This window comes from Diuraphis noxia, unplaced genomic scaffold, assembly GCF_037042655.1.
Source record: "Diuraphis noxia isolate RWA-SAM2 unplaced genomic scaffold, SU_Dnox_SAM2 contig0012, whole genome shotgun sequence".
Taxonomy (NCBI): Eukaryota; Metazoa; Arthropoda; class Insecta; order Hemiptera; family Aphididae; genus Diuraphis; species Diuraphis noxia.
The window spans coordinates 1792585-1935298 of NW_028301722.1; the positions used below are offsets into that span (position 1 = coordinate 1792585).

Below are 142714 nucleotides of genomic sequence, written 5' to 3' on the forward strand. Positions count from 1 at the left end.
AAATACATCAAACATATAAACGTTTCATATTATTATGTTATACTAAACTAAATATTACAATAGTTTTGATTGTAAAGTAAAATACAGTATAAAGTAAAGTGACTTGATAGAGACTCTATCGAGTCACTATAGTATAAAGTAACGACAACCGTAACGGTTTTCAGCTACAAGACGTATCATCCGCGGAGATATCATGTTTGGAGCACCCAACGCAACGTCGAATGATTGAAAGTTGACATCATCCAATCACCGTATTTTGAAAATCCCTGAACTATGATTGTCGGCGGCAGTCGTTTACACATCACCATAAACCGAACACTGAACAAATACATAAACATAATATTATAAGATCAATCGTTTTTTTATATACTTATCATGAGTTTATTTCTAATACTCTCATTTATAATAATTACTACACACACACACACACACACACACACACACACACACACACACACACACACACACACACACACAAAATTTCAAAGCAGTTCAATAATATACATATAATTGAAACGATTATCGTTTTATATACATATCTAACAATAACCAAGTACCAGTATCGAAATACATTAGAATAGTAGCTGATGTATGATTTATTATGCAATTTTATTACAAAAAATTCAGACAACGAAGGAACTTTGCTGTGATCGCCTTGATAATTTGTTTTCATGATTTTCTACATTTTCTACACAATTTACTTTATTATATCAAACTATCAAAGTCTTGCATATACCGATATAATTTTTTCTAATTATAAAAAAATCAAAAAAAAAAACTCAAAACCTATCTATAATACTATTGAAACGCTCGGCCTGTCATATAATTTGCAATATTGGATTATTTATAAATTATATTGTTCGTATATGGCTATATATAAATATATAATAATTAATAATATATAATATTTGTAGATTTTTAAACTTTAATATAATAATTTACATTAATATAATATTATTGTACAATAAATCTAGTATAATATTAAAATAACCGTCAGATTTCCTACTACTGTCTAGTATTGTCTATATCAACACTACATCTACATGCAATACCTACTTCTAAAATATCAATAAAATAATAAAATATTCCTTGCATATACAAATGTTTTTTCTGTTTTGTGTATATATGTTATTTTTAATATGGTAAAAAAGTATTTTCACACACACACACATTCCTAACCAAAATCTTATACTTTTATTTAATCGTATACTTTTAAATTACGGCATGTGTATATTTAAAACAGGTATTTAAATGCTTTTAAATTTTAAATAAAGATAAACGCTAAACTTTTATAATGTTTTAAATGAATAACTATAAACGGAAAAATTGTATAACTACGTTTTAATTGCGAATAACGATAAACACAAAAGTCGAATGACGTTTAAATTTCGAATAACGATAAACTCAAAATCCGTATAACTTTTTGGATTATAAATAATGTAAAACAAAATTTTTTTTTCAAACGCAATTCCCGGGACGCCACTTTAGGTATATTATGTTTAATTTATTTTAATTAATTAATTAATTTTTTTTTTTAGTTGCTTTTGATACGGAAGATGACACACAATTCGAGTTTGAAATAACTAATACAAAATATCAATGGAAATATGATGGAAATCAAATTATTAAAAATCCTTTAAACACACACACACACACACACACACACACACACACACACACACACACACACACACACACACACACACACACACACACACACACACACATCTTTGCGTAGGTTTATAATCATCAAAGTTTAAACTTTATATACATTAAATAGTTTATACAGGAAAATAAATCCCCCCCCCCCAACGGGCAATTTTTCCCACCTGGGGTATACGTATTACCACGTCAAAAGGTTTAAAACATAGTTTATTAAATGAAAAACATACATTACATTCAAATCCAGCACTCCGTTGGCCACCAGAACGATTTAACAAAGCCATTCGAGTTCCGTTTCCAATATAGTAGTTAACTTTTTGACAATTTCGCTATCGTTTATATAATAGCCATAATTGTCAAACTCCAAGTCGTACGGTTGGAGTTGTTGTGTCTGCAGATTACTTTGTGGTTTATAAAACAAGATCGGTAAATCGTATTTATGACATATATTATAAATGTCATATGTCGAGAATTTTGGTAACTTGTCAAGGAAAATGTGCTCCTTCCAATACAATTTACTGACTAACTTGATTTTATTTTTGATTTCAATAGGTTGTTCCAACGCCGATGACCATCGTCCAATTGACCGTTAAAGTACAAATTGGTATATTCATTCCTCAAATCGAGTTCCAATTCATGAATAGTGTTTTCCCCAATATTAATAATATTACAATTGTGTCCTTTTAAATAGTACCTTAGATATCTGAAGTATTGTTCTTTATCTTTCAATAAATGATAAAATCCATGACGTCTTCTACGTTTAATTTCACAATCCCGACATAACCCATACAACTTACACGTGTGTCGACGTAAGAACCTGACTGGTAATCTGTGCAATCGACTTAATATTATATTCGTTATAATATATACACTGTTAAGAATCGAATATAAGATTAATCCCGGTTCGGTTATATTAACTGTTTTTTTACGAATTGTTAAGATAAAGTTTGTCTTTTGACAACAGGCGTTATACATTTTTATTAGGTTTTATACGAAACTGGCGTGAGCGATCAATTTATTAAAGTTTAAATGTGGATGTTTTATACACTAACCCAAAAATATACACTGACAATATAGTGATGGTAACGTAAAATAAATTCTTCAACACATACACATCAACATTTACAAAAATAGGCTGAACCTCCTACCAACCAATCACGGCCTACGATTGGAACTTTTGTAGTGGATAGTGGGAGGAGTCGTGGTTTGTAGTGAGTCTAAAAAATTTGTGTTACAACGAATAGTTATAATCATCATCATGATCGACCACCCTCCCCCCCGCATACAATGCACAACCCACAGATATCTGTGGCACGACCGAATGAGACGTTTATTTATATTTTCTTTGTAATATTATAATAGGCATTATGGTTTTTTTCCAATATTTTAAGATTTGATAACTGCCGCCGTTAATATCATTTTGTTTTGTTATTTTTACTTTTTTTAACTAAAAACAAGTTTGTAAAAAAATCTTTACTCTTCAATTTGACAAAATATTTTTATTATAATACTTTTTATTTACTTTTAATTAATTTAAAACTTCATTTTTAGATTTTAAGCTATATAGAAAATAGTACAAGCTATTAGGTATCAATTAGCTTCAATTAGCTATAGCCTATATTATACAGTTGAATGTGTGTTACATTGAGCCCGAGAAAATTACCATTTCATAGTTTTGTGGTCGCACGGTGACGATTTGCATGTAGATACTTACATTTCACGTATGAATTTTAAATTTGATTTAGTGTTGACTGTTGAGTATAGATCGAACACCCAGAATAGGGAAATCATGCCCCCAAAAAAAATGGTTATATATCGTATACTTTTAAATTACGGCCAGTGTACATTTAAAACAGGTATTTAAATGCTTTTAAATTTTAAATAAAGATAAACGCTAAACTTTTATAACGTTTTAAATGAATAACGATAAACGCAAAAATTGTATAACTACGTTTTAATTGCGAATAACGATAAATACAAAAGTTGAATGACGTTTAAATTTCGAATAACGATAAACTCAAAATTCGTATAACTTTTTGGATTATAAATAAAGTAAAACAAAATTTTTTTCAAATGCAATCCCCGGGCCGCCACTTTAGGTATATTATGTTTAATTTATTTTAATAATGTGGAAATGCCCGAAATGTGGAATCACTTGGAATCGCGACGTCAACGCCACCCGCAACATCGCCCCGGTGGCCCGTGGACTATCAAACTTTATATCCTAATAATAATTTTGTAAAAAAAAAATAATATCTTAATCTTCGGACGAGAGTAGTGGTGGTCACAATCCTACTGTTTGTCCGACGGACGCGTTTATTTCAATGTCATTTATGTTTTTTTTTACATTCAATAAACGATGTCTTAACTCTGGGAAACTATTGCCCGTTAAAGGGTTATAATATTATACTATAATATGACGTATGTTATTATGTATGTATCCATTGGCCAGTCACGTAAAACAAAATAACTAGCTTATTTTTTTAAATCCAATTTATAATATTATTATAATCAGTTTTATTTTATTTTTTAAATATTTTATCGTGTTTTAGAATTTAATATAAATAACAAGTTATTATTGGTGTATTGGATCGTATACATGATACGTATGATAACGGCAAATCTAGTATATTCTATATTAGTTTTGTGTTATATTTTATAACACACTTTCATAGACGGGACCGATACGACCGGGTATGCAACGTTACCACTCCTCGCTTCTTCTACATCATGATCGACCACCCTTCCCCCCCCCCCCCCGCATACAATGCACCACCCACAGATAAGCAATTTTTTTTATCAGTTTAAAACATGTGTTTTAAACTTGATGTTTTAAACATGTCAACTCTGGGTAAAATCAATACATTTTCATCGCTCCGCTCAGAATCTAAAATGTAAAACGTGCTATAGAATGATGTTTATGGTAAATAAAAATTACGATCATATCGATAGGTTGAACGAATATGGCAGACAATAAAAACTTCCCTATGCGCGGTCATCATGTTTGACACCAAATGTAGAGTGGGTGTTGTTCAAAACTTACAAATATCGGAATACCAAAAGCGGAAACCTGGAAGTGTTTGGACAGTGATTTGGGTCGCCAAACACAAACTCGGCCATAAACGTCCCGCGACATTAGTTTTAGATACTAAAACAATGGAGCTTATGGATCGGTAAAAAAATAATTTTTTAACATAGAATATTAATTGTTTTGTAGACGTATAATATAATATAATACATATAAAATATAATATGATATATCACTACTAATCAAAACATAAAGCTAAACGGTATATTATATCGTACTAACTGAATTACCTGTCGCTGCCAGGTTACGGTAAAAATTGTCGAATAAAGTAAAAAAAACTAAAAAAAGTCGACTAATGTATTCAAGTTCAACGTGACCAGCATATTCGCCATCTAGACTCATCAAATGTTCGTAATCATTAGAATTATAAATATATAGGTAGTCTATACGAAAACTCACCAATGACGACGATTCAGACGACGACACTACGACAATAACTATTGAACAACAGTAATGATTATTATTCAACTATTTGTTTTTTTTTTACCGTAACCCGGCAGCGACTGGTAGGTAATTCAGCTAGTATAATAATATAATAAAGTTGTAAAAAATGTGTTAGTACACGCGGCAAGCAACGCGAGTCGCTATATTATGTAACAATAACGCAAACTTTTCTCTTTTTATGGCTCATCTACGAACCGAGTACTTTCGTTTGAAAAAAAAAATCGTGAAAATTGTATTCAATCATTTATCCAATCCAAGAATTAATTTTATTCCGTATCCGGCCTATCCGCGGGAGATCCCGCGCGTAATAATAGTGATACTCTGCAGATAATATTGTACTGTATATTAGCTATGCGCATAATTTTATATCCCCCCCCCCCACAAAAAAAATAGGTCATATATCAACAACGTTTTTTTTTACCTTCTTTCTATTTGGTTGTTTCAGTTACTATATGCTACGAAAGAGTGTCCGTTTTGATGGCAGTAAAAATTTTTTTATATCGAATAGAGGAAAAGAGGTTACAAAAATTTTCGCCAATGTTAACAAACATATAAAACTACAAAACATTCGGTACCAGAACCGTGAAGATGGAATTCCTGGTGTGCTGGTACAATTGTCTGGAAAGATGATTCGTAAACAGGTAGAGACAGCGGCGGCATATCATGATGCGGCGACAAGAGCAACTTGCGCTGCCGCACTCCAACATTCGGACGATGTGGCTACGTCACACTATCGTATAGGTACATCCGAGGTGGCTATACATGAGAGGGAGTCGCTTTTTAATATCAAAACATCAGATCTAATGACTTGTGATGCGATTGAAAAGTAAGTTATTTTTTCATAATGATGGGTTTTACATGTTGTACACATTTTTTTTATATTAATTTTGATCAATCTTTTTTTTGTCATGTTTTTAGCCCAAGTCAGGTGCTAGACATAGGCATAGATTTTATACCACCAAGTTATAACGAATTTGTGAATTCCCATAAAAAACGTACAAACGTACCGTTTCCGCCGGCCAAATATGATGAACTTATATCAAACGTACAGTCATCGTTGATTGAAGACAGGGCAGATGTACTAGCACAAGAAGCAAAAAGACAAAAATTGTCCGCTAAAGATTTTAGTATCACACAGCTGAGACACATCGCCCACAATTTGGGAAAGACATTTTGGACTGATGATGAGAAAACCGTAAATCTACTGAGTGATAGGGTTCAGATGATATTGGAAGAAAATACTGTTGTATACTGAATTCCTCTGCCGTATTTTTTTTTTTTTTTGGAATAAATCGATTTTTTTTTTACAAACTGGTTAATACACATTTTTCGAAACATTTAAAAATTTTTTGAGAATTTGGTCTGCGCATCAAAAACTTTTTTCAAATAGCAACACTTATTTTTAACACCACATTCACTATTATACACTATTTTTTTAAAAGTAATTTTCATGTATCAACCTATGGCTCTTGGTCCAATATTGACTGGAATAAGAGCCATGTCGATTTTATTAAATAATACATTTTTTTTAAACGTTTATAATTAATTATTATCGGTTACTTTTTGAATATTTGTACGTAATTCTTTTGTCTTGGCGGTGCCGCCGCGGTGGCGGTAAAAATCGAGTACGGTTTCGTTTTGCCGCAACAGCCACCGCCACCGACGCCGCCACAACCGCTACCGCTGCAGTGTGTGCGTTATACTATATTATAGTACCTATTATATTATTATGTATGTATCCGTTGGCCAAGCATTCTTAATAAATAAACAAAACAAAATAACTAGCTTATTTTTTTTTAAATCCAATTTATAATATTATAATAATATGTTTTATTTTTTTTTAAATATTTTTATCGTGTTTTAGAATTTAATATAAATAAAAAGTTTTTATTGGTGTATTGGATCGTATACGGCGTATACTTCAAACTATAATATTAAGAAATGCGTATACGTGAAGAAAAATATTCATTTTATATAGGTGGGTAAATGTTGAGTATGGTACGGTTAATGGTGAAAACAAATAGCAGAAAAAAGGATATTTTTAAATTCTGTGGTTTAAAATTAAAAATAATATTTTACGATTGAATATTACTTATTAGGTCGTATACGGTATGTGTTTATGTGCAGATGCTTGTAGGTATATAATTGAGTACCTACCACGGTTAAACTACATAGTAACTATATTAAACTATATTCCATTTTATGCATATGCTTTAGACTTATTTTACTTATATTAGACTCAGAATGTATTTTGTATTTTGTAACAAATTAATCGCTGAAGATTGTATAATACTTGCGCCTTGAAGTTCTACTGAAGCACAGTGAATAGCAAGTTTGTAATAAAATCTCCATAGCATGAGAAGTTTTTATAAATGAAATATTTGAAAATTCTTTTAATATACCAATAGCTCTTGCAGTTTGATTTCCCTGATGACTCAGTATTGATAGAACTTCTAAAATTTCAGTAAAACGCATATTAACTTTTTGTATTGACTTATACCAATATGCTCACCTTGTTTCTACCAACCGTTCCAAATGAATTACAGGTATTTGTTTATCTTTTTGAGCTCTGACAAATAGCTGACAAACACATAAAATTACTTAGTTATGTAAAGTAAATGTGCTGATTTTTTAAATTTGTAATAAATAAATAGTACCCTGTACCAAACCTTTTTCCTATAAACAATATTAAATGTATTATGCATATTAAAAATAATTTGTTAAAAATAATTTGGATTAACAGAAAGTTAAGGAATTATTCCTAAAAGTAATCCACTTAAGTTCTAATTTAGCACCCCCTTGTTTTAGAGGTTTAGTTTCAACTATGAAAATAATCTTTAAATTAAAACATAATGTACGCAAGTTATTGTATATTTGTTAGGTACTTACTGGATCACGCATGTGTTGTTTTTCAACTGTAGGAATAGAAACATCAACTGCTGATCTTGGCACAACATCCTAAAATAATGAGGAAGTTAAAAATTTGTTTATAGATTGATATTTACAATAATTTTGTTTTTACTAAACTTTAAAAAAAATGTCATACCACATTGTCCATTCTATCATCTTCATTTGTAAATGGATCTAGTTGTTCAATATTCAAACTAACAGATCTATCGTTATCATCCTAAAACATATTATATATATATTATATTTATAAGTATACTTATTATTTAACATTATAATTTCAGTCTATATAAAAAAAATAATCATTTACAGGATAATCAACTGAATATTCTTGTTCTTCGATTAATTTGTCCAACTGTAATACAACTGCAGGTTGTTGTATTAATCGTGCATCAATCTAAAAGATATAAAATCGAATTTAGAAATTAATATTATCTTAAGTTATACTAATTTTTCAAATTTATTATTGCTTGCTTACTGGTTCAGGTTTTGTTTGTTAATTAAACAATTCAGAAATTGTTTTTGATTCTTGGGCGACTTGCTGTAGTTTTATTTTTTTTGCACGACGGTTTTTAGCCGCACCACCCATTACTTTTTTTTAAGAAATGTTTTATCCATATCAAAAGAATAATGAGAACACACGTCACGAATATAATTAATATAGGTAGAATAAGCGGTTACTGGACTAAATATTAACAAAATACAGAATAATTTACTGTGAATTATGATAAACGACTGACTAAGTTGACAGACTCTGAGGACTGAGATAATGAATAGGTAAGAGTGTAAATGGATTGTTGTTTTTAGAATTTGTAATAATTTTAGATTTTAAAAATAAAACTATATGGGATTATGATATTAATTATTATTATTGCTGTCCATGCAACAATATTGTGTTCCTACTTCCTTTTTTTCATAACAAATCACACACGCACACACAAAACATACATGCACGTACCGCATCCGTCTCAATATAAATGTATGCCAACTATCACTTATTAATTAAAAAATGTATCATTGTGACTATAATATTTTATTAGTAGGCAGACTGTAAAATATTTTCTGAAAATATTATAAAAATAATCATGTTTTTGCACAAATAAAATATAATAATGGTCAAACGGCAAAAACCGGACACCGGCCCATTGGGCCGCTTTTAAAATCAGACAGGGGCAAATGCCCACCTTCGGCCACCCCCCCCCCCCTAAAAAAAAAAAATGACGGATAATTGATTTTATGTAGGTACCTATTTAATATCCCTAAATTATATAACTATACATATGTATATAAAATGTAAATAGTAAAATATATGTAGAAGTATTACAAGTTTCTGAATTCAAAAATACAAAATTGTTAAGTTTTTAGAACTATCAATAATAGGTACAATGATAACGATTATGGTACTATATTTATTATAATAATTAATAATGCAATGGGCTATATGTATAATATTAAGTAAATCTTTAGGTTGAAATGAAGTATAATCTACCTATAACGAATATTCACTAAAAATTAAACAGCCATGTATTCACATGAAAATCAATTAAGTACATAATTATTTATAAATTAGTATAAAAAAAGTTTTTTGCAAAAATGTAGTATAAACCTTGGCAAATAATTAGTAATTGCATATATTTAAGAACCTTTTGAAACGTGTTCAACACCTGTCATTCAGATAATTTCTTATTCTCTACATACATACAAATCCGAGACCTAGTTTTAACCTTAATAATATATGACATAAATTCAGACGCACAGTAATAATTTTAGCACAATAAAATCAGTTTAACACGCATTACATACATTCCAATCATGCAACATCTAACCCCAAACTTCCAAAATTGAATTTCTGACAAATATTTATTCAATCAGTTTCATTGAAAAAATGCTGTGTGTTAAGTATCGTTTTAACAAACTTTAGTTTGCTAAAAGTTCTCTCACAATTAATTTCAGTGACTGATAAGGTAAGAAAAAAGCATCGAGATAAATATAATGAGTGGGTTTAGGGACTTCTAGCTCTAAAAAATACCTAAATATGCATGCAGATATGCACCAAAAAAATGACCAAATATGCTCTAAAATATGCACCTAAAAATAACCGTATACCTATGTATTAAGATATGGCCCCCAAAAAATAGGTATAACAAATATGTGATAAAATTAAATATTTATTTTATTAGAATTTATATTATATAAGAATATCATTACTTGAATTGAAAATGATATAATAAATTGATTTTTTATAAGATAATTGGTTTAAATTTTAGTGTTCTTCCGACTTTTGTACTTTCGGCATTTCAACAATTACTTAAGGTTTATTTAAAAGTTTTATATTTTGCGTATAAAAATCTACACTAGTGAAAAGCACGCGACAGGCGAAACAACGACGGATAATAATCGACTAAACTGAAATAATAACTATTATCGACTATCGGTCGATGTCGAGCGGGCGATACAGTTTTATAGGATTATTTAAGATTATAATATTTACACAAAAATTATAACGAGATATGAATGGTAGATTTTCGGAATAAAAGAACATAACCAATTCATATTATATTACGGCTCCGCGTGGAGCCTCGCTGATTACTTTCTTCTTCACATTAGCCAATAAAATAATAATATTATGTTCTAAAATCTAAAGGAACCTTTTCGTTACCGACTCGCGGTCCAGTGCGATACAAAAATGTGCCGCACCCGTCGTCGCCCGGTTCAACTCGTGCCGCAGTCAACATGTTAAATATCTATAGTTTTCAATTTGAAATTTAAAAAAATTGCCAAAATATGCAAATTAAGCATAAAAAATGTTAAAATAAGCACTTTCCTGCAAAATTTATCAAATATGCAAAAATATGCACATTCAAATTTTAGATCTGATATCGTGGCACCGAGAAATAAATTTATTTCGCACTCTGCTATATTTAACAATAATTAAACAAAGTATGCAAATGCTATAAGTCCCTAAGCCTAATAATGAGTTACGATGGTTGAATCGGTGTATATCCCGACCGCCGCCGCAGTCGGCCGGCCGACCGTCGGACGCTCGATTATAGAGCATCTATATTTTTTTCCCTGGTAAAACCGATTACAGACAATGATTTCAAAACCATCACGCCGGCGGTGTCTGTTACATTACCTATTGTAAAAAGGTTCGACCGTTTGAATCTCCACTTCACGATAACCGAGTCCGTCCATAAAAATATAACATAATATACACAATAGCCGCAGTTTCTAACAGCGGGTACCTATATATTATATTTCGTAAAGATCCTTGTATAGTACAAAGAAAAAAATATAACTCTGTGAGGGTTCCGGTAAAATTTATTTGACACATGTCCACAATAAATTCTGAAATACAAACCCATAGTCTACATTTAAGATATAATTTGTATATGTAATAGCACCAGGCGCCAACAAGGGTAACGTTAGAGTTTGACTCTTGTTAATATTATATTTTTATATTACCTGTGACGAATTCGGTGAGTTTTATACGCTGCATTTAACCAATTCTTTATCTCCAGGGGCATAACGCTAACTTATATATGCGTTTCAAGTGATTCTTATTTAATTTAAAAGGGATGTTTAAGCGATCGATTTAACTAATTTAAATGATATTATCCGGTCAACGAAACCGCTTACAATATACAGTTAGTAACTGATAGTGTGTCAAAAAACATAAATTACATTGAAATAAACACGTCCGCCGGACAAACAGTGGCACAATTGAGCACATCATTCTGTATATTGGCTAATGATGATTGATGATTAGTGATTACTAGGGCTAGGAAAATGAAGCACTAAAAACCTGCAATAAATGAATTAAAAAATTGCCAATAATGCCACAAAAAAAAAGCATTTAACCAGAAAAATGCAACTAAAAAAGACTTAAACATTTTTAAGTTAAGCTGATTAGTTTAGTTATGATTGTGGGCTTAACGTATTGTCGATCACTGATATCGTGGTTCCACGAGTCGCGACAATACTCCGTACGCTAGCACTCGGATATGAACCACCATAGAAATTCCTATAATTAGGAAATGCTAAATAATATTATTGTAAATTTAGATATAGTAAACAAGTCAATAAATATCGTTCTCATTGCGTCTGAAGTCCAGACATAATATTACGACGATATTACAGACGTCGTTTTACGTAACCATACGTAGTGCACTACTCCCCACTCGGTAATCAGTAATCACAAAATCTAAGAATCTATTTTCAGAAATATTTTCCGATAAGGCGATAATATTTCACTACGAATTCACAAAATATATATTATAATTATACAATTAAAATAAATGAAAAAAATAATAACTTAGATAAATATTATGTACGTAAATGTTAAAATATGCATATAATTAACAAAAACCAATTAAAAAAACTAATAAACTGACAAAAAAGTACCAATAAAGCATTTATTTACGAATATCACAAGAAAAAGCAAAAAAAAGCAAAAAAAACAAAATTGCATATCTGAACTCTGTGATGAATGAATCGAATTTTGTTTTTGATTAGCCATGTCCTGGAGTACTAAGGAAGAAAATGCAAATGCTACAAAATCCTAGCCCTAATGATTACAAACAATAAATGTATTGGACTTGACGGTTACTGAACAAAACCATAGAACATGGTTGTTACGTTCTATGACAAAACCCTTCATATTATAATGAATATAATATAGTATAGCATAGGTAATTTTTTTTCTTAAATACTTAGTCAACAAATTTGCTTTGAATAGGTCCGAACTGGCCAAACCACTTATTAATTCTTATTGAAAATAATTATAAATTAATTTTTTCTCATAAATAACTAAAATAAAAATATATAGTTAACCAATTCAAAGTAGAATTACCTATACTTTGTAATGAAAACCTTATGCGCAGTGGGTTGATATAATTTACTCTATTTTAATAACTATTACTATACATTACTACAAAAAAAAAAAATACATGATAATATATATTATATACATATACCTATTACTTTTATTTTATTAGATAAATATAAGGTTTAAAAAACCCTTAAACGGGCAATAGTTTCCCACCTCGGGAACACGGACTATTGTCGACGTCGCTATGATTTGTATTGAAAAAAAATATAATAGGTGTACACCATTTCATAATATTTTATTTAAAAAATGCATTTTTTTTATTACAATTCAATATTATATAGATACTAAATTGTTTATAAAAGACGAAATTCATATTAGAACATTATAGAGTGTAACGCTCTCTATCACTATTACTATTATATTACTAACGGGAACTCATAGATAAATAATTATTGTGACCGTTTATTAACAACCAACAAAATAATTTATTAATGTTTATTTATAACACGTCTATTGTAGCTTATCGGTTACGATTTATAATATTATTCATATTGAATAAAAATATAAATGCATTAATATACAAATGTGAACATCGACATACCGTATTTGTATGGGTAGGTACGACATTCGCGGTAATGTAAAAAACTATAGTTTTAATTACTATGCTATTTCTCGTTTAACGGAACGTTTTTTTTTGTACCATAATATTTAGCGTATGGTTGCAAAAACTCTGTGTTATTATGTCCGTATCTGTTTCAAAAAAAAACTATTGTTACTAAAACTATTATTATTTCCACCATTATCATTTTCATTTCGCGCGTTATGTCTATTTGCGTTATTATTCCCGTAATACTGATATACGCGTAATAATCGGATGCGAGTTCGGTTTCTTCCTTTTTAGCCAACTGCATGACGGCTACCAGTGTAGGAGGATTACGCGATTTTACTATTGTTCTTAAATTTGGAATTAATCCCTTTTTTCATCATAAAGAACGTTGGTAAGAAACTGCGTGGTGTTCTTGTACAACAGTGGTGGCGTGATGGGGGGGGGGGGGTGTAGTGGCCTTGGCGTTTAATGCGTTGGTTGCGACTCACACGGTCGCCGGTTCGAATCCCTGTCGTAGGCTTCATCGCTGTCTGGAAAGAGATACAATTTATTGGTTATTGTTATTTTGAAAGAGTCACTGCCGCTATACTACTATATTTTTTTCAGTGTAAAGAATCTATATATAGGTACTTATAACCATAAACATAGTAGGTATGTGTTATTATGAATTTTATAAATAAAATTGTATAAGAAAAAAATAAATACATTCTTTTAATAGTATTAATAAAGTGCGTATAATTAATTTATATTATAAGTGTGACATATCGTTTTTAAATTAAAACTATTTAAACTAGTTTCGAGTTATATTTTAAGACTATGTTAGTTATATTTTAAGGCTACGCTTTTATTAACTTACAACTTCAATGCATACACTAAGCTGAAACGCACGCTACGCCACTGTTTAATACCTAATAATATTATATAATATAGTCACAGAAGTGTTATAGCGAATAGTCGACCGGCGCATAATCGCGACGTTTTCATACTTTCATAGACGGGACCGATACGACCGGGTATGCAACGTTACCACTCCTCGATTCTTCATCATCATGATCGACCACCCTTCCCCCCGCATGCAACGCACCACCCATAGATATCTGTGGCACGACCGAATGAGACGTTTATTTATATTTTCTTTGTAATATTATAATAGGCATTATGGTTTTTTTCCAATATTTTAAGATTTGATAACTGCCGCCGTTAATATCATTTTGTTTTGTTATTTTTACTTTTTTTAACTAAAAACAAGTTTGTAAAAAAATCTTTACTCTTCAATTTGACAAAATATTTTTATTATAATACTTTTTATTTACTTTTAATTAATTTAAAACTTCATTTTTAGATTTTAAGCTATATAGAAAATAGTACAAGCTATTAGGTATCAATTAGCTTCAATTAGCTATAGCCTATATTATACAGTTGAATGTGTGTTACATTGAGCCCGAGAAAATTACCATTTCATAGTTTTGTGGTCGCACGGTGACGATTTGCATGTAGATACTTACATTTCACGTATGAATTTTAAATTTGATTTAGTGTTGACTGTTGAGTATAGATCGAACACCCAGAATAGGGAAATCATGCCCCCAAAAAAAATGGTTATATATCGTATACTTTTAAATTACGGCCAGTGTACATTTAAAACAGGTATTTAAATGCTTTTAAATTTTAAATAAAGATAAACGCTAAACTTTTATAACGTTTTAAATGAATAACGATAAACGCAAAAATTGTATAACTACGTTTTAATTGCGAATAACGATAAATACAAAAGTTGAATGACGTTTAAATTTCGAATAACGATAAACTCAAAATTCGTATAACTTTTTGGATTATAAATAAAGTAAAACAAAATTTTTTTCAAATGCAATCCCCGGGCCGCCACTTTAGGTATATTATGTTTAATTTATTTTAATAATGTGGAAATGCCCGAAATGTGGAATCACTTGGAATCGCGACGTCAACGCCACCCGCAACATCGCCCCGGTGGCCCGTGGACTATCAAACTTTATATCCTAATAATAATTTTGTAAAAAAAAAATAATATCTTAATCTTCGGACGAGAGTAGTGGTGGTCACAATCCTACTGTTTGTCCGACGGACGCGTTTATTTCAATGTCATTTATGTTTTTTTTTACATTCAATAAACGATGTCTTAACTCTGGGAAACTATTGCCCGTTAAAGGGTTATAATATTATACTATAATATGACGTATGTTATTATGTATGTATCCATTGGCCAGTCACGTAAAACAAAATAACTAGCTTATTTTTTAAAATCCAATTTATAATATTATAATAATCAGTTTTATTTTATTTTTTAAATATTTTATCGTGTTTTAGAATTTAATATAAATAACAAGTTATTATTGGTGTATTGGAGCGACTATGTATTTATGTTTTTATGTTTGTATTATCGCCGCGTACGAAAACGGAGACCGTTTTTAATTATTTTAGTATCTTGTAATAATTGTAATAGCGGTTAGTCTATCTGTCACCATCCGCCGAGTTTTTTTATAAATTAACATCCAGACGGTCGAATGACCTAACGACAATATCACCAAGTTAACAACTCTTAATCGAATAGATACCAAAATCTCAATGTTTTTTTTTCTTACGTACCGGGCCTGCACACGGCAAGCAACACGCGTCGCTATGTAGGTAACAATAGCACAAAATTTATACTTACAATAACTAATTAACACGTTCAATGCCGATGCCTATTTGTGGTTCCGATACCGCGTCGCCGCAACGAATTTATGCTCGATCGACTACGCGTCAACATCGGACACCGGCGTGGCGCTCTGCTTTATTATTATTTTTATAAATATGTATATACATTCGACTACAACACATTGAATAAAACTTCCGTAATCTAACAAATATTTTCTTATAATTTATTAACCGATAATATTCATTATATATACGTATATTAGAATATTATACTATTAGTAATAAAAGACACTCCGTTTCTACATCCCGGGAAAAATTGAATTTTATAAATAATATAGTATTATACAGTATTATACAAATAAAATGAGTAATAAGTGTATCACCGGAATCCAGCCTCGCAGAGCGGTATTATATTACGCTGACAATAGTCCGTAATCCCGAGGTAGGGAACCGTTGCCCGTTAAAAGGTAAAATTATATACAATGGATGGAAATTTAGAGTAGGTAATAGGTATACCACCAAATACAAGTAATGCGTGTTTAAAATGATTCAGTTGTATATTACGACACCAGCGAACAACAATAACGATTTATAAACTCTGATATTTTATCAGATTAAATTTATTTTGAATTATTAACTTTAAATTTAAAAATGTACGTCTTTTGCAATGAACCGATATACATAGGTTATTGTTTTTTTCATGATATTGTTTATTAAAATATTTAGAATACGTTTACCTAGGTGTAATTTTTCGTATTTATGACAAAAATGCAAACAACGTAAAGATCTATTGTGTAAAAATTATCATTTGTACAACACATCGACAGTGTTGAATGACGGTGAGATGGTGAGTATCGGATCCGGAGAGGTCGAGCGATGCATGCGAGGGTATTTTGAAGATCTATACATCCCAAAATGCCGGATTCAACTCATCAATATTTTAAAGACAACATGCTCAAAAAATCACCAATTTCCAAGGACGACTACACGCTATCCGGACACATGTATTGGGATAGTGTATTATATTCAGCTTTATTGGAGAAGTACAAAACCAGTGAAGAGGAAATATATATGGTAAGTGGTAAAGTAGATTTAATTAGTAATAATTCGTTGCTAAAATTTAAAAAAAACATTAAAGTTTTAAGTAGTAGTTATAACAATTTACATTCAGATTTTATTTATAATCATTTAAATGTAAATTCTGATGGTGTAGGTATAATTAGTTTTTTTTGTACAATACGTTCAAGAGACGTGTTATAATAATTTTTTCGAAAAAAAAAATTAGATATTTATAATTTAGAAGTAGAATTAGACAATATTTATTTATATAATTGTTTTATTGTTACCGCGTTTAGATTTTTTTCACAACCCATAACGTACCACTAAAATTCATGTTCATAATTCATTACGATATAGTTTTAAAAATTGAATCTACAATTTACAATAATTTAGAAGTAGACTTTAAAATATCTAAAGACTGCACAGACGTTAATACGTCTTTACATATTAAATTTAACGCACCGTGTATAAAAGACGATCCCCTTAAGCGCATCGAGCCGGTCATGCAGAGAATAAATTATTTAGATTTGGCAGTGACAAAAAACCAAGTATTTATTACTTATAAGCGTACAGTTATTGATAACGAAGAATGGTAAAATACCATAAATTAATTAAATCATTTTTTTCATGAATTTATGTTATAACATATTCATTTTTTCGTAAAAAAGAGTATTGTTGTTTTTTAGTATTTTTAAAATAATTGTAAATACCATAAATTCATGAGAAGTTGATACTTTTGATAGTGGTTTAATTATTAACACGTTGAGTTCCATTAGTGTTTACGGCGCAGTGCCCTCGTCGCCGCGCCGAAACTACGTACGGTCGACTATGCGTCGACACCGGCGATACGCGTCGGCGCGACGCTGTAATACGTACTTATCACTTTATCTATTACGTACTTTACGACTAGAATAGCCACAAAAAAATAAACAAATAATAATCTTATTTTATTTATAAATATTTCATAATTAAAAATCATTTTCATTGCGTCAAATAGTTTTATATTTTTCGAATCGCCCTGTATTCTGAGGAACACTGTGTATACAGCGTAAAATAATTTGTATGAATATGTTAGTGTTGGGAATGTTATTTATACCATTTATTATGTCAAATTGCGACAGAATTATAATAATACGATATACAATTATTATTATCGGCGATAGACATCGTCGTGATTTCGGGGAAAAATAAATATCCAAACTAAAAATAAACAAAATTAAAAACCAATGGTATCGTTAGATTCGTAAGAAGGAACCTGATCACCTGCAATGAATTTCAGACCGTTTTCCCGTAGCCATTAAAAATTATAAACCATCAAAGTGAACACTATATTCGACTACCCGTCGACAAAGGCGACCCGGGCAATGTTGCCGATGTCGACTACCCGTCGACAATGGCATTGAACGTGTAAGGGCGGGGATGGGGTGGTACAAGGAGGTATGTTGAAAGAAGCGTAATTTTTAACATTTACATTAAAAAAAAAACACCCCTTGTAATTCAACACCCTAACCAATTAGAAGCCTACCATCACAGTTTAAGAAAAAAAAGACCACCATACAAACCCCATAACGCCAACCAGTTCGTCAGTCTGTATGAGTCACTGCCTGTATTAAGACTATAAAACCACAGAGGACCACGGTTTTTTTAAATTATATAATTTTTTACTGTTAAATATATACTCTAGTATTTATTTTTTTTTAGTTTATCTTTGCTTATAAAATACATTATTTTTAAATTTTAAACGTTGTTAATCATTATGGACGAATCATTGGACAACGTTTCGATTACTGATTTCCGTAAGTATAACATAATATTTTTTTTACATATTGATTATTACCATATAATATTATAAACACGCGAAGTATATGTGCCCCTTGAACAAAAATATTTACCCTCTGTTTTTTTTATTATTTCGCTAACCACACACTGTCGCTATTCTGGGTTTAAGTTTACCTAAAAAAGCCACTTTTTTAGTTTTTTCAAAAACCTACCTCCCTCGTGTTTCTTATGGCCATGTACGACACACCTATAGGTTTTCGAGAAATCGATAATATAGCGAAATACGAGCAAATTCAATTCAAACATTTAGTCATACGGTGTTTAAACGAAATTGTCCGTATATGTGCCCCTTGAACAAAAATATTTACCGTCTGTTTTTTTTATTATTTCGCTAACCACACACTGTCGCTATTCTGGGTTTAAGTTAACCTAAAAAAGCCACTTTTTTAGTTTTTTCAAAAACCTACCTCCCTCGTGTTTCTTATGGCCATGTATGGAATACCCATAGGTTTTCGAGAAATCGATAATATAGCGAAATACGAGCAAATTCAATTCAAACATTTAGTCATACGGTGTTTAAACGAAATCGTCCGTATATGTGCCCCTTGAACAAAAATATTTACCGTCTATATTTTTTTATTATTTCGCTAACCACACACTGTCGCTATTCTGGGTTTAAGTTTACCTAAAAAAGCCACTTTTTTAGTTTTTTCAAAAACCTACCTCCCTCGTGTTTCTTATGGCCATGTACGACACACCTATAGGTTTTCGATAAATCGATAATATAGCGAAATACGAGCAAATTCAATTCAAACATTTAGTCATACGGCGTTTAAACGAAATCGTCCGTATATGTGCCCCTTGAACAAAAATATTTACCGTCTGTTTTTTTTATTATTTCGCTAACCACACACTGTCGCTATTCTGGGTTTAAGTTTACCTAAAAAAGCCACTTTTTTAGTTTTTTCAAAAACCTACCTCCCTCAGTAGTATATATTTGTATGTTCACAGCCAGCTTTTCCACGGTAATTTTTTTTTTTCAAGGGGAAAATTCTCCCTTGGAGCACTCTGATTTACCGCGTAACACAATACGGTGATTACACAAGATTGTCCACCTATTTGCGCCTTACACAAAAATATTTACCGTATCAACTATTTTTCCCCGTTTTTTAAAATTTTTTCAATCAAATATCGCTAATTTTTATAAAAATTACAGGGAGATTGTTTTTATGTTTTTAATCATGTTGGTTACACTGTTCTAGTTTTTAAAAATTTATATATTTTAATTTCTACTATTTAGTTGCAAGTTAATAATTTTACATTTAGTTACTGCTGATCCGTCGTGTATTCGAGTTGTGTTTTTCAAGTTATTATTTCAATTAATTAAAGAAATGAATTTACCAAAACTTACAAGCGATTTTCAATCATTAGTTCATCGTATACGAAATAATTCAGTTCCAACCCATCCAGGATATACTTCAATTTATTCAAGATTAAGATCTTTTGAACATTTTCCTTTAAATTGTTTTCAAAATAAATATGCTCTAGCTGAATGTGGGTTAAAATATACAGGAGTAGAAGATATCGTCGAATGCTTTTGCTGTGGACTTATTCTTCATAATTGGAAACGAGAAGATGACGTTTGGATTGAACATTGCAGATATAATCCAAAGTGTATATATGTATTATTAATGAAGGGAAATCAGTTTGTTCAAAAAGTGTTAAGTAAATATTGTAACAATGAATATATTTGTAATTGTGAAACTAGGTCATACGACACCGTTTGCTAAATCATGGCTTTTCATTATATGTTGTAATAAATAAAAAAAAAATATTATAAACAACTTATATGTGTTAGTTTTTAATCTAATATCTCGTGGACGTATAGTTCAGTGGATTAGTGCGTTAGGTTAATTTAATAAGTTAATTTCATGTTTCAGGTAAGTAAGTATAAATAATTCCCTCTACTCCCTTCACTACACACTAATCTACTGAACTGTACGTTCACATTTTTTTTACCATTTTTTTTTTACAACAGATTTAGTATATAATATGTTTACTGATGAAAAAAAACCTCAGTTCAAAGTATATGTTCCATCAGTTACATTATACTAGATTTTTTCATATTGATAGTCTGAAACATTACTATAAATATTATTCATCATGGTTCTACCTATAATCGTATCAAAATCAACCTTCGACATTCGTCCGTATAGTAAGAAGAGCGTTACAGTCGGTTTATTAATTAATAAACAAATTTCGATTATTGTGTTATTAGAATGTAAATTATCAAAGAAGATAATTACTTTAAACTTAGAACAATGGTTTACACTCATGTCTGAATCTAATTACATTTCAATTACTAATAATTTACACACCAGATGTAGACGAACAAAAATATCTGATAACTTTACATATTCAACTAATGTTAAGCAGAGTTCAATTACTTTACATATCAATGATGATTATATCACTTTATCACATATAGATTTATGTAGACTTAAACAGCTTCAACATTGTGTAGATCTCTACATTGCAGAAAAACAGAAACGTCTACCAAGTTACCAAGCTACATTTAACACAGCTTACGATCTAATAAAAAACGACGTCCGTGGTCTACCTATCAGTTGTCAGAGAAATGAATTCACAAACCAGTATATACAAAACTATGATTTTAGTTATTACACTCATCTGCAAAACGATGACACATCATTCCTATATGAAATATTACAATACCATTTTAATACAATGTCAGACTTAATACTTCAGGATTTAATAGTATAAAATAAACAAATATTTATATAATATATTGTATTGTTTATTCAATAAAAAACTCATTTTTTAAAAAAACATATAATAATTAGCCTATTATTTTACTTTTGATTGTACGACGTCCTGGGTCTTGTAGCATCGTGTCAAATATTGACTGCATGGTCTGATTCAAGCTTACATTCAATGTCTGGTCTTTTGACTTTTCGCTTGTATACAACTTAACACCAGCTTCACTAAACTTCCACCTATAATTATTATTTTTTAAATCATGAAATGAAGTGATAATAAAAATACCTATTGAAAAAGATTAACAATAGTTTAAAAAAGGTAAATTAATTATAAATTATTTACCTATCCTTAACCGGAACATTTTCAATATTTGAACATTTATAATGTGTTATCACCCAGTAATCTGTTGGCTTCTCCTCAAATGTAGTTTTTATCGTAATTAAACCGTCACCTTGTCGAAAAGTTAGCGAATTGAAAACTTCCTCATCATATTCTTCTGATCTTAAACGATCACCAACATTGTCTCTGTATGATGCATTCTATAAATGAAAAATATAATTTATATATATATATATATATTTTATTTATAATAAAAAATAATTTAACTAACCATTTTCATCTGCTTCTTATTTGTAGATTTTTTTTCATTCGTCTTCTCAACACCACGTTTTAAAGTGGTTTTTGTTTTAGATGTTGATGCTAACGGTTTAACTTTAGAGTCAACGGATTCACTGAAATGTTCATTCTATGGATCATAAAAATAATATTTTTTTTTTTATTTAAAAATGTACAAGTGGTTTTATAACTGATATCTAAAAGAAACATATTTTATTTTTTTATGTTTCTTAATAATTATAACCATAACGTTGAGTAGTGTTACGACTGACCTCCAATTTGTTATTTGGTTTTTAAAAAAACTTTACTTACCTCTGATTCTGAAGAAATAATTGATGTCCTATAAGACATTTTTGAGCTGCGTTGTAGACTGTGTTGAGGACTGATGAACGTTAATGGTTTTACATTGGCTTTTATACACAGATATTAGCCACTACCACAATAATTTATATATGTAAAATGCTAATGTTAATAGCAATGACTTGAAAAACCTTTCTACAAACTTGTTTTACATGAACACAAGTGGCATTATATGAATTATTAAAGAAACAGGATCTAAAATAATCACCCGCCTTGAAAATCAGATTTGATATAACAACGTTAATGACCTCAAAAGACTTTTCAACAAATATGTAATATAAGCAATAATAGTATAATATATGTATATAATATTAACATTTATTAGAATCAAAAAAATAATTAGTATGAACCGGATTTCAGATATAAAAACGTTAAAGGTTAATAGCAATGACCTGAAAAAACATTTCCAAAAAAAAAATGATTATATATGAACAAGACATTATATGAACTGGTTAAAATATCAAATATAATTTAAAATAAATTAGAATGTATATATTCAAATAGACTTCTCATATAATAATGTAATAAGAATTTGCATGAAAGACTACAAACATGTTCTTACATGGACAAAAGAGAATGGTATTAAGTAATATAATGTACAATCATCTCAGGATTATGAGAGGTACCTAATACTCAATGTTCAAAGAGAGGGTTAAACTCTAGTATAAAACACCGAATTTTTAAACATAAAGTCATCAGTTCACCAGCAGCTCTAACAGACCAAGAAGCTACAGAACAGCAACCATCCTCGACTCTCCAGCAAAACAGTTACATCAGAACAGACCATCAAAAACGTAAAACATCTTCAACAACAATAGCAACCGTCAGCCAGACTCAGAAAACAGTCAACAGTCAGACTTAGAATACTTCAACACTAACTATGTAAGTACCTATTTTATTATTTTATTAAAACTTTTAATCTTTACTCCTATTTTTAAAAAAAACTAGAAACAGAATAACAATGATTTAAACACATCATCATTATAATAATATAGTTTTATGATAATATTATCTATGTTTATATATTATATGATAAAATGTTAACATCATATTTATAAGATAGTAATTACATTTTATTACACATCAGCAATCTACTATTAACGAACATAACCTTAAAAATATATACCGTCTCTATCACCATAGAACAGTTAGCACTATCACCGCTTAATATTATCACCGAACGCAATATTTATTATTTTATAATATTTGATATCAATAATATAAAAAAATGTTATATTATCATAGTATAATATTCAATATTTACATAAAAATATTACAATTTGAGCTAAGTTTTTATAATTGAAATAAGTAGTATAATATTCTTATTCTAATAAGAATTCAATAAGACTGTCTGCTATTAGATATAAAAAATATGTCTATCTATAATGAATTGTATGTATTCATTTAACATTGAACACAGTTATAGTAATATATGATATGTGTTCCTATATTTTAATCTTCATGATTATGTTTTTATAAAGTTCATTTAATTTAGATAAAAATTAAATTATTTACAATACAGTTGGTTAATATATTTTATTACATTTTTTTTCTATATTAAATTGTAGGTATTCATTTAAAATTATTCAAAGGAAAAAAATAAATTTAATATACAACAAATACACAGGTATAAGTAATAGATGATGTGTGTACCTATATTTTTAAACTTCATGAATATCATAGTATAATATTCAATATTTACATAAAAATATCTCAATTTGAGCTAAGTTTTTATAATTGAAATAGGTAGTATAATATTCTAATTCTAATAAGTATTCAATAAGACTGTCTGCTATTAGATATAAAAAATATAGTTATCTATAACAAATTGTATGTATTCATTTAACATTAGACAGGAGAAAAAATAAATTTAGTATACAACAAATACACAGTTATAAGTAATATATATTAATATGTGTACCTACATTTTAATCTTCATGATTATATCTTTTTATAAAGTTCATTTAATTTAGATAAAAATTAAATTACATACAATACAGTTGATTAATAATATATTAGATTATTACAGTTTTTCTATATTAAATTGTAGGTATTCATTTAAATTATTCAAGGGAAAAAATAAATTTAGTATATAACAAGTATACAGTTATAAGTAATATATATTTGTGTACCTACATTTTTAAACTTCATGATAATATTTTTATAAAGTCCATTTAATTTAGATAAAAATTAAATTGTGTACAATACAGTTGGTTAATATATTTTATTACATTTTTTCCATCTATCTTTATTAAATTTTATGTATTCATTTAACATTATTCAAGGGAAAAATAAATAAATTTATTATACAGCAAATACACAGGTTTAAGTAATATATGATGTGTGTACCTATATTTTTTAAACTTTATAGTATAATATTCAATATTTACATAAAAATATCTCAATTTGAGTTAACTTTTAATAATTTAAATAGGTAGTATAATATTCTAATTCTAATAAGTATTCAATAAGACTGGCTGCTATTAGATATAAAAAAATATATCTATCTATGACAAATTGTATGTATTCATTTAACATTAGACAGGAGAAAAATAAATTTAGTACACAACAAATACGCAGTTATATATAATATGTGTACCTACATTTTTAAACTTAATTTTTTATTTTTATAAAGTTAATTTAATTCAGATAAAAATTATATTATATACAATACAGTTGTTTAACATATTTTATAATTAGATTTTTCCGTCTATGTTTCTATGATTTAACATACTGTGTATTAACATTAATGAATTTGAAATAATATTACAGACAATGGATTCAAAAAACAAAGATGAACTTATGAATAAATATCAATATAATTTACAAACCATGGAATCATTAAGATTAGGGAATATTGAAGATAATAAAAATAATATATTAGAAACGAAAGAAATTAATAAAAAAATTAAAGAAATAAAACATAACATTTATTTAATCAGGATATGTTCATCATCAAATGAATTTGAAATCAATAAATTAAGAGATAAATTGTTTTCTTTAAAAGAAAAAAAAAGAGAAATATTTAATAAATATGGTAATAAATATATTGATTATGTTAGAAAAATGGAAATCTGTTATGGAGAAAGATATAGTATGGATATGATGATACGTTGTCAAACATTTCATGACATTTACTTTTCTAAGAAATTATGATTTTAATTTAATGTTTATAGCTATGTTTTTTTGCTTGTAAAAATAAAAACAATTATTATTTAATGATGATGTGTGTTACTATTTTAATATTTTATTACTAGCAGATAGTTTGCAAATATCTATATAATTTGCAGAAACATGACATCATACATCAAAACAGAAATTAATGAAGTGTTGAAACAACAGGTGGAAAATCAGAAATATGGTGAAAGAGAAGAAAAAAAATTTAAAAAAATGATTAACGATATTAATATTAAAATCAAAAAAACAAACCTGAAGTCGACTAGGGAAAATTTATTAAAAAAAAAAAAAGAAATTAAAGGTGATTACGATGAATCTAATCATATAGGTTATCGATGCCAACAAAGTTGTATATTGCATTTATCATACCTATATGATTTATTAAATAATAATTAAGTTTTTAATTTCTTTTTTTTTAAACTAGTTGCTTAGGTTTGCTGAATATTGTATGATTTATACTATAAAAAATAATAAAGTGATTACAATATTATTATTGTTTATTATATTTTTTTTTTCATTTAATTTATTTTCAGCTTAATTATGAAAAGAAAAATGGTGACAAAACGTCAGCGAATGACATATGCTGATGAAGGAATATTTGAAATTGAAAGATTTAAAAAATGTTCAAAAACTTTTATAGTTAAGAATAATTTAAAATTTTTAGACTACACACTTTTTTTTAACTATACTTTAGACAAAATAATTCCAAAGTTAAAGGAATCATGTCTACAAACATCTATAAAATTTAATTTATATGTAGATAGTGTATATGAACGAATTATCACACAAGAAGTACAGGATATAGCATTTAAAACCTCTAATACACTTGCATGTAATTCCTCTGATTTTAATAAATTACTGAATGGGATGTTCAATAAATTATTAAGTGAAGAAGATGATTTTTTAGCAAAAGCTTCTGGCTGGTCACTTAAAACAATAGATGCATTACAATTGAGAATTAATATAGTAAATCCTCTCAGAGGAGGAACGTATCTAGATCTTCCTGAATATATCAAAGATAAAAGAGCAGTCATAAATGTAAAAAATAATGATGTTAAATGTTTTAAATATTCAATACTATCAAAGTTTGACAATCGTTCAAATAAAACTTATTTTAATAAGAAATATTTTGAAATGTTAGAAAAAAAAAGTGGCTTAGATTTTAAATGTATAGATTTTCCTACACCAATCAGTCAGATAAAAAAATTTGAACGTATAAATAATGTATCAATTAATATTTATAGTTTAAATGATAAAAAACATATTTTCCCTCTATATATTTGTAATACTGAAAGAAAAAAACATTTTGATCTACTTTTGTTTAATAATAATAACACATCACACTATTGTTATATAAAAAATTTTTCAAGATTTATTAGAAGTCAGAAAACTAAAAACTGTTCCAGATTAATTATCTGTAAAAGATGTTTTACTACTTTTAGTGAAAAGCCATGTAAAAGCAAACTTTGGGGTAAGAAAGGGTTGAGTGAACACCAGCATAATTGTAGAAAGAACCAATTAGGGAGACCAATAATGTTTGAAAAGGGGGATGATGATTTTATTTATTTTAAAAACTATAAAAATACACAGAGAATACCAATTGTTATTTATGCAGATTTTGAATGTATTTTAACTCCTAAAAATAAGTCTAGTGAATTTAATAGTTACGAAAAATCTAAAACTTATGCTACACATTTACATGAAATTATGAGCTATGGGTTTTATGTCAAAGTTAACTATGATGTTATATCAAAAGAACTAGTAAAACAGTTCAAAATTCCGAGAAAGGTGGTAATTTATAGAGGTGAAAATGCTGCAAAAAAATTTATGGAAAATATGATTGTTATTGGAAATAATATTAATAAAATTTATCAAACAAATAAACCGATGAATAAATTAACTAAAGAAGAAGAAAGTAATTTTAAAAATACTAAGTTTTGTGGAAAATGTTCGAGACATTTTAAAAATAATAATTTAATTAAAGTTCGAGATCACTGTCATTTTACTGGTAAATATAGACAATGTCTTTGTCTTCAATGTAATTTTGAAATAATTAACCCCTCATTCGTACCAATTTTCTTCCATAATTTATCGTACGATAGTCATTTCATAATTCGGGAACTTGGTTGTAATGATAAAGATATTCACGTTATTCCTAATTCGTCAGAAAAATATATATCCTTTAGTAAAGAAATCGCACATAGATTTAGTATTAAATTTGTCGATACATTCCGTTTCATGAGCGAATCATTAAGTAAACTTGCATTAAATTTATCTGAAGATAAGTTGAGGTTTAGAGAAACTCTTAAAAATTTTTCCATGAAAGCATTAGATCTAGTCACTCAAAAAGGAATCTTCCCTTATGAATATGTCGATAGTTGGAGTAAATTAGATGATACTTTCTTACCATCAAAGTCTGAATTTTATAACTCTTTGACAGACGAAAAAATAAGCGATAAAGATTATATGCATGCTAAAAATATATGGCGAACATTCGATATAAAGACTTTAGGTGAGTATAGCGATCTTTATTTAAAGACTGACGTTACCATACTGGCTGACGTGTTTGAAAATTTTAGAGACTTATGTTTATCTACTCTCAGATTAGATCCTGCTCATTACATGACTGCTCCTGGATTTGCTTTTGATTGTATGCTTAAGTACACTAAGGTAAAATTGGAAAGGTTAAAGGATTACAACATGCTCCTCTTTTTTGAAAACTCAATCCGGGGGGGCATTTGTCAATCAACTAAAAGATATGTTAAAGCAAATATACCAAATATTGAAGGACTGGACTATAATTCGAATGAACCAATCACATGGATTACATATCTTGACTGTGTAAATTTGTATGGTAAATCTATGTTAACAGAATTGCCTTTCAAAGATTTTGAGTGGGTTAATGATCTCAATATCGATGTCACTAAAATTGCCGATGATTCAGAAGTTGGGTATATATTAGAAGTTGATATCGAGTACCCTAAGTATTTACATAAAAGTCATAATGATTTCCCATTTTTACCCATTAATGAGTGTCCTCCTAATTCTAAAGCTAAGAAATTGCTTACTACATTATCATCAAAAAAAAAACTATATAGTACATTATAAAAACTTAAAACAGGCGATTTTAAACGGTATTAAAGTGACGAAAATTCATCGAGCTATTAGCTTTTCACAAAGCAAATGGATGGCATCATACATTGAATTGTGTACAACTATGAGAGTTGAAGCTAAAAACGAGTTTGAAAAAAATTTTTGGAAGTTGTTAATCAATAGCGTTTTCGGTAAATGTATGGAAAATGTTCGCGCAAGAACTTCTATAAAACTTGTTTCATCAGCAAAAAAAGCTAGGAAATTAATGGTTAAAACTAATTTTAAAGACAGAACTATATACACTGAGAATCTTATGGCTATTCATCAGCGTAAGGAAATCATTAAATTTGACAAGGCAATTTATGTAGGATTCGCAATTTTAGATGTTTCAAAAACATTTATGTATGACTTTCATTATAATGTAATGAAAAAAAAATATGGTGCTAAAATTAGTTCTTTGTATTCAGATACTGATTCGTTGGTATACGCTATCCAAACAACAAATTTTTTCGATGATTTAAAAAATAGTTTACTACCATATTTTGATACATCTAATTATCCTAAAGACCATTATTGTTTCAGTGAGACACATAAAAATCAACCAGGATATTTTAAGGATGAAATGAAAGGAATAATTCTAAAAGAATTTGTCTCATTAAGACCGAAATTATATGCGTATAAAACTGTACATAGTGTTGAGGAAAAAAAAGCAAAAGGTGTAAAAAAGTATATAATTAAAAATCACATGAAATTTGAAAATTACATGGATATATTAAATGCATTTATAAACCATATAACTGTTGAGGATAAACAAACTCATAGAAAAATGAATTTTATTCAATCCAATAAACATATTGTCCATTCGAAAACTATGACTAAGCTTGTTCTTAGTGCTAACGATGATAAACGTTATATAATGGATGATGGGATTAATACATTGGCTTATGGCCACTATAAATTAAAAAACTTTATATATCCGCAATCGAAATAAACAAAAAGCGCTATCTATCAGTATTATATAATGTTTTAATTGTTAAATGTTTCATGTAAATAAACAAATTTTTATTGTTATCAAAGAAAAACAGTAAAAAGGTAAAATATAATAATATGATAAAAATAATATAATATAAAATTTTATTTTAATATATCTGACAACGTTATCCATGAATTATAACTTGTATCAAAACCTAACCACTTGACAAACATTTTATTCCCAACTTTTTTTATAACACGTTCAACAAGAAAGGTGTTTGGAAAATCAGTTAATTTAATTTCTTGTTCATAAAAACCACCTAAGATTATATTGTTCGATTCATCTTTTAATTGATACGTTACTGGATTTGTATGTAAAATTTTTGAAATTGTAAATATTTCTGTCGTCCAATTTGGTGTGTATCCCTTATCAAATATATGTTTATATTTAGATATTCTTACTTTGTCATTAATTTTAAATTTTGGTTTGTATAATGTTTTGATATTTGTATGTGTGTTAAGTTTAATTTTGTTTGCATCCATTCGAGCTTCACTTGGTGTACATTTAATTGTTCTATGTTTTGTATTATTATAGTTTTGTATAATTTTTCTCGGTTAAGGATAGGATTTGCCAGCTGCAGAACCAGATTAAAAACCGAGGTGAAGAAGTGCTTCCGGTGTCAAGGATACGGTCACACGAGACAAACCTGCACAAACGAGGAACGAAGCAACTTCTGCTGGAAGTGCGGTAAAGAAGGGCACAAAAGCAAAGAATGCAAAGATGAGGCCAGTTGCCTGCTATGCAAAGAAGAAGCTTCTAGCGACCATACATTGGGCAGCTCCAGATGCCACGCGTACAAACGCGCGCTAGAAGCTGCCAAAGCGAAAAAATGACGCACTTCCTCCAAATAAACTTGCACTGCTCAAGAGCAGCGCAAGACCTGATGTGCCAATCAGCAATCGAGAACGATATTGACTACGTTTTCGTCTCTGAATACAACAAAGCAGGCGCACAACACTGGTACCCGGACAGCAACGGTAAAGCAGCCATACTCTGCCATCAAAACCGCCTTATAAACGACGCTGGCCAAGGCGATAACGGTTTCAGATGGATCGAATCAGAAGGCATAACACTCTACTCGTGTTACTGGTCCCCGAACTCCACACTCCAGGAGTACGAGCAATTCCTGACCAGGCTAGAGAGGAGTGTCAGGGGAAAGAGCACTGAAGTCATTATAGCTGGCGACTTCAACGCGTGGCACACATCGTGGGGATCCAGGAGTAGCAATAAGAGAGGCGAGGCTTTGATAGACCTGGTCACCTCCCTCGGACTCGTCATATGCAATAGAGGCTCCTCCCCGACATTCCAGCGCGGAAACTCAGAGTCTGTTGTCGACATTACACTAGCGTCTCCAGGGCTAGCGGCTAACATAAAAAATTGGAAAGTCTCGGACGCTACCTCGCTGAGCGATCACAACTACATAACATTTACACTGCAATCAATCAACACGGGCCCTCAAACAAGAGTAACTCCACTCAAATTCGACTACCGGAAACTAGAAGAATTCCTAGAAGCTGGCGCTCTCACTAGTACCACAGCGTTAGATGCCGAAAGCTGTGCTACAACTTTCGCCGTAATGATCAAAGAAGTCTGTGGAGTGGAAATGCATACAACACCGAGCCGGAGGAAGTCTGTCTACTGGTGGTCACCAGCACTAAGCATCTTGAGGAAGACAGCAAATCACACCCGTAGAATCCACCAGAGAAAGAAAAGAAGAGCCAGGCCAGAAGACTGCGTCGCGGAACTCAACGCGATGAAAGCGGCCAGGTTAGAACTTTCCAAAGCTATCAAAAACGCTAAGGAGCGCGGCTGGAAGAACCTATGCGACGAGGTAGAACGCGACCCCTGGGGCAAACCTTATAAATTGGTCATGGGCAAGCTTACCAGAAGCCGTCCAGCAATCGAATTGCAGCAACCTGGAGTCCTCCAAACGGTAGTAAACGGGCTCTTTCCCGTGCATCCACACGTAAATCGCCGCACCTGGCCAAGGGAAAATGCACCTAATATAACTTTAGAAGAACTGACCAGAGCCGCCAAATCAATGAAGAACAATATCTCCCCAGGCATCGATGGAATTACTAACGAGGTACTCAAGGCGATCGTTCGCCGCCAACCAGATATCCTGCTACAATTGTACAACAAATGCCTAGAAGAGGGACACTTCCCACGAGCGTGGAAGAGATCTCGGCTGGTACTTATTAAGAAGCCCGGTAAGCCTGCAGGAGTGCCTTCCTCATACAGGCCACTGTGTCTACTCAACTGCACTGGAAAGCTGTTCGAGAAAATCATTGACATCCGCCTGAGGGACATCCTGGAATCTAGCGCCCAAGACGGGCTCGCAGACAATCAGTACGGCTTTCGCAGAGGCCGAAGCACAACAGACGCAATAAACCAGGTATGCAAGTTCGTGAACGAAGCTGGCTCCAATCACAAAGTGGGAATGTTAACGCTGGACATACAAAACGCGTTCAATTCTGCTCCTTGGGAAAAGATCCTGGAAGCCATGAGCTCCAAAGGACTACCAGCCTACCTCTGCGGAATCATTGACCATTATTTCACAGACAGGACTCTTCATTACCTAGAACCGAGCGGAGCAGAATCCACCATAAACCTCTCAAGCGGCGTACCACAGGGTTCAGTCCTCGGGCCAACCCTGTGGAACATTCTGTACGACGGGCTTCTCAATTTAAGACTCCCTCTAGGCGCAATGTTCTTGGCTTTCGCAGATGATGTAGCCATCATAGCCCGGGGCAAAGAAACCTGCGACCTGAAAAGAATGCTTGAATCAGCAGCGGAAACAACAAGGACCTGGCTACAATCGGCGGGACTCAACTTGGCGCTCCACAAAACCGAGGCCATGGTAATAACAAACAGGCGAAAACATAACCAATTGACGATTGATATCAGTGGGACACGAATCAACGCAAGCCAGAACATTAAGTACCTGGGCTTACAATTGGACCAGAAACTGACTTTTACCGAGCACGCAATACTGACGGCGGCCAAGGCCAACAAAGCTGTCCAGAACCTGTCTAGGATACTACCGAATGTAAGCGCCGCAAAGCAGGCAAAACGGACCCTAGTATCAAGCGTCGTGCACTCTCTCCTATTATACGGAGCGCCAGTATGGGCAGGGAAAATGAGTCAAAGGGGATTAGCCGAGCTCGCGAGAGTCCAAAGACGTATCGCCCTACGGGTCGCGTGCGCTTATCGAACGACATCCACGGACGCAGTGCTAGTCGTGACAGGCACGACCCCTATAGACCTGCTAGCTATCAGACGGAAGGCATTACATGATCAACGTCAGAACCCGGGGCTGCAGATCACTCTGCAAGAAACCGACAACACAATAGCCCTAACATGGCAGTCCAGATGGGACAGCAGCTCCAAGGGCCGGTGGACGCACGGATTAATAAGAAACATAGAGACATGGAAGAACCGGAAGCACGGGTCGGTGAACTACTGGCTGACGCAAGCGCTAACCGGACACGGTTGCTTCGGGTCTTACCTGCACAAATACGGTAAAATAGCCTCCGCTGAGTGCTGGTACTGCGGCCACCACACCGACGACGCTTTCCACACAATTTTCAAATGCGACGCATGGGAAAGACGGAGGTCAAGAGTGGAGACATTAACGGGCAAGACGCTTTCCCCAGACTGCATGACGGAATTGATGCTGAGAGACACGGCTACCTGGAACACAATCAGCTCCTTCATCCAGGACGTGCTCCAAAAGAAAACAGAAGAGGAAAGACGGAGGCAACAAGGCGATGATCAAAATACTAGTTAAGTTTAATTCTGTAGGCCGAAGGCCAAAGGAAGGGTGTTAGAGGCTCCCTGAACCTGTACTTTTTAAAAAACACGCAATGTAATGTAATATGTCATGTTTTGTCTTCTTGTTTCAATAAACGATGGGTGCTGGGGGGTGAAATGACTCACGTCGGTGCCACCCCCAGTGCTCGATTCAAAATGTAAAAAAAAAAAAAAAAAAAAAAAATGTTTTGTATTATTATAGTTTTGTATAATTTTTGATATTGTATTATACCAATTCCATGTACCTGTTGCAGTAAAATGTTTATATATTTTATTTTTAAGAGTTTGTATTACACGTTCACAAATTGAACACTTAATGACACTGAATGAACTATAATGTTTAATTTTATATTTTTTCATTAAATCTTGAAATTGATTATTATAAAATTCTGTACCATTATCTGTCTGTAACAATTTTGGATTAGCTTTTTTCAATATATTAAACATAGCTTTTGTACATTCCTCCGCTGTTTTATTTTTCAATGCTTCTACCCATACATACTTGGTAAATGTATCAATTATGATTAAAATGAATTTAAAACCTTTATTTTGTCTAGAATGTGACTGCATGTCTATTAAATCAGCTTGCCAGAGATCATCTTTAAACCGTGTAACTACGCTACGTCTAGGAAATATTTTTCTCGCTGGTCGATGTAGCTCATTAGCTATATTCTCTAAGGTTGTCATTATACTATAATATTCCTCTCACGTAATTCTTCTAAAATAGATATGATTTCATTACTAACGCCAGTATTACCAACTCTTTGTGATGATGTTAAAAGATTTAATCTAGTTACTAATTCATTTGGATCATCATAATAAACTAACTGTGTTTGAGGTATTACATCTTTATATAAACCAGAACCTTTCTTAGCATGTGGTGATGCAGTAAAATTAAACATCTTTTCAACTGGAGGATCTACAGACATAGAACTGTTTGCTGTAGGGTTAAAATCAAATGGTTCATTTGTTATGGTTGTATTATTATGAACGTTACTACGTTTAGCACTCGAACTAGATAAATGTTCGTTTAATTGTTTAAAGCTTATCCGAGGAGCTCTAGAGTTATTAATTTTAACTATTTCTTCGTTTAACTGTTTTTCTTCATTTTTCATTCTTTCGTAGAGAGGTTTTACAACGGTCGCCCATTTATGAAACTTTGAGGTTTTTGGTTTCCCATCCGCTTTTAAATGAACTCGAGAAGTTTTCAAAATATCGTAATAAGATTCCATATCTTGTATAGTTGTATTTTTTGGTTCTTTCTCACATAATAAAGACTGTAGTCCTAATGTCCATGGATAGTATTTATTAAGCAGCTGTAAGTTACCATGGCTAAAAGTTACAGAGTAATCTCCTATTTTGTAAGAATCACTAGTTCTATCATAATGTAAACCATAAGATTTATCATAACGTTGTGATTTAGGACGTTCAAAAAAATTTACAAATGTCGAATTTAATTCATCATCTTCATTTTCTCCACTAGTGTATGAGGTTTCTGCATTTTTATAATCAGCTAGTTGTAAGTTACACGATGTATTTTTTTCTATTTTTGTACTGAGTGGTTCAGTTATTGGTTTAAATGCTTCACGGAAATAGTTATCTGAATCTATAATACCACGTTTCATTTCCATTATTTTTCGTTTAATATTTTTTTTTGATATTATTAAATTTTTCAGCAAAACTTTTTCTTTGTTCATAGTAAATAATAAACTCAATATTACTGTATCGTATGACCACTGGCAAGACTATGTAGATAATAACAATGTTACATTATATATATATATTATATATATATAATTATTTTATTTTAATAAACGTATGAAAACCACATCTATATCTTCCTTCATTCATTTCTCGAGTTTTATCAATAACCATAAACCCATAATCACTTTGATTCCAACATAAATGAGAAATTTTCCGAAATTCTGAGAAATCCATATCTGTCGACGAATGATCATTGAATATATGACGTAAATTCATGTCATCTTGTTTCAGAATTATTAAAAAGTTTGAGTTATCTCTTACCAACTGTTTTGGTATTTTAGAATATGTTTGTGCTAAATAAAATACGGAGCTAGCACCTGAATGTCTACAGATGCTAAAGTATTCTCTAATAACAGACTGTGAGTCACATATTACATCATCAAAAATTATAATAGAATTTTTCTTAGTTAAGTTAGGTTTTATAACTTTATCTGCGTTTGTAAATATGAACAAATTAGCACCTTGTATATCATCCATTATTTTTTTTAACAAAACATATTTTTCTTGATTAGAGGTTTTAGAGTATAAATAAATATTTTCAAATCTTAACCCGTTTTCATGTGTGATTAGATTGTACATTATATTTGTTTTACCCGATCCACTAGGACCAACTAATATAGCACGTATAGTATCAGGTAATAACGAACCATGTCTTGATGGTTTTTTCGATATTTGTACATCTACGTTTATTATTTCTAATTTATCTTTCTGTTCAATTAAATCCATTTTCTTATAAATACTCAAAGATTTTTATTTTATATTCAGTTATTGATGATGCGTTCAACTCGAAAGTGTAAATCGAAAAAGACTGGTAAAGGTATTGTAAACTCTCTTATAAATAGTCTTCCGTTTGAATCTCATGTTCCAGGTTATCAGTTTTGTGGGCCAGGTACAAAATTAAAAAAAAGATTAAATCGTGGTGACATAGGAATAAATCCATTGGATACTGCTTGTCGTGATCACGATATTGCGTATGCATCTAGTAAAAATTTAAACGATAGACATAAAGCTGATGAAGTGTTAGAAAATCGTGCTTGGGAAAGATTTAAAGCTATAGATACTCCTAAAAAGGAGAAAATTGTTGCGTATGCAGTAACAAACGCGATGAAAGCTAAAAGAAAAATAGGAATGGGTTATAAAAAGAAACGTGCTACAAAAATAAAAAATCTTATGATAGCAGTAAAGAAAAAAAGAATGTCTAAGAAAAAAAATGGTAGCAAAAGACTGATTTTACCACCGAGACAAACAGGAGGTGTAATTCCCTTAATACCTATATTTGCGGGATTGTCAGCACTTGGTAGCTTAATGTCTGGAGGTGCTAGTGTGTATAATGCAATTCAAAATTCAAAAAGAAAAAAAGGTAGTGGTTTAAATTTAAACAAAAACAAGGTATGGAAAAAAAACTGTTAAATACGCTACCTAACAGACCGCTTTCGTCAGAAGATATTATAAAATGTATAACAAAGTTGAAAATCAATCATTTCCGTGGAGTGTTTTCACGTGATAACTTACCTAAAAAACCGTATGTAAATGAATGTGGTATTTTAAACTTAGATATATCTTCAGGTAATGGAAGTCATTGGGTAGCGTTTCATAAAAATAAAGATAAAGTAGTATATTTTGATAGCTTTGGTGATTTACCTCCACCAATTGAATTACAACACTATTTTAAAGAGTATAAAATAATATATAATTATTCTAACTATCAAGATTTCAATTCATTCAACTGTGGACATTTATGTCTTGAATTTTTATTATGCATGAATCTGTTACATTAAGTTTGACTGGAAACACAACTTTATTATCCACGAATTATTTCCCACCTCTTAACGTTTACGAGGATTCGGAAATAGCTTTGTTATATTTGAAAACACGAAATTTATTTCCAAACATAAATTTAACTAATAACCGACTGGAGATAGATGTAATTCCGTCATTAAATCATGCGCATAAACAAAAAACGTTTATATGTATTTTGGAAGAAGGATGTTATGAAATTGAAGATATTAACAACAAAATTAAGAAAGAGTTATATCACTTCAATAATGAATGGGGAACACAGCTAACATTCAACGTATCTATTGATCACGTCGATTTTAGAACATACATTAAATGCAATGGAAGACTAAAGTTAAATGTTCCAAACAGTATAGCATCTGTTTTTGGATTTGAAAAGAGAACCTATGGACCATTACATGAAGATCTTCGTTCGGGAAAAGCTGCTAATTTAAACACAATTAACTCTATAAAAGTTATGTGTAATATAGCACATGGGTCATTCAACAATCAACTTCAAAGTCATTCAATATATGAGTTTTTCCCTAGTGGAAGAACTGGATCGAAAGTAGTTCAGTCGCCACCAAATTTGATATATTACAGATTAAACAAAACAGTCATTAATTCAATAACTGTACAGTTAGTTGATCAAAACAATAATCCGATCGATAACTTTAATGAGACATTGACAGTTGCTCTGCATATTAAGCGTCACTAGTTTCATTATTAAATTTATATCTCAGATATTAGAATGTACGAGTCAGTCACTTTAAGTTTAACCGGGGACAAAACCACATTATCTGCAAATTATTTTCCGTCTATAAACCTTTACGAAGATTCAGAAATTGCTTTGTTATGTTTGCAGACATTTAATTCATTCCCGAATATCAATAAACATAATAATAAATTTGCTATAGAAGTAGGTGATCATAATAATAATAATGATCGTATGTGGTGTTATATTAAACTGGAAGAGGGATGTTATGAAATTAAAGATATTAAGCATCGCGTTAAGGAACAAATAAATATTTATAATGAAAAATTCAAAACTCAGTTAACATGTGACATTTCGGTTGATCCTAACGATTTCAGATCAAATATAAAATGTAATGGAATACTACACTTTGAGATTGCACATAGCATGGCACCTGTATTGGGTTTTGAAAAACGAGAATATAAGCCAGAGTATGAAAGACTCTTATCTACTCATAGATCGGAAAAACCTATGAATTTAAACACAATTAATTCTATAAAAGTAATGTGTAATATAGCTCAAGGATCATTCAACAACCATCTTCAAAGTCATTCGATTTATGAGTTTTTCCCTAGTGAAACGCTAGGATCGAAAGTAGTACAGTCACCGTCAAATTTAATATATTACAAATTGAATAAAACAAATATTGATACGATAACCGTTCAGTTAGTTGATCAAGATCATAAATTGATTAACAATTTTGGTGAGGCATTGACAATCGTGTTACATATTAAACGTTACGGATATTGATATGGGATTAAAATTCAATATAAATCCGCTACTTCAGATCAGTTCAACTAGTCATAAGACTAAAGTGGTACCGGTAACATCAAATAAAGTAAAAAAATTGACGTTGAAAAATAAAAAAATTTTGCAAGCTCTAGGTTATCAATTAAAACAAAATGCCTGAAAGTGATATTTTAGATATAAGTTCACGGTACGAGACGGATTCTAAAATAACGAAAATTGAATATCATTCATATACACCGTACACAACATCGTTTAATAATAATGATGAAATACGAATATCAGTACAGCAAACAGATGTTTATCCGTATCTACACGAGAGCTTTATTTTTTTAGAAGGAACAATATCTGAACCTGATAAAGTGAAACTGTGTAATAATGGTTATTCATACCTCTTCGAACAAATACGATTAGAAATAAATGGAATAGAAGTAGATAGCACACGTGTTCTTGGAATCACAAGCTCGCTGAAAGGATACTTATCTGGTACACCAGATAACTATAATTGTTACGAAAATTCTGGCTGGAATTTGAAAAATGGAACACAATTAACAAACGATAAAGGTGAATTCAGTGCTTGCATTCCATTGAAATATTGGTTAGGACTGTTTGAAGATTATAAAAAAATATTAGTAAATTCAAGATTGGAATTAATATTAACTCGAAGTCATACTGATTTAAATGCGTTAAGTCTTAAAAGTGATATAGTTGCTGCTTCAGGTAAAGTTGTATTAAATAAAATAGTCTGGAAGGTTCCGCATATTACTGTTGATGATGAAGAAAGGTTAAAGTTATTGAAACTTGTAGAAAAAAAAAAAAGTTTGTTTATTCCTTTTAGATCTTTTGAAACTTTTGAATATCCTGAACTCGGGACTACTAAAAAAGTAGTATGGAACTTGAAAACCGCTTCAAAATTAGAAAAACCACGATTTATTATAATTGGATTACAAAAAGGTCGTAAAAATACACTAACAAAAGATTGTAGTATATTCGACCATTGTAATCTAACGAACGTTAAAGTATTTCTAAACTCGATTGCATATCCGTATGATAATTTGAATTTAGATTTTTCAAAAAATAATTTTACATTATTATATGATATGTATACATCGTTTCAAGAATCGTATTACGAAAAAAGTATACGGAACCCTATATTGAGTCCATCTACTTTTCTATCGAACGCACCCATTATAGTTATTGATACTTCAAAACAGAATGATATAGTGCCCTCGTGTTTCTTATGGCCATGTTTGGAATACCCATAGGTTTTCGAGAAATCGATAATATAGCGAAATACGAGCAAATTCAATTCAAACATTTAGTCATACGGTGTTTAAACGAAATCGTCCGTATATGTGCCCCTTGAACAAAAATATTTACCGTCTATTTTTTTTATTATTTCGCTAACCACACACTGCCGCTATTCTGGGTTTAAGTTTACCTAAAAAAGCCACTTTTTTAGTTTTTTCAAAAACCTACCTCCCCCGTGTTTCTTATGGCCATGTTTGGAATACCCATAGGTTTTCGAGAAATCGATAATATAGCGAAATACGAGCAAATTCAATTCAAACATTTAGTCATACGGTGTTTAAACGAAATCGTCCGTATATGTGCCCCTTGAACAAAAATATTTACCGTCTGTTTTTTTTTATTATTTCGCTAACCACACACTGTCGCTATTCTGGGTTTAAGTTTACCTAAAAAAGCCACTTTTTTAGTTTTTTCAAAAACCTACCTCCCTCGTGTTTCTTATGGCCATGTACGACACACCTATAGGTTTTCGAGAAATCGATAATATAGCGAAATACGAGCAAATTCAATTCAAACATTTAGTCATACGGTGTTTAAACGAAATCGTCCGTATATCTTCCCCTTGAACAAAAATATTTACCGTCTATATTTTTTTATTATTTCGCTAACCACACACTGTCGCTATTCTGGGTTTAAGTTTACCTAAAAAAGCCACTTTTTTAGTTTTTTCAAAAACCTACCTCCCTCGTGTTTCCTATGGCCAGGTAAACTTAAACCCAGAATAGCGACAGTGTGTGGTTAGCGAAATAATAAAAAAAAACAGACGGTAAATATTTTTGTTCAAGGGGCACATATACGGACGATTTCGTTTAAACACCGTATGACTAAATGTTTGAATTGAATTTGCTCGTATTTCGCTATATTATCGATTTCTCGAAAACCTATGGGTATTCCAAACATGGCCATAAGAAACACGAGGGAGGTAGGTTTTTGAAAAAACTAAAAAAGTGGCTTTTTTAGGTAAACTTAAACCCAGAATAGCGACAGTGTGTGGTTAGCGAAATAATAAAAAAAACAGACGGTAAATATTTTTGTTCAAGGGGCACATATACGGACGATTTCGTTTAAACACCGTATGACTAAATGTTTGAATTGAATTTGCTCGTATTTCGCTATATTATCGATTTCTCGAAAACCTATGGTTGTACCCAACATGGCCATAAGAAACACGAGGGAGGTAGGTTTTTGAAAAAACTAAAAAAGTGGCTTTTTTAGGTAAACTTAAACCCAGAATAACGACAGTGTGTGGTTAGCGAAATAATAAAAAAATATAGACGGTAAATATTTTTGTTCAAGGGGCACATATACGGACGATTTCGTTTAAACACCGTATGACTAAATGTTTGAATTGAATTTGCTCGTATTTCGCTATATTATCGATTTCTCGAAAACCTATGGGTATTCCAAACATGGCCATAAGAAACACGAGGGAGGTAGGTTTTTGAAAAAACTAAAAAAGTGGCTTTTTTAGGTAAACTTAAACCCAGAATAGCGGCAGTGTGTGGTTAGCGAAATAATAAAAAAAATAGACGGTAAATATTTTTGTTCAAGGGGCACATATACGGACGATTTCGTTTAAACACCGTATGACTAAATGTTTGAATTGAATTTGCTCGTATTTCGCTATATTATCGATTTCTCGAAAACCTATGGGTATTCCAAACATGGCCATAAGAAACACGAGGGCACTATATCATTCTGTTTTGAAGTATCAATAACTATAATGGGTGCGTTCGATAGAAAAGTAGATGGACTCAATATAGGGTTCCGTATACTTTTTTCGTAATACGATTCTTGAAACGATGTATACATATCATATAATAATGTAAAATTATTTTTTGAAAAATCTAAATTCAAATTATCATACGGATATGCAATCGAGTTTAGAAATACTTTAACGTTCGTTAGATTACAATGGTCGAATATACTACAATCTTTTGTTAGTGTATTTTTACGACCTTTTTGTAATCCAATTATAATAAATCGTGGTTTTTCTAATTTTGAAGCGGTTTTCAAGTTCCATACTACTTTTTTAGTAGTCCCGAGTTCAGGATATTCAAAAGTTTCAAAAGATCTAAAAGGAATAAACAAACTTTTTTCTTTTTCTACAAGTTTCAATAACTTTAACCTTTCTTCATCATCAACAGTAATATGCGGAACCTTCCAGACTATTTTATTTAATACAACTTTACCTGAAGCAGCAACTATATCACTTTTAAGACTTAACGCATTTAAATCAGTATGACTTCGAGTTAATATTAATTCCAATCTTGAATTTACTAATATTTTTTTATAATCTTCAAACAGTCCTAACCAATATTTCAATGGAATGCAAGCACTGAATTCACCTTTATCGTTTGTTAATTGTGTTCCATTTTTCAAATTCCAGCCAGAATTTTCGTAACAATTATAGTTATCTGGTGTACCAGATAAGTATCCTTTCAGCGAGCTTGTGATTCCAAGAACACGTGTGCTATCTACTTCTATTCCATTTATTTCTAATCGTATTTGTTCGAAGAGGTATGAATAACCATTATTACACAGTTTCACTTTATCAGGTTCAGATATTGTTCCTTCTAAAAAAATAAAGCTCTCGTGTAGATACGGATAAACATCTGTTTGCTGTACTGATATTCGTATTTCATCATTATTATTAAACGATGTTGTGTACGGTGTATATGAATGATATTCAATTTTCGTTATTTTAGAATCCGTCTCGTACCGTGAACTTATATCTAAAATATCACTTTCAGGCATTTTGTTTTAATTGATAACCTAGAGCTTGCAAAATTTTTTTATTTTTCAACGTCAATTTTTTTACTTTATTTGATGTTACCGGTACCACTTTAGTCTTATGACTAGTTGAACTGATCTGAAGTAGCGGATTTATATTGAATTTTAATCCCATATCAATATCCGTAACGTTTAATATGTAACACGATTGTCAATGCCTCACCAAAATTGTTAATCAATTTATGATCTTGATCAACTAACTGAACGGTTATCGTATCAATATTTGTTTTATTCAATTTGTAATATATTAAATTTGACGGTGACTGTACTACTTTCGATCCTAGCGTTTCACTAGGGAAAAACTCATAAATCGAATGACTTTGAAGATGGTTGTTGAATGATCCTTGAGCTATATTACACATTACTTTTATAGAATTAATTGTGTTTAAATTCATAGGTTTTTCCGATCTATGAGTAGATAAGAGTCTTTCATACTCTGGCTTATATTCTCGTTTTTCAAAACCCAATACAGGTGCCATGCTATGTGCAATCTCAAAGTGTAGTATTCCATTACATTTTATATTTGATCTGAAATCGTTAGGATCAACCGAAATGTCACATGTTAACTGAGTTTTGAATTTTTCATTATAAATATTTATTTGTTCCTTAACGCGATGCTTAATATCTTTAATTTCATAACATCCCTCTTCCAGTTTAATATAACACCACATACGATCATTATTATTATTATGATCACCTACTTCTATAGCAAATTTATTATTATGTTTATTGATATTCGGGAATGAATTAAATGTCTGCAAACATAACAAAGCAATTTCTGAATCTTCGTAAAGGTTTATAGACGGAAAATAATTTGCAGATAATGTGGTTTTGTCCCCGGTTAAACTTAAAGTGACTGACTCGTACATTCTAATATCTGAGATATAAATTTAATAATGAAACTAGTGACGCTTAATATGCAGAGCAACTGTCAATGTCTCATTAAAGTTATCGATCGGATTATTGTTTTGATCAACTAACTGTACAGTTATTGAATTAATGACTGTTTTGTTTAATCTGTAATATATCAAATTTGGTGGCGACTGAACTACTTTCGATCCAGTTCTTCCACTAGGGAAAAACTCATATATTGAATGACTTTGAAGTTGATTGTTGAATGACCCATGTGCTATATTACACATAACTTTTATAGAGTTAATTGTGTTTAAATTAGCAGCTTTTCCCGAACGAAGATCTTCATGTAATGGTCCATAGGTTCTCTTTTCAAATCCAAAAACAGATGCTATACTGTTTGGAACATTTAACTTTAGTCTTCCATTGCATTTAATGTATGTTCTAAAATCGACGTGATCAATAGATACGTTGAATGTTAGCTGTGTTCCCCATTCATTATTGAAGTGATATAACTCTTTCTTAATTTTGTTGTTAATATCTTCAATTTCATAACATCCTTCTTCCAAAATACATATAAACGTTTTTTGTTTATGCGCATGATTTAATGACGGAATTACATCTATCTCCAGTCGGTTATTAGTTAAATTTATGTTTGGAAATAAATTTCGTGTTTTCAAATATAACAAAGCTATTTCCGAATCCTCGTAAACGTTAAGAGGTGGGAAATAATTCGTGGATAATAAAGTTGTGTTTCCAGTCAAACTTAATGTAACAGATTCATGCATAATAAAAATTCAAGACATAAATGTCCACAGTTGAATGAATTGAAATCTTGATAGTTAGAATAATTATATATTATTTTATACTCTTTAAAATAGTGTTGTAATTCAATTGGTGGAGGTAAATCACCAAAGCTATCAAAATATACTACTTTATCTTTATTTTTATGAAACGCTACCCAATGACTTCCATTACCTGAAGATATATCTAAGTTTAAAATACCACATTCATTTACATACGGTTTTTTAGGTAAGTTATCACGTGAAAACACTCCACGGAAATGATTGATTTTCAACTTTGTTATACATTTTATAATATCTTCTGACGAAAGCGGTCTGTTAGGTAGCGTATTTAACAGTTTTTTTTCCATACCTTGTTTTTGTTTAAATTTAAACCACTACCTTTTTTTCTTTTTGAATTTTGAATTGCATTATACACACTAGCACCTCCAGACATTAAGCTACCAAGTGCTGACAATCCCGCAAATATAGGTATTAAGGGAATTACACCTCCTGTTTGTCTCGGTGGTAAAATCAGTCTTTTGCTACCATTTTTTTTCTTAGACATTCTTTTTTTCTTTACTGCTATCATAAGATTTTTTATTTTTGTAGCACGTTTCTTTTTATAACCCATTCCTATTTTTCTTTTAGCTTTCATCGCGTTTGTTACTGCATACGCAACAATTTTCTCCTTTTTAGGAGTATCTATAGCTTTAAATCTTTCCCAAGCACGATTTTCTAACACTTCATCAGCTTTATGTCTATCGTTTAAATTTTTACTAGATGCATACGCAATATCGTGATCACGACAAGCAGTATCCAATGGATTTATTCCTATGTCACCACGATTTAATCTTTTTTTTAATTTTGTACCTGGCCCACAAAACTGATAACCTGGAACATGAGATTCAAACGGAAGACTATTTATAAGAGAGTTTACAATACCTTTACCAGTCTTTTTCGATTTACACTTTCGAGTTGAACGCATCATCAATAACTGAATATAAAATAAAAATCTTTGAGTATTTATAAGAAAATGGATTTAATTGAACAGAAAGATAAATTAGAAATAATAAACGTAGATGTACAAATATCGAAAAAACCATCAAGACATGGTTCGTTATTACCTGATACTATACGTGCTATATTAGTTGGTCCTAGTGGATCGGGTAAAACAAATATAATGTACAATCTAATCACACATGAAAACGGGTTAAGATTTGAAAATATTTATTTATACTCTAAAACCTCTAATCAAGAAAAATATGTTTTGTTAAAAAAAATAATGGATGATATACAAGGTGCTAATTTGTTCATATTTACAAACGCAGATAAAGTTATAAAACCTAACTTAACTAAGAAAAATTCTATTATAATTTTTGATGATGTAATATGTGACTCACAGTCTGTTATTAGAGAATACTTTAGCATCTGTAGACATTCAGGTGCTAGCTCCGTATTTTATTTAGCACAAACATATTCTAAAATACCAAAACAGTTGGTAAGAGATAACTCAAACTTTTTAATAATTCTGAAACAAGATGACATGAATTTACGTCATATATTCAATGATCATTCGTCGACAGATATGGATTTCTCAGAATTTCGGAAAATTTCTCATTTATGTTGGAATCAAAGTGATTATGGGTTTATGGTTATTGATAAAACTCGAGAAATGAATGAAGGAAGATATAGATGTGGTTTTCATACGTTTATTAAAATAAAATAATTATATATATATAATATATATATAATGTAACATTGTTATTATCTACATAGTCTTGCCAGTGGTCATACGATACAGTAATATTGAGTTTATTATTTACTATGAACAAAGAAAAAGTTTTGCTGAAAAATTTAATAATATCAAAAAAAAATATTAAACGAAAAATAATGGAAATGAAACGTGGTATTATAGATTCAGATAACTATTTCCGTGAAGCATTTAAACCAATAACTGAACCACTCAGTACAAAAATAGAAAAAAATACATCGTGTAACTTACAACTAGCTGATTATAAAAATGCAGAAACCTCATACACTAGTGGAGAAAATGAAGATGATGAATTAAATTCGACATTTGTAAATTTTTTTGAACGTCCTAAATCACAACGTTATGATAAATCTTATGGTTTACATTATGATAGAACTAGTGATTCTTACAAAATAGGAGATTACTCTGTAACTTTTAGCCATGGTAACTTACAGCTGCTTAATAAATACTATCCATGGACATTAGGACTACAGTCTTTATTATGTGAGAAAGAACCAAAAAATACAACTATACAAGATATGGAATCTTATTACGATATTTTGAAAACTTCTCGAGTTCATTTAAAAGCGGATGGGAAACCAAAAACCTCAAAGTTTCATAAATGGGCGACCGTTGTAAAACCTCTCTACGAAAGAATGAAAAATGAAGAAAAACAGTTAAACGAAGAAATAGTTAAAATTAATAACTCTAGAGCTCCTCGGATAAGCTTTAAACAATTAAACGAACATTTATCTAGTTCGAGTGCTAAACGTAGTAACGTTCATAATAATACAACCATAACAAATGAACCATTTGATTTTAACCCTACAGCAAACAGTTCTATGTCTGTAGATCCTCCAGTTGAAAATATGTTTAATTTTACTGCATCACCACATGCTAAGAAAGGTTCTGGTTTATATAAAGATGTAATACCTCAAACACAGTTAGTTTATTATGATGATCCAAATGAATTAGTAACTAGATTAAATCTTTTAACATCATCACAAAGAGTTGGTAATACTGGCGTTAGTAATGAAATCATATCTATTTTAGAAGAATTACGTGAGAGGAATATTATAGTATAATGACAACCTTAGAGAATATAGCTAATGAGCTACATCGACCAGCGAGAAAAATATTTCCTAGACGTAGCGTAGTTACACGGTTTAAAGATGATCTCTGGCAAGCTGATTTAATAGACATGCAGTCACATTCTAGACAAAATAAAGGTTTTAAATTCATTTTAATCATAATTGATACATTTACCAAGTATGTATGGGTAGAAGCATTGAAAAATAAAACAGCGGAGGAATGTACAAAAGCTATGTTTAATATATTGAAAAAAGCTAATCCAAAATTGTTACAGACAGATAATGGTACAGAATTTTATAATAATCAATTTCAAGATTTAATGAAAAAATATAAAATTAAACATTATAGTTCATTCAGTGTCATTAAGTGTTCAATTTGTGAACGTGTAATACAAACTCTTAAAAATAAAATATATAAACATTTTACTGCAACAGGTACATGGAATTGGTATAATACAATATCAAAAATTATACAAAACTATAATAATACAAAACATAGAACAATTAAATGTACACCAAGTGAAGCTCGAATGGATGCAAACAAAATTAAACTTAACACACATACAAATATCAAAACATTATACAAACCAAAATTTAAAATTAATGACAAAGTAAGAATATCTAAATATAAACATATATTTGATAAGGGATACACACCAAATTGGACGACAGAAATATTTACAATTTCAAAAATTTTACATACAAATCCAGTAACGTATCAATTAAAAGATGAATCGAACAATATAATCTTAGGTGGTTTTTATGAACAAGAAATTAAATTAACTGATTTTCCAAACACCTTTCTTGTTGAACGTGTTATAAAAAAAGTTGGGAATAAAATGTTTGTCAAGTGGTTAGGTTTTGATACAAGTTATAATTCATGGATAACGTTGTCAGATATATTAAAATAAAATTTTATATTATATTATTTTTATCATATTATTATATTTTACCTTTTTACTGTTTTTCTTTGATAACAATAAAAATTTGTTTATTTACATGAAACATTTAACAATTAAAACATTATATAATACTGATAGATAGCGCTTTTTGTTTATTTCGATTGCGGATATATAAAGTTTTTTAATTTATAGTGGCCATAAGCCAATGTATTAATCCCATCATCCATTATATAACGTTTATCATCGTTAGCACTAAGAACAAGCTTAGTCATAGTTTTCGAATGGACAATATGTTTATTGGATTGAATAAAATTCATTTTTCTATGAGTTTGTTTATCCTCAACAGTTATATGGTTTATAAATGCATTTAATATATCCATGTAATTTTCAAATTTCATGTGATTTTTAATTATATACTTTTTTACACCTTTTGCTTTTTTTTCCTCAACACTATGTACAGTTTTATACGCATATAATTTCGGTCTTAATGAGACAAATTCTTTTAGAATTATTCCTTTCATTTCATCCTTAAAATATCCTGGTTGATTTTTATGTGTCTCACTGAAACAATAATGGTCTTTAGGATAATTAGATGTATCAAAATATGGTAGTAAACTATTTTTTAAATCATCGAAAAAATTTGTTGTTTGGATAGCGTATACCAACGAATCAGTATCTGAATACAAAGAACTAATTTTAGCACCATATTTTTTTTTCATTACATTATAATGAAAGTCATACATAAATGTTTTTGAAACATCTAAAATTGCGAATCCTACATAAATTGCCTTGTCAAATTTAATGATTTCCTTACGCTGATGAATAGCCATAAGATTCTCAGTGTATATAGTTCTGTCTTTAAAATTAGTTTTAACCATTAATTTCCTAGCTTTTTTTGCTGATGAAACAAGTTTTATAGAAGTTCTTGCGCGAACATTTTCCATACATTTACCGAAAACGCTATTGATTAACAACTTCCAAAAATTTTTTTCAAACTCGTTTTTAGCTTCAACTCTCATAGTTGTACACAATTCAATGTATGATGCCATCCATTTGCTTTGTGAAAAGCTAATAGCTCGATGAATTTTCGTCACTTTAATACCGTTTAAAATCGCCTGTTTTAAGTTTTTATAATGTACTATATAGTTTTTTTTTGATGATAATGTAGTAAGCAATTTCTTAGCTTTAGAATTAGGAGGACACTCATTAATGGGTAAAAATGGGAAATCATTATGACTTTTATGTAAATACTTAGGGTACTCGATATCAACTTCTAATATATACCCAACTTCTGAATCATCGGCAATTTTAGTGACATCGATATTGAGATCATTAACCCACTCAAAATCTTTGAAAGGCAATTCTGTTAACATAGATTTACCATACAAATTTACACAGTCAAGATATGTAATCCATGTGATTGGTTCATTCGAATTATAGTCCAGTCCTTCAATATTTGGTATATTTGCTTTAACATATCTTTTAGTTGATTGACAAATGCCCCCCCGGATTGAGTTTTCAAAAAAGAGGAGCATGTTGTAATCCTTTAACCTTTCCAATTTTACCTTAGTGTACTTAAGCATACAATCAAAAGCAAATCCAGGAGCAGTCATGTAATGAGCAGGATCTAATCTGAGAGTAGATAAACATAAGTCTCTAAAATTTTCAAACACGTCAGCCAGTATGGTAACGTCAGTCTTTAAATAAAGATCGCTATACTCACCTAAAGTCTTTATATCGAATGTTCGCCATATATTTTTAGCATGCATATAATCTTTATCGCTTATTTTTTCGTCTGTCAAAGAGTTATAAAATTCAGACTTTGATGGTAAGAAAGTATCATCTAATTTACTCCAACTATCGACATATTCATAAGGGAAGATTCCTTTTTGAGTGACTAGATCTAATGCTTTCATGGAAAAATTTTTAAGAGTTTCTCTAAACCTCAACTTATCTTCAGATAAATTTAATGCAAGTTTACTTAATGATTCGCTCATGAAACGGAATGTATCGACAAATTTAATACTAAATCTATGTGCGATTTCTTTACTAAAGGATATATATTTTTCTGACGAATTAGGAATAACGTGAATATCTTTATCATTACAACCAAGTTCCCGAATTATGAAATGACTATCGTACGATAAATTATGGAAGAAAATTGGTACGAATGAGGGGTTAATTATTTCAAAATTACATTGAAGACAAAGACATTGTCTATATTTACCAGTAAAATGACAGTGATCTCGAACTTTAATTAAATTATTATTTTTAAAATGTCTCGAACATTTTCCACAAAACTTAGTATTTTTAAAATTACTTTCTTCTTCTTTAGTTAATTTATTCATCGGTTTATTTGTTTGATAAATTTTATTAATATTATTTCCAATAACAATCATATTTTCCATAAATTTTTTTGCAGCATTTTCACCTCTATAAATTACCACCTTTCTCGGAATTTTGAACTGTTTTTACCATTTTTTTTTTACAACAGATTTAGTATATAATATGTTTACTGATGAAAAAAAACCTCAGTTCAAAGTATATGTTCCATCAGTTACATTATACTAGATTTTTTCATATTGATAGTCTGAAACATTACTATAAATATTATTCATCATGGTTCTACCTATAATCGTATCAAAATCAACCTTCGACATTCGTCCGTATAGTAAGAAGAGCGTTACAGTCGGTTTATTAATTAATAAACAAATTTCGATTATTGTGTTATTAGAATGTAAATTATCAAAGAAGATAATTACTTTAAACTTAGAACAATGGTTTACACTCATGTCTGAATCTAATTACATTTCAATTACTAATAATTTACACACCAGATGTAGACGAACAAAAATATCTGATAACTTTACATATTCAACTAATGTTAAGCAGAGTTCAATTACTTTACATATCAATGATGATTATATCACTTTATCACATATAGATTTATGTAGACTTAAACAGCTTCAACATTGTGTAGATCTCTACATTGCAGAAAAACAGAAACGTCTACCAAGTTACCAAGCTACATTTAACACAGCTTACGATCTAATAAAAAACGACGTCCGTGGTCTACCTATCAGTTGTCAGAGAAATGAATTCACAAACCAGTATATACAAAACTATGATTTTAGTTATTACACTCATCTGCAAAACGATGACACATCATTCCTATATGAAATATTACAATACCATTTTAATACAATGTCAGACTTAATACTTCAGGATTTAATAGTATAAAATAAACAAATATTTATATAATATATTGTATTGTTTATTCAATAAAAAACTCATTTTTTAAAAAAACATATAATAATTAGCCTATTATTTTACTTTTGATTGTACGACGTCCTGGGTCTTGTAGCATCGTGTCAAATATTGACTGCATGGTCTGATTCAAGCTTACATTCAATGTCTGGTCTTTTGACTTTTCGCTTGTATACAACTTAACACCAGCTTCACTAAACTTCCACCTATAATTATTATTTTTTAAATCATGAAATGAAGTGATAATAAAAATACCTATTGAAAAAGATTAACAATAGTTTAAAAAAGGTAAATTAATTATAAATTATTTACCTATCCTTAACCGGAACATTTTCAATATTTGAACATTTATAATGTGTTATCACCCAGTAATCTGTTGGCTTCTCCTCAAATGTAGTTTTTATCGTAATTAAACCGTCACCTTGTCGAAAAGTTAGCGAATTGAAAACTTCCTCATCATATTCTTCTGATCTTAAACGATCACCAACATTGTCTCTGTATGATGCATTCTATAAATGAAAAATATAATTTATATATATATATATATATTTTATTTATAATAAAAAATAATTTAACTAACCATTTTCATCTGCTTCTTATTTGTAGATTTTTTTTCATTCGTCTTCTCAACACCACGTTTTAAAGTGGTTTTTGTTTTAGATGTTGATGCTAACGGTTTAACTTTAGAGTCAACGGATTCACTGAAATGTTCATTCTATGGATCATAAAAATAATATTTTTTTTTTTATTTAAAAATGTACAAGTGGTTTTATAACTGATATCTAAAAGAAACATATTTTATTTTTTTATGTTTCTTAATAATTATAACCATAACGTTGAGTAGTGTTACGACTGACCTCCAATTTGTTATTTGGTTTTTAAAAAAACTTTACTTACCTCTGATTCTGAAGAAATAATTGATGTTCTATAAGACATTTTTGAGCTGCGTTGTAGACTGTGTTGAGGACTGATGAACGTTAATGGTTTTACATTGGCTTTTATACACAGATATTAGCCACTACCACAATAATTTATATATGTAAAATGCTAATGTTAATAGCAATGACTTGAAAAACCTTTCTACAAACTTGTTTTACATGAACACAAGTGGCATTATATGAATTATTAAAGAAACAGGATCTAAAATAATCACCCGCCTTGAAAATCAGATTTGATATAACAACGTTAATGACCTCAAAAGACTTTTCAACAAATATGTAATATAAGCAATAATAGTATAATATATGTATATAATATTAACATTTATTAGAATCAAAAAAATAATTAGTATGAACCGGATTTCAGATATAAAAACGTTAAAGGTTAATAGCAATGACCTGAAAAAACATTTCCAAAAAAAAAATGATTATATATGAACAAGACATTATATGAACTGGTTAAAATATCAAATATAATTTAAAATAAATTAGAATGTATATATTCAAATAGACTTCTCATATAATAATGTAATAAGAATTTGCATGAAAGACTACAAACATGTTCTTACATGGACAAAAGAGAATGGTATTAAGTAATATAATGTACAATCATCTCAGGATTATGAGAGGTACCTAATACTCAATGTTCAAAGAGAGGGTTAAACTCTAGTATAAAACACCGAATTTTTAAACATAAAGTCATCAGTTCACCAGCAGCTCTAACAGACCAAGAAGCTACAGAACAGCAACCATCCTCGACTCTCCAGCAAAACAGTTACATCAGAACAGACCATCAAAAACGTAAAACATCTTCAACAACAATAGCAACCGTCAGCCAGACTCAGAAAACAGTCAACAGTCAGACTTAGAATACTTCAACACTAACTATGTAAGTACCTATTTTATTATTTTATTAAAACTTTTAATCTTTACTCCTATTTTTAAAAAAAACTAGAAACAGAATAACAATGATTTAAACACATCATCATTATAATAATATAGTTTTATGATAATATTATCTATGTTTATATATTATATGATAAAATGTTAACATCATATTTATAAGATAGTAATTACATTTTATTACACATCAGCAATCTACTATTAACGAACATAACCTTAAAAATATATACCGTCTCTATCACCATAGAACAGTTAGCACTATCACCGCTTAATATTATCACCGAACGCAATATTTATTATTTTATAATATTTGATATCAATAATATAAAAAAATGTTATATTATCATAGTATAATATTCAATATTTACATAAAAATATTACAATTTGAGCTAAGTTTTTATAATTGAAATAAGTAGTATAATATTCTTATTCTAATAAGAATTCAATAAGACTGTCTGCTATTAGATATAAAAAATATGTCTATCTATAATGAATTGTATGTATTCATTTAACATTGAACACAGTTATAGTAATATATGATATGTGTTCCTATATTTTAATATTCATGATTATGTTTTTATAAAGTTCATTTAATTTAGATAAAAATTAAATTATTTACAATACAGTTGGTTAATATATTTTATTACATTTTTTTTCTATATTAAATTGTAGGTATTCATTTAAAATTATTCAAAGGAAAAAAATAAATTTAATATACAACAAATACACAGGTATAAGTAATAGATGATGTGTGTACCTATATTTTTAAACTTCATGAATATCATAGTATAATATTCAATATTTACATAAAAATATCTCAATTTGAGCTATTGATTAACAACTTCCAAAAATTTTTTTCAAACTCGTTTTTAGCTTCAACTCTCATAGTTGTACACAATTCAATGTATGATGCCATCCATTTGCTTTGTGAAAAGCTAATAGCTCGATGAATTTTCGTCACTTTAATACCGTTTAAAATCGCCTGTTTTAAGTTTTTATAATGTACTATATAGTTTTTTTTTGATGATAATGTAGTAAGCAATTTCTTAGCTTTAGAATTAGGAGGACACTCATTAATGGGTAAAAATGGGAAATCATTATGACTTTTATGTAAATACTTAGGGTACTCGATATCAACTTCTAATATATACCCAACTTCTGAATCATCGGCAATTTTAGTGACATCGATATTGAGATCATTAACCCACTCAAAATCTTTGAAAGGCAATTCTGTTAACATAGATTTACCATACAAATTTACACAGTCAAGATATGTAATCCATGTGATTGGTTCATTCGAATTATAGTCCAGTCCTTCAATATTTGGTATATTTGCTTTAACATATCTTTTAGTTGATTGACAAATGCCCCCCCGGATTGAGTTTTCAAAAAAGAGGAGCATGTTGTAATCCTTTAACCTTTCCAATTTTACCTTAGTGTACTTAAGCATACAATCAAAAGCAAATCCAGGAGCAGTCATGTAATGAGCAGGATCTAATCTGAGAGTAGATAAACATAAGTCTCTAAAATTTTCAAACACGTCAGCCAGTATGGTAACGTCAGTCTTTAAATAAAGATCGCTATACTCACCTAAAGTCTTTATATCGAATGTTCGCCATATATTTTTAGCATGCATATAATCTTTATCGCTTATTTTTTCGTCTGTCAAAGAGTTATAAAATTCAGACTTTGATGGTAAGAAAGTATCATCTAATTTACTCCAACTATCGACATATTCATAAGGGAAGATTCCTTTTTGAGTGACTAGATCTAATGCTTTCATGGAAAAATTTTTAAGAGTTTCTCTAAACCTCAACTTATCTTCAGATAAATTTAATGCAAGTTTACTTAATGATTCGCTCATGAAACGGAATGTATCGACAAATTTAATACTAAATCTATGTGCGATTTCTTTACTAAAGGATATATATTTTTCTGACGAATTAGGAATAACGTGAATATCTTTATCATTACAACCAAGTTCCCGAATTATGAAATGACTATCGTACGATAAATTATGGAAGAAAATTGGTACGAATGAGGGGTTAATTATTTCAAAATTACATTGAAGACAAAGACATTGTCTATATTTACCAGTAAAATGACAGTGATCTCGAACTTTAATTAAATTATTATTTTTAAAATGTCTCGAACATTTTCCACAAAACTTAGTATTTTTAAAATTACTTTCTTCTTCTTTAGTTAATTTATTCATCGGTTTATTTGTTTGATAAATTTTATTAATATTATTTCCAATAACAATCATATTTTCCATAAATTTTTTTGCAGCATTTTCACCTCTATAAATTACCACCTTTCTCGGAATTTTGAACTGTTTTACTAGTTCTTTTGATATAACATCATAGTTAACTTTGACATAAAACCCATAGCTCATAATTTCATGTAAATGTGTAGCATAAGTTTTAGATTTTTCGTAACTATTAAATTCACTAGACTTATTTTTAGGAGTTAAAATACATTCAAAATCTGCATAAATAACAATTGGTATTCTCTGTGTATTTTTATAGTTTTTAAAATAAATAAAATCATCATCCCCCTTTTCAAACATTATTGGTCTCCCTAATTGGTTCTTTCTACAATTATGCTGGTGTTCACTCAACCCTTTCTTACCCCAAAGTTTGCTTTTACATGGCTTTTCACTAAAAGTAGTAAAACATCTTTTACAGATAATTAATCTGGAACAGTTTTTAGTTTTCTGACTTCTAATAAATCTTGAAAAATTTTTTATATAACAATAGTGTGATGTGTTATTATTATTAAACAAAAGTAGATCAAAATGTTTTTTTCTTTCAGTATTACAAATATATAGAGGGAAAATATGTTTTTTATCATTTAAACTATAAATATTAATTGATACATTATTTATACGTTCAAATTTTTTTATCTGACTGATTGGTGTAGGAAAATCTATACATTTAAAATCTAAGCCACTTTTTTTTTCTAACATTTCAAAATATTTCTTATTAAAATAAGTTTTATTTGAACGATTGTCAAACTTTGATAGTATTGAATATTTAAAACATTTAACATCATTATTTTTTACATTTATGACTGCTCTTTTATCTTTGATATATTCAGGAAGATCTAGATACGTTCCTCCTCTGAGAGGATTTACTATATTAATTCTCAATTGTAATGCATCTATTGTTTTAAGTGACCAGCCAGAAGCTTTTGCTAAAAAATCATCTTCTTCACTTAATAATTTATTGAACATCCCATTCAGTAATTTATTAAAATCAGAGGAATTACATGCAAGTGTATTAGAGGTTTTAAATGCTATATCCTGTACTTCTTGTGTGATAATTCGTTCATATACACTATCTACATATAAATTAAATTTTATAGATGTTTGTAGACATGATTCCTTTAACTTTGGAATTATTTTGTCTAAAGTATAGTTAAAAAAAAGTGTGTAGTCTAAAAATTTTAAATTATTCTTAACTATAAAAGTTTTTGAACATTTTTTAAATCTTTCAATTTCAAATATTCCTTCATCAGCATATGTCATTCGCTGACGTTTTGTCACCATTTTTCTTTTCATAATTAAGCTGAAAATAAATTAAATGAAAAAAAAAATATAATAAACAATAATAATATTGTAATCACTTTATTATTTTTTATAGTATAAATCATACAATATTCAGCAAACCTAAGCAACTAGTTTAAAAAAAAAGAAATTAAAAACTTAATTATTATTTAATAAATCATATAGGTATGATAAATGCAATATACAACTTTGTTGGCATCGATAACCTATATGATTAGATTCATCGTAATCACCTTTAATTTCTTTTTTTTTTTTTAATAAATTTTCCCTAGTCGACTTCAGGTTTGTTTTTTTGATTTTAATATTAATATCGTTAATCATTTTTTTAAATTTTTTTTCTTCTCTTTCACCATATTTCTGATTTTCCACCTGTTGTTTCAACACTTCATTAATTTCTGTTTTGATGTATGATGTCATGTTTCTGCAAATTATATAGATATTTGCAAACTATCTGCTAGTAATAAAATATTAAAATAGTAACACACATCATCATTAAATAATAATTGTTTTTATTTTTACAAGCAAAAAAACATAGCTATAAACATTAAATTAAAATCATAATTTCTTAGAAAAGTAAATGTCATGAAATGTTTGACAACGTATCATCATATCCATACTATATCTTTCTCCATAACAGATTTCCATTTTTCTAACATAATCAATATATTTATTATCATATTTATTAAATATTTCTCTTTTTTCTTTTAAAGAAAACAATTTATCTCTTAATTTATTGATTTCAAATTCATTTGATGATGAACATATCCTGATTAAATAAATGTTATGTTTTATTTCTTTAATTTTTTTTATTAATTTCTTTCGTTTCTAATAGTTTTTATTTTTACAAGCAAAAAAACATAGCTATAAACATTAAATTAAAATCATAATTTCTTAGAAAAGTAAATGTCATGAAATGTTTGACAACGTATCATCATATCCATACTATATCTTTCTCCATAACAGATTTCCATTTTTCTAACATAATCAATATATTTATTACCATATTTATTAAATATTTCTCTTTTTTTTTCTTTTAAAGAAAACAATTTATCTCTTAATTTATTGATTTCAAATTCATTTGATGATGAACATATCCTGATTAAATAAATGTTATGTTTTATTTCTTTAATTTTTTTATTAATTTCTTTCGTTTCTAATATATTATTTTTATTATCTTCAATATTCCCTAATCTTAATGATTCCATGGTTTGTAAATTATATTGATATTTATTCATAAGTTCATCTTTGTTTTTTGAATCCATTGTCTGTAATATTATTTCAAATTCATTAATGTTAATACACAGTATGTTAAATCATAGAAACATAGACGGAAAAATCTAATTATAAAATATGTTAAACAACTGTATTGTATATAATATAATTTTTATCTGAATTAAATTAACTTTATAAAAATAAAAAATTAAGTTTAAAAATGTAGGTACACATATTATATATAACTGCGTATTTGTTGTGTACTAAATTTATTTTTCTCCTGTCTAATGTTAAATGAATACATACAATTTGTCATAGATAGATATATTTTTTTATATCTAATAGCAGCCAGTCTTATTGAATACTTATTAGAATTAGAATATTATACTACCTATTTAAATTATTAAAAGTTAACTCAAATTGAGATATTTTTATGTAAATATTGAATATTATACTATAAAGTTTAAAAAATATAGGTACACACATCATATATTACTTAAACCTGTGTATTTGCTGTATAATAAATTTATTTATTTTTCCCTTGAATAATGTTAAATGAATACATAAAATTTAATAAAGATAGATGGAAAAAATGTAATAAAATATATTAACCAACTGTATTGTACACAATTTAATTTTTATCTAAATTAAATGGACTTTATAAAAATATTATCATGAAGTTTAAAAATGTAGGTACACAAATATATATTACTTATAACTGTATACTTGTTATATACTAAATTTATTTTTTCCCTTGAATAATTTAAATGAATACCTACAATTTAATATAGAAAAACTGTAATAATCTAATATATTATTAATCAACTGTATTGTATGTAATTTAATTTTTATCTAAATTAAATGAACTTTATAAAAAGATATAATCATGAAGATTAAAATGTAGGTACACATATTAATATATATTACTTATAACTGTGTATTTGTTGTATACTAAATTTATTTTTTCTCCTGTCTAATGTTAAATGAATACATACAATTTGTTATAGATAACTATATTTTTTATATCTAATAGCAGACAGTCTTATTGAATACTTATTAGAATTAGAATATTATACTACCTATTTCAATTATAAAAACTTAGCTCAAATTGAGATATTTTTATGTAAATATTGAATATTATACTATGATATTCATGAAGTTTAAAAATATAGGTACACACATCATCTATTACTTATACCTGTGTATTTGTTGTATATTAAATTTATTTTTTTCCTTTGAATAATTTTAAATGAATACCTACAATTTAATATAGAAAAAAAATGTAATAAAATATATTAACCAACTGTATTGTAAATAATTTAATTTTTATCTAAATTAAATGAACTTTATAAAAACATAATCATGAAGATTAAAATATAGGAACACATATCATATATTACTATAACTGTGTTCAATGTTAAATGAATACATACAATTCATTATAGATAGACATATTTTTTATATCTAATAGCAGACAGTCTTATTGAATTCTTATTAGAATAAGAATATTATACTACTTATTTCAATTATAAAAACTTAGCTCAAATTGTAATATTTTTATGTAAATATTGAATATTATACTATGATAATATAACATTTTTTTATATTATTGATATCAAATATTATAAAATAATAAATATTGCGTTCGGTGATAATATTAAGCGGTGATAGTGCTAACTGTTCTATGGTGATAGAGACGGTATATATTTTTAAGGTTATGTTCGTTAATAGTAGATTGCTGATGTGTAATAAAATGTAATTACTATCTTATAAATATGATGTTAACATTTTATCATATAATATATAAACATAGATAATATTATCATAAAACTATATTATTATAATGATGATGTGTTTAAATCATTGTTATTCTGTTTCTAGTTTTTTTTAAAAATAGGAGTAAAGATTAAAAGTTTTAATAAAATAATAAAATAGGTACTTACATAGTTAGTGTTGAAGTATTCTAAGTCTGACTGTTGACTGTTTTCTGAGTCTGGCTGACGGTTGCTATTGTTGTTGAAGATGTTTTACGTTTTTGATGGTCTGTTCTGATGTAACTGTTTTGCTGGAGAGTCGAGGATGGTTGCTGTTCTGTAGCTTCTTGGTCTGTTAGAGCTGCTGGTGAACTGATGACTTTATGTTTAAAAATTCGGTGTTTTATACTAGAGTTTAACCCTCTCTTTGAACATTGAGTATTAGGTACCTCTCATAATCCTGAGATGATTGTACATTATATTACTTAATACCATTCTCTTTTGTCCATGTAAGAACATGTTTGTAGTCTTTCATGCAAATTCTTATTACATTATTATATGAGAAGTCTATTTGAATATATACATTCTAATTTATTTTAAATTATATTTGATATTTTAACCAGTTCATATAATGTCTTGTTCATATATAATCATTTTTTTTTTGGAAATGTTTTTTCAGGTCATTGCTATTAACCTTTAACGTTTTTATATCTGAAATCCGGTTCATACTAATTATTTTTTTGATTCTAATAAATGTTAATATTATATACATATATTATACTATTATTGCTTATATTACATATTTGTTGAAAAGTCTTTTGAGGTCATTAACGTTGTTATATCAAATCTGATTTTCAAGGCGGGTGATTATTTTAGATCCTGTTTCTTTAATAATTCATATAATGCCACTTGTGTTCATGTAAAACAAGTTTGTAGAAAGGTTTTTCAAGTCATTGCTATTAACATTAGCATTTTACATATATAAATTATTGTGGTAGTGGCTAATATCTGTGTATAAAAGCCAATGTAAAACCATTAACGTTCATCAGTCCTCAACACAGTCTACAACGCAGCTCAAAAATGTCTTATAGAACATCAATTATTTCTTCAGAATCAGAGGTAAGTAAAGTTTTTTTAAAAACCAAATAACAAATTGGAGGTCAGTCGTAACACTACTCAACGTTATGGTTATAATTATTAAGAAACATAAAAAAATAAAATATGTTTCTTTTAGATATCAGTTATAAAACCACTTGTACATTTTTAAATAAAAAAAAAAATATTATTTTTATGATCCATAGAATGAACATTTCAGTGAATCCGTTGACTCTAAAGTTAAACCGTTAGCATCAACATCTAAAACAAAAACCACTTTAAAACGTGGTGTTGAGAAGACGAATGAAAAAAAATCTACAAATAAGAAGCAGATGAAAATGGTTAGTTAAATTATTTTTTATTATAAATAAAATATATATATATATATATAAATTATATTTTTCATTTATAGAATGCATCATACAGAGACAATGTTGGTGATCGTTTAAGATCAGAAGAATATGATGAGGAAGTTTTCAATTCGCTAACTTTTCGACAAGGTGACGGTTTAATTACGATAAAAACTACATTTGAGGAGAAGCCAACAGATTACTGGGTGATAACACATTATAAATGTTCAAATATTGAAAATGTTCCGGTTAAGGATAGGTAAATAATTTATAATTAATTTACCTTTTTTAAACTATTGTTAATCTTTTTCAATAGGTATTTTTATTATCACTTCATTTCATGATTTAAAAAATAATAATTATAGGTGGAAGTTTAGTGAAGCTGGTGTTAAGTTGTATACAAGCGAAAAGTCAAAAGACCAGACATTGAATGTAAGCTTGAATCAGACCATGCAGTCAATATTTGACACGATGCTACAAGACCCAGGACGTCGTACAATCAAAAGTAAAATAATAGGCTAATTATTATATGTTTTTTTAAAAAATGAGTTTTTTATTGAATAAACAATACAATATATTATATAAATATTTGTTTATTTTATACTATTAAATCCTGAAGTATTAAGTCTGACATTGTATTAAAATGGTATTGTAATATTTCATATAGGAATGATGTGTCATCGTTTTGCAGATGAGTGTAATAACTAAAATCATAGTTTTGTATATACTGGTTTGTGAATTCATTTCTCTGACAACTGATAGGTAGACCACGGACGTCGTTTTTTATTAGATCGTAAGCTGTGTTAAATGTAGCTTGGTAACTTGGTAGACGTTTCTGTTTTTCTGCAATGTAGAGATCTACACAATGTTGAAGCTGTTTAAGTCTACATAAATCTATATGTGATAAAGTGATATAATCATCATTGATATGTAAAGTAATTGAACTCTGCTTAACATTAGTTGAATATGTAAAGTTATCAGATATTTTTGTTCGTCTACATCTGGTGTGTAAATTATTAGTAATTGAAATGTAATTAGATTCAGACATGAGTGTAAACCATTGTTCTAAGTTTAAAGTAATTATCTTCTTTGATAATTTACATTCTAATAACACAATAATCGAAATTTGTTTATTAATTAATAAACCGACTGTAACGCTCTTCTTACTATACGGACGAATGTCGAAGGTTGATTTTGATACGATTATAGGTAGAACCATGATGAATAATATTTATAGTAATGTTTCAGACTATCAATATGAAAAAATCTAGTATAATGTAACTGATGGAACATATACTTTGAACTGAGGTTTTTTTTCATCAGTAAACATATTATATACTAAATCTGTTGTAAAAAAAAAATGGTAAAAACAGTTCAAAATTCCGAGAAAGGTGGTAATTTATAGAGGTGAAAATGCTGCAAAAAAATTTATGGAAAATATGATTGTTATTGGAAATAATATTAATAAAATTTATCAAACAAATAAACCGATGAATAAATTAACTAAAGAAGAAGAAAGTAATTTTAAAAATACTAAGTTTTGTGGAAAATGTTCGAGACATTTTAAAAATAATAATTTAATTAAAGTTCGAGATCACTGTCATTTTACTGGTAAATATAGACAATGTCTTTGTCTTCAATGTAATTTTGAAATAATTAACCCCTCATTCGTACCAATTTTCTTCCATAATTTATCGTACGATAGTCATTTCATAATTCGGGAACTTGGTTGTAATGATAAAGATATTCACGTTATTCCTAATTCGTCAGAAAAATATATATCCTTTAGTAAAGAAATCGCACATAGATTTAGTATTAAATTTGTCGATACATTCCGTTTCATGAGCGAATCATTAAGTAAACTTGCATTAAATTTATCTGAAGATAAGTTGAGGTTTAGAGAAACTCTTAAAAATTTTTCCATGAAAGCATTAGATCTAGTCACTCAAAAAGGAATCTTCCCTTATGAATATGTCGATAGTTGGAGTAAATTAGATGATACTTTCTTACCATCAAAGTCTGAATTTTATAACTCTTTGACAGACGAAAAAATAAGCGATAAAGATTATATGCATGCTAAAAATATATGGCGAACATTCGATATAAAGACTTTAGGTGAGTATAGCGATCTTTATTTAAAGACTGACGTTACCATACTGGCTGACGTGTTTGAAAATTTTAGAGACTTATGTTTATCTACTCTCAGATTAGATCCTGCTCATTACATGACTGCTCCTGGATTTGCTTTTGATTGTATGCTTAAGTACACTAAGGTAAAATTGGAAAGGTTAAAGGATTACAACATGCTCCTCTTTTTTGAAAACTCAATCCGGGGGGGCATTTGTCAATCAACTAAAAGATATGTTAAAGCAAATATACCAAATATTGAAGGACTGGACTATAATTCGAATGAACCAATCACATGGATTACATATCTTGACTGTGTAAATTTGTATGGTAAATCTATGTTAACAGAATTGCCTTTCAAAGATTTTGAGTGGGTTAATGATCTCAATATCGATGTCACTAAAATTGCCGATGATTCAGAAGTTGGGTATATATTAGAAGTTGATATCGAGTACCCTAAGTATTTACATAAAAGTCATAATGATTTCCCATTTTTACCCATTAATGAGTGTCCTCCTAATTCTAAAGCTAAGAAATTGCTTACTACATTATCATCAAAAAAAAACTATATAGTACATTATAAAAACTTAAAACAGGCGATTTTAAACGGTATTAAAGTGACGAAAATTCATCGAGCTATTAGCTTTTCACAAAGCAAATGGATGGCATCATACATTGAATTGTGTACAACTATGAGAGTTGAAGCTAAAAACGAGTTTGAAAAAAATTTTTGGAAGTTGTTAATCAATAGCGTTTTCGGTAAATGTATGGAAAATGTTCGCGCAAGAACTTCTATAAAACTTGTTTCATCAGCAAAAAAAGCTAGGAAATTAATGGTTAAAACTAATTTTAAAGACAGAACTATATACACTGAGAATCTTATGGCTATTCATCAGCGTAAGGAAATCATTAAATTTGACAAGGCAATTTATGTAGGATTCGCAATTTTAGATGTTTCAAAAACATTTATGTATGACTTTCATTATAATGTAATGAAAAAAAAATATGGTGCTAAAATTAGTTCTTTGTATTCAGATACTGATTCGTTGGTATACGCTATCCAAACAACAAATTTTTTCGATGATTTAAAAAATAGTTTACTACCATATTTTGATACATCTAATTATCCTAAAGACCATTATTGTTTCAGTGAGACACATAAAAATCAACCAGGATATTTTAAGGATGAAATGAAAGGAATAATTCTAAAAGAATTTGTCTCATTAAGACCGAAATTATATGCGTATAAAACTGTACATAGTGTTGAGGAAAAAAAAGCAAAAGGTGTAAAAAAGTATATAATTAAAAATCACATGAAATTTGAAAATTACATGGATATATTAAATGCATTTATAAACCATATAACTGTTGAGGATAAACAAACTCATAGAAAAATGAATTTTATTCAATCCAATAAACATATTGTCCATTCGAAAACTATGACTAAGCTTGTTCTTAGTGCTAACGATGATAAACGTTATATAATGGATGATGGGATTAATACATTGGCTTATGGCCACTATAAATTAAAAAACTTTATATATCCGCAATCGAAATAAACAAAAAGCGCTATCTATCAGTATTATATAATGTTTTAATTGTTAAATGTTTCATGTAAATAAACAAATTTTTATTGTTATCAAAGAAAAACAGTAAAAAGGTAAAATATAATAATATGATAAAAATAATATAATATAAAATTTTATTTTAATATATCTGACAACGTTATCCATGAATTATAACTTGTATCAAAACCTAACCACTTGACAAACATTTTATTCCCAACTTTTTTTATAACACGTTCAACAAGAAAGGTGTTTGGAAAATCAGTTAATTTAATTTCTTGTTCATAAAAACCACCTAAGATTATATTGTTCGATTCATCTTTTAATTGATACGTTACTGGATTTGTATGTAAAATTTTTGAAATTGTAAATATTTCTGTCGTCCAATTTGGTGTGTATCCCTTATCAAATATATGTTTATATTTAGATATTCTTACTTTGTCATTAATTTTAAATTTTGGTTTGTATAATGTTTTGATATTTGTATGTGTGTTAAGTTTAATTTTGTTTGCATCCATTCGAGCTTCACTTGGTGTACATTTAATTGTTCTATGTTTTGTATTATTATAGTTTTGTATAATTTTTGATATTGTATTATACCAATTCCATGTACCTGTTGCAGTAAAATGTTTATATATTTTATTTTTAAGAGTTTGTATTACACGTTCACAAATTGAACACTTAATGACACTGAATGAACTATAATGTTTAATTTTATATTTTTTCATTAAATCTTGAAATTGATTATTATAAAATTCTGTACCATTATCTGTCTGTAACAATTTTGGATTAGCTTTTTTCAATATATTAAACATAGCTTTTGTACATTCCTCCGCTGTTTTATTTTTCAATGCTTCTACCCATACATACTTGGTAAATGTATCAATTATGATTAAAATGAATTTAAAACCTTTATTTTGTCTAGAATGTGACTGCATGTCTATTAAATCAGCTTGCCAGAGATCATCTTTAAACCGTGTAACTACGCTACGTCTAGGAAATATTTTTCTCGCTGGTCGATGTAGCTCATTAGCTATATTCTCTAAGGTTGTCATTATACTATAATATTCCTCTCACGTAATTCTTCTAAAATAGATATGATTTCATTACTAACGCCAGTATTACCAACTCTTTGTGATGATGTTAAAAGATTTAATCTAGTTACTAATTCATTTGGATCATCATAATAAACTAACTGTGTTTGAGGTATTACATCTTTATATAAACCAGAACCTTTCTTAGCATGTGGTGATGCAGTAAAATTAAACATATTTTCAACTGGAGGATCTACAGACATAGAACTGTTTGCTGTAGGGTTAAAATCAAATGGTTCATTTGTTATGGTTGTATTATTATGAACGTTACTACGTTTAGCACTCGAACTAGATAAATGTTCGTTTAATTGTTTAAAGCTTATCCGAGGAGCTCTAGAGTTATTAATTTTAACTATTTCTTCGTTTAACTGTTTTTCTTCATTTTTCATTCTTTCGTAGAGAGGTTTTACAACGGTCGCCCATTTATGAAACTTTGAGGTTTTTGGTTTCCCATCCGCTTTTAAATGAACTCGAGAAGTTTTCAAAATATCGTAATAAGATTCCATATCTTGTATAGTTGTATTTTTTGGTTCTTTCTCACATAATAAAGACTGTAGTCCTAATGTCCATGGATAGTATTTATTAAGCAGCTGTAAGTTACCATGGCTAAAAGTTACAGAGTAATCTCCTATTTTGTAAGAATCACTAGTTCTATCATAATGTAAACCATAAGATTTATCATAACGTTGTGATTTAGGACGTTCAAAAAAATTTACAAATGTCGAATTTAATTCATCATCTTCATTTTCTCCACTAGTGTATGAGGTTTCTGCATTTTTATAATCAGCTAGTTGTAAGTTACACGATGTATTTTTTTCTATTTTTGTACTGAGTGGTTCAGTTATTGGTTTAAATGCTTCACGGAAATAGTTATCTGAATCTATAATACCACGTTTCATTTCCATTATTTTTCGTTTAATATTTTTTTTTGATATTATTAAATTTTTCAGCAAAACTTTTTCTTTGTTCATAGTAAATAATAAACTCAATATTACTGTATCGTATGACCACTGGCAAGACTATGTAGATAATAACAATGTTACATTATATATATATTATATATATATAATTATTTTATTTTAATAAACGTATGAAAACCACATCTATATCTTCCTTCATTCATTTCTCGAGTTTTATCAATAACCATAAACCCATAATCACTTTGATTCCAACATAAATGAGAAATTTTCCGAAATTCTGAGAAATCCATATCTGTCGACGAATGATCATTGAATATATGACGTAAATTCATGTCATCTTGTTTCAGAATTATTAAAAAGTTTGAGTTATCTCTTACCAACTGTTTTGGTATTTTAGAATATGTTTGTGCTAAATAAAATACGGAGCTAGCACCTGAATGTCTACAGATGCTAAAGTATTCTCTAATAACAGACTGTGAGTCACATATTACATCATCAAAAATTATAATAGAATTTTTCTTAGTTAAGTTAGGTTTTATAACTTTATCTGCGTTTGTAAATATGAACAAATTAGCACCTTGTATATCATCCATTATTTTTTTTAACAAAACATATTTTTCTTGATTAGAGGTTTTAGAGTATAAATAAATATTTTCAAATCTTAACCCGTTTTCATGTGTGATTAGATTGTACATTATATTTGTTTTACCCGATCCACTAGGACCAACTAATATAGCACGTATAGTATCAGGTAATAACGAACCATGTCTTGATGGTTTTTTCGATATTTGTACATCTACGTTTATTATTTCTAATTTATCTTTCTGTTCAATTAAATCCATTTTCTTATAAATACTCAAAGATTTTTATTTTATATTCAGTTATTGATGATGCGTTCAACTCGAAAGTGTAAATCGAAAAAGACTGGTAAAGGTATTGTAAACTCTCTTATAAATAGTCTTCCGTTTGAATCTCATGTTCCAGGTTATCAGTTTTGTGGGCCAGGTACAAAATTAAAAAAAAGATTAAATCGTGGTGACATAGGAATAAATCCATTGGATACTGCTTGTCGTGATCACGATATTGCGTATGCATCTAGTAAAAATTTAAACGATAGACATAAAGCTGATGAAGTGTTAGAAAATCGTGCTTGGGAAAGATTTAAAGCTATAGATACTCCTAAAAAGGAGAAAATTGTTGCGTATGCAGTAACAAACGCGATGAAAGCTAAAAGAAAAATAGGAATGGGTTATAAAAAGAAACGTGCTACAAAAATAAAAAATCTTATGATAGCAGTAAAGAAAAAAAGAATGTCTAAGAAAAAAAATGGTAGCAAAAGACTGATTTTACCACCGAGACAAACAGGAGGTGTAATTCCCTTAATACCTATATTTGCGGGATTGTCAGCACTTGGTAGCTTAATGTCTGGAGGTGCTAGTGTGTATAATGCAATTCAAAATTCAAAAAGAAAAAAAGGTAGTGGTTTAAATTTAAACAAAAACAAGGTATGGAAAAAAAACTGTTAAATACGCTACCTAACAGACCGCTTTCGTCAGAAGATATTATAAAATGTATAACAAAGTTGAAAATCAATCATTTCCGTGGAGTGTTTTCACGTGATAACTTACCTAAAAAACCGTATGTAAATGAATGTGGTATTTTAAACTTAGATATATCTTCAGGTAATGGAAGTCATTGGGTAGCGTTTCATAAAAATAAAGATAAAGTAGTATATTTTGATAGCTTTGGTGATTTACCTCCACCAATTGAATTACAACACTATTTTAAAGAGTATAAAATAATATATAATTATTCTAACTATCAAGATTTCAATTCATTCAACTGTGGACATTTATGTCTTGAATTTTTATTATGCATGAATCTGTTACATTAAGTTTGACTGGAAACACAACTTTATTATCCACGAATTATTTCCCACCTCTTAACGTTTACGAGGATTCGGAAATAGCTTTGTTATATTTGAAAACACGAAATTTATTTCCAAACATAAATTTAACTAATAACCGACTGGAGATAGATGTAATTCCGTCATTAAATCATGCGCATAAACAAAAAACGTTTATATGTATTTTGGAAGAAGGATGTTATGAAATTGAAGATATTAACAACAAAATTAAGAAAGAGTTATATCACTTCAATAATGAATGGGGAACACAGCTAACATTCAACGTATCTATTGATCACGTCGATTTTAGAACATACATTAAATGCAATGGAAGACTAAAGTTAAATGTTCCAAACAGTATAGCATCTGTTTTTGGATTTGAAAAGAGAACCTATGGACCATTACATGAAGATCTTCGTTCGGGAAAAGCTGCTAATTTAAACACAATTAACTCTATAAAAGTTATGTGTAATATAGCACATGGGTCATTCAACAATCAACTTCAAAGTCATTCAATATATGAGTTTTTCCCTAGTGGAAGAACTGGATCGAAAGTAGTTCAGTCGCCACCAAATTTGATATATTACAGATTAAACAAAACAGTCATTAATTCAATAACTGTACAGTTAGTTGATCAAAACAATAATCCGATCGATAACTTTAATGAGACATTGACAGTTGCTCTGCATATTAAGCGTCACTAGTTTCATTATTAAATTTATATCTCAGATATTAGAATGTACGAGTCAGTCACTTTAAGTTTAACCGGGGACAAAACCACATTATCTGCAAATTATTTTCCGTCTATAAACCTTTACGAAGATTCAGAAATTGCTTTGTTATGTTTGCAGACATTTAATTCATTCCCGAATATCAATAAACATAATAATAAATTTGCTATAGAAGTAGGTGATCATAATAATAATAATGATCGTATGTGGTGTTATATTAAACTGGAAGAGGGATGTTATGAAATTAAAGATATTAAGCATCGCGTTAAGGAACAAATAAATATTTATAATGAAAAATTCAAAACTCAGTTAACATGTGACATTTCGGTTGATCCTAACGATTTCAGATCAAATATAAAATGTAATGGAATACTACACTTTGAGATTGCACATAGCATGGCACCTGTATTGGGTTTTGAAAAACGAGAATATAAGCCAGAGTATGAAAGACTCTTATCTACTCATAGATCGGAAAAACCTATGAATTTAAACACAATTAATTCTATAAAAGTAATGTGTAATATAGCTCAAGGATCATTCAACAACCATCTTCAAAGTCATTCGATTTATGAGTTTTTCCCTAGTGAAACGCTAGGATCGAAAGTAGTACAGTCACCGTCAAATTTAATATATTACAAATTGAATAAAACAAATATTGATACGATAACCGTTCAGTTAGTTGATCAAGATCATAAATTGATTAACAATTTTGGTGAGGCATTGACAATCGTGTTACATATTAAACGTTACGGATCTTGATATGGGATTAAAATTCAATATAAATCCGCTACTTCAGATCAGTTCAACTAGTCATAAGACTAAAGTGGTACCGGTAACATCAAATAAAGTAAAAAAATTGACGTTGAAAAATAAAAAAATTTTGCAAGCTCTAGGTTATCAATTAAAACAAAATGCCTGAAAGTGATATTTTAGATATAAGTTCACGGTACGAGACGGATTCTAAAATAACGAAAATTGAATATCATTCATATACACCGTACACAACATCGTTTAATAATAATGATGAAATACGAATATCAGTACAGCAAACAGATGTTTATCCGTATCTACACGAGAGCTTAATTTTTTTAGAAGGAACAATATCTGAACCTGATAAAGTGAAACTGTGTAATAATGGTTATTCATACCTCTTCGAACAAATACGATTAGAAATAAATGGAATAGAAGTAGATAGCACACGTGTTCTTGGAATCACAAGCTCGCTGAAAGGATACTTATCTGGTACACCAGATAACTATAATTGTTACGAAAATTCTGGCTGGAATTTGAAAAATGGAACACAATTAACAAACGATAAAGGTGAATTCAGTGCTTGCATTCCATTGAAATATTGGTTAGGACTGTTTGAAGATTATAAAAAAATATTAGTAAATTCAAGATTGGAATTAATATTAACTCGAAGTCATACTGATTTAAATGCGTTAAGTCTTAAAAGTGATATAGTTGCTGCTTCAGGTAAAGTTGTATTAAATAAAATAGTCTGGAAGGTTCCGCATATTACTGTTGATGATGAAGAAAGGTTAAAGTTATTGAAACTTGTAGAAAAAAAAAAAAGTTTGTTTATTCCTTTTAGATCTTTTGAAACTTTTGAATATCCTGAACTCGGGACTACTAAAAAAGTAGTATGGAACTTGAAAACCGCTTCAAAATTAGAAAAACCACGATTTATTATAATTGGATTACAAAAAGGTCGTAAAAATACACTAACAAAAGATTGTAGTATATTCGACCATTGTAATCTAACGAACGTTAAAGTATTTCTAAACTCGATTGCATATCCGTATGATAATTTGAATTTAGATTTTTCAAAAAATAATTTTACATTATTATATGATATGTATACATCGTTTCAAGAATCGTATTACGAAAAAAGTATACGGAACCCTATATTGAGTCCATCTACTTTTCTATCGAACGCACCCATTATAGTTATTGATACTTCAAAACAGAATGATATAGTGCCCTCGTGTTTCTTATGGCCATGTTTGGAATACCCATAGGTTTTCGAGAAATCGATAATATAGCGAAATACGAGCAAATTCAATTCAAACATTTAGTCATACGGTGTTTAAACGAAATCGTCCGTATATGTGCCCCTTGAACAAAAATATTTACCGTCTGTTTTTTTTTATTATTTCGCTAACCACACACTGTCGCTATTCTGGGTTTAAGTTTACCTAAAAAAGCCACTTTTTTTGTTTTTTCAAAAACCTACCTCCCTCGTGTTTCTTATGGCCATGTTTGGAATACCCATAGGTTTTCGAGAAATCGATAATATAGCGAAATACGAGCAAATTCAATTCAAACATTTAGTCATACGGTGTTTAAACGAAATCGTATGTATATGTGCCCCTTGAACAAAAATATTTACCGTCTATATTTTTTTATTATTTCGCTAACCACACACTGTCGCTATTCTGGGTTTAAGTTTACCTAAAAAAGCCACTTTTTTAGTTTTTTCAAAAACCTACCTCCCTCGTGTTTCTTATGGCCATGTACGACACACCTATAGGTTTTCGAGAAATCGATAATATAGCGAAATACGAGCAAATTCAATTCAAACATTTAGTCATACGGTGTTTAAACGAAATCGTCCGTATATCTTCCCCTTGAACAAAAATATTTACCGTCTATATTTTTTTATTATTTCGCTAACCACACACTGTCGCTATTCTGGGTTTATGTTTACCTAAAAAAGCTACTTTTTTAGTTTTTTCAAAAACCTACCTCCCTCGTGTTTCTTATGGCCATGTTTGGAATACCCATAGGTTTTCGAGAAATCGATAATATAGCGAAATACGAGCAAATTCAATTCAAACATTTAGTCATACGGTGTTTAAACGAAATCGTCCGTATATGTGCCCCTTGAACAAAAATATTTACCGTCTGTTTTTTTTTATTATTTCGCTAACCACACACTGTCGCTATTCTGGGTTTAAGTTTACCTAAAAAAGCCACTTTTTTAGTTTTTTCAAAAACCTACCTCCCTCGTGTTTCTTATGGCCATGTATGGAATACCCATAGGTTTTCGAGAAATCGATAATATAGCGAAATACGAGCAAATTCAATTCAAACATTTAGTCATACGGTGTTTAAACGAAATCGTCCGTATATGTGCCCCTTGAACAAAAATATTTACCGTCTATTTTTTTTTATTATTTCGCTAACCACACACTGTCGCTATTCTGGGTTTAAGTTTACCTAAAAAAGCCACTTTTTTAGTTTTTTCAAAAACCTACCTCCCTCGTGTTTTTGCAGCATTTTCACCTCTATAAATTACCACCTTTCTCGGAATTTTGAACTGTTTTACTAGTTCTTTTGATATAACATCATAGTTAACTTTGACATAAAACCCATAGCTCATAATTTCATGTAAATGTGTAGCATAAGTTTTAGATTTTTCGTAACTATTAAATTCACTAGACTTATTTTTAGGAGTTAAAATACATTCAAAATCTGCATAAATAACAATTGGTATTCTCTGTGTATTTTTATAGTTTTTAAAATAAATAAAATCATCATCCCCCTTTTCAAACATTATTGGTCTCCCTAATTGGTTCTTTCTACAATTATGCTGGTGTTCACTCAACCCTTTCTTACCCCAAAGTTTGCTTTTACATGGCTTTTCACTAAAAGTAGTAAAACATCTTTTACAGATAATTAATCTGGAACAGTTTTTAGTTTTCTGACTTCTAATAAATCTTGAAAAATTTTTTATATAACAATAGTGTGATGTGTTATTATTATTAAACAAAAGTAGATCAAAATGTTTTTTTCTTTCAGTATTACAAATATATAGAGGGAAAATATGTTTTTTATCATTTAAACTATAAATATTAATTGATACATTATTTATACGTTCAAATTTTTTTATCTGACTGATTGGTGTAGGAAAATCTATACATTTAAAATCTAAGCCACTTTTTTTTTCTAACATTTCAAAATATTTCTTATTAAAATAAGTTTTATTTGAACGATTGTCAAACTTTGATAGTATTGAATATTTAAAACATTTAACATCATTATTTTTTACATTTATGACTGCTCTTTTATCTTTGATATATTCAGGAAGATCTAGATACGTTCCTCCTCTGAGAGGATTTACTATATTAATTCTCAATTGTAATGCATCTATTGTTTTAAGTGACCAGCCAGAAGCTTTTGCTAAAAAATCATCTTCTTCACTTAATAATTTATTGAACATCCCATTCAGTAATTTATTAAAATCAGAGGAATTACATGCAAGTGTATTAGAGGTTTTAAATGCTATATCCTGTACTTCTTGTGTGATAATTCGTTCATATACACTATCTACATATAAATTAAATTTTATAGATGTTTGTAGACATGATTCCTTTAACTTTGGAATTATTTTGTCTAAAGTATAGTTAAAAAAAGTGTGTAGTCTAAAAATTTTAAATTATTCTTAACTATAAAAGTTTTTGAACATTTTTTAAATCTTTCAATTTCAAATATTCCTTCATCAGCATATGTCATTCGCTGACGTTTTGTCACCATTTTTCTTTTCATAATTAAGCTGAAAATAAATTAAATGAAAAAAAAAATATAATAAACAATAATAATATTGTAATCACTTTATTATTTTTTATAGTATAAATCATACAATATTCAGCAAACCTAAGCAACTAGTTTAAAAAAAAAGAAATTAAAAACTTAATTATTATTTAATAAATCATATAGGTATGATAAATGCAATATACAACTTTGTTGGCATCGATAACCTATATGATTAGATTCATCGTAATCACCTTTAATTTCTTTTTTTTTTTTTAATAAATTTTCCCTAGTCGACTTCAGGTTTGTTTTTTTGATTTTAATATTAATATCGTTAATCATTTTTTTAAATTTTTTTTCTTCTCTTTCACCATATTTCTGATTTTCCACCTGTTGTTTCAACACTTCATTAATTTCTGTTTTGATGTATGATGTCATGTTTCTGCAAATTATATAGATATTTGCAAACTATCTGCTAGTAATAAAATATTAAAATAGTAACACACATCATCATTAAATAATAATTGTTTTTATTTTTACAAGCAAAAAAACATAGCTATAAACATTAAATTAAAATCATAATTTCTTAGAAAAGTAAATGTCATGAAATGTTTGACAACGTATCATCATATCCATACTATATCTTTCTCCATAACAGATTTCCATTTTTCTAACATAATCAATATATTTATTATCATATTTATTAAATATTTCTCTTTTTTCTTTTAAAGAAAACAATTTATCTCTTAATTTATTGATTTCAAATTCATTTGATGATGAACATATCCTGATTAAATAAATGTTATGTTTTATTTCTTTAATTTTTTTTATTAATTTCTTTCGTTTCTAATAGTTTTTATTTTTACAAGCAAAAAAACATAGCTATAAACATTAAATTAAAATCATAATTTCTTAGAAAAGTAAATGTCATGAAATGTTTGACAACGTATCATCATATCCATACTATATCTTTCTCCATAACAGATTTCCATTTTTCTAACATAATCAATATATTTATTACCATATTTATTAAATATTTCTCTTTTTTTTTCTTTTAAAGAAAACAATTTATCTCTTAATTTATTGATTTCAAATTCATTTGATGATGAACATATCCTGATTAAATAAATGTTATGTTTTATTTCTTTAATTTTTTTATTAATTTCTTTCGTTTCTAATATATTATTTTTATTATCTTCAATATTCCCTAATCTTAATGATTCCATGGTTTGTAAATTATATTGATATTTATTCATAAGTTCATCTTTGTTTTTTGAATCCATTGTCTGTAATATTATTTCAAATTCATTAATGTTAATACACAGTATGTTAAATCATAGAAACATAGACGGAAAAATCTAATTATAAAATATGTTAAACAACTGTATTGTATATAATATAATTTTTATCTGAATTAAATTAACTTTATAAAAATAAAAAATTAAGTTTAAAAATGTAGGTACACATATTATATATAACTGCGTATTTGTTGTGTACTAAATTTATTTTTCTCCTGTCTAATGTTAAATGAATACATACAATTTGTCATAGATAGATATATTTTTTTATATCTAATAGCAGCCAGTCTTATTGAATACTTATTAGAATTAGAATATTATACTACCTATTTAAATTATTAAAAGTTAACTCAAATTGAGATATTTTTATGTAAATATTGAATATTATACTATAAAGTTTAAAAAATATAGGTACACACATCATATATTACTTAAACCTGTGTATTTGCTGTATAATAAATTTATTTATTTTTCCCTTGAATAATGTTAAATGAATACATAAAATTTAATAAAGATAGATGGAAAAAATGTAATAAAATATATTAACCAACTGTATTGTACACAATTTAATTTTTATCTAAATTAAATGGACTTTATAAAAATATTATCATGAAGTTTAAAAATGTAGGTACACAAATATATATTACTTATAACTGTATACTTGTTATATACTAAATTTATTTTTTCCCTTGAATAATTTAAATGAATACCTACAATTTAATATAGAAAAACTGTAATAATCTAATATATTATTAATCAACTGTATTGTATGTAATTTAATTTTTATCTAAATTAAATGAACTTTATAAAAAGATATAATCATGAAGATTAAAATGTAGGTACACATATTAATATATATTACTTATAACTGTGTATTTGTTGTATACTAAATTTATTTTTTCTCCTGTCTAATGTTAAATGAATACATACAATTTGTTATAGATAACTATATTTTTTATATCTAATAGCAGACAGTCTTATTGAATACTTATTAGAATTAGAATATTATACTACCTATTTCAATTATAAAAACTTAGCTCAAATTGAGATATTTTTATGTAAATATTGAATATTATACTATGATATTCATGAAGTTTAAAAATATAGGTACACACATCATCTATTACTTATACCTGTGTATTTGTTGTATATTAAATTTATTTTTTTCCTTTGAATAATTTTAAATGAATACCTACAATTTAATATAGAAAAAAAATGTAATAAAATATATTAACCAACTGTATTGTAAATAATTTAATTTTTATCTAAATTAAATGAACTTTATAAAAACATAATCATGAAGATTAAAATATAGGAACACATATCATATATTACTATAACTGTGTTCAATGTTAAATGAATACATACAATTCATTATAGATAGACATATTTTTTATATCTAATAGCAGACAGTCTTATTGAATTCTTATTAGAATAAGAATATTATACTACTTATTTCAATTATAAAAACTTAGCTCAAATTGTAATATTTTTATGTAAATATTGAATATTATACTATGATAATATAACATTTTTTTATATTATTGATATCAAATATTATAAAATAATAAATATTGCGTTCGGTGATAATATTAAGCGGTGATAGTGCTAACTGTTCTATGGTGATAGAGACGGTATATATTTTTAAGGTTATGTTCGTTAATAGTAGATTGCTGATGTGTAATAAAATGTAATTACTATCTTATAAATATGATGTTAACATTTTATCATATAATATATAAACATAGATAATATTATCATAAAACTATATTATTATAATGATGATGTGTTTAAATCATTGTTATTCTGTTTCTAGTTTTTTTTAAAAATAGGAGTAAAGATTAAAAGTTTTAATAAAATAATAAAATAGGTACTTACATAGTTAGTGTTGAAGTATTCTAAGTCTGACTGTTGACTGTTTTCTGAGTCTGGCTGACGGTTGCTATTGTTGTTGAAGATGTTTTACGTTTTTGATGGTCTGTTCTGATGTAACTGTTTTGCTGGAGAGTCGAGGATGGTTGCTGTTCTGTAGCTTCTTGGTCTGTTAGAGCTGCTGGTGAACTGATGACTTTATGTTTAAAAATTCGGTGTTTTATACTAGAGTTTAACCCTCTCTTTGAACATTGAGTATTAGGTACCTCTCATAATCCTGAGATGATTGTACATTATATTACTTAATACCATTCTCTTTTGTCCATGTAAGAACATGTTTGTAGTCTTTCATGCAAATTCTTATTACATTATTATATGAGAAGTCTATTTGAATATATACATTCTAATTTATTTTAAATTATATTTGATATTTTAACCAGTTCATATAATGTCTTGTTCATATATAATCATTTTTTTTTTGGAAATGTTTTTTCAGGTCATTGCTATTAACCTTTAACGTTTTTATATCTGAAATCCGGTTCATACTAATTATTTTTTTGATTCTAATAAATGTTAATATTATATACATATATTATACTATTATTGCTTATATTACATATTTGTTGAAAAGTCTTTTGAGGTCATTAACGTTGTTATATCAAATCTGATTTTCAAGGCGGGTGATTATTTTAGATCCTGTTTCTTTAATAATTCATATAATGCCACTTGTGTTCATGTAAAACAAGTTTGTAGAAAGGTTTTTCAAGTCATTGCTATTAACATTAGCATTTTACATATATAAATTATTGTGGTAGTGGCTAATATCTGTGTATAAAAGCCAATGTAAAACCATTAACGTTCATCAGTCCTCAACACAGTCTACAACGCAGCTCAAAAATGTCTTATAGAACATCAATTATTTCTTCAGAATCAGAGGTAAGTAAAGTTTTTTTAAAAACCAAATAACAAATTGGAGGTCAGTCGTAACACTACTCAACGTTATGGTTATAATTATTAAGAAACATAAAAAAATAAAATATGTTTCTTTTAGATATCAGTTATAAAACCACTTGTACATTTTTAAATAAAAAAAAAAATATTATTTTTATGATCCATAGAATGAACATTTCAGTGAATCCGTTGACTCTAAAGTTAAACCGTTAGCATCAACATCTAAAACAAAAACCACTTTAAAACGTGGTGTTGAGAAGACGAATGAAAAAAAATCTACAAATAAGAAGCAGATGAAAATGGTTAGTTAAATTATTTTTTATTATAAATAAAATATATATATATATATATAAATTATATTTTTCATTTATAGAATGCATCATACAGAGACAATGTTGGTGATCGTTTAAGATCAGAAGAATATGATGAGGAAGTTTTCAATTCGCTAACTTTTCGACAAGGTGACGGTTTAATTACGATAAAAACTACATTTGAGGAGAAGCCAACAGATTACTGGGTGATAACACATTATAAATGTTCAAATATTGAAAATGTTCCGGTTAAGGATAGGTAAATAATTTATAATTAATTTACCTTTTTTAAACTATTGTTAATCTTTTTCAATAGGTATTTTTATTATCACTTCATTTCATGATTTAAAAAATAATAATTATAGGTGGAAGTTTAGTGAAGCTGGTGTTAAGTTGTATACAAGCGAAAAGTCAAAAGACCAGACATTGAATGTAAGCTTGAATCAGACCATGCAGTCAATATTTGACACGATGCTACAAGACCCAGGACGTCGTACAATCAAAAGTAAAATAATAGGCTAATTATTATATGTTTTTTTAAAAAATGAGTTTTTTATTGAATAAACAATACAATATATTATATAAATATTTGTTTATTTTATACTATTAAATCCTGAAGTATTAAGTCTGACATTGTATTAAAATGGTATTGTAATATTTCATATAGGAATGATGTGTCATCGTTTTGCAGATGAGTGTAATAACTAAAATCATAGTTTTGTATATACTGGTTTGTGAATTCATTTCTCTGACAACTGATAGGTAGACCACGGACGTCGTTTTTTATTAGATCGTAAGCTGTGTTAAATGTAGCTTGGTAACTTGGTAGACGTTTCTGTTTTTCTGCAATGTAGAGATCTACACAATGTTGAAGCTGTTTAAGTCTACATAAATCTATATGTGATAAAGTGATATAATCATCATTGATATGTAAAGTAATTGAACTCTGCTTAACATTAGTTGAATATGTAAAGTTATCAGATATTTTTGTTCGTCTACATCTGGTGTGTAAATTATTAGTAATTGAAATGTAATTAGATTCAGACATGAGTGTAAACCATTGTTCTAAGTTTAAAGTAATTATCTTCTTTGATAATTTACATTCTAATAACACAATAATCGAAATTTGTTTATTAATTAATAAACCGACTGTAACGCTCTTCTTACTATACGGACGAATGTCGAAGGTTGATTTTGATACGATTATAGGTAGAACCATGATGAATAATATTTATAGTAATGTTTCAGACTATCAATATGAAAAAATCTAGTATAATGTAACTGATGGAACATATACTTTGAACTGAGGTTTTTTTTCATCAGTAAACATATTATATACTAAATCTGTTGTAAAAAAAAAATGGTAAAAACAGTTCAAAATTCCGAGAAAGGTGGTAATTTATAGAGGTGAAAATGCTGCAAAAAAATTTATGGAAAATATGATTGTTATTGGAAATAATATTAATAAAATTTATCAAACAAATAAACCGATGAATAAATTAACTAAAGAAGAAGAAAGTAATTTTAAAAATACTAAGTTTTGTGGAAAATGTTCGAGACATTTTAAAAATAATAATTTAATTAAAGTTCGAGATCACTGTCATTTTACTGGTAAATATAGACAATGTCTTTGTCTTCAATGTAATTTTGAAATAATTAACCCCTCATTCGTACCAATTTTCTTCCATAATTTATCGTACGATAGTCATTTCATAATTCGGGAACTTGGTTGTAATGATAAAGATATTCACGTTATTCCTAATTCGTCAGAAAAATATATATCCTTTAGTAAAGAAATCGCACATAGATTTAGTATTAAATTTGTCGATACATTCCGTTTCATGAGCGAATCATTAAGTAAACTTGCATTAAATTTATCTGAAGATAAGTTGAGGTTTAGAGAAACTCTTAAAAATTTTTCCATGAAAGCATTAGATCTAGTCACTCAAAAAGGAATCTTCCCTTATGAATATGTCGATAGTTGGAGTAAATTAGATGATACTTTCTTACCATCAAAGTCTGAATTTTATAACTCTTTGACAGACGAAAAAATAAGCGATAAAGATTATATGCATGCTAAAAATATATGGCGAACATTCGATATAAAGACTTTAGGTGAGTATAGCGATCTTTATTTAAAGACTGACGTTACCATACTGGCTGACGTGTTTGAAAATTTTAGAGACTTATGTTTATCTACTCTCAGATTAGATCCTGCTCATTACATGACTGCTCCTGGATTTGCTTTTGATTGTATGCTTAAGTACACTAAGGTAAAATTGGAAAGGTTAAAGGATTACAACATGCTCCTCTTTTTTGAAAACTCAATCCGGGGGGGCATTTGTCAATCAACTAAAAGATATGTTAAAGCAAATATACCAAATATTGAAGGACTGGACTATAATTCGAATGAACCAATCACATGGATTACATATCTTGACTGTGTAAATTTGTATGGTAAATCTATGTTAACAGAATTGCCTTTCAAAGATTTTGAGTGGGTTAATGATCTCAATATCGATGTCACTAAAATTGCCGATGATTCAGAAGTTGGGTATATATTAGAAGTTGATATCGAGTACCCTAAGTATTTACATAAAAGTCATAATGATTTCCCATTTTTACCCATTAATGAGTGTCCTCCTAATTCTAAAGCTAAGAAATTGCTTACTACATTATCATCAAAAAAAAACTATATAGTACATTATAAAAACTTAAAACAGGCGATTTTAAACGGTATTAAAGTGACGAAAATTCATCGAGCTATTAGCTTTTCACAAAGCAAATGGATGGCATCATACATTGAATTGTGTACAACTATGAGAGTTGAAGCTAAAAACGAGTTTGAAAAAAATTTTTGGAAGTTGTTAATCAATAGCGTTTTCGGTAAATGTATGGAAAATGTTCGCGCAAGAACTTCTATAAAACTTGTTTCATCAGCAAAAAAAGCTAGGAAATTAATGGTTAAAACTAATTTTAAAGACAGAACTATATACACTGAGAATCTTATGGCTATTCATCAGCGTAAGGAAATCATTAAATTTGACAAGGCAATTTATGTAGGATTCGCAATTTTAGATGTTTCAAAAACATTTATGTATGACTTTCATTATAATGTAATGAAAAAAAAATATGGTGCTAAAATTAGTTCTTTGTATTCAGATACTGATTCGTTGGTATACGCTATCCAAACAACAAATTTTTTCGATGATTTAAAAAATAGTTTACTACCATATTTTGATACATCTAATTATCCTAAAGACCATTATTGTTTCAGTGAGACACATAAAAATCAACCAGGATATTTTAAGGATGAAATGAAAGGAATAATTCTAAAAGAATTTGTCTCATTAAGACCGAAATTATATGCGTATAAAACTGTACATAGTGTTGAGGAAAAAAAAGCAAAAGGTGTAAAAAAGTATATAATTAAAAATCACATGAAATTTGAAAATTACATGGATATATTAAATGCATTTATAAACCATATAACTGTTGAGGATAAACAAACTCATAGAAAAATGAATTTTATTCAATCCAATAAACATATTGTCCATTCGAAAACTATGACTAAGCTTGTTCTTAGTGCTAACGATGATAAACGTTATATAATGGATGATGGGATTAATACATTGGCTTATGGCCACTATAAATTAAAAAACTTTATATATCCGCAATCGAAATAAACAAAAAGCGCTATCTATCAGTATTATATAATGTTTTAATTGTTAAATGTTTCATGTAAATAAACAAATTTTTATTGTTATCAAAGAAAAACAGTAAAAAGGTAAAATATAATAATATGATAAAAATAATATAATATAAAATTTTATTTTAATATATCTGACAACGTTATCCATGAATTATAACTTGTATCAAAACCTAACCACTTGACAAACATTTTATTCCCAACTTTTTTTATAACACGTTCAACAAGAAAGGTGTTTGGAAAATCAGTTAATTTAATTTCTTGTTCATAAAAACCACCTAAGATTATATTGTTCGATTCATCTTTTAATTGATACGTTACTGGATTTGTATGTAAAATTTTTGAAATTGTAAATATTTCTGTCGTCCAATTTGGTGTGTATCCCTTATCAAATATATGTTTATATTTAGATATTCTTACTTTGTCATTAATTTTAAATTTTGGTTTGTATAATGTTTTGATATTTGTATGTGTGTTAAGTTTAATTTTGTTTGCATCCATTCGAGCTTCACTTGGTGTACATTTAATTGTTCTATGTTTTGTATTATTATAGTTTTGTATAATTTTTGATATTGTATTATACCAATTCCATGTACCTGTTGCAGTAAAATGTTTATATATTTTATTTTTAAGAGTTTGTATTACACGTTCACAAATTGAACACTTAATGACACTGAATGAACTATAATGTTTAATTTTATATTTTTTCATTAAATCTTGAAATTGATTATTATAAAATTCTGTACCATTATCTGTCTGTAACAATTTTGGATTAGCTTTTTTCAATATATTAAACATAGCTTTTGTACATTCCTCCGCTGTTTTATTTTTCAATGCTTCTACCCATACATACTTGGTAAATGTATCAATTATGATTAAAATGAATTTAAAACCTTTATTTTGTCTAGAATGTGACTGCATGTCTATTAAATCAGCTTGCCAGAGATCATCTTTAAACCGTGTAACTACGCTACGTCTAGGAAATATTTTTCTCGCTGGTCGATGTAGCTCATTAGCTATATTCTCTAAGGTTGTCATTATACTATAATATTCCTCTCACGTAATTCTTCTAAAATAGATATGATTTCATTACTAACGCCAGTATTACCAACTCTTTGTGATGATGTTAAAAGATTTAATCTAGTTACTAATTCATTTGGATCATCATAATAAACTAACTGTGTTTGAGGTATTACATCTTTATATAAACCAGAACCTTTCTTAGCATGTGGTGATGCAGTAAAATTAAACATATTTTCAACTGGAGGATCTACAGACATAGAACTGTTTGCTGTAGGGTTAAAATCAAATGGTTCATTTGTTATGGTTGTATTATTATGAACGTTACTACGTTTAGCACTCGAACTAGATAAATGTTCGTTTAATTGTTTAAAGCTTATCCGAGGAGCTCTAGAGTTATTAATTTTAACTATTTCTTCGTTTAACTGTTTTTCTTCATTTTTCATTCTTTCGTAGAGAGGTTTTACAACGGTCGCCCATTTATGAAACTTTGAGGTTTTTGGTTTCCCATCCGCTTTTAAATGAACTCGAGAAGTTTTCAAAATATCGTAATAAGATTCCATATCTTGTATAGTTGTATTTTTTGGTTCTTTCTCACATAATAAAGACTGTAGTCCTAATGTCCATGGATAGTATTTATTAAGCAGCTGTAAGTTACCATGGCTAAAAGTTACAGAGTAATCTCCTATTTTGTAAGAATCACTAGTTCTATCATAATGTAAACCATAAGATTTATCATAACGTTGTGATTTAGGACGTTCAAAAAAATTTACAAATGTCGAATTTAATTCATCATCTTCATTTTCTCCACTAGTGTATGAGGTTTCTGCATTTTTATAATCAGCTAGTTGTAAGTTACACGATGTATTTTTTTCTATTTTTGTACTGAGTGGTTCAGTTATTGGTTTAAATGCTTCACGGAAATAGTTATCTGAATCTATAATACCACGTTTCATTTCCATTATTTTTCGTTTAATATTTTTTTTTGATATTATTAAATTTTTCAGCAAAACTTTTTCTTTGTTCATAGTAAATAATAAACTCAATATTACTGTATCGTATGACCACTGGCAAGACTATGTAGATAATAACAATGTTACATTATATATATATTATATATATATAATTATTTTATTTTAATAAACGTATGAAAACCACATCTATATCTTCCTTCATTCATTTCTCGAGTTTTATCAATAACCATAAACCCATAATCACTTTGATTCCAACATAAATGAGAAATTTTCCGAAATTCTGAGAAATCCATATCTGTCGACGAATGATCATTGAATATATGACGTAAATTCATGTCATCTTGTTTCAGAATTATTAAAAAGTTTGAGTTATCTCTTACCAACTGTTTTGGTATTTTAGAATATGTTTGTGCTAAATAAAATACGGAGCTAGCACCTGAATGTCTACAGATGCTAAAGTATTCTCTAATAACAGACTGTGAGTCACATATTACATCATCAAAAATTATAATAGAATTTTTCTTAGTTAAGTTAGGTTTTATAACTTTATCTGCGTTTGTAAATATGAACAAATTAGCACCTTGTATATCATCCATTATTTTTTTTAACAAAACATATTTTTCTTGATTAGAGGTTTTAGAGTATAAATAAATATTTTCAAATCTTAACCCGTTTTCATGTGTGATTAGATTGTACATTATATTTGTTTTACCCGATCCACTAGGACCAACTAATATAGCACGTATAGTATCAGGTAATAACGAACCATGTCTTGATGGTTTTTTCGATATTTGTACATCTACGTTTATTATTTCTAATTTATCTTTCTGTTCAATTAAATCCATTTTCTTATAAATACTCAAAGATTTTTATTTTATATTCAGTTATTGATGATGCGTTCAACTCGAAAGTGTAAATCGAAAAAGACTGGTAAAGGTATTGTAAACTCTCTTATAAATAGTCTTCCGTTTGAATCTCATGTTCCAGGTTATCAGTTTTGTGGGCCAGGTACAAAATTAAAAAAAAGATTAAATCGTGGTGACATAGGAATAAATCCATTGGATACTGCTTGTCGTGATCACGATATTGCGTATGCATCTAGTAAAAATTTAAACGATAGACATAAAGCTGATGAAGTGTTAGAAAATCGTGCTTGGGAAAGATTTAAAGCTATAGATACTCCTAAAAAGGAGAAAATTGTTGCGTATGCAGTAACAAACGCGATGAAAGCTAAAAGAAAAATAGGAATGGGTTATAAAAAGAAACGTGCTACAAAAATAAAAAATCTTATGATAGCAGTAAAGAAAAAAAGAATGTCTAAGAAAAAAAATGGTAGCAAAAGACTGATTTTACCACCGAGACAAACAGGAGGTGTAATTCCCTTAATACCTATATTTGCGGGATTGTCAGCACTTGGTAGCTTAATGTCTGGAGGTGCTAGTGTGTATAATGCAATTCAAAATTCAAAAAGAAAAAAAGGTAGTGGTTTAAATTTAAACAAAAACAAGGTATGGAAAAAAAACTGTTAAATACGCTACCTAACAGACCGCTTTCGTCAGAAGATATTATAAAATGTATAACAAAGTTGAAAATCAATCATTTCCGTGGAGTGTTTTCACGTGATAACTTACCTAAAAAACCGTATGTAAATGAATGTGGTATTTTAAACTTAGATATATCTTCAGGTAATGGAAGTCATTGGGTAGCGTTTCATAAAAATAAAGATAAAGTAGTATATTTTGATAGCTTTGGTGATTTACCTCCACCAATTGAATTACAACACTATTTTAAAGAGTATAAAATAATATATAATTATTCTAACTATCAAGATTTCAATTCATTCAACTGTGGACATTTATGTCTTGAATTTTTATTATGCATGAATCTGTTACATTAAGTTTGACTGGAAACACAACTTTATTATCCACGAATTATTTCCCACCTCTTAACGTTTACGAGGATTCGGAAATAGCTTTGTTATATTTGAAAACACGAAATTTATTTCCAAACATAAATTTAACTAATAACCGACTGGAGATAGATGTAATTCCGTCATTAAATCATGCGCATAAACAAAAAACGTTTATATGTATTTTGGAAGAAGGATGTTATGAAATTGAAGATATTAACAACAAAATTAAGAAAGAGTTATATCACTTCAATAATGAATGGGGAACACAGCTAACATTCAACGTATCTATTGATCACGTCGATTTTAGAACATACATTAAATGCAATGGAAGACTAAAGTTAAATGTTCCAAACAGTATAGCATCTGTTTTTGGATTTGAAAAGAGAACCTATGGACCATTACATGAAGATCTTCGTTCGGGAAAAGCTGCTAATTTAAACACAATTAACTCTATAAAAGTTATGTGTAATATAGCACATGGGTCATTCAACAATCAACTTCAAAGTCATTCAATATATGAGTTTTTCCCTAGTGGAAGAACTGGATCGAAAGTAGTTCAGTCGCCACCAAATTTGATATATTACAGATTAAACAAAACAGTCATTAATTCAATAACTGTACAGTTAGTTGATCAAAACAATAATCCGATCGATAACTTTAATGAGACATTGACAGTTGCTCTGCATATTAAGCGTCACTAGTTTCATTATTAAATTTATATCTCAGATATTAGAATGTACGAGTCAGTCACTTTAAGTTTAACCGGGGACAAAACCACATTATCTGCAAATTATTTTCCGTCTATAAACCTTTACGAAGATTCAGAAATTGCTTTGTTATGTTTGCAGACATTTAATTCATTCCCGAATATCAATAAACATAATAATAAATTTGCTATAGAAGTAGGTGATCATAATAATAATAATGATCGTATGTGGTGTTATATTAAACTGGAAGAGGGATGTTATGAAATTAAAGATATTAAGCATCGCGTTAAGGAACAAATAAATATTTATAATGAAAAATTCAAAACTCAGTTAACATGTGACATTTCGGTTGATCCTAACGATTTCAGATCAAATATAAAATGTAATGGAATACTACACTTTGAGATTGCACATAGCATGGCACCTGTATTGGGTTTTGAAAAACGAGAATATAAGCCAGAGTATGAAAGACTCTTATCTACTCATAGATCGGAAAAACCTATGAATTTAAACACAATTAATTCTATAAAAGTAATGTGTAATATAGCTCAAGGATCATTCAACAACCATCTTCAAAGTCATTCGATTTATGAGTTTTTCCCTAGTGAAACGCTAGGATCGAAAGTAGTACAGTCACCGTCAAATTTAATATATTACAAATTGAATAAAACAAATATTGATACGATAACCGTTCAGTTAGTTGATCAAGATCATAAATTGATTAACAATTTTGGTGAGGCATTGACAATCGTGTTACATATTAAACGTTACGGATCTTGATATGGGATTAAAATTCAATATAAATCCGCTACTTCAGATCAGTTCAACTAGTCATAAGACTAAAGTGGTACCGGTAACATCAAATAAAGTAAAAAAATTGACGTTGAAAAATAAAAAAATTTTGCAAGCTCTAGGTTATCAATTAAAACAAAATGCCTGAAAGTGATATTTTAGATATAAGTTCACGGTACGAGACGGATTCTAAAATAACGAAAATTGAATATCATTCATATACACCGTACACAACATCGTTTAATAATAATGATGAAATACGAATATCAGTACAGCAAACAGATGTTTATCCGTATCTACACGAGAGCTTAATTTTTTTAGAAGGAACAATATCTGAACCTGATAAAGTGAAACTGTGTAATAATGGTTATTCATACCTCTTCGAACAAATACGATTAGAAATAAATGGAATAGAAGTAGATAGCACACGTGTTCTTGGAATCACAAGCTCGCTGAAAGGATACTTATCTGGTACACCAGATAACTATAATTGTTACGAAAATTCTGGCTGGAATTTGAAAAATGGAACACAATTAACAAACGATAAAGGTGAATTCAGTGCTTGCATTCCATTGAAATATTGGTTAGGACTGTTTGAAGATTATAAAAAAATATTAGTAAATTCAAGATTGGAATTAATATTAACTCGAAGTCATACTGATTTAAATGCGTTAAGTCTTAAAAGTGATATAGTTGCTGCTTCAGGTAAAGTTGTATTAAATAAAATAGTCTGGAAGGTTCCGCATATTACTGTTGATGATGAAGAAAGGTTAAAGTTATTGAAACTTGTAGAAAAAAAAAAAAGTTTGTTTATTCCTTTTAGATCTTTTGAAACTTTTGAATATCCTGAACTCGGGACTACTAAAAAAGTAGTATGGAACTTGAAAACCGCTTCAAAATTAGAAAAACCACGATTTATTATAATTGGATTACAAAAAGGTCGTAAAAATACACTAACAAAAGATTGTAGTATATTCGACCATTGTAATCTAACGAACGTTAAAGTATTTCTAAACTCGATTGCATATCCGTATGATAATTTGAATTTAGATTTTTCAAAAAATAATTTTACATTATTATATGATATGTATACATCGTTTCAAGAATCGTATTACGAAAAAAGTATACGGAACCCTATATTGAGTCCATCTACTTTTCTATCGAACGCACCCATTATAGTTATTGATACTTCAAAACAGAATGATATAGTGCCCTCGTGTTTCTTATGGCCATGTTTGGAATACCCATAGGTTTTCGAGAAATCGATAATATAGCGAAATACGAGCAAATTCAATTCAAACATTTAGTCATACGGTGTTTAAACGAAATCGTCCGTATATGTGCCCCTTGAACAAAAATATTTACCGTCTGTTTTTTTTTATTATTTCGCTAACCACACACTGTCGCTATTCTGGGTTTAAGTTTACCTAAAAAAGCCACTTTTTTTGTTTTTTCAAAAACCTACCTCCCTCGTGTTTCTTATGGCCATGTTTGGAATACCCATAGGTTTTCGAGAAATCGATAATATAGCGAAATACGAGCAAATTCAATTCAAACATTTAGTCATACGGTGTTTAAACGAAATCGTATGTATATGTGCCCCTTGAACAAAAATATTTACCGTCTATATTTTTTTATTATTTCGCTAACCACACACTGTCGCTATTCTGGGTTTAAGTTTACCTAAAAAAGCCACTTTTTTAGTTTTTTCAAAAACCTACCTCCCTCGTGTTTCTTATGGCCATGTACGACACACCTATAGGTTTTCGAGAAATCGATAATATAGCGAAATACGAGCAAATTCAATTCAAACATTTAGTCATACGGTGTTTAAACGAAATCGTCCGTATATCTTCCCCTTGAACAAAAATATTTACCGTCTATATTTTTTTATTATTTCGCTAACCACACACTGTCGCTATTCTGGGTTTATGTTTACCTAAAAAAGCTACTTTTTTAGTTTTTTCAAAAACCTACCTCCCTCGTGTTTCTTATGGCCATGTTTGGAATACCCATAGGTTTTCGAGAAATCGATAATATAGCGAAATACGAGCAAATTCAATTCAAACATTTAGTCATACGGTGTTTAAACGAAATCGTCCGTATATGTGCCCCTTGAACAAAAATATTTACCGTCTGTTTTTTTTTATTATTTCGCTAACCACACACTGTCGCTATTCTGGGTTTAAGTTTACCTAAAAAAGCCACTTTTTTAGTTTTTTCAAAAACCTACCTCCCTCGTGTTTCTTATGGCCATGTATGGAATACCCATAGGTTTTCGAGAAATCGATAATATAGCGAAATACGAGCAAATTCAATTCAAACATTTAGTCATACGGTGTTTAAACGAAATCGTCCGTATATGTGCCCCTTGAACAAAAATATTTACCGTCTATTTTTTTTTATTATTTCGCTAACCACACACTGTCGCTATTCTGGGTTTAAGTTTACCTAAAAAAGCCACTTTTTTAGTTTTTTCAAAAACCTACCTCCCTCGTGTTTTTGCAGCATTTTCACCTCTATAAATTACCACCTTTCTCGGAATTTTGAACTGTTTTACTAGTTCTTTTGATATAACATCATAGTTAACTTTGACATAAAACCCATAGCTCATAATTTCATGTAAATGTGTAGCATAAGTTTTAGATTTTTCGTAACTATTAAATTCACTAGACTTATTTTTAGGAGTTAAAATACATTCAAAATCTGCATAAATAACAATTGGTATTCTCTGTGTATTTTTATAGTTTTTAAAATAAATAAAATCATCATCCCCCTTTTCAAACATTATTGGTCTCCCTAATTGGTTCTTTCTACAATTATGCTGGTGTTCACTCAACCCTTTCTTACCCCAAAGTTTGCTTTTACATGGCTTTTCACTAAAAGTAGTAAAACATCTTTTACAGATAATTAATCTGGAACAGTTTTTAGTTTTCTGACTTCTAATAAATCTTGAAAAATTTTTTATATAACAATAGTGTGATGTGTTATTATTATTAAACAAAAGTAGATCAAAATGTTTTTTTCTTTCAGTATTACAAATATATAGAGGGAAAATATGTTTTTTATCATTTAAACTATAAATATTAATTGATACATTATTTATACGTTCAAATTTTTTTATCTGACTGATTGGTGTAGGAAAATCTATACATTTAAAATCTAAGCCACTTTTTTTTTCTAACATTTCAAAATATTTCTTATTAAAATAAGTTTTATTTGAACGATTGTCAAACTTTGATAGTATTGAATATTTAAAACATTTAACATCATTATTTTTTACATTTATGACTGCTCTTTTATCTTTGATATATTCAGGAAGATCTAGATACGTTCCTCCTCTGAGAGGATTTACTATATTAATTCTCAATTGTAATGCATCTATTGTTTTAAGTGACCAGCCAGAAGCTTTTGCTAAAAAATCATCTTCTTCACTTAATAATTTATTGAACATCCCATTCAGTAATTTATTAAAATCAGAGGAATTACATGCAAGTGTATTAGAGGTTTTAAATGCTATATCCTGTACTTCTTGTGTGATAATTCGTTCATATACACTATCTACATATAAATTAAATTTTATAGATGTTTGTAGACATGATTCCTTTAACTTTGGAATTATTTTGTCTAAAGTATAGTTAAAAAAAGTGTGTAGTCTAAAAATTTTAAATTATTCTTAACTATAAAAGTTTTTGAACATTTTTTAAATCTTTCAATTTCAAATATTCCTTCATCAGCATATGTCATTCGCTGACGTTTTGTCACCATTTTTCTTTTCATAATTAAGCTGAAAATAAATTAAATGAAAAAAAAAATATAATAAACAATAATAATATTGTAATCACTTTATTATTTTTTATAGTATAAATCATACAATATTCAGCAAACCTAAGCAACTAGTTTAAAAAAAAAGAAATTAAAAACTTAATTATTATTTAATAAATCATATAGGTATGATAAATGCAATATACAACTTTGTTGGCATCGATAACCTATATGATTAGATTCATCGTAATCACCTTTAATTTCTTTTTTTTTTTTTAATAAATTTTCCCTAGTCGACTTCAGGTTTGTTTTTTTGATTTTAATATTAATATCGTTAATCATTTTTTTAAATTTTTTTTCTTCTCTTTCACCATATTTCTGATTTTCCACCTGTTGTTTCAACACTTCATTAATTTCTGTTTTGATGTATGATGTCATGTTTCTGCAAATTATATAGATATTTGCAAACTATCTGCTAGTAATAAAATATTAAAATAGTAACACACATCATCATTAAATAATAATTGTTTTTATTTTTACAAGCAAAAAAACATAGCTATAAACATTAAATTAAAATCATAATTTCTTAGAAAAGTAAATGTCATGAAATGTTTGACAACGTATCATCATATCCATACTATATCTTTCTCCATAACAGATTTCCATTTTTCTAACATAATCAATATATTTATTATCATATTTATTAAATATTTCTCTTTTTTCTTTTAAAGAAAACAATTTATCTCTTAATTTATTGATTTCAAATTCATTTGATGATGAACATATCCTGATTAAATAAATGTTATGTTTTATTTCTTTAATTTTTTTTATTAATTTCTTTCGTTTCTAATAGTTTTTATTTTTACAAGCAAAAAAACATAGCTATAAACATTAAATTAAAATCATAATTTCTTAGAAAAGTAAATGTCATGAAATGTTTGACAACGTATCATCATATCCATACTATATCTTTCTCCATAACAGATTTCCATTTTTCTAACATAATCAATATATTTATTACCATATTTATTAAATATTTCTCTTTTTTTTTCTTTTAAAGAAAACAATTTATCTCTTAATTTATTGATTTCAAATTCATTTGATGATGAACATATCCTGATTAAATAAATGTTATGTTTTATTTCTTTAATTTTTTTATTAATTTCTTTCGTTTCTAATATATTATTTTTATTATCTTCAATATTCCCTAATCTTAATGATTCCATGGTTTGTAAATTATATTGATATTTATTCATAAGTTCATCTTTGTTTTTTGAATCCATTGTCTGTAATATTATTTCAAATTCATTAATGTTAATACACAGTATGTTAAATCATAGAAACATAGACGGAAAAATCTAATTATAAAATATGTTAAACAACTGTATTGTATATAATATAATTTTTATCTGAATTAAATTAACTTTATAAAAATAAAAAATTAAGTTTAAAAATGTAGGTACACATATTATATATAACTGCGTATTTGTTGTGTACTAAATTTATTTTTCTCCTGTCTAATGTTAAATGAATACATACAATTTGTCATAGATAGATATATTTTTTTATATCTAATAGCAGCCAGTCTTATTGAATACTTATTAGAATTAGAATATTATACTACCTATTTAAATTATTAAAAGTTAACTCAAATTGAGATATTTTTATGTAAATATTGAATATTATACTATAAAGTTTAAAAAATATAGGTACACACATCATATATTACTTAAACCTGTGTATTTGCTGTATAATAAATTTATTTATTTTTCCCTTGAATAATGTTAAATGAATACATAAAATTTAATAAAGATAGATGGAAAAAATGTAATAAAATATATTAACCAACTGTATTGTACACAATTTAATTTTTATCTAAATTAAATGGACTTTATAAAAATATTATCATGAAGTTTAAAAATGTAGGTACACAAATATATATTACTTATAACTGTATACTTGTTATATACTAAATTTATTTTTTCCCTTGAATAATTTAAATGAATACCTACAATTTAATATAGAAAAACTGTAATAATCTAATATATTATTAATCAACTGTATTGTATGTAATTTAATTTTTATCTAAATTAAATGAACTTTATAAAAAGATATAATCATGAAGATTAAAATGTAGGTACACATATTAATATATATTACTTATAACTGTGTATTTGTTGTATACTAAATTTATTTTTTCTCCTGTCTAATGTTAAATGAATACATACAATTTGTTATAGATAACTATATTTTTTATATCTAATAGCAGACAGTCTTATTGAATACTTATTAGAATTAGAATATTATACTACCTATTTCAATTATAAAAACTTAGCTCAAATTGAGATATTTTTATGTAAATATTGAATATTATACTATGATATTCATGAAGTTTAAAAATATAGGTACACACATCATCTATTACTTATACCTGTGTATTTGTTGTATATTAAATTTATTTTTTTCCTTTGAATAATTTTAAATGAATACCTACAATTTAATATAGAAAAAAAATGTAATAAAATATATTAACCAACTGTATTGTAAATAATTTAATTTTTATCTAAATTAAATGAACTTTATAAAAACATAATCATGAAGATTAAAATATAGGAACACATATCATATATTACTATAACTGTGTTCAATGTTAAATGAATACATACAATTCATTATAGATAGACATATTTTTTATATCTAATAGCAGACAGTCTTATTGAATTCTTATTAGAATAAGAATATTATACTACTTATTTCAATTATAAAAACTTAGCTCAAATTGTAATATTTTTATGTAAATATTGAATATTATACTATGATAATATAACATTTTTTTATATTATTGATATCAAATATTATAAAATAATAAATATTGCGTTCGGTGATAATATTAAGCGGTGATAGTGCTAACTGTTCTATGGTGATAGAGACGGTATATATTTTTAAGGTTATGTTCGTTAATAGTAGATTGCTGATGTGTAATAAAATGTAATTACTATCTTATAAATATGATGTTAACATTTTATCATATAACTAGCCCTCCGTGCTAGCTGGGGGAGACCCCCAGACCCCCTTGGTCGGTGAAAAGTGGGTACCGATGGCGGAGACAGAGTCGTTTGAATTATTAAAATCATTGCTGTACTCGCCGATCAATAATCAAAAGTCGTAGAAGGTGATAACGATTTCTGATAAGGCGTAGAGGTATCGTTTCGAAAGCGGCAAATTTGAAATTCCAGTTTAACAGTCGATACGGTCCAGTCTTGTGCTGTTATGAATGTCGAAACGAAAAGCGTAAAGCCGAAAGCCGTATTTAAATGTCTAGCAAGTCGGTCACGTCAAGTGAATACCGATTTCGGAGAGTATATCGTTAGAATTATGTACGTAGCGCCTGTAACGTCGCACTACGTCCTACCATACTGCTAGACGATATGAGTAGGTAATACGATTGACGTCGCGATATGGGGATTAATGATAAAGGGTTTTTGATGAGGCCCACCGGTGAGGTGGTAATCCATCGAAAGCGACAGTATTTGAAAACCGTGTTCGAGCATCTATCCATTCGTTAGGAAGTTGGTAATCAAAAGTAGACCTTTTAGTGGGCCCCGCATGAAACGTTCAAAACTGTAAGGTTTAATGCTGTATCATATACAATATCTCAATACCATAATTAGTCAATTAATCAGCCACACCGTCACAATACAAATTAAAGGATAAATGTTAAAAAGTACCAATAAAAACGAAATGAAACCGACAGACGAATGCGAATACATTGCAATGTCTGATGCGTTTTGGCAGAGAATAAATTAAGAATAATTGTTATCGTCATTGCTCACCAAATGAGTACACTATAAAATCCTGTACACATGCCATAGTGATATACCCCCAAACCCCCTTGGTCGGTGAAAAGTGGGTACCGATGGTGGACGTAGAGTCGTTTGAATTATTAAAATCATTGCTGTACTCGCCGGACAATAATAAAAAGTCGTAGCAGGTGATAACGATTTATGATGAGGCGTGGAGGTATCGTTTCGAAAGCGGCAAATTTGAAATCCCAGTTCAACAGTCGATACGGTCCAGTCTTGTGCTGTTATGAATGTCGAAACGAAAAGCGTAAAGCCGAATGCCGTATTTAAATGTCTAGCAAGTCGGTCACGTCAAGTGAATACCGATTTCGGAGACTATATGGTTAGAATTTTGTACATAGCGCCTGTAATGTTGCAATACCATAATGGTAGACGATATGAGTAGGTAATACGATTGACGTCGCGATATGTGGATTTATAATAAAAGGTTTTTGTGGTAACCCATCGAGGCGGCAATATTTGAAAACCGTGTTCGAGCGTCTATCAATTCGTATTAGAGAGTCGGTAATCAAAAGTCGACCCACATGAAACGTAAAATATAATATCATATACAATATCTCAATATCATAATTAATCAATTAATCAGCCACACTGTCATTTTTGTCGAGTGCACTAAAACAATACAAATTAAAGGATAAATGTTAAAAATTACCAATAACAATGAAATGAAACCGACGGACTACTTGTGTTGGTAAGAATGAACGTAAAAATGTCCGACGTGCCAATGACATAAAGTGAATTACACACATACCTTCTTCTTCTTCTTCGGTAAACTCGGCCACTATGACCATCCCGACATACATCCTTGCCTCCAGTTTTCTCTATTCGATGCCTGTAATCTCCAATCTTCTCCTCCACCTAATGCTTTCACATCATCCCTAACTCCATCCTCCCATCTCCGACGTGGTCTTCCCAGCGGTCTTTTTCCATTAGGGTTCTCCTCCAGTACCATACGTATGAGTGGGTTTTGACTACGCCAGGCATGCCCAGCCCAAAACAATCTTTTGTTCTTTATCGTTTCGAGTATACTGGGTTTATGAAAGAGTGTCTCTAGTTCATCATTCTTCCTTATTCTCCATTCCCCACTAAGCCTGTCCTTTACTGGTCCAAAGATCTTCCTCAGTATTTTTCTTTCCAGAACTAAGAGTTTTCTTTCATCACTTTTCCTTAATGGCCACGCCTCAGCTCCATAAGTAACAACAGGTCGTATTAATGTGATGTATAATTGTAATTTTAACTCTCTTGAAAGTGATCTTGATCCCAGTAATTTCGCAAGACCATAAAGGCATTTATTTCCTGACTGAATTCTTGTTCCTATTTCTATTTCGATTTCATTTCTCTCTGAAAGTATGGATCCTAGGTACTTAAATTGTCTTGTTCTTTTGAAATTTCGGTTGTTGATGTTAAGAGTTGGATATAATCTTATAGTGTCTCGTCTTCCTACTACCATATATTCCGTTCTGTCCTCATTGATATGGAGTCCAACTTTCAGTGCTGCTTTCTCCAGCCGGTTTAATAAATCTTTTAGTCTGTCTTGTGAATCCTCCATGATCACCAGATCATCTGCATAAGCCAGAAGTCCTATGGAAGTTTCCTGGAATTTAACTCCTTCTTGCGGTGTAATATTCATCTCTCTTACGACTTTCTCTACTACTATATTAAATAAGATTGGTGACATAGCGTCTCCCTGTCTTAATCCCGATTTAACTAAAATTGGGTCTGATTTTGTATTTCCAACCTTAACTTTGACAAATGTATCCAAAATGCTTATCCCAACCAATTTTATAAGCTTGTCCTGGAAATGGAATTCTCTCAATATGTTTATTAAGCTTTCTCTATGGATGCTATCAAAATCTATGAAAAGAACGTGAATTTCTCTATCGAACTCCCAGATTTTTTGAAATATTTGTCTTAAAATAAATATCTGGTCTGTGGTCGATCTTCCCGGTCTGAAGCCACCTTGGTAATTGCCAATAATTTGTTCTGCTTTTGTTTTTATTCTTGTTAATAGGCAATTTGAAAAAATTTTATACGCCACGTTTAAGAGGGCTATCCTACGATAGTTATTGCAGTCTTGTTTACTTCCCTTTTTATGAATTGGACAGATCACCGCTGTCTTCCACTCTTTAGGCATTTTTTCAGTTGTCCAGACTTCGTGAATTACCTTCCATAACCACATTACCATTTCCTCTCCGCCTTCCTTTAAGAGCTCTGATTGAATGTCATCCTCTCCGGGGGATTTGTTATTCTTTAGCATGTTTATCTGTAATTTTATTTCTTCCAAGGTCGGTTCTTCACAATCCTGTGATTCTTGGATTTCCTGATTAAAATTAAAATTAAAGGTTTCATTCGGTTCTTCACAGTTTAGCAAGTTTTCAAAGTAGCTAGCCCATTTCTTTGCCAACTCTTCATTTGTAGTTATCAGGGAGCCATCATCATCCCTTAGAAATCTTTCTTTCTTTTTGTATCCACCTCTGAGATCATTCACTCGCTTATACATATCCCCAGTTCTGTGTGTTTTATAATCGAGTTCTGCTGTTTCTAATACGTTTTGAACGTATTTTCTCTTTTCACATCTCAATATCTTGCTGGCTTCTTTTTGGCGAGTTCTAAATCTTCTCAGTGTTACTCCGTTGTTAGTGTCAATTAACCACTCTTGTCTTGCTAATTTTCTTCTTTGTACAGCTTCTTCACAAATCGTATTGAACCATGGTTTTGTTTTCGATACTTTTTTTCCCAAGACTTTCGATGATGCTTCATTTATGCTTTCTTTTACATGTTCCCATGTTTTATCAACATTTAAGTTTCTTTCTATATCTAGTTGTTTACTTTTAATAATATTCTGAAAGCACTCTACATACTCTTTGCATATTTGTTTGTCCTTTAGTTTATTTATATCGGTACGTCCTTCGTTTGTTAGATTACCTTTCTTATACTTCTTAATTTTTACTTTCATCCATATACCAACCAATAGGTGGTCCGAGTCCATATCAGCTCCCCGTAAAGTTCTTATATTCAGGATACTATTTTTGAATCTATTATTTATTAGGACATGGTCAATTTGGTTTTTATGTCTCCCATTCGGCGAGATCCATGTATATTTATGTATGTCTTTTCGTTGGAACATAGTACTTTTGACCACCAAACCCTTTCCTAAAGCGAAGTCGATTAATTTAGTACCATTATCGTTGGTGCTGGAATGTAGGCTGTAGTTTCCAATAGTCGATTTGTAGCACTCTTCCCTTCCTATTTTTGCATTGAAATCGCCTAGTACTAATTTTATATCACCTTTTGACGTGCTAAACGTATCTTCTAGTGTTGCATAAAACAGCTCTTTTTCTTCTTCATTCTTATCCTCAGTTGGAGCATGCGCGTTGATTAATACCATGTCAAAATTGTCTGTTTTAATTATTAAAGTTGTAATTCTCGGATTTATATCTCTAAACTCCTTTACTGAATGTATAATTGATTCGTGCACAGCAAAACCGGTTCCCAGTTTATGACCTTTTTCGCATTTTCCGTTAAACATACCTAAACAATACCTACATCATCAAGAGTGTATAGTGTAGGTACATGATAAATACCCACGCATGGAAACGCCATCGACACCGTCAACGTTTATACAGATCACACAAAGTCAAACCAATTATTATTGCATTACTATTATCTTAACGTCAAAAGTAACATGACATCATAATATTATGGTGGTATAGAGAGTGGAAAATAACTTCTAAAAGGCAGTGATTGAAAAATATATGTGAGGGGCTGAAGGCCTCCCAATTTTTTTACTCTAATTGCGTCTATGTGCAATACAATTGAAGTACGGTTAGGTTAAAATACAGATATAAGAAGATGAGATGATTAGTTTGTACATTCATATTTATAAAAGTAAGTGTAGATACTATAAATTATATGGTAAGTCTGAGCCATCTGAGGTGAATATTTGTATCATGTGAGTACTATGTAATTGTATGAAAGAAAGTCCATTATAAACTATATTGTGAAAATGTATAAGTGTTTTGTTCATTTGTTAAATGTACAATAACTGTAACTCTACCTTTTATTGAGTGCGTGTGTGAACTATGCAATAGAAACATAGTTCAATATCAATACGGTCAAATTATTCAATTGTATTTTGTTTTGAGCAGTAAAACAAAACAGAAGAACTACTTTTTTGACCACTGATAACTTGCTTTATCTTACATATAAAATCAGCAACTTTCACGGCGTATATAGTAATAAACGTTATATAACAAATACAAATACAATACAAATACAAATAGCAATTCATGGTGATACATAATAATAAGTTAACTTAAGCATATACGATGTACAGTTAGTTCTAAAGTATAGGGAGCATTGATAAGAGTATAGCATGTGGAATGATGAAATCCGTAGTACACATCTTACAATTAATAAAGAATTCAGTAGAAAGCCATTTAGCAGAACTCAACTGTTTGTAGATAAAATACCTAGGTACCGATGTGTTATGTATGTAGGTACAGACAAACAACTGTTTAAGAAAACATATAAGTATAAGTTGATATAGTTGTGAGTTGTAACACATTTAGTGTAGGTGTAAGTGTGTGTGTCTGTCATAGGCGCTGTAGTGGGGGAGGGGCTGTAGGGGCTAAGCCCCCTAAAAAACATTCAAAGTCCCCCTAAAAACCACGCAAAGCTTTATATTAAAAAAACAATAAGTGATTACTATTGAAAAAACGAATAATAGAAAACTTGTTAACTTTGAAGGATCATCATTACTTATAAATCAATATTTGTTTGAAGTTATACCTTATGAATTGAAATGTGAGATGATTGTTTTGAAAAATATGATGAAATGAGTTACTATAATATATCTAAAGATACAGTTCCAAATCTTTTTGAAATGATTCAATTGGCTTTCACTCTTCAGGTCAATTCCGTCTACTTGCAAACGGCCATTTTCTGCAATGAGAAGAAATAACAATTACCTGAAATCTACTATTATGTCAAAGGAACGGTTTTCGAAATAAGCAATACTTCATATTGATAGAGATGTTATATTGTTGACAACGAAATTATTTTAAATAGAAAAATAAGAATATAAAATGTAAAAACTGTATTAAATCTGTTACCTATACTTATAAAAGTTCATTATTGTTTTATTTTTAAGTTTTACTTGCCTGGCAATTAGCACATTTTTATAGAGGATAAAGGATAACTTCTGATAGTCAGTGATTGTAAAATATATGTGAGGGGCTGTGGTGTGTGTGTGTGTTCGTATGTACACAGTTTTACCTAATTAACACTAATACAATCATAATGTTGGTTAATCTACTTGTGACAGTAAATTTGAGACAAAAATTGTTGAATGTTCTCATGTGTTGTTAACTGTACAGTATAGTCTATACTATATGCATTAAGTGGGTAAGATTTATGTTTTGCAGAATATTTATATCAGATACTTATAGTATCATGTGAGTACCTACAGTGTACTTATATGGAAGAAAGTCCATTTTAATATACTGTGAAATGTATAAGTGTTTTGTTAATTTGTTAAAGGTACATTTAAAATAAAAGTGAGCTATAACTTATAAATAACTGTAACTCTACTTATTGTGTGTGTGTGTGTGTGTGTGTGTGTGTGTGTGTGTGTGTGTGTGTGTGTGTGTGTGTGTGTGTGTGTGAACTATTCAAAAGAAACATAGTTCCATACAGTTATACCTCAACAACATATTATTAGGTAGTTTAACAACAATTGTATTTTATACTGAACAGTAGAACAAAACAGAAGAATGTTTAATTGGTGTGTTCATACATACATATTCATAATCTTTATAATAATTTACTTGTAAGTGTTTAATATGCCTATGAGTTTTGCAGAAACAAAATTTGTTGTTGACTCTACAACATTAAGTGTAGGCACCCATATGTAGTGTTATGTAATTAACTTTCAACAGTATGATTGGAGTGAGAAATGTTTATGTCTTGAGTACAGAATTTGGAATTATGAAATCCCTAGTACACGTCTCACAAATAATGATTTCAGTAGAAAGCCATTTAGCAGAACACAACAGGTGGTTTTAACTGTTTGTAGTTAAAGTACCTATCGATACCAATGTGTTATGAGTAACATTAAAATTGTGTAACACTATTTAATGTAGATGTGTATGTGTGCGTTAGAATGTACAATACAATTAAAACATGGTTTTACCTAATTAACATTAATGCAATCCATAGCCAAAACTGCTATAAGATGAGTTATAAAATATTTGTTAATCTACTTGAATGAGCTTATGTGTTAGTAACTGCAGTAAGTGTAGGTACTATACTATATGTATTAACTATTTAGTGAATTTATAAATTACATAGGTATATGATTGTAGCATCTCATGTGAGTAGAGTGTACTTGTAAGAAAGAAAGTCCATAATGTGTTTTGTTCATCTGTTATTGGTATATTTTAAATAAAAGTTAGTTATAACTTAAAAATAAAGTAACTCTACTTATTGTGTGTGTGTGTGTGTGTGTGTGAACTATTTACCTAAACAATATTAAAATACGGAATATTCAATTGTATATTGTTTTGAGCAGTAGAACTAAACAGAAGAATGTTTAATTGGTGTATTCATACATGCATATTTATAATCTTTATATAAATTTATTTATGTTGATTAGGCTGAAACAATAAGTGTTTAATATGCCTGTGAGTTTTGCAGAAACAAAATGTGTTGTTAAGTGAATAACTATGAACTGTGTGATCAGAGTGAGAAAGGTTTATGTCTTGAGTTTAGAATTTGGAATGATGAAAAAGAATTCAGTAGAAAGCCATTTAGCAGAAATCAACAGGTGATTTTAACTGTTTGTAGTTAAAGTACCTAGACAGTAGATACCGATGTGTTATGTACAAACAAATGTGTAAGAAAACATTATAAGTACCTATGTGTTATGAGTAACATTCAAATTGTAACACTACTCATTGTAGGTGTGTGTGTGTGTGTGTGTGTGTGTGTGTGTATGTGTTTGTATGCACAATACAATTAAAACACAGTTTTGCCCAATTAAAATTAATACAATCACCGGGAACCAAATCAATAACAGCAGTAGAACAAATTATAATATTTGTTAGTAAAGTTAGTAAATTATATGATAAGTCTGAGGTGAGATTTATGTTATGCATAATATTTATATCAGATACTTGTAGTTATGCGAAAGAAAGTCCATTATAACATACTGTGAAATGTATATAAGTGTTTTGATCATTTAAAAGTGTCAATTTGGAATAATTGTTAAGCAGTAAAAATGAAATGAAATTGACATAATTTATTGTTTGTGTGACTTGCATTTGAATAACGAAATACATTTGAAACCACTGCCTAGATGATAATCTTGAATAATAATTTATTAAACTTTATGCAACCGAGTTACCGCGGTAATAAGTCATAATTCTATAAACATTTTCAACCGATTTAATGATATACTTATATGGTATTATACATAAGACGTGTGTCACCCCGTGATGTAGTAAATGCAAAAATTTGGCCGACGGTACAATAATTATCATTTATGTTTCCATTTCGTCGCGAGACAGAAAGTCGCTGTTTTGTCGGCTTGGTGTAAACCCGGCATAATAACGTACGGTAATGTCGTACACGCAATATATTGTTAGAAGGCGTAGGTACGATATGGATGGCATTGAAACAGACTCGCGGCCAATTAAATTTTTTTTTTTTAAACGTTTCCAATGAAAAATTCGAAAAAAAAAATGCAAAAAAAACCACGACGCACGGATATCATTGCCGCCGCCAAATCGACGCTCACGGATTCGATCTACACACCTACGGATTACTACGCCTAACGCCTAACGGGACCTACCTACTATTCGAGTTGACATTTCGTACGAAAACAACTACTGTTAAGCCGTTTTTCGCGGTAACGAAAAGCGAATCACACGTCGTTTAACCGATAGACTCCGTACGATTCGCGTACGCGATAAAACCTATTCGGCGCGTACGTACAACGCGGCTCTCGTCGATTTAATTAATATATATATAATATGTCAAAATATAGGCTACGGGGACCTCGGTCTGTAAACGCAACCGCGCGGGCCGCGGACCGAATCGGGGTACTAACCGGCGGCTTCGAAAAGACGTCCGCCGAGCGATCAGCACACGGACGGCGTTTAAAAAGACGAAACCGATAACGGTAAAAAGGGAGAAATAACGGGCGACCAAACGACTCGAGGCGGCACCGTTTGCCGTCGAACCGATCGAGACGCGGACCTCGGACGACGGGACGCGAACGAAAACCGAAAACGTGAAAAAAAGTCGAAAAGGCGAAACGAAAACCGTCATTTCGAAAAATTCGGACGTCCGATAACGGCGGTGGCCCCGTTGATGATAACGGCGGCGGAAACGGCGCGGCGATGCGGCTCGGGCGAAGCGGCTACACTGTAGTCACCCAAGGGACGAAATAATCGACACTTGGACGCGCCACCGTCTTAGCGTTTTATAATATAAGACTAGCCCTCCGTGCTAGCTGGGGGAGACCCCCAGACCCCCTTGGTCGGTGAAAAGTGGGTACCGATGGCGGAGACAGAGTCGTTTGAATTATTAAAATCATTGCTGTACTCGCCGGTCAATCAATAATCAAAAGTCGTAGCAGGTGATAACGATTTATGATGAGGCGTGGAGGTATCGTTTCGAAAGCGGCAAATTTGAAATCCCAGTTCAACAGTCGATACGGTCCAGTCTTGTGCTGTTATGAATGTCGAAACGAAAAGCGTAAAGCCGAATGCCGTATTTAAATGTCTAGCAAGTCGGTCACGTCAAGTGAATACCGATTTCGGAGACTGTATGGTTAGAATTTTGTACATAGCGCCTGTAATGTTGCACTACCATAATGGTAGACGATATGAGTAGTTAATACGATTGACGTCGCGATATGTGGATTTATAATAAAAGGTTTTTGTGGTAACCCGTCGAAGGCGGCACTATTTGAAAACCGTGTTCGAGCGTCTATCAATTCGTATTAGAGAGTCGGTAATCAAAAGTCGACCCACATGAAACGTAAAATATAATATCATATACAATATCTCAATATCATAATTAATCAATTAATCAGCCACACTGTCAAAACAATACAAATTAAAGGATAAATGTTAAAAATTACCAATAACAATGAAATGAAACCGACGGACTACTTGTGTTGGTAAGAATGAACGTAAAAATGTCCGACGTGCCAATGACATAAAGTGAATTACACACATACCTTCTTCTTCTTCTTCGGTAAACTCGGCCACTATGACCATCCCGACATACATCCTTGCCTCCAGTTTTCTCTATTCGATGCCTGTAATCTCCAATCTTCTCCTCCACCTAATGCTTTCACATCATCCCTAACTCCATCCTCCCATCTCCGACGTGGTCTTCCCAGCGGTCTTTTTCCATTAGGGTTCTCCTCCAGTACCATACGTATGAGTGGGTTTTGACTACGCCAGGCATGCCCAGCCCAAAGCAATCTTTTGTTCTTTATCGTTTCGAGTATACTGGGTTTATGAAAGAGTGTCTCTAGTTCATCATTCTTCCTTATTCTCCATTCCCCACTAAGCCTGTCCTTTACTGGTCCAAAGATCTTCCTCAGTATTTTTCTTTCCAGAACTAAGAGTTTTCTTTCATCACTTTTCCTTAATGGCCACGCCTCAGCTCCATAAGTAATAACAGGTCGTATTAATGTGATGTATAATTGTAATTTTAACTCTCTTGAAAGTGATCTTGATCCCAGTAATTTCGCAAGACCATAAAGGCATTTATTTCCTGACTGAATTCTTGTTCCTATTTCTATTTCGACTTCATTTCTCTCTGAAAGTATGGATCCTAGGTACTTAAATTGTCTTGTTCTTTTGAAATTTCGGTTGTTGATGTTAAGAGTTGGATATAATCTTATAGTGTCTCGTCTTCCTACTACCATATATTCCGTTTTGTCCTCATTGATATGGAGTCCAACTTTCAGTGCTGCTTTCTCCAGCCGGTTTAATAAATCTTTTAGTCCGTCTTGTGAATCCTCCATGATCACCAGATCATCTGCATAAGCCAGAAGTCCTATGGACGATTCCTGGAATTTAACTCCTTTTTGCGGTGTAATATTCATCTCTCTTACGACTTTCTCTACTACTGTATTAAATAAGATTGGTGACAATGATTGGGTCTGAGTTTGTATTTCCAACCTTAACTTTGACAAATGTATCCAAAATGCTTATCCCAACCAATTTTATAAGCTTGTCCTGGAAATGGAATTCTCTCAAGATGTTTATTAAGCTTTCTCTATGGATGCTATCATACGCCTTCTTAAAATCTATGAAAAGAACGTGTATTTCTCTATCGAACTCCCAGATTTTTTGAAATATTTGTCTTAAAATAAATATATGGTCTGTGGTCGATCTTCCCGGTCTGAAGCCACCTTGGTAATTGCCAATAATTTGTTCTGCTTTTGTTTTTATTCTTGTTAATAAATTGTTAATAAAAAATTTTATACGCCACGTTTAAGAGGGCTATCCCACGATAGTTATTGCAGTCTTGTTTACTTCCCTTTTTATGAATTGGGCAGATCACCGCTGTCTTCCACTCTTTAGGCATTTTTTCAGTTGTCCAGACTTCGTGAATTACCTTCCATAACCACATTACCATTTCCTCTCCGCCTTCCTTTAAGAGCTCTGATTGAATGTCATCCTCTCCGGGGGATTTGTTATTCTTTAGCATGTTTATCTGTAATTTTATTTCTTCCAAGGTCGGTTCTTCACAATCCTGTGATTCTTGGATTTCCTGATTAAAATTAAAATTAAAGGTTTCATTCGGTTCTTCACAGTTTAGCAAGTTTTCAAAGTAGTTAGCCCATTTCTTTGCCAACTCTTCATTTGTAGTTATCAGGGAGCCATCATCATCCCTTAGAAATCTTTCTTTCTTTTTGTATCCACCTCTGAGATCATTCACTCGCTTATACATATCCCTAGTTCTGTGTGTTTTATAATCGAGTTCTGCTGTTTCTAATATGTTTTGAACGTATTTTCTCTTTTCACATCTCAATATCTTGCTGGCTTCTTTTTGGCGAGTTCTAAATCTTCTCAGTGTTACTCCGTTGTTAGTGTCAATTAACCACTCTTGTCTTGCTAATTTTCTTCTTTGTACAGCTTCTTCACAAATCGTATTGAACCATGGTTTTGTTTTCGATACTTTTTTTCCCAAGACTTTCGATGATGCTTCATTTATGCTTTCTTTTACATGTTCCCATGTTTTATCAACATTTAAGTTTCTTTCTATATCTAGTTGTTTACTTTTAATAATATTCTGAAAGCACTCTACATACTCTTTGCATATTTGTTTGTCCTTTAGTTTATTTATATCGGTACGTCCTTTGTTTGTTAGATTACCTTTCTTATACTTCTTAATTTTTACTTTCATCCATATACCAACCAATAGGTGGTCCGAGTCCATATCAGCTCCCCGTAAAGTTCTTATATTCAGGATACTATTTTTGAATCTATTATTTATTAGGACATGGTCAATTTGGTTTTTATGTCTCCCATTCGGCGAGATCCATGTATATTTATGTATGTCTTTTCGTTGGAACATAGTACTTTTGACCACCAAATCCTTTCCTAAAGCGAAGTCGATTAATTTAGTACCATTATCGTTGGTGCTGGAATGTAGGCTGTAGTTTCCAATAGTCGATTTGTAGTGCTCTTCCCTTCCTATTTTTGCATTGAAATCACCTAATACTAATTTTATATCACCTTTTGACGTGCCAAACGTATCTTCTAGTGTTGCATAAAACAGCTCTTTTTCTTCTTCATTCTTATCCTCAGTTGGAGCATGCGCGTTGATTAATACCATGTCAAAATTGTCTGTTTTAATTGTTAAAGTTGTAATTCTCGGATTTATATCTCTAAACTCCTTTACTGAATGTATAATTGATTCGTGCACAGCAAAACCGGTTCCCAGTTTATGACCTTTTTCGCATTTTCCGTTAAACATACCTAAACAATACCTACATCATCAAGAGTGTATAGTGTAGGTACATGATAAATACCCACGCATGGAAACGCCATCGACACCGTCAACGTTTATACAGATCCCACAAAGTCGAACCAAAAGTGACATTTTAACATTTTAAAAGCAAACAGAAACAGTTGTTTTTAAAATATTATTTGTACATGGTACATTATTATTGTTATTGCATTACTATTATTTTAACGTCAAAAGTAACATGACATCATAATATTATGGTGGTATAGAGAGTGGAAAATAACTTCTAAAAGGCAGTGATTGAAAAATATATGTGAGGGGCTGAAGGCCTCCCAATTTTTTTACTCTAATTGCGTCTATGTGCAATACAATTGAAGTACGGTTAGGTTAAAATACAGATATAAGAAGATGAGTTGATTAGTTTGTACATTCATATTTATAAAAGTAAGTGTAGATACTATAAATTATATGGTAAATCTGAGCCATCTGAGGTGAATATTTGTATCATGTGAGTACTATGTAATTGTATGAAAGAAAGTCCATTATAAACTATATTGTGAAAATGTATAAGTGTTTTGTTCATTTGTTAAATGTACAATAACTGTAACTCTACCTTTTATTGAGTGCGTGTGTGAACTATGCAATAGAAACATAGTTCAATATCAATACGGTCAAATTATTCAATTGTATTTTGTTTTGAGCAGTAAAACAAAACAGAAGAACTACTTTTTTGACCACTGATAACTTGCTTTATCTTACATATAAAATCAGCAACTTTCACGGCGTATATAGTAATAAACGTTATATAACAAATACAAATACAATACAAATACAAATAGCAATTCATGGTGATACATAATAATAAGTTAACTTAAGCATATACGATGTACAGTTAGTTCTAAAGTATAGGGAGCATTGATAAGAGTATAGCATGTGGAATGATGAAATCCGTAGTACACATCTTACAATTAATAAAGAATTCAGTAGAAAGCCATTTAGCAGAACTCAACTGTTTGTAGTTAAAATACCTAGGTACCGATGTGTTATGTATGTAGGTACAGACAAACAACTGTTTAAGAAAACATATAAGTATAAGTTGATATAGTTGTGAGTTGTAACACATTTAGTGTAGGTGTAAGTGTGTGTGTCTGTCATAGGCGCTGTAGTGGGGGAGGGGCTGTAGGGGCTAAGCCCCCTAAAAAACATTCAAAGTCCCCCTAAAAACCACGCAAAGCTTTATATTAAAAAAACAATAAGTGATTACTATTGAAAAAACGAATAATAGAAAACTTGTTAACTTTGAAGGATCATCATTACTTATAAATCAATATTTGTTTGAAGTTATACCTTATGAATTGAAATGTGAGATGATTGTTTTGAAAAATATGATGAAATGAGTTACTATAATATATCTAAAGATACAGTTCCAAATCTTTTTGAAATGATTCAATTGGCTTTCACTCATCAGGTCAATTCCGTCTACTTGCAACGGCCATTTTCTGCAATGAGAAGAAATAACAATTACCTCAAATCTACTATTATGTCAAAGGAACGGTTTTCGAAATAAGCAATACTTCATATTGATAGAGATGTTATATTGTTGACAACGAAATTATTTTAAATAGAAAAATAAGAATATAAAATGTAAAAACTGTATTAAATCTGTTACCTATACTTATAAAAGTTTATTATTGTTTTATTTTTAAGTTTTACTTGCCTGGCAATTAGCACGTTTTTATAGAGGATAAAGGATAACTTCTGATAGTCAGTGATTGTAAAATATATGTGAGGGGCTGTGGTGTGTGTGTGTGTTCGTATGTACACAGTTTTACCTAATTAACACTAATACAATCATAATGTTGGTTAATCTACTTGTGACAGTAAACTTGAGACAAAAATTGTTGAATGTTCTCATGTGTTGTTAACTGTACAGTATAGTCTATACTATATGCATTAAGTGGGTAAGATTTATGTTTTGCAGAATATTTATATCAGATACTTATAGTATCATGTGAGTACACCTACAGTGTACTTATATGGAAGAAAGTCCATTTTAATATACTGTGAAATGTATAAGTGTTTTGTTCATTTGTTAAAGGTACATTTAAAATAAAAGTGAGCTATAACTTATAAATAACTGTAACTCTACTTATTGTGTGTGTGTGTGTGTGTGTGTGTGTGTGTGTGTGTGTGTGTGAACTATGCAAAAGAAACATAGTTCCATACAGTTATACCTCAACAACATATTATTAGGTACTTTAACAACATAAAATTTTCAATTGTATTTTATACTGAACAGTAGAACAAAACAGAAGAATGTTTAATTGGTGTGTTCATACATACATATTCATAATCTTTATAATAATTTACTTATAAGTGTTTAATATGCCTATGAGTTTTGCAGAAACAAAATTTGTTGTTGACTCTACAACATTAAGTGTAGGCACCCATATGTAGTGTTATGTAATTAACTTTCAACAGTATGATTGGAGTGAGAAATGTTTATGTCTTGAGTACAGAATTTGGAATTATGAAATCCCTAGTACACCTCTCACAAATAAAGATTTCAGTAGAAAGCCATTTAGCAGGACACAACAGGTGGTTTTAACTGTTTGTAGTTAAAGTACCTAGACAGTAGATACCGATGTGTTATGTACAAACAAATGTGTAAGAAAACATTATAAGTACCTATGTGTTATGAGTAACATTCAAATTGTAACACTACTCATTGTAGGTGTGTGTGTGTGTGTGTGTGTGTGTGTGTGTATGTGTTTGTATGCACAATACAATTAAAACACAGTTTTGCCCAATTAAAATTAATACAATCACCGGGAACCAAATCAATAACAGCAGTAGAACAAATTATAATATTTGTTAGTAAAGTTAGTAAATTATATGATAAGTCTGAGGTGAGATTTATGTTATGCATAATATTTATATCAGATACTTGTAGTTATGCGAAAGAAAGTCCATTATAACATACTGTGAAATGTATATAAGTGTTTTGATCATTTAAAAGTGTCAATTTGGAATAATTGTTAAGCAGTAAAAATGAAATGAAATTGACATAATTTATTGTTTGTGTGACTTGCATTTGAATAACGAAATACATTTGAAACCACTGCCTAGATGATAATCTTGAATAATAATTTATTAAACTTTATGCAACCGAGTTACCGCGGTAATAAGTCATAATTCTATAAACATTTTCAACCGATTTAATGATATACTTATATGGTATTATACATAAGACGTGTGTCACCCCGTGATGTAGTAAATGCAAAAATTTGGCCGACGGTACAATAATTATCATTTATGTTTCCATTTCGTCGCGAGACAGAAAGTCGCTGTTTTGTCGGCTTGGTGTAAACCCGGCATAATAACGTACGGTAATGTCGTACACGCAATATATTGTTAGAAGGCGTAGGTACGATATGGATGGCATTGAAACAGACTCGCGGCCAATTAAATTTTTTTTTTTTAAACGTTTCCAATGAAAAATTCGAAAAAAAAAATGCAAAAAAAACCACGACGCACGGATATCATTGCCGCCGCCAAATCGACGCTCACGGATTCGATCTACACACCTACGGATTACTACGCCTAACGCCTAACGGGACCTACCTACTATTCGAGTTGACATTTCGTACGAAAACAACTACTGTTAAGCCGTTTTTCGCGGTAACGAAAAGCGAATCACACGTCGTTTAACCGATAGACTCCGTACGATTCGCGTACGCGATAAAACCTATTCGGCGCGTACGTACAACGCGGCTCTCGTCGATTTAATTAATATATATATAATATGTCAAAATATAGGCTACGGGGACCTCGGTCTGTAAACGCAACCGCGCGGGCCGCGGACCGAATCGGGGTACTAACCGGCGGCTTCGAAAAGACGTCCGCCGAGCGATCAGCACACGGACGGCGTTTAAAAAGACGAAACCGATAACGGTAAAAAGGGAGAAATAACGGGCGACCAAACGACTCGAGGCGGCACCGTTTGCCGTCGAACCGATCGAGACGCGGACCTCGGACGACGGGACGCGAACGAAAACCGAAAACGTGAAAAAAAGTCGAAAAGGCGAAACGAAAACCGTCATTTCGAAAAATTCGGACGTCCGATAACGGCGGTGGCCCCGTTGATGATAACGGCGGCGGAAACGGCGCGGCGATGCGGCTCGGGCGAAGCGGCTACACTGTAGTCACCCAAGGGACGAAATAATCGACACTTGGACGCGCCACCGTCTTAGCGTTTTATAATATAAGACTAGCCCTCCGTGCTAGCTGGGGGAGACCCCCAGACCCCCTTGGTCGGTGAAAAGTGGGTACCGATGGCGGAGACAGAGTCGTTTGAATTATTAAAATCATTGCTGTACTCGCCGGTCAATCAATAATCAAAAGTCGTAGCAGGTGATAACGATTTATGATGAGGCGTGGAGGTATCGTTTCGAAAGCGGCAAATTTGAAATCCCAGTTCAACAGTCGATACGGTCCAGTCTTGTGCTGTTATGAATGTCGAAACGAAAAGCGTAAAGCCGAATGCCGTATTTAAATGTCTAGCAAGTCGGTCACGTCAAGTGAATACCGATTTCGGAGACTGTATGGTTAGAATTTTGTACATAGCGCCTGTAATGTTGCACTACCATAATGGTAGACGATATGAGTAGTTAATACGATTGACGTCGCGATATGTGGATTTATAATAAAAGGTTTTTGTGGTAACCCGTCGAAGGCGGCACTATTTGAAAACCGTGTTCGAGCGTCTATCAATTCGTATTAGAGAGTCGGTAATCAAAAGTCGACCCACATGAAACGTAAAATATAATATCATATACAATATCTCAATATCATAATTAATCAATTAATCAGCCACACTGTCAAAACAATACAAATTAAAGGATAAATGTTAAAAATTACCAATAACAATGAAATGAAACCGACGGACTACTTGTGTTGGTAAGAATGAACGTAAAAATGTCCGACGTGCCAATGACATAAAGTGAATTACACACATACCTTCTTCTTCTTCTTCGGTAAACTCGGCCACTATGACCATCCCGACATACATCCTTGCCTCCAGTTTTCTCTATTCGATGCCTGTAATCTCCAATCTTCTCCTCCACCTAATGCTTTCACATCATCCCTAACTCCATCCTCCCATCTCCGACGTGGTCTTCCCAGCGGTCTTTTTCCATTAGGGTTCTCCTCCAGTACCATACGTATGAGTGGGTTTTGACTACGCCAGGCATGCCCAGCCCAAAGCAATCTTTTGTTCTTTATCGTTTCGAGTATACTGGGTTTATGAAAGAGTGTCTCTAGTTCATCATTCTTCCTTATTCTCCATTCCCCACTAAGCCTGTCCTTTACTGGTCCAAAGATCTTCCTCAGTATTTTTCTTTCCAGAACTAAGAGTTTTCTTTCATCACTTTTCCTTAATGGCCACGCCTCAGCTCCATAAGTAATAACAGGTCGTATTAATGTGATGTATAATTGTAATTTTAACTCTCTTGAAAGTGATCTTGATCCCAGTAATTTCGCAAGACCATAAAGGCATTTATTTCCTGACTGAATTCTTGTTCCTATTTCTATTTCGACTTCATTTCTCTCTGAAAGTATGGATCCTAGGTACTTAAATTGTCTTGTTCTTTTGAAATTTCGGTTGTTGATGTTAAGAGTTGGATATAATCTTATAGTGTCTCGTCTTCCTACTACCATATATTCCGTTTTGTCCTCATTGATATGGAGTCCAACTTTCAGTGCTGCTTTCTCCAGCCGGTTTAATAAATCTTTTAGTCCGTCTTGTGAATCCTCCATGATCACCAGATCATCTGCATAAGCCAGAAGTCCTATGGACGATTCCTGGAATTTAACTCCTTTTTGCGGTGTAATATTCATCTCTCTTACGACTTTCTCTACTACTGTATTAAATAAGATTGGTGACAATGATTGGGTCTGAGTTTGTATTTCCAACCTTAACTTTGACAAATGTATCCAAAATGCTTATCCCAACCAATTTTATAAGCTTGTCCTGGAAATGGAATTCTCTCAAGATGTTTATTAAGCTTTCTCTATGGATGCTATCATACGCCTTCTTAAAATCTATGAAAAGAACGTGTATTTCTCTATCGAACTCCCAGATTTTTTGAAATATTTGTCTTAAAATAAATATATGGTCTGTGGTCGATCTTCCCGGTCTGAAGCCACCTTGGTAATTGCCAATAATTTGTTCTGCTTTTGTTTTTATTCTTGTTAATAAATTGTTAATAAAAAATTTTATACGCCACGTTTAAGAGGGCTATCCCACGATAGTTATTGCAGTCTTGTTTACTTCCCTTTTTATGAATTGGGCAGATCACCGCTGTCTTCCACTCTTTAGGCATTTTTTCAGTTGTCCAGACTTCGTGAATTACCTTCCATAACCACATTACCATTTCCTCTCCGCCTTCCTTTAAGAGCTCTGATTGAATGTCATCCTCTCCGGGGGATTTGTTATTCTTTAGCATGTTTATCTGTAATTTTATTTCTTCCAAGGTCGGTTCTTCACAATCCTGTGATTCTTGGATTTCCTGATTAAAATTAAAATTAAAGGTTTCATTCGGTTCTTCACAGTTTAGCAAGTTTTCAAAGTAGTTAGCCCATTTCTTTGCCAACTCTTCATTTGTAGTTATCAGGGAGCCATCATCATCCCTTAGAAATCTTTCTTTCTTTTTGTATCCACCTCTGAGATCATTCACTCGCTTATACATATCCCTAGTTCTGTGTGTTTTATAATCGAGTTCTGCTGTTTCTAATATGTTTTGAACGTATTTTCTCTTTTCACATCTCAATATCTTGCTGGCTTCTTTTTGGCGAGTTCTAAATCTTCTCAGTGTTACTCCGTTGTTAGTGTCAATTAACCACTCTTGTCTTGCTAATTTTCTTCTTTGTACAGCTTCTTCACAAATCGTATTGAACCATGGTTTTGTTTTCGATACTTTTTTTCCCAAGACTTTCGATGATGCTTCATTTATGCTTTCTTTTACATGTTCCCATGTTTTATCAACATTTAAGTTTCTTTCTATATCTAGTTGTTTACTTTTAATAATATTCTGAAAGCACTCTACATACTCTTTGCATATTTGTTTGTCCTTTAGTTTATTTATATCGGTACGTCCTTTGTTTGTTAGATTACCTTTCTTATACTTCTTAATTTTTACTTTCATCCATATACCAACCAATAGGTGGTCCGAGTCCATATCAGCTCCCCGTAAAGTTCTTATATTCAGGATACTATTTTTGAATCTATTATTTATTAGGACATGGTCAATTTGGTTTTTATGTCTCCCATTCGGCGAGATCCATGTATATTTATGTATGTCTTTTCGTTGGAACATAGTACTTTTGACCACCAAATCCTTTCCTAAAGCGAAGTCGATTAATTTAGTACCATTATCGTTGGTGCTGGAATGTAGGCTGTAGTTTCCAATAGTCGATTTGTAGTGCTCTTCCCTTCCTATTTTTGCATTGAAATCACCTAATACTAATTTTATATCACCTTTTGACGTGCCAAACGTATCTTCTAGTGTTGCATAAAACAGCTCTTTTTCTTCTTCATTCTTATCCTCAGTTGGAGCATGCGCGTTGATTAATACCATGTCAAAATTGTCTGTTTTAATTGTTAAAGTTGTAATTCTCGGATTTATATCTCTAAACTCCTTTACTGAATGTATAATTGATTCGTGCACAGCAAAACCGGTTCCCAGTTTATGACCTTTTTCGCATTTTCCGTTAAACATACCTAAACAATACCTACATCATCAAGAGTGTATAGTGTAGGTACATGATAAATACCCACGCATGGAAACGCCATCGACACCGTCAACGTTTATACAGATCCCACAAAGTCGAACCAAAAGTGACATTTTAACATTTTAAAAGCAAACAGAAACAGTTGTTTTTAAAATATTATTTGTACATGGTACATTATTATTGTTATTGCATTACTATTATTTTAACGTCAAAAGTAACATGACATCATAATATTATGGTGGTATAGAGAGTGGAAAATAACTTCTAAAAGGCAGTGATTGAAAAATATATGTGAGGGGCTGAAGGCCTCCCAATTTTTTTACTCTAATTGCGTCTATGTGCAATACAATTGAAGTACGGTTAGGTTAAAATACAGATATAAGAAGATGAGTTGATTAGTTTGTACATTCATATTTATAAAAGTAAGTGTAGATACTATAAATTATATGGTAAATCTGAGCCATCTGAGGTGAATATTTGTATCATGTGAGTACTATGTAATTGTATGAAAGAAAGTCCATTATAAACTATATTGTGAAAATGTATAAGTGTTTTGTTCATTTGTTAAATGTACAATAACTGTAACTCTACCTTTTATTGAGTGCGTGTGTGAACTATGCAATAGAAACATAGTTCAATATCAATACGGTCAAATTATTCAATTGTATTTTGTTTTGAGCAGTAAAACAAAACAGAAGAACTACTTTTTTGACCACTGATAACTTGCTTTATCTTACATATAAAATCAGCAACTTTCACGGCGTATATAGTAATAAACGTTATATAACAAATACAAATACAATACAAATACAAATAGCAATTCATGGTGATACATAATAATAAGTTAACTTAAGCATATACGATGTACAGTTAGTTCTAAAGTATAGGGAGCATTGATAAGAGTATAGCATGTGGAATGATGAAATCCGTAGTACACATCTTACAATTAATAAAGAATTCAGTAGAAAGCCATTTAGCAGAACTCAACTGTTTGTAGTTAAAATACCTAGGTACCGATGTGTTATGTATGTAGGTACAGACAAACAACTGTTTAAGAAAACATATAAGTATAAGTTGATATAGTTGTGAGTTGTAACACATTTAGTGTAGGTGTAAGTGTGTGTGTCTGTCATAGGCGCTGTAGTGGGGGAGGGGCTGTAGGGGCTAAGCCCCCTAAAAAACATTCAAAGTCCCCCTAAAAACCACGCAAAGCTTTATATTAAAAAAACAATAAGTGATTACTATTGAAAAAACGAATAATAGAAAACTTGTTAACTTTGAAGGATCATCATTACTTATAAATCAATATTTGTTTGAAGTTATACCTTATGAATTGAAATGTGAGATGATTGTTTTGAAAAATATGATGAAATGAGTTACTATAATATATCTAAAGATACAGTTCCAAATCTTTTTGAAATGATTCAATTGGCTTTCACTCATCAGGTCAATTCCGTCTACTTGCAACGGCCATTTTCTGCAATGAGAAGAAATAACAATTACCTCAAATCTACTATTATGTCAAAGGAACGGTTTTCGAAATAAGCAATACTTCATATTGATAGAGATGTTATATTGTTGACAACGAAATTATTTTAAATAGAAAAATAAGAATATAAAATGTAAAAACTGTATTAAATCTGTTACCTATACTTATAAAAGTTTATTATTGTTTTATTTTTAAGTTTTACTTGCCTGGCAATTAGCACGTTTTTATAGAGGATAAAGGATAACTTCTGATAGTCAGTGATTGTAAAATATATGTGAGGGGCTGTGGTGTGTGTGTGTGTTCGTATGTACACAGTTTTACCTAATTAACACTAATACAATCATAATGTTGGTTAATCTACTTGTGACAGTAAACTTGAGACAAAAATTGTTGAATGTTCTCATGTGTTGTTAACTGTACAGTATAGTCTATACTATATGCATTAAGTGGGTAAGATTTATGTTTTGCAGAATATTTATATCAGATACTTATAGTATCATGTGAGTACACCTACAGTGTACTTATATGGAAGAAAGTCCATTTTAATATACTGTGAAATGTATAAGTGTTTTGTTCATTTGTTAAAGGTACATTTAAAATAAAAGTGAGCTATAACTTATAAATAACTGTAACTCTACTTATTGTGTGTGTGTGTGTGTGTGTGTGTGTGTGTGTGTGTGTGTGTGTGAACTATGCAAAAGAAACATAGTTCCATACAGTTATACCTCAACAACATATTATTAGGTACTTTAACAACATAAAATTTTCAATTGTATTTTATACTGAACAGTAGAACAAAACAGAAGAATGTTTAATTGGTGTGTTCATACATACATATTCATAATCTTTATAATAATTTACTTATAAGTGTTTAATATGCCTATGAGTTTTGCAGAAACAAAATTTGTTGTTGACTCTACAACATTAAGTGTAGGCACCCATATGTAGTGTTATGTAATTAACTTTCAACAGTATGATTGGAGTGAGAAATGTTTATGTCTTGAGTACAGAATTTGGAATTATGAAATCCCTAGTACACCTCTCACAAATAAAGATTTCAGTAGAAAGCCATTTAGCAGGACACAACAGGTGGTTTTAACTGTTTGTAGTTAAAGTACCTATCGATACCAATGTGTTATGAGTAACATTAAAATTGTGTAACACTATTTAATGTAGATGTGTATGTGTGCGTTAGTATGTACAATACAATTAAAACATGGTTTTACCTAATTAACAATAATGCAATCCATAGCCAAAACTGCTATAAGATGAGTTATAAAATATTTGTTAATCTACTTGAATGAGCTTATGTGTTAGTAACTGCAGTAAGTGTAGGTACTATACTATATGTATTAACTATTAAGTGAATTTATAAATTACATAGGTATATGATTGTAGCATCTCATGTGAGTAGAGTGTACTTGTAAGAAAGAAAGTCCATAATGTGTTTTGTTCATCTGTTATTGGTATATTTTAAATAAAAGTTAGTTATAACTTAAAAATAAAGTAACTCTACTTATTGTGTGTGTGTTTGTGAACTATTCACCTAAACAATATTAAAATACGGAATATTCAATTGTATATTGTTTTGAGCAGTAGAACAAAACAGAAGAATGTTTAATTGGTGTATTCATACATGCATATTTATAATATTTATATTAATTTATTTATGTTGATCAGGCTGAAACAATAAGTGTTTAATATGCCTGTGAGTTTTGCAGAAACAAAATGTGTTGTTAACTCTACAACAGTAAGTGTGGCACCCATAGGTATATGAGTTGTGAATAATTATCAACAGTATGATCGGAGTGATGCGTGCCATGTCAGTGGCGTAATTAGGAATTTGTCTTAGGGGGGGATAAACATACTTAGATTTTCCAGTACAAAATCTGGGAAAACTATTTCATCAAAAATTCTTAAACTAATATATATGTACACAAAATGTATTAATAAATGTGTTTTAAAATTCTACACAATTTAGTACCTATACAATATTATAATAATTTCTTCAAAATGTAAATTTCGAATATATTAGAATTAAAATTTACTTTTAAATTAAATAATAATTTCCTAAAACCTAACGCCTAACGGGACCTACCTACTATTTGAGTTGTTAAACGTATGAAAACAACTACTCTTAAGCTGTTTTTTTCTCTAACGAATAGTGAATTAAATATTGTTAAACCGATTAACTTTGTATGAATTGTGTAGGTAATAAAACCTATTCGGCATGCGTAAGCCCCATAAATTGAAGTTATACCTAATGAATTGAAATGTGAGATGATTGTTTTGAAAAATATGATGAAATGAGTTACTAACTATATTTAACCGTCGAAGAAAATATATCTAAAGATAAAGATATACAGTTCCAAATCTTTTTGAAATGATTCAATTGGCTATCACTCTTCAGGTCAATTCCGTCTACTTGCAATGAGAAGAAATAATAATAACCTCAGATCTACTATTATGTCAAAGGAACGGTTTTCGAAATAAGCAATACTTCATATTGATAGAGATGTTATATTGTTGACAACGAAATTATTTTAAATAGAAAAATAAGAATATAAAATATGTGTGTGTGTGTGTGTGTGTGTGTGTGTGTGTGTGTGTGTGTGTGTGTGTGTGTGTGTGTGTGTGTGTGTGTGTGTGTGTGTGTGTGTGTGTGTGTGTGTGTGAACAATGCAAAAGAAACATAGTTCCATACAGTTATACCTCAACAACATATTATTAGGTACTTTAACAACATACAATTTTCAATTGTATTTTATACTGAGCAGTAGAACAAATAGAAGAATGTTTAATTGGTGTGTTCATACATACATATTCATAATCTTTATAATAATTTACTTATAAGTGTTTAATATGCCTATGAGTTTTGCAGAAACAAAATTTGTTGTTGACTCTACAACATTAAGTGTAGGCACCCATATGTAGTGTTATGTAATTAACTTTCAACAGTATGATTGGAGTGAGAAATGTTTATGTCTTGAGTACAGAATTTGGAATTATGAAATCCCTAGTACACGTCTCACAAATAAAGATTTAGTAGAAAGCCATTTAGCAGAACACAACAGGTGGTTTTAACTGTTTGTAGTTAAAGTACCTATAGATACCAATGTGTTATGAGTAACATTAAAATTGTGTAACACTATTTAATGTAGATGTGTATGTGTGCGTTAGTATGTACAATACAATTAAAACATGGTTTTACCTAATTAACATTAATGCAATCCATAGCCAAAACTGCTATAAGATGAGTTATAAAATATTTGTTAATCTACTTGAATGAGCTTATGTGTTAGTAACTGCAGTAAGTGTAGGTACTATACTATATGTATTAACTATTAAGTGAATTTATAAATTACATAGGTATATGATTGTAGCATCTCATGTGAGTAGAGTGTACTTGTAAGAAAGAAAGTCCATAATGTGTTTTGTTCATCTGTTATTGGTATATTTTAAATAAAAGTTAGTTATAACTTATAAATAAATGTAACTCTACTTATTGTGTGTGTGTGTGTGTGTGTGTGTGTTTGTGAACTATTTACCTAAACAACATTAAAATACGGAATATTCAATTGTATATTGTTTTGAGCAGTAGAACAAAACAGAAGAATGTTTAATTGGTGTATTCATACATGCATATTTATAATCTTTATATTAATTTATTTATGTTGATTAGGCTGACATATTAACCTCACATATGAGGGGCTGAAGCCTTTGGTGTGTGTGTGTGTGTGTATTGTATTTGTATCTACATTATGCAATTTAAACACTAAATATATAATACTGTATGCAGAATATTTATATCAGATACTTGTAGTATCATGTGAGTACCTACAGTGTACTTATATGAAAGAAAGTCCATTATAACATACTGTAAAATGTATAAGTGTTTTGTTATAAGTGAGTTATAACTTATAAATAACTGTAACTCTACTTATTGTCTGTCACACACAGTGTGTAGGTGTGTGTCTGTGTTTGTGTATGACCTATGCAATAGAAATATTCGATTATATTTTGTTTTGAGCAGTAGAATTTTGGCAGTCTATAATAGCAATAAACGTTATATTGTTGTATAACAACATTAAAATATACATTACACATTATTTTTTAAATCTATATAACATAGTGAAATTAATTATCAGTGCCTACTATACTACAATACATTATTAATATGTTAACAGCAATTCATGGTGATATATAATGTTAAGGTTACATAAACAAATTTCAAATATTAAGTTAACTTAAGCATTTACAACGTACAATTAGTTCTATCAACACGGCAAATAAAGTATTGAAATAATCTAACGATATAGGGATCATTGAAAAGAGTACAGCATGCGGAATGATGAAGCCATTTAGCAGAACTCAACATGTATTTATGTATGTATTTAAGAATTTGACACCAAGGGGCAAATAAAATAATAAAATACTCCTCATTAATCATTATAAAAAATACAATTAGCTGCCCTCTCAGCTGCCTGGGGCAACAGTACCCTGTATCTCCCCCTAAATACAGCCTTAGTTATGTATATACAGACAATCAACTGTGTAAGAAAACGTATAAGTATAATTGATATGGTACCTAGTGAGTTATGATTAGCTAGGTAACTTTAAAATTGTAGCACTGCAGCTTATTGTAGGTGTGTGTGTGTGTGTTAGTATATACAATACAATTAAAACATAGTTTTACCTAATTAATATTAATACAATCATAGGCAACATAATTAATAACAGCAGTAGTCAGTTGAACAAAACTGGTATAAGATGAGTTATGAAACTTTAATATTTGTTAATCTTGAACTTGAATGTGCTGAGGTGAGATTTATGAAAGAAAGTCCATTATAACTTACTGTGAAATGTTTAAGTGTTCTGTTCATTTGTTAAAGGCACATTTAAAATAAATGTGAGTTATAACTTATAAATAACTGTAACCTTGCTTATTGTGTGTGTGTGTGAACTATGCAAAAGAAACATACAGTTCCATACAGTTATACCTTAACAACATATTATTGTACATATTATTCAATTGTAATTTATATGAGCAGTAGAACAAACAGAAGAACGTTTAATTGGTGTGTTCATACATACATATTCATAATCTTTATAATAATTTTTATTTATAAGTGTTTAATATGCCTATGAGTTTTGCAGAAACAAAATTTGACTCTACAACATTAAGTGTAGGCACCCTTTACAGAATTTGGAATGATGGAATCCCTAGTACACGTCTCACAAATAAAGAATTCAGTAGAAAGCCATTTAGCAGAACTCAACAGGTGGTTTTAACTGTTTGTAGTTAAAGTACCTAGATACCAATGTGTTATGAGTAACATTAAAATAGTAACACTACTTAATGTAGATGTGAATGTGTGCGTTAGTATGTACAATACAATTAAAACATGGTTTTACCTAATTAACATTAATGCAATCCATAGCCAAAATCAATAACAGCAGTAATAACAAAACTGCTATAAGATGAGTTATAAAATATTTGTTAATCTATTCGAATGCGCATATGTGTTAGTAACTGCAGTAAGTGTAGGTACTGTATGTATTAACTATTAAGTGAATTTATAAATTACAAATTACAAAGTCCATAATGTGTTTTGTTCATCTGTTATTGGTAGATTTTAAATAAAAGTGAGTTATAACTTATTAATAAATGTAACTCTACTTATTGTGTGTGTGTGTGTGTGTGTGTGAACTATTTACCTAAACGACATTAAAATACGGAATATTCAATTGTATATTGTTTTAAGCAGTAGAACAAAACAGAAGAATGTTTAATTGGTGTATTCATACATGCATATTTATAATCTTTATATTAATTTATTTCTGTTGATTAGGCTGAAACAATAAGTGTTTAATATGCCTGTGAGTTTTGCAGAAACAAAATGTGTTGTTGACTCTACAACAGTAAGCGTAGGAACCCATATGCGTTAAGTGAATAACTATGAACAGTGTGATCAGAGTGAGAAAGGTTTATGTCTTGAGTTTAGAATTTTGAATGATGAAAAAGAATTCAGTAGAAAGCCATTTAGCAGAAATCAACAGGTGATTTTAACTGTTTGTAGTTAAAGTACCTAGACAGTAGATACCGATGTGTTATGTACAAACAAATGTGTAAGAAAACATTATAAGTACCTATGTGTTATGAGTAACATTCAAATTGTAACACTACTCATTGTAGGTGTGTGTGTGTGTGTGTGTATGTGTTTGTATGCACAATACAATTAAAACACAGTTTTGCCCAATTAAAATTAATACAATCACCGGGAACCAAATCAATAACAGCAGTAGAACAAATTATAATATTTGTTAGTAAAGTTAGTAAATTATATGATAAGTCTGAGGTGAGATTTATGTTATGCATAATATTTATATCAGATACTTGTAGTTATGCGAAAGAAAGTCCATTATAACATACTGTGAAATGTATAAGTGTTTTGATCATCTGTTAAAGGTAAAATAAAAGTGAGTTATAACTTATAAATAACTTTGTGTGTGTGAACTATGCAATAGAAACATAGTTCCACACAGTCCTACCTATACAACATAAATACGGTCAACATTTTCAATTGTATTTTAAAATACAGAAGAACGGTGTTTATTCATGTTGATTAGGCTGAAACAATAAGTGTTAATATGCCTGTGTGTTTCGCAGTTACAAACGTGTTGTTGACTCTACAACAGTAAGTGTAGGCACCGATAACTATCGACTGCATGATCTACATTTATGTTTTAACCAAAGTTAGTTGGATAGATTGTTTTGACAAAAACATTATTGCAGCAGCATGTTAGTGTAAAACTTACAAATACAGAATTTAAAAGTGTCAATTTGGAATAATTGTTAAGCAGTAAAAATGAAATGAAATTGACATAATTTATTGTTTGTGTGACTTGCATTTGAATAACGATATGGATGGCATTGAAACAGACTCGCGGCCAATTAAATTTTTTTTTTTAAACGTTTCCAATGAAAAATTCGAAAAAAAAAAATGCAAAAAAAACCACGACGCACGGATATCATTGCCGCCGCCAATTCGACGCTCACGGATTCGATCTACACACCTACGGATTACTACGCCTAACGCCTAACGGGAACTACCTACTATTCGAGTTGACAATCCATACGAAAACAACTACTGTTAAGCCGTTTTTCGCGGTAACGAAAAGCGAATCAAACGTCGTTTAACCGATAGACTCCGTACGATTCGCGTACGCGATAAAACCTATTCGGCGCGTACGTACAACGCGGCTCTCGTCGATTTAACTAATATATATTATATATAATACCTATGTCAAAATATAGGCTACGGGGACCTCGGTCTGTACCTAAACGCAACCGCGCGAGCCGTGGCCCGAATCGGGGTACTAACCGGCGGCTTCGAAAAGACGTCCGCCGAGCGATCAGCACACGGACGGCGTTTAAAAAGACGAAACCGATAACGGTAAAAAGGGAGAAATAACGGGCGACCAAACGACTCGAGGCGGCACCGTTTGCCGTCGAACCGATCGAGACGCGGACCTCGGACGACGGGACGCGAACGAAAACCGGACGCGCGCGCCTCCGGTATCGGAACGGGGTCGAAGAGGCGTGAAAAAACGTGAAAAAAAGTCGAAAAGGCGAAACGAAAACCGTCATTTCGAAAAATTCGGACGTCCGATAACGGCGGCGGCCCCGTTGTTCGCGGTCGCGATGATAACGACGGCGGAAACGGCACGGCGATGCGGCTCGGGCGAAGCGGCTACACTGTAGTCACCCAAGGGACGAAATAATCGACACCGGGACGCGCCACCGTCTTCGCGTTTTATAATATAAGATATATAAACATAGATAATATTATCATAAAACTATATTATTATAATGATGATGTGTTTAAATCATTGTTATTCTGTTTCTAGTTTTTTTTAAAAATAGGAGTAAAGATTAAAAGTTTTAATAAAATAATAAAATAGGTACTTACATAGTTAGTGTTGAAGTATTCTAAGTCTGACTGTTGACTGTTTTCTGAGTCTGGCTGACGGTTGCTATTGTTGTTGAAGATGTTTTACGTTTTTGATGGTCTGTTCTGATGTAACTGTTTTGCTGGAGAGTCGAGGATGGTTGCTGTTCTGTAGCTTCTTGGTCTGTTAGAGCTGCTGGTGAACTGATGACTTTATGTTTAAAAATTCGGTGTTTTATACTAGAGTTTAACCCTCTCTTTGAACATTGAGTATTAGGTACCTCTCATAATCCTGAGATGATTGTACATTATATTACTTAATACCATTCTCTTTTGTCCATGTAAGAACATGTTTGTAGTCTTTCATGCAAATTCTTATTACATTATTATATGAGAAGTCTATTTGAATATATACATTCTAATTTATTTTAAATTATATTTGATATTTTAACCAGTTCATATAATGTCTTGTTCATATATAATCATTTTTTTTTTGGAAATGTTTTTTCAGGTCATTGCTATTAACCTTTAACGTTTTTATATCTGAAATCCGGTTCATACTAATTATTTTTTTGATTCTAATAAATGTTAATATTATATACATATATTATACTATTATTGCTTATATTACATATTTGTTGAAAAGTCTTTTGAGGTCATTAACGTTGTTATATCAAATCTGATTTTCAAGGCGGGTGATTATTTTAGATCCTGTTTCTTTAATAATTCATATAATGCCACTTGTGTTCATGTAAAACAAGTTTGTAGAAAGGTTTTTCAAGTCATTGCTATTAACATTAGCATTTTACATATATAAATTATTGTGGTAGTGGCTAATATCTGTGTATAAAAGCCAATGTAAAACCATTAACGTTCATCAGTCCTCAACACAGTCTACAACGCAGCTCAAAAATGTCTTATAGAACATCAATTATTTCTTCAGAATCAGAGGTAAGTAAAGTTTTTTTAAAAACCAAATAACAAATTGGAGGTCAGTCGTAACACTACTCAACGTTATGGTTATAATTATTAAGAAACATAAAAAAATAAAATATGTTTCTTTTAGATATCAGTTATAAAACCACTTGTACATTTTTAAATAAAAAAAAAAATATTATTTTTATGATCCATAGAATGAACATTTCAGTGAATCCGTTGACTCTAAAGTTAAACCGTTAGCATCAACATCTAAAACAAAAACCACTTTAAAACGTGGTGTTGAGAAGACGAATGAAAAAAAATCTACAAATAAGAAGCAGATGAAAATGGTTAGTTAAATTATTTTTTATTATAAATAAAATATATATATATATATATAAATTATATTTTTCATTTATAGAATGCATCATACAGAGACAATGTTGGTGATCGTTTAAGATCAGAAGAATATGATGAGGAAGTTTTCAATTCGCTAACTTTTCGACAAGGTGACGGTTTAATTACGATAAAAACTACATTTGAGGAGAAGCCAACAGATTACTGGGTGATAACACATTATAAATGTTCAAATATTGAAAATGTTCCGGTTAAGGATAGGTAAATAATTTATAATTAATTTACTTTTTTTAAACTATTGTTAATCTTTTTCAATAGGTATTTTTATTATCACTTCATTTCATGATTTAAAAAATAATAATTATAGGTGGAAGTTTAGTGAAGCTGGTGTTAAGTTGTATACAAGCGAAAAGTCAAAAGACCAGACATTGAATGTAAGCTTGAATCAGACCATGCAGTCAATATTTGACACGATGCTACAAGACCCAGGACGTCGTACAATCAAAAGTAAAATAATAGGCTAATTATTATATGTTTTTTTAAAAAATGAGTTTTTTATTGAATAAACAATACAATATATTATATAAATATTTGTTTATTTTATACTATTAAATCCTGAAGTATTAAGTCTGACATTGTATTAAAATGGTATTGTAATATTTCATATAGGAATGATGTGTCATCGTTTTGCAGATGAGTGTAATAACTAAAATCATAGTTTTGTATATACTGGTTTGTGAATTCATTTCTCTGACAACTGATAGGTAGACCACGGACGTCGTTTTTTATTAGATCGTAAGCTGTGTTAAATGTAGCTTGGTAACTTGGTAGACGTTTCTGTTTTTCTGCAATGTAGAGATCTACACAATGTTGAAGCTGTTTAAGTCTACATAAATCTATATGTGATAAAGTGATATAATCATCATTGATATGTAAAGTAATTGAACTCTGCTTAACATTAGTTGAATATGTAAAGTTATCAGATATTTTTGTTCGTCTACATCTGGTGTGTAAATTATTAGTAATTGAAATGTAATTAGATTCAGACATGAGTGTAAACCATTGTTCTAAGTTTAAAGTAATTATCTTCTTTGATAATTTACATTCTAATAACACAATAATCGAAATTTGTTTATTAATTAATAAACCGACTGTAACGCTCTTCTTACTATACGGACGAATGTCGAAGGTTGATTTTGATACGATTATAGGTAGAACCATGATGAATAATATTTATAGTAATGTTTCAGACTATCAATATGAAAAAATCTAGTATAATGTAACTGATGGAACATATACTTTGAACTGAGGTTTTTTTTCATCAGTAAACATATTATATACTAAATCTGTTGTAAAAAAAAAATGGTAAAAAAAATGTGAACGTACAGTTCAGTAGATTAGTGTGTAGTGAAGGGAGTAGAGGGAATTATTTATACTTACTTACCTGAAACATGAAATTAACTTATTAAATTAACCTAACGCACTAATCCACTGAACTATACGTCCACGAGATATTAGATTAAAAACTAACACATATAAGTTGTTTATAATATTTTTTTTTTATTTATTACAACATATAATGAAAAGACATGATTTAGCAAACGGTGTCGTATGACCTAGTTTCACAATTACAAATATATTCATTGTTACAATATTTACTTAACACTTTTTGAACAAACTGATTTCCCTTCATTAATAATACATATATACACTTTGGATTATATCTGCAATGTTCAATCCAAACGTCATCTTCTCGTTTCCAATTATGAAGAATAAGTCCACAGCAAAAGCATTCGACGATATCTTCTACTCCTGTATATTTTAACCCACATTCAGCTAGAGCATATTTATTTTGAAAACAATTTAAAGGAAAATGTTCAAAAGATCTTAATCTTGAATAAATTGAAGTATATCCTGGATGGGTTGGAACTGAATTATTTCGTATACGATGAACTAATGATTGAAAATCGCTTGTAAGTTTTGGTAAATTCATTTCTTTAATTAATTGAAATAATAACTTGAAAAACACAACTCGAATACACGACGGATCAGCAGTAACTAAATGTAAAATTATTAACTTGCAACTAAATAGTAGAAATTAAAATATATAAATTTTTAAAAACTAGAACAGTGTAACCAACATGATTAAAAACATAAAAACAATCTCCCTGTAATTTTTATAAAAATTAGCGATATTTGATTGAAAAAATTTTAAAAAACGGGGAAAAATAGTTGATACGGTAAATATTTTTGTGTAAGGCGCAAATAGGTGGACAATCTTGTGTAATCACCGTATTGTGTTACGCGGTAAATCAGAGTGCTCCAAGGGAGAATTTTCCCCTTGAAAAAAAAAAATTACCGTGGAAAAGCTGGCTGTGAACATACAAATATATACTACTGAGGGAGGTAGGTTTTTGAAAAAACTAAAAAAGTGGCTTTTTTAGGTAAACTTAAACCCAGAATAGCGACAGTGTGTGGTTAGCGAAATAATAAAAAAATATAGACGGTAAATATTTTTGTTCAAGGGGCACATATACGGACGATTTCGTTTAAACACCGTATGACTAAATGTTTGAATTGAATTTGCTCGTATTTCGCTATATTATCGATTTCTCGAAAACCTATAGGTGTGTCGTACATGGCCATAAGAAACACGAGGGAGGTAGGTTTTTGAAAAAACTAAAAAAGTGGCTTTTTTAGGTAAACTTAAACCCAGAATAGCGACAGTGTGTGGTTAGCGAAATAATAAAAAAAACAGACGGTAAATATTTTTGTTCAAGGGGCACATATACGGACGATTTCGTTTAAACACCGTATGACTAAATGTTTGAATTGAATTTGCTCGTATTTCGCTATATTATCGATTTCTCGAAAACCTATAGGTGTGTCGTACATGGCCATAAGAAACACGAGGGAGGTAGGTTTTTGAAAAAACTAAAAAAGTGGCTTTTTTAGGTAAACTTAAACCCAGAATAGCGACAATGTGTGGTTAGCGAAATAATAAAAAAAAACAGACGGTAAATATTTTTGTTCAAGCGGCACATATACGGACGATTTCGTTTAAACACCGTATGACTAAATGTTTGAATTGAATTTGCTCGTATTTCGCTATATTATCGATTTCTCGAAAACCTATGGGTATTCCAAACATGGCCATAAGAAACACGAGGGAGGTAGGTTTTTGAAAAAACTAAAAAAGTGGCTTTTTTAGGTAAACTTAATCCCAGAATAGCGACAGTGTGTGGTTAGCGAAATAATAAAAAAAAACAGACGGTAAATATTTTTGTTCAAGGGGCACATATACGGACGATTTCGTTTAAACACCGTATGACTAAATGTTTGAATTGAATTTGCTCGTATTTCGCTATATTATCGATTTCTCGAAAACCTATGGGTATTCCAAACATGGCCATAAGAAACACGAGGGAGGTAGGTTTTTGAAAAAACTAAAAAAGTGGCTTTTTTAGGTAAACTTAAACCCAGAATAGCGACAGTGTGTGGTTAGCGAAATAATAAAAAAAACAGACGGTAAATATTTTTGTTCAAGGGGCACATATACGGACGATTTCGTTTAAACACCGTATGACTAAATGTTTGAATTGAATTTCCTCGTATTTCGCTATATTACCGATTTCTCGAAAACCTATGGTTGTACCCAACATGGCCATAAGAATCACGAGGGAGGTAGGTTTTTGAAAAAACTAAAAAAGTGGCTTTTTTAGGTAAACTTAAACCCAGAATAGCGACAGTGTGTGGTTAGCGAAATAATAAAAAAAACAGACGGTAAATATTTTTGTTCAAGGGGCACATATACGGACGATTTCGTTTAAACACCGTATGACTAAATGTTTGAATTGAATTTGCTCGTATTTCGCTATATTATCGATTTCTCGAAAACCTATGGGTATTCCAAACATGGCCATAAGAAACACGAGGGAGGTAGGTTTTTGAAAAAACTAAAAAAGTGGCTTTTTTAGGTAAACTTAAACCCAGAATAGCGACAGTGTGTGGTTAGCGAAATAATAAAAAAAAACAGACGGTAAATATTTTTGTTCAAGGGGCACATATACGGACGATTTCGTTTAAACACCGTATGACTAAATGTTTGAATTGAATTTGATCGTATTTCGCTATATTATCGATTTCTCGAAAACCTATGGGTATTCCATACATGGCCATAAGAAACACGAGGGAGGTAGGTTTTTGAAAAAACTAAAAAAGTGGCTTTTTTAGGTAAACTTAAACCCAGAATAGCGACAGTGTGTGGTTAGCGAAATAATAAAAAAAAACAGACGGTAAATATTTTTGTTCAAGGGGCACATATACGGACGATTTCGTTTAAACACCGTATGACTAAATGTTTGAATTGAATTTGCTCGTATTTCGCTATATTATCGATTTCTCGAAAACCTATGGGTATTCCATACATGGCCATAAGAAACACGAGGGAGGTAGGTTTTTGAAAAAACTAAAAAAGTGGCTTTTTTAGGTAAACTTAAACCCAGAATAGCGACAGTGTGTGGTTAGCGAAATAATAAAAAAAACAGACGGTAAATATTTTTGTTCAAGGTGCACATATACGGACGATTTCGTTTAAACACCGTATGACTAAATGTTTGAATTGAATTTGCTCGTATTTCGCTATATTATCGATTTCTCGAAAACCTATGGGTATTCCAAACATGGCCATAAGAAACACGAGGGAGGTAGGTTTTTGAAAAAACTAAAAAAGTGGCTTTTTTAGGTAAACTTAAACCCAGAATAGCGACAGTGTGTGGTTAGCGAAATAATAAAAAAAAACAGACGGTAAATATTTTTGTTCAAGCGGCACATATACGGACGATTTCGTTTAAACACCGTATGACTAAATGTTTGAATTGAATTTGCTCGTATTTCGCTATATTATCGATTTCTCGAAAACCTATGGGTATTCCAAACATGGCCATAAGAAACACGAGGGAGGTAGGTTTTTGAAAAAACTAAAAAAGTGGCTTTTTTAGGTAAACTTAATCCCAGAATAGCGACAGTGTGTGGTTAGCGAAATAATAAAAAAAAACAGACGGTAAATATTTTTGTTCAAGGGGCACATATACGGACGATTTCGTTTAAACACCGTATGACTAAATGTTTGAATTGAATTTGCTCGTATTTCGCTATATTATCGATTTCTCGAAAACCTATGGGTATTCCAAACATGGCCATAAGAAACACGAGGGAGGTAGGTTTTTGAAAAAACTAAAAAAGTGGCTTTTTTAGGTAAACTTAAACCCAGAATAGCGACAGTGTGTGGTTAGCGAAATAATAAAAAAAACAGACGGTAAATATTTTTGTTCAAGGGGCACATATACGGACGATTTCGTTTAAACACCGTATGACTAAATGTTTGAATTGAATTTCCTCGTATTTCGCTATATTACCGATTTCTCGAAAACCTATGGTTGTACCCAACATGGCCATAAGAATCACGAGGGAGGTAGGTTTTTGAAAAAACTAAAAAAGTGGCTTTTTTAGGTAAACTTAAACCCAGAATAGCGACAGTGTGTGGTTAGCGAAATAATAAAAAAAACAGACGGTAAATATTTTTGTTCAAGGGGCACATATACGGACGATTTCGTTTAAACACCGTATGACTAAATGTTTGAATTGAATTTGCTCGTATTTCGCTATATTATCGATTTCTCGAAAACCTATGGGTATTCCAAACATGGCCATAAGAAACACGAGGGAGGTAGGTTTTTGAAAAAACTAAAAAAGTGGCTTTTTTAGGTAAACTTAAACCCAGAATAGCGACAGTGTGTGGTTAGCGAAATAATAAAAAAAAACAGACGGTAAATATTTTTGTTCAAGGGGCACATATACGGACGATTTCGTTTAAACACCGTATGACTAAATGTTTGAATTGAATTTGATCGTATTTCGCTATATTATCGATTTCTCGAAAACCTATGGGTATTCCATACATGGCCATAAGAAACACGAGGGAGGTAGGTTTTTGAAAAAACTAAAAAAGTGGCTTTTTTAGGTAAACTTAAACCCAGAATAGCGACAGTGTGTGGTTAGCGAAATAATAAAAAAAAACAGACGGTAAATATTTTTGTTCAAGGGGCACATATACGGACGATTTCGTTTAAACACCGTATGACTAAATGTTTGAATTGAATTTGCTCGTATTTCGCTATATTATCGATTTCTCGAAAACCTATGGGTATTCCATACATGGCCATAAGAAACACGAGGGAGGTAGGTTTTTGAAAAAACTAAAAAAGTGGCTTTTTTAGGTAAACTTAAACCCAGAATAGCGACAGTGTGTGGTTAGCGAAATAATAAAAAAAACAGACGGTAAATATTTTTGTTCAAGGTGCACATATACGGACGATTTCGTTTAAACACCGTATGACTAAATGTTTGAATTGAATTTGCTCGTATTTCGCTATATTATCGATTTCTCGAAAACCTATGGGTATTCCAAACATGGCCATAAGAAACACGAGGGAGGTAGGTTTTTGAAAAAACTAAAAAAGTGGCTTTTTTAGGTAAACTTAAACCCAGAATAGCGACAGTGTGTGGTTAGCGAAATAATAAAAAAAAACAGACGGTAAATATTTTTGTTCAAGGGGCACATATACGGACGATTTCGTTTAAACACCGTATGACTAAATGTTTGAATTGAATTTGCTCGTATTTCGCTATATTATCGATTTCTCGAAAACCTATGGGTATTCCAAACATGGCCATAAGAAACACGAGGGAGGTAGGTTTTTGAAAAAACTAAAAAAGTGGCTTTTTTAGGTTAACTTAAACCCAGAATAGCGACAGTGTGTGGTTAGCGAAATAATAAAAAAAACAGACGGTAAATATTTTTGTTCAAGGGGCACATATACGGACGATTTCGTTTAAACACCGTATGACTAAATGTTTGAATTGAATTTGCTCGTATTTCGCTATATTATCGATTTCTCGAAAACCTATAGGTGTGTCGTACATGGCCATAAGAAACACGAGGGAGGTAGGTTTTTGAAAAAACTAAAAAAGTGGCTTTTTTAGGTAAACTTAAACCCAGAATAGCGACAGTGTGTGGTTAGCGAAATAATAAAAAAAACAGACGGTAAATATTTTTGTTCAAGGGGCACATATACGGACGATTTCGTTTAAACACCGTATGACTAAATGTTTGAATTGAATTTGCTCGTATTTCGCTATATTATCGATTTCTCGAAAACCTATGGGTATTCCATACATGGCCATAAGAAACACGAGGGAGGTAGGTTTTTGAAAAAACTAAAAAAGTGGCTTTTTTAGGTAAACTTAAACCCAGAATAGCGACAGTGTGTGGTTAGCGAAATAATAAAAAAAAACAGACGGTAAATATTTTTGTTCAAGGGGCACATATACGGACGATTTCGTTTAAACACCGCATGACTAAATGTTTGAATTGAATTTGCTCGTATTTCGCTATATTATCGATTTCTCGAAAACCTATGGGTATTCCATACATGGCCATAAGAAACACGAGGGAGGTAGGTTTTTGAAAAAACTAAAAAAGTGGCTTTTTTAGGTAAACTTAAACCCAGAATAGCGACAGTGTGTGGTTAGCGAAATAATAAAAAAAAACAGACGGTAAATATTTTTGTTCAAGGGGCACATATACGGACGATTTCGTTTAAACACCGTATGACTAAATGTTTGAATTGAATTTGCTCGTATTTCGCTATATTATCGATTTCTCGAAAACCTATGGGTATTCCAAACATGGCCATAAGAAACACGAGGGAGGTAGGTTTTTGAAAAAACTAAAAAAGTGGCTTTTTTAGGTAAACTTAAACCCAGAATAGCGACAGTGTGTGGTTAGCGAAATAATAAAAAAAAACAGACGGTAAATATTTTTGTTCAAGGGGCACATATACGGACGATTTCGTTTAAACACCGTATGACTAAATGTTTGAATTGAATTTGCTCGTATTTCGCTATATTATCGATTTCTCGAAAACCTATGGGTATTCCAAACATGGCCATAAGAAACACGAGGGAGGTAGGTTTTTGAAAAAACTAAAAAAGTAGCTTTTTTAGGTAAACTTAAACCCAGAATAGCGACAGTGTGTGGTTAGCGAAATAATAAAATAATATAGACGGTAAATATTTTTGTTAAAGCGGAAGATATACGGACGATTTCGTTTAAACACCGTATGACTAAATGTTTGAATTGAATTTGCTCGTATTTCGCTATATTATCGATTTCTCGAAAACCTATAGGTGTGTCGTACATGGCCATAAGAAACACGAGGGAGGTAGGTTTTTGAAAAAACTAAAAAAGTGGCTTTTTTAGGTAAACTTAAACCCAGAATAGCGACAGTGTGTGGTTAGCGAAATAATAAAAAAATATAGACGGTAAATGTTTTTGTTCAAGGGGCACATATACGGACGATTTCGTTTAAACACCGTATGACTAAATGTTTGAATTGAATTTGCTCGTATTTCGCTATATTATCGATTTCTCGAAAACCTATGGGTATTCCAAACATGGCCATAAGAAACACGAGGGAGGTAGGTTTTTGAAAAAACTAAAAAAGTGGCTTTTTTAGGTAAACTTAATCCCAGAATAGCGACAGTGTGTGGTTAGCGAAATAATAAAAAAAAACAGACGGTAAATATTTTTGTTCAAGGGGCACATATACGGACGATTTCGTTTAAACACCGTATGACTAAATGTTTGAATTGAATTTGCTCGTATTTCGCTATATTATCGATTTCTCGAAAACCTATGGGTATTCCAAACATGGCCATAAGAAACACGAGGGAGGTAGGTTTTTGAAAAAACTAAAAAAGTGGCTTTTTTAGGTAAACTTAAACCCAGAATAGCGACAGTGTGTGGTTAGCGAAATAATAAAAAAAACAGACGGTAAATATTTTTGTTCAAGGGGCACATATACGGACGATTTCGTTTAAACACCGTATGACTAAATGTTTGAATTGAATTTCCTCGTATTTCGCTATATTACCGATTTCTCGAAAACCTATGGTTGTACCCAACATGGCCATAAGAATCACGAGGGAGGTAGGTTTTTGAAAAAACTAAAAAAGTGGCTTTTTTAGGTAAACTTAAACCCAGAATAGCGACAGTGTGTGGTTAGCGAAATAATAAAAAAAACAGACGGTAAATATTTTTGTTCAAGGGGCACATATACGGACGATTTCGTTTAAACACCGTATGACTAAATGTTTGAATTGAATTTGCTCGTATTTCGCTATATTATCGATTTCTCGAAAACCTATGGGTATTCCAAACATGGCCATAAGAAACAAGAGGGAGGTAGGTTTTTGAAAAAACTAAAAAAGTGGCTTTTTTAGGTAAACTTAAACCCAGAATAGCGACAGTGTGTGGTTAGCGAAATAATAAAAAAAAACAGACGGTAAATATTTTTGTTCAAGGGGCACATATACGGACGATTTCGTTTAAACACCGTATGACTAAATGTTTGAATTGAATTTGATCGTATTTCGCTATATTATCGATTTCTCGAAAACCTATGGGTATTCCATACATGGCCATAAGAAACACGAGGGAGGTAGGTTTTTGAAAAAACTAAAAAAGTGGCTTTTTTAGGTAAACTTAAACCCAGAATAGCGACAGTGTGTGGTTAGCGAAATAATAAAAAAAAACAGACGGTAAATATTTTTGTTCAAGGGGCACATATACGGACGATTTCGTTTAAACACCGTATGACTAAATGTTTGAATTGAATTTGCTCGTATTTCGCTATATTATCGATTTCTCGAAAACCTATGGGTATTCCATACATGGCCATAAGAAACACGAGGGAGGTAGGTTTTTGAAAAAACTAAAAAAGTGGCTTTTTTAGGTAAACTTAAACCCAGAATAGCGACAGTGTGTGGTTAGCGAAATAATAAAAAAAAACAGACGGTAAATATTTTTGTTCAAGGGGCACATATACGGACGATTTCGTTTAAACACCGTATGACTAAATGTTTGAATTGAATTTGCTCGTATTTCGCTATATTATCGATTTCTCGAAAACCTATGGGTATTCCATACATGGCCATAAGAAACACGAGGGAGGTAGGTTTTTGAAAAAACTAAAAAAGTGGCTTTTTTAGGTAAACTTAAACCCAGAATAGCGACAGTGTGTGGTTAGCGAAATAATAAAAAAAAACAGAAGGTAAATATTTTTGTTCAAGGGGCACATATACGGACGATTTCGTTTAAACACCGTATGACTAAATGTTTGAATTGAATTTGCTCGTATTTCGCTATATTATCGATTTCTCGAAAACCTATGGGTATTCCATACATGGCCATAAGAAACACGAGGGAGGTAGGTTTTTGAAAAAACTAAAAAAGTGGCTTTTTTAGGTAAACTTAAACCCAGAATAGCGACAGTGTGTGGTTAGCGAAATAATAAAAAAAACAGACGGTAAATATTTTTGTTCAAGGGGCACATATACGGACGATTTCGTTTAAACACCGTATGACTAAATGTTTGAATTGAATTTCCTCGTATTTCGCTATATTACCGATTTCTCGAAAACCTATGGTTGTACCCAACATGGCCATAAGAATCACGAGGGAGGTAGGTTTTTGAAAAAACTAAAAAAGTGGCTTTTTTAGGTAAACTTAAACCCAGAATAGCGACAGTGTGTGGTTAGCGAAATAATAAAAAAAACAGACGGTAAATATTTTTGTTCAAGGGGCACATATACGGACGATTTCGTTTAAACACCGTATGACTAAATGTTTGAATTGAATTTGCTCGTATTTCGCTATATTATCGATTTCTCGAAAACCTATGGGTATTCCAAACATGGCCATAAGAAACAAGAGGGAGGTAGGTTTTTGAAAAAACTAAAAAAGTGGCTTTTTTAGGTAAACTTAAACCCAGAATAGCGACAGTGTGTGGTTAGCGAAATAATAAAAAAAAACAGACGGTAAATATTTTTGTTCAAGGGGCACATATACGGACGATTTCGTTTAAACACCGTATGACTAAATGTTTGAATTGAATTTGATCGTATTTCGCTATATTATCGATTTCTCGAAAACCTATGGGTATTCCATACATGGCCATAAGAAACACGAGGGAGGTAGGTTTTTGAAAAAACTAAAAAAGTGGCTTTTTTAGGTAAACTTAAACCCAGAATAGCGACAGTGTGTGGTTAGCGAAATAATAAAAAAAAACAGACGGTAAATATTTTTGTTCAAGGGGCACATATACGGACGATTTCGTTTAAACACCGTATGACTAAATGTTTGAATTGAATTTGCTCGTATTTCGCTATATTATCGATTTCTCGAAAACCTATGGGTATTCCATACATGGCCATAAGAAACACGAGGGAGGTAGGTTTTTGAAAAAACTAAAAAAGTGGCTTTTTTAGGTAAACTTAAACCCAGAATAGCGACAGTGTGTGGTTAGCGAAATAATAAAAAAAAACAGACGGTAAATATTTTTGTTCAAGGGGCACATATACGGACGATTTCGTTTAAACACCGTATGACTAAATGTTTGAATTGAATTTGCTCGTATTTCGCTATATTATCGATTTCTCGAAAACCTATGGGTATTCCATACATGGCCATAAGAAACACGAGGGAGGTAGGTTTTTGAAAAAACTAAAAAAGTGGCTTTTTTAGGTAAACTTAAACCCAGAATAGCGACAGTGTGTGGTTAGCGAAATAATAAAAAAAAACAGAAGGTAAATATTTTTGTTCAAGGGGCACATATACGGACGATTTCGTTTAAACACCGTATGACTAAATGTTTGAATTGAATTTGCTCGTATTTCGCTATATTATCGATTTCTCGAAAACCTATGGGTATTCCATACATGGCCATAAGAAACACGAGGGAGGTAGGTTTTTGAAAAAACTAAAAAAGTGGCTTTTTTAGGTAAACTTAAACCCAGAATAGCGACAGTGTGTGGTTAGCGAAATAATAAAAAAAAACAGACGGTAAATATTTTTGTTCAAGGGGCACATATACGGACGATTTCGTTTAAACACCGTATGACTAAATGTTTGAATTGAATTTGCTCGTATTTCGCTATATTATCGATTTCTCGAAAACCTATGGGTATTCCATACATGGCCATAAGAAACACGAGGGAGGTAGGTTTTTGAAAAAACTAAAAAAGTGGCTTTTTTAGGTAAACTTAAACCCAGAATAGCGACAGTGTGTGGTTAGCGAAATAATAAAAAAAAACAGAAGGTAAATATTTTTGTTCAAGGGGCACATATACGGACGATTTCGTTTAAACACCGTATGACTAAATGTTTGAATTGAATTTGCTCGTATTTCGCTATATTATCGATTTCTCGAAAACCTATGGGTATTCCATACATGGCCATAAGAAACACGAGGGAGGTAGGTTTTTGAAAAAACTAAAAAAGTGGCTTTTTTAGGTAAACTTAAACCCAGAATAGCGACAGTGTGTGGTTAGCGAAATAATAAAAAAAACAGACGGTAAATATTTTTGTTCAAGGGGCACATATACGGACGATTTCGTTTAAACACCGTATGACTAAATGTTTGAATTGAATTTCCTCGTATTTCGCTATATTACCGATTTCTCGAAAACCTATGGTTGTACCCAACATGGCCATAAGAATCACGAGGGAGGTAGGTTTTTGAAAAAACTAAAAAAGTGGCTTTTTTAGGTAAACTTAAACCCAGAATAGCGACAGTGTGTGGTTAGCGAAATAATAAAAAAAACAGACGGTAAATATTTTTGTTCAAGGGGCACATATACGGACGATTTCGTTTAAACACCGTATGACTAAATGTTTGAATTGAATTTGCTCGTATTTCGCTATATTATCGATTTCTCGAAAACCTATGGGTATTCCAAACATGGCCATAAGAAACAAGAGGGAGGTAGGTTTTTGAAAAAACTAAAAAAGTGGCTTTTTTAGGTAAACTTAAACCCAGAATAGCGACAGTGTGTGGTTAGCGAAATAATAAAAAAAAACAGACGGTAAATATTTTTGTTCAAGGGGCACATATACGGACGATTTCGTTTAAACACCGTATGACTAAATGTTTGAATTGAATTTGATCGTATTTCGCTATATTATCGATTTCTCGAAAACCTATGGGTATTCCATACATGGCCATAAGAAACACGAGGGAGGTAGGTTTTTGAAAAAACTAAAAAAGTGGCTTTTTTAGGTAAACTTAAACCCAGAATAGCGACAGTGTGTGGTTAGCGAAATAATAAAAAAAAACAGACGGTAAATATTTTTGTTCAAGGGGCACATATACAGACGATTTCGTTTAAACACCGTATGACTAAATGTTTGAATTGAATTTGCTCGTATTTCGCTATATTATCGATTTCTCGAAAACCTATGGGTATTCCATACATGGCCATAAGAAACACGAGGGAGGTAGGTTTTTGAAAAAACTAAAAAAGTGGCTTTTTTAGGTAAACTTAAACCCAGAATAGCGACAGTGTGTGGTTAGCGAAATAATAAAAAAAAACAGACGGTAAATATTTTTGTTCAAGGGGCACATATACGGACGATTTCGTTTAAACACCGTATGACTAAATGTTTGAATTGAATTTGCTCGTATTTCGCTATATTATCGATTTCTCGAAAACCTATGGGTATTCCATACATGGCCATAAGAAACACGAGGGAGGTAGGTTTTTGAAAAAACTAAAAAAGTGGCTTTTTTAGGTAAACTTAAACCCAGAATAGCGACAGTGTGTGGTTAGCGAAATAATAAAAAAAAACAGAAGGTAAATATTTTTGTTCAAGGGGCACATATACGGACGATTTCGTTTAAACACCGTATGACTAAATGTTTGAATTGAATTTGCTCGTATTTCGCTATATTATCGATTTCTCGAAAACCTATGGGTATTCCATACATGGCCATAAGAAACACGAGGGAGGTAGGTTTTTGAAAAAACTAAAAAAGTGGCTTTTTTAGGTAAACTTAAACCCAGAATAGCGACAGTGTGTGGTTAGCGAAATAATAAAAAAAAACAGAAGGTAAATATTTTTGTTCAAGTGGCACATATACGGACGATTTCGTTTAAACACCGTATGACTAAATGTTTGAATTGAATTTGCTCGTATTTCGCTATATTATCGATTTCTCGAAAACCTATGGGTATTCCATACATGGCCATAAGAAACACGAGGGAGGTAGGTTTTTGAAAAAACTAAAAAAGTGGCTTTTTTAGGTAAACTTAAACCCAGAATAGCGACAGTGTGTGGTTAGCGAAATAATAAAAAAAAACAGACGGTAAATATTTTTGTTCAAGGGGCACATATACGGACGATTTCGTTTAAACACCGTATGACTAAATGTTTGAATTGAATTTGCTCGTATTTCGCTATATTATCGATTTCTCGAAAACCTATGTGTATTCCATACATGGCCATAAGAAACACGAGGGAGGTAGGTTTTTGAAAAAACTAAAAAAGTGGCTTTTTTAGGTAAACTTAAACCCAGAATAGCGACAGTGTGTGGTTAGCGAAATAATAAAAAAAATAGACGGTAAATATTTTTGTTCAATGGGCACATATACGGACGATTTCGTTTAAACACCGTATGACTAAATGTTTGAATTGAATTTGCTCGTATTTCGCTATATTATCGATTTCTCGAAAACCTATGGGTATTCCAAACATGGCCATAAGAAACACGAGGGAGGTAGGTTTTTGAAAAAACTAATAAAGTGGCTTTTTTAGGTAAACTTAAACCCAGAATAGCGACAGTGTGTGGTTAGCGAAATAATAAAAAAAACAGACGGTAAATATTTTTGTTCAAGGTGCACATATACGGACGATTTCGTTTAAACACCGTATGACTAAATGTTTGAATTGAATTTGCTCGTATTTCGCTATATTATCGATTTCTCGAAAACCTATGGGTATTCCAAACATGGCCATAAGAAACACGAGGGAGGTAGGTTTTTGAAAAAACTAAAAAAGTGGCTTTTTTAGGTAAACTTAAACCCAGAATAGCGACAGTGTGTGGTTAGCGAAATAATAAAAAAAAACAGACGGTAAATATTTTTGTTCAAGGGGCACATATACGGACGATTTCGTTTAAACACCGTATGACTAAATGTTTGAATTGAATTTGCTCGTATTTCGCTATATTATCGATTTCTCGAAAACCTATGGGTATTCCAAACATGGCCATAAGAAACACGAGGGAGGTAGGTTTTTGAAAAAACTAAAAAAGTGGCTTTTTTAGGTTAACTTAAACCCAGAATAGCGACAGTGTGTGGTTAGCGAAATAATAAAAAAAACAGACGGTAAATATTTTTGTTCAAGGGGCACATATACGGACGATTTCGTTTAAACACCGTATGACTAAATGTTTGAATTGAATTTGCTCGTATTTCGCTATATTATCGATTTCTCGAAAACCTATAGGTGTGTCGTACATGGCCATAAGAAACACGAGGGAGGTAGGTTTTTGAAAAAACTAAAAAAGTGGCTTTTTTAGGTAAACTTAAACCCAGAATAGCGACAGTGTGTGGTTAGCGAAATAATAAAAAAAAACAGACGGTAAATATTTTTGTTCAAGGGGCACATATACGGACGATTTCGTTTAAACACCGTATGACTAAATGTTTGAATTGAATTTGCTCGTATTTCGCTATATTATCGATTTCTCGAAAACCTATGGGTATTCCATACATGGCCATAAGAAACACGAGGGAGGTAGGTTTTTGAAAAAACTAAAAAAGTGGCTTTTTTAGGTAAACTTAAACCCAGAATAGCGACAGTGTGTGGTTAGCGAAATAATAAAAAAAAACAGACGGTAAATATTTTTGTTCAAGGGGCACATATACGGACGATTTCGTTTAAACACCGCATGACTAAATGTTTGAATTGAATTTGCTCGTATTTCGCTATATTATCGATTTCTCGAAAACCTATGGGTATTCCATACATGGCCATAAGAAACACGAGGGAGGTAGGTTTTTGAAAAAACTAAAAAAGTGGCTTTTTTAGGTAAACTTAAACCCAGAATTGCGACAGTGTGTGGTTAGCGAAATAATAAAAAAAAACAGACGGTAAATATTTTTGTTCAAGGGGCACATATACGGACGATTTCGTTTAAACACCGTATGACTAAATGTTTGAATTGAATTTGCTCGTATTTCGCTATATTATCGATTTCTCGAAAACCTATGGGTATTCCAAACATGGCCATAAGAAACACGAGGGAGGTAGGTTTTTGAAAAAACTAAAAAAGTGGCTTTTTTAGGTAAACTTAAACCCAGAATAGCGACAGTGTGTGGTTAGCGAAATAATAAAAAAAAACAGACGGTAAATATTTTTGTTCAAGGGGCACATATACGGACGATTTCGTTTAAACACCGTATGACTAAATGTTTGAATTGAATTTGCTCGTATTTCGCTATATTATCGATTTCTCGAAAACCTATGGGTATTCCAAACATGGCCATAAGAAACACGAGGGAGGTAGGTTTTTGAAAAAACTAAAAAAGTAGCTTTTTTAGGTAAACTTAAACCCAGAATAGCGACAGTGTGTGGTTAGCGAAATAATAAAAAAATATAGACGGTAAATATTTTTGTTAAAGCGGAAGATATACGGACGATTTCGTTTAAACACCGTA

At 30.3% G+C, this 142714-nt stretch overlaps 29 protein-coding genes, 1 long non-coding RNA gene and 2 pseudogenes across 30 annotated transcripts; 17 read left to right on the forward strand and 15 right to left on the reverse strand.

Moving 5' to 3' along the window:
* The first annotated feature begins 20984 nt into the window (after nt 1–20984).
* Nucleotides 20985–22089, forward strand: LOC149054065 (uncharacterized). Its single transcript, XM_089230648.1, has one exon. It carries the CDS (start codon nt 21214–21216, stop codon nt 21832–21834), a length of 621 nt encoding a protein of 206 aa, XP_089086774.1. The 5' UTR covers nt 20985–21213; the 3' UTR covers nt 21835–22089.
* Nucleotides 21847–23797, reverse strand: LOC149054066 (uncharacterized). Its single transcript, XM_089230649.1, has 4 exons — nt 22759–23797; nt 22442–22576; nt 22174–22370; nt 21847–22067 (listed from the first exon to the last, which is right to left on the reverse strand). The coding sequence occupies exons 1-4, from the start codon at nt 22795–22797 to the stop codon at nt 21911–21913; spliced, it is 528 nt and encodes a 175-aa protein (XP_089086775.1). The 5' UTR covers nt 22798–23797; the 3' UTR covers nt 21847–21910.
* On the forward strand, nt 23559–27991 carry LOC149054067 (uncharacterized; annotated as a pseudogene).
* A 1104-nt stretch (nt 27992–29095) lies between these two features.
* On the forward strand, nt 29096–30602 carry LOC149054068 (uncharacterized). The gene has a single exon (XM_089230647.1). It carries the CDS (start codon nt 29171–29173, stop codon nt 30065–30067), a length of 897 nt encoding a protein of 298 aa, XP_089086773.1. The 5' UTR covers nt 29096–29170; the 3' UTR covers nt 30068–30602.
* Nucleotides 30603–34323: 3721 nt separating this feature from the next.
* LOC149054069 (uncharacterized) lies at nt 34324–35619 on the reverse strand. Its single transcript, XM_089230652.1, has one exon. The coding sequence runs from the start codon at nt 35617–35619 to the stop codon at nt 34609–34611; it is 1011 nt and encodes a 336-aa protein (XP_089086778.1). The 3' UTR covers nt 34324–34608.
* Nucleotides 35620–35769: 150 nt separating this feature from the next.
* LOC149054070 (uncharacterized) lies at nt 35770–36412 on the reverse strand. Its single transcript, XM_089230682.1, has 3 exons — nt 36280–36412; nt 35948–36123; nt 35770–35862 (listed from the first exon to the last, which is right to left on the reverse strand). The coding sequence occupies exons 1-3, from the start codon at nt 36410–36412 to the stop codon at nt 35770–35772; spliced, it is 402 nt and encodes a 133-aa protein (XP_089086808.1).
* On the forward strand, nt 36165–37104 carry LOC149054071 (uncharacterized). Its single transcript, XM_089230681.1, has one exon. The coding sequence runs from the start codon at nt 36458–36460 to the stop codon at nt 37094–37096; it is 639 nt and encodes a 212-aa protein (XP_089086807.1). The 5' UTR covers nt 36165–36457; the 3' UTR covers nt 37097–37104.
* A 330-nt stretch (nt 37105–37434) lies between these two features.
* LOC149054072 (uncharacterized) lies at nt 37435–38180 on the forward strand. Its single transcript, XM_089230680.1, has one exon. It carries the CDS (start codon nt 37443–37445, stop codon nt 38178–38180), a length of 738 nt encoding a protein of 245 aa, XP_089086806.1. The 5' UTR covers nt 37435–37442.
* Nucleotides 38181–38973: 793 nt separating this feature from the next.
* Nucleotides 38974–40228, forward strand: LOC149054073 (uncharacterized). The gene has a single exon (XM_089230666.1). It carries the CDS (start codon nt 39119–39121, stop codon nt 40226–40228), a length of 1110 nt encoding a protein of 369 aa, XP_089086792.1. The 5' UTR covers nt 38974–39118.
* Nucleotides 40229–41921: 1693 nt separating this feature from the next.
* On the reverse strand, nt 41922–43176 carry LOC149054074 (uncharacterized). The gene has a single exon (XM_089230668.1). It carries the CDS (start codon nt 43029–43031, stop codon nt 41922–41924), a length of 1110 nt encoding a protein of 369 aa, XP_089086794.1. The 5' UTR covers nt 43032–43176.
* A 1877-nt stretch (nt 43177–45053) lies between these two features.
* Nucleotides 45054–45985, reverse strand: LOC149054075 (uncharacterized). The gene has a single exon (XM_089230678.1). It carries the CDS (start codon nt 45690–45692, stop codon nt 45054–45056), a length of 639 nt encoding a protein of 212 aa, XP_089086804.1. The 5' UTR covers nt 45693–45985.
* Nucleotides 45738–46380, forward strand: LOC149054076 (uncharacterized). The gene is made up of 3 exons (XM_089230679.1): nt 45738–45870; nt 46027–46202; nt 46288–46380. The coding sequence occupies exons 1-3, from the start codon at nt 45738–45740 to the stop codon at nt 46378–46380; spliced, it is 402 nt and encodes a 133-aa protein (XP_089086805.1).
* A 148-nt stretch (nt 46381–46528) lies between these two features.
* On the forward strand, nt 46529–47539 carry LOC149054077 (uncharacterized). The gene has a single exon (XM_089230645.1). The coding sequence runs from the start codon at nt 46529–46531 to the stop codon at nt 47537–47539; it is 1011 nt and encodes a 336-aa protein (XP_089086771.1).
* A 968-nt stretch (nt 47540–48507) lies between these two features.
* LOC149054078 (uncharacterized) lies at nt 48508–50907 on the reverse strand. Its single transcript, XM_089230644.1, has one exon. The coding sequence runs from the start codon at nt 50853–50855 to the stop codon at nt 48600–48602; it is 2256 nt and encodes a 751-aa protein (XP_089086770.1). The 5' UTR covers nt 50856–50907; the 3' UTR covers nt 48508–48599.
* A 792-nt stretch (nt 50908–51699) lies between these two features.
* Nucleotides 51700–53646, reverse strand: LOC149054079 (uncharacterized). The gene is made up of 4 exons (XM_089230672.1): nt 52612–53646; nt 52295–52429; nt 52027–52223; nt 51700–51920 (listed from the first exon to the last, which is right to left on the reverse strand). The coding sequence occupies exons 1-4, from the start codon at nt 52648–52650 to the stop codon at nt 51764–51766; spliced, it is 528 nt and encodes a 175-aa protein (XP_089086798.1). The 5' UTR covers nt 52651–53646; the 3' UTR covers nt 51700–51763.
* Nucleotides 53647–55656: 2010 nt separating this feature from the next.
* LOC149054080 (uncharacterized) lies at nt 55657–60408 on the reverse strand (annotated as a pseudogene).
* Nucleotides 60409–60737: 329 nt separating this feature from the next.
* On the forward strand, nt 60738–62120 carry LOC149054081 (uncharacterized). Its single transcript, XM_089230646.1, has 4 exons — nt 60738–61208; nt 61391–61525; nt 61597–61793; nt 61900–62120. Exons 1-4 carry the CDS (start codon nt 61170–61172, stop codon nt 62054–62056), a joined length of 528 nt encoding a protein of 175 aa, XP_089086772.1. The 5' UTR covers nt 60738–61169; the 3' UTR covers nt 62057–62120.
* A 792-nt stretch (nt 62121–62912) lies between these two features.
* LOC149054082 (uncharacterized) lies at nt 62913–65996 on the forward strand. The gene has a single exon (XM_089230655.1). It carries the CDS (start codon nt 62965–62967, stop codon nt 65218–65220), a length of 2256 nt encoding a protein of 751 aa, XP_089086781.1. The 5' UTR covers nt 62913–62964; the 3' UTR covers nt 65221–65996.
* Nucleotides 65997–66211: 215 nt separating this feature from the next.
* Nucleotides 66212–67291, reverse strand: LOC149054083 (uncharacterized). The gene has a single exon (XM_089230656.1). It carries the CDS (start codon nt 67289–67291, stop codon nt 66281–66283), a length of 1011 nt encoding a protein of 336 aa, XP_089086782.1. The 3' UTR covers nt 66212–66280.
* A 148-nt stretch (nt 67292–67439) lies between these two features.
* Nucleotides 67440–68082, reverse strand: LOC149054084 (uncharacterized). Its single transcript, XM_089230659.1, has 3 exons — nt 67950–68082; nt 67618–67793; nt 67440–67532 (listed from the first exon to the last, which is right to left on the reverse strand). The coding sequence occupies exons 1-3, from the start codon at nt 68080–68082 to the stop codon at nt 67440–67442; spliced, it is 402 nt and encodes a 133-aa protein (XP_089086785.1).
* On the forward strand, nt 67835–68774 carry LOC149054085 (uncharacterized). The gene has a single exon (XM_089230658.1). It carries the CDS (start codon nt 68128–68130, stop codon nt 68764–68766), a length of 639 nt encoding a protein of 212 aa, XP_089086784.1. The 5' UTR covers nt 67835–68127; the 3' UTR covers nt 68767–68774.
* A 1109-nt stretch (nt 68775–69883) lies between these two features.
* Nucleotides 69884–70636, forward strand: LOC149054086 (uncharacterized). Its single transcript, XM_089230657.1, has one exon. The coding sequence runs from the start codon at nt 69884–69886 to the stop codon at nt 70634–70636; it is 753 nt and encodes a 250-aa protein (XP_089086783.1).
* Nucleotides 70637–74478: 3842 nt separating this feature from the next.
* Nucleotides 74479–77964, reverse strand: LOC149054087 (uncharacterized). Its single transcript, XR_016192344.1, has 2 exons — nt 77590–77964; nt 74479–74855 (listed from the first exon to the last, which is right to left on the reverse strand). It is a non-coding gene; the product is annotated as an uncharacterized LOC149054087 (long non-coding RNA).
* Nucleotides 77965–78048: 84 nt separating this feature from the next.
* On the forward strand, nt 78049–79431 carry LOC149054088 (uncharacterized). Its single transcript, XM_089230654.1, has 4 exons — nt 78049–78519; nt 78702–78836; nt 78908–79104; nt 79211–79431. Exons 1-4 carry the CDS (start codon nt 78481–78483, stop codon nt 79365–79367), a joined length of 528 nt encoding a protein of 175 aa, XP_089086780.1. The 5' UTR covers nt 78049–78480; the 3' UTR covers nt 79368–79431.
* A 792-nt stretch (nt 79432–80223) lies between these two features.
* Nucleotides 80224–83307, forward strand: LOC149054089 (uncharacterized). Its single transcript, XM_089230673.1, has one exon. It carries the CDS (start codon nt 80276–80278, stop codon nt 82529–82531), a length of 2256 nt encoding a protein of 751 aa, XP_089086799.1. The 5' UTR covers nt 80224–80275; the 3' UTR covers nt 82532–83307.
* A 215-nt stretch (nt 83308–83522) lies between these two features.
* Nucleotides 83523–84602, reverse strand: LOC149054090 (uncharacterized). Its single transcript, XM_089230674.1, has one exon. The coding sequence runs from the start codon at nt 84600–84602 to the stop codon at nt 83592–83594; it is 1011 nt and encodes a 336-aa protein (XP_089086800.1). The 3' UTR covers nt 83523–83591.
* A 148-nt stretch (nt 84603–84750) lies between these two features.
* Nucleotides 84751–85393, reverse strand: LOC149054091 (uncharacterized). Its single transcript, XM_089230677.1, has 3 exons — nt 85261–85393; nt 84929–85104; nt 84751–84843 (listed from the first exon to the last, which is right to left on the reverse strand). Exons 1-3 carry the CDS (start codon nt 85391–85393, stop codon nt 84751–84753), a joined length of 402 nt encoding a protein of 133 aa, XP_089086803.1.
* On the forward strand, nt 85146–86085 carry LOC149054092 (uncharacterized). Its single transcript, XM_089230676.1, has one exon. It carries the CDS (start codon nt 85439–85441, stop codon nt 86075–86077), a length of 639 nt encoding a protein of 212 aa, XP_089086802.1. The 5' UTR covers nt 85146–85438; the 3' UTR covers nt 86078–86085.
* Nucleotides 86086–87194: 1109 nt separating this feature from the next.
* On the forward strand, nt 87195–87947 carry LOC149054093 (uncharacterized). The gene has a single exon (XM_089230675.1). The coding sequence runs from the start codon at nt 87195–87197 to the stop codon at nt 87945–87947; it is 753 nt and encodes a 250-aa protein (XP_089086801.1).
* An 18131-nt stretch (nt 87948–106078) lies between these two features.
* LOC149054094 (uncharacterized) lies at nt 106079–107593 on the reverse strand. Its single transcript, XM_089230669.1, has one exon. The coding sequence runs from the start codon at nt 107591–107593 to the stop codon at nt 106079–106081; it is 1515 nt and encodes a 504-aa protein (XP_089086795.1).
* Nucleotides 107594–113847: 6254 nt separating this feature from the next.
* Nucleotides 113848–115362, reverse strand: LOC149054095 (uncharacterized). The gene has a single exon (XM_089230670.1). It carries the CDS (start codon nt 115360–115362, stop codon nt 113848–113850), a length of 1515 nt encoding a protein of 504 aa, XP_089086796.1.
* A 9368-nt stretch (nt 115363–124730) lies between these two features.
* Nucleotides 124731–126679, forward strand: LOC149054096 (uncharacterized). The gene is made up of 4 exons (XM_089230653.1): nt 124731–125767; nt 125950–126084; nt 126156–126352; nt 126459–126679. The coding sequence occupies exons 1-4, from the start codon at nt 125729–125731 to the stop codon at nt 126613–126615; spliced, it is 528 nt and encodes a 175-aa protein (XP_089086779.1). The 5' UTR covers nt 124731–125728; the 3' UTR covers nt 126616–126679.
* The last annotated feature ends 16035 nt before the right edge of the window (nt 126680–142714 follow it).

What these genes read in the sequence shown, in the direction of transcription:
- LOC149054065 (XM_089230648.1), top strand. Translation starts at nt 21,214, where the DNA reads ATGGTTCTACCTATAATCGTATCAAAATCAACCTTCGACATTCGTCCG.
- LOC149054066 (XM_089230649.1), bottom strand. Translation starts at nt 22,797, where the DNA reads ATGTCTTATAGGACATCAATTATTTCTTCAGAATCAGAG. An exon ending in TTATTTCTTCAGAATCAGAG is followed by an intron (nt 22,577 to 22,758) that starts GTAAGTAAAGTT and finishes TATGATCCATAG; the next exon opens with AATGAACATTTCAGTGAATC. An exon ending in AATGTTCCGGTTAAGGATAG is followed by an intron (nt 22,068 to 22,173) that starts GTAAATAATTTA and finishes TAATAATTATAG; the next exon opens with GTGGAAGTTTAGTGAAGCTG.
- LOC149054068 (XM_089230647.1), top strand. Translation starts at nt 29,171, where the DNA reads ATGGCATCATACATTGAATTGTGTACAACTATGAGAGTTGAAGCTAAA.
- LOC149054069 (XM_089230652.1), bottom strand. Translation starts at nt 35,619, where the DNA reads ATGAACAAAGAAAAAGTTTTGCTGAAAAATTTAATAATATCAAAAAAA.
- LOC149054070 (XM_089230682.1), bottom strand. Translation starts at nt 36,412, where the DNA reads ATGGATTTAATTGAACAGAAAGATAAATTAGAAATAATAAACGTAGAT. An exon ending in AGTTGGTCCTAGTGGATCGG is followed by an intron (nt 36,124 to 36,279) that starts GTAAAACAAATA and finishes TCATATTTACAA; the next exon opens with ACGCAGATAAAGTTATAAAA. An exon ending in CTAAAATACCAAAACAGTTG is followed by an intron (nt 35,863 to 35,947) that starts GTAAGAGATAAC and finishes ATTCGTCGACAG; the next exon opens with ATATGGATTTCTCAGAATTT.
- LOC149054071 (XM_089230681.1), top strand. Translation starts at nt 36,458, where the DNA reads ATGATGCGTTCAACTCGAAAGTGTAAATCGAAAAAGACTGGTAAAGGT.
- LOC149054072 (XM_089230680.1), top strand. Translation starts at nt 37,443, where the DNA reads ATGCATGAATCTGTTACATTAAGTTTGACTGGAAACACAACTTTATTA.
- LOC149054073 (XM_089230666.1), top strand. Translation starts at nt 39,119, where the DNA reads ATGCCTGAAAGTGATATTTTAGATATAAGTTCACGGTACGAGACGGAT.
- LOC149054074 (XM_089230668.1), bottom strand. Translation starts at nt 43,031, where the DNA reads ATGCCTGAAAGTGATATTTTAGATATAAGTTCACGGTACGAGACGGAT.
- LOC149054075 (XM_089230678.1), bottom strand. Translation starts at nt 45,692, where the DNA reads ATGATGCGTTCAACTCGAAAGTGTAAATCGAAAAAGACTGGTAAAGGT.
- LOC149054076 (XM_089230679.1), top strand. Translation starts at nt 45,738, where the DNA reads ATGGATTTAATTGAACAGAAAGATAAATTAGAAATAATAAACGTAGAT. An exon ending in AGTTGGTCCTAGTGGATCGG is followed by an intron (nt 45,871 to 46,026) that starts GTAAAACAAATA and finishes TCATATTTACAA; the next exon opens with ACGCAGATAAAGTTATAAAA. An exon ending in CTAAAATACCAAAACAGTTG is followed by an intron (nt 46,203 to 46,287) that starts GTAAGAGATAAC and finishes ATTCGTCGACAG; the next exon opens with ATATGGATTTCTCAGAATTT.
- LOC149054077 (XM_089230645.1), top strand. Translation starts at nt 46,529, where the DNA reads ATGAACAAAGAAAAAGTTTTGCTGAAAAATTTAATAATATCAAAAAAA.
- LOC149054078 (XM_089230644.1), bottom strand. Translation starts at nt 50,855, where the DNA reads ATGGAAAATATGATTGTTATTGGAAATAATATTAATAAAATTTATCAA.
- LOC149054079 (XM_089230672.1), bottom strand. Translation starts at nt 52,650, where the DNA reads ATGTCTTATAGAACATCAATTATTTCTTCAGAATCAGAG. An exon ending in TTATTTCTTCAGAATCAGAG is followed by an intron (nt 52,430 to 52,611) that starts GTAAGTAAAGTT and finishes TATGATCCATAG; the next exon opens with AATGAACATTTCAGTGAATC. An exon ending in AATGTTCCGGTTAAGGATAG is followed by an intron (nt 51,921 to 52,026) that starts GTAAATAATTTA and finishes TAATAATTATAG; the next exon opens with GTGGAAGTTTAGTGAAGCTG.
- LOC149054081 (XM_089230646.1), top strand. Translation starts at nt 61,170, where the DNA reads ATGTCTTATAGAACATCAATTATTTCTTCAGAATCAGAG. An exon ending in ATAAGAAGCAGATGAAAATG is followed by an intron (nt 61,526 to 61,596) that starts GTTAGTTAAATT and finishes TTTCATTTATAG; the next exon opens with AATGCATCATACAGAGACAA. An exon ending in AATGTTCCGGTTAAGGATAG is followed by an intron (nt 61,794 to 61,899) that starts GTAAATAATTTA and finishes TAATAATTATAG; the next exon opens with GTGGAAGTTTAGTGAAGCTG.
- LOC149054082 (XM_089230655.1), top strand. Translation starts at nt 62,965, where the DNA reads ATGGAAAATATGATTGTTATTGGAAATAATATTAATAAAATTTATCAA.
- LOC149054083 (XM_089230656.1), bottom strand. Translation starts at nt 67,291, where the DNA reads ATGAACAAAGAAAAAGTTTTGCTGAAAAATTTAATAATATCAAAAAAA.
- LOC149054084 (XM_089230659.1), bottom strand. Translation starts at nt 68,082, where the DNA reads ATGGATTTAATTGAACAGAAAGATAAATTAGAAATAATAAACGTAGAT. An exon ending in AGTTGGTCCTAGTGGATCGG is followed by an intron (nt 67,794 to 67,949) that starts GTAAAACAAATA and finishes TCATATTTACAA; the next exon opens with ACGCAGATAAAGTTATAAAA. An exon ending in CTAAAATACCAAAACAGTTG is followed by an intron (nt 67,533 to 67,617) that starts GTAAGAGATAAC and finishes ATTCGTCGACAG; the next exon opens with ATATGGATTTCTCAGAATTT.
- LOC149054085 (XM_089230658.1), top strand. Translation starts at nt 68,128, where the DNA reads ATGATGCGTTCAACTCGAAAGTGTAAATCGAAAAAGACTGGTAAAGGT.
- LOC149054086 (XM_089230657.1), top strand. Translation starts at nt 69,884, where the DNA reads ATGTACGAGTCAGTCACTTTAAGTTTAACCGGGGACAAAACCACATTA.
- LOC149054088 (XM_089230654.1), top strand. Translation starts at nt 78,481, where the DNA reads ATGTCTTATAGAACATCAATTATTTCTTCAGAATCAGAG. An exon ending in ATAAGAAGCAGATGAAAATG is followed by an intron (nt 78,837 to 78,907) that starts GTTAGTTAAATT and finishes TTTCATTTATAG; the next exon opens with AATGCATCATACAGAGACAA. An exon ending in AATGTTCCGGTTAAGGATAG is followed by an intron (nt 79,105 to 79,210) that starts GTAAATAATTTA and finishes TAATAATTATAG; the next exon opens with GTGGAAGTTTAGTGAAGCTG.
- LOC149054089 (XM_089230673.1), top strand. Translation starts at nt 80,276, where the DNA reads ATGGAAAATATGATTGTTATTGGAAATAATATTAATAAAATTTATCAA.
- LOC149054090 (XM_089230674.1), bottom strand. Translation starts at nt 84,602, where the DNA reads ATGAACAAAGAAAAAGTTTTGCTGAAAAATTTAATAATATCAAAAAAA.
- LOC149054091 (XM_089230677.1), bottom strand. Translation starts at nt 85,393, where the DNA reads ATGGATTTAATTGAACAGAAAGATAAATTAGAAATAATAAACGTAGAT. An exon ending in AGTTGGTCCTAGTGGATCGG is followed by an intron (nt 85,105 to 85,260) that starts GTAAAACAAATA and finishes TCATATTTACAA; the next exon opens with ACGCAGATAAAGTTATAAAA. An exon ending in CTAAAATACCAAAACAGTTG is followed by an intron (nt 84,844 to 84,928) that starts GTAAGAGATAAC and finishes ATTCGTCGACAG; the next exon opens with ATATGGATTTCTCAGAATTT.
- LOC149054092 (XM_089230676.1), top strand. Translation starts at nt 85,439, where the DNA reads ATGATGCGTTCAACTCGAAAGTGTAAATCGAAAAAGACTGGTAAAGGT.
- LOC149054093 (XM_089230675.1), top strand. Translation starts at nt 87,195, where the DNA reads ATGTACGAGTCAGTCACTTTAAGTTTAACCGGGGACAAAACCACATTA.
- LOC149054094 (XM_089230669.1), bottom strand. Translation starts at nt 107,593, where the DNA reads ATGTTTAACGGAAAATGCGAAAAAGGTCATAAACTGGGAACCGGTTTT.
- LOC149054095 (XM_089230670.1), bottom strand. Translation starts at nt 115,362, where the DNA reads ATGTTTAACGGAAAATGCGAAAAAGGTCATAAACTGGGAACCGGTTTT.
- LOC149054096 (XM_089230653.1), top strand. Translation starts at nt 125,729, where the DNA reads ATGTCTTATAGAACATCAATTATTTCTTCAGAATCAGAG. An exon ending in ATAAGAAGCAGATGAAAATG is followed by an intron (nt 126,085 to 126,155) that starts GTTAGTTAAATT and finishes TTTCATTTATAG; the next exon opens with AATGCATCATACAGAGACAA. An exon ending in AATGTTCCGGTTAAGGATAG is followed by an intron (nt 126,353 to 126,458) that starts GTAAATAATTTA and finishes TAATAATTATAG; the next exon opens with GTGGAAGTTTAGTGAAGCTG.